This window comes from Pararge aegeria, chromosome 6 (assembly GCF_905163445.1).
Source record: "Pararge aegeria chromosome 6, ilParAegt1.1, whole genome shotgun sequence".
NCBI lineage: Eukaryota > Metazoa > Arthropoda > Insecta > Lepidoptera > Nymphalidae > Pararge > Pararge aegeria.
This window is the reverse complement of record NC_053185.1, coordinates 9,634,435-9,778,613: the sequence shown is the minus strand read 5'-3', so window position 1 is coordinate 9,778,613 and position 144,179 is coordinate 9,634,435. Positions and strand designations below refer to the sequence as shown.

The following is a 144,179-nucleotide window of genomic DNA, read 5'->3' as shown; positions in this document are numbered from 1 at the left end:
CTATTAATAGGTAACTATACGCAAACGAAGTTGCGGGAAATCTTATATATTGTTTGTTTCATAATTTTACAAGTAATAACTATAATTAACATGTTTGAATATATATATATATATATAGCATATAAATAAAGCCAAAATCCTTTTATATTTGTTTTTTTTTTGTTTTAATGATGTCTGGTGTCACACACACGGTTAGAAAACCTTAGGAGATGATGATGTAATGTTTAAGCCGAATCGATGAGCATTACCTTCGCTTCACATTGTCGCGGTCGGGTATAGCCGTAAGTATATCGTGTTCAATAAATAATGAGGCGTACACTCGCCTCACATACCAATAGCTAGTTAGCGGCAAATAGCCTAATCGTGAGAACTAGGCTTTCGAGATTCCTTTGAAATTTCAATTATTATTACCATTAGTTAGGCGAATCATTCATTTTGAAAACTTCGCTCTGAATTCCATTTATATGCCTGAAGTAAAGGCAAACGTATAGACGCCGAAGGGATCTGGAAGGATACTGAATATTATAAAACTGGCAGTGTACTTGGCCAATGCCGGTTTTATTTCGTAATCTTATATCTTTAAACGAGCAATTCTTGTATATATATATATATACTAGCTGACCCGTGCAACTTCGTCTAAACCAAATCGGTTATTACCGGAAAATATCTTGATATATATATAAAACTTGATATATATATATATATATATATAATTGGAATATCGGAATGGGCTCCAACGATTTTCATGAAATTTATGATAAATCGATCTAGCTAGGATTCATTTTTAGAAAATGAAATTTTTTGGTGTTTTCCGGTAATAACCGATTTGGTGCAGACAAAGTTGCACTGGTCAGCTAGTTATATTATTAGTTTAGATACTTGAAAAGCAAGTTGATAACTAATCAACTTGCTTTTTCGCATAAAGTTATTTCATAGGCACCGGAAAACAAGCGAATTTCAAAAAGCTGTAATAAACAATGAAGAACAGTGGGCAACAGTTAGTATTACTATCTTAGCTAACCCATTTTTGTTTATGGAACAATTTTTTTTTTTTTGTTTCGAATAGTCTTAGCTTATTTTAAAGTGATGTTATTTATTATTGATTATCGAGTTGGTATAACTCCCCAATAAAAAAATAAACAAGCAAAAAATAAAGCTTTTCGTGATCAACATCACGAAAGAAATCAACATCAACACAATGATCAAATACTTCCTTTAACTAAAAAATATACTTACCTACCACGCAGTTTAATTTTGTTGTGTAATTACCGCCTGTTACAGTCTTAACAGTCTATGTTATGTCGCGTGGTGAAGGCATATCAGAGTACAGTGGTCACCAAATCTCCTCTTTCCTTACTATATACCTACTTATAATATCAAACTGACTGCCCAGCATGATTATTACGGGCAAACCCTTTCGTTGGGAGAGGCCTTTAGTCCAGCAGTGTACTGTTAGAGGCTATTGATTGAATGTCTCGAGATGCAAATATAAACCTAACCTGGGTCTGGAACGAGACAGAACCTCCTTTTCCAAAGTTGATCATGTTAGTCATTTGACTAGCGTGACAGTCTAAATAACCTCTTATGAATCCTTACCTACTTACTGGTGATATAAAAAGCACACATCTGTATTTTTTTTATTCCAGTTCCACAATTAGTACTAGGTAGCATTAAAACTAGTCACCTACATTAAATAATTCCGTGGTGCACCAAATGGCAATCTGTGGATGTGGGCCGTCAGTATTAACCGTCGTCGACCATTGGATACCTAACGGCATCGAACTAATTATCTATTAGCGGCAACAATGGTCTCACGTCTGCGATGACGGCGCGCGCGACATCGGATGTTGGCGATGCGAACGCGCGGGCACGACGCGCTTTGCACGCCCGTAGTAAACGTAGTGACCGTTGTCATGGTAGGTGCTAGCACTTCACCACAACTTGACGTCATTCACCACCACCGAGTGCCAATATTGACACAGTTCTTGCATGAAAATGTATATATTTTACTGGTCTTCCAACCATTACTGCCACAATTTTCATCTCAAGTCCCGTTAATAAAATGGTAAAATATTTAATGTGCCTTTGGTCCGAGTGTCTCAAATTCATATTTTAACAACTACCAAATCTTTAAGCGTATATGTTGAAATGCTAGTAGTAAATGTATTAATGGAAAAAAAATCATTTCTTACTCAACATTATTCAATTCTTCTTAAGATTGATCCTTTTTCTATTTTTATATACTTCATACAAAGAATAATAAATTATTGGACTGTACCTACCTAGCACAGTCTTAGAAATCAGCAGTAATCTTTTGAAAAAACTTATTTTCGAAGCGATTGAACAATTAATTATTATTTAACCTAACAAGTTCGTTTTCTTCAAAGATACTGAACCCTCGATGCACAAGAGTGCTAGCACTGAGCTTGTTTATTTTATGATATTGACGACTCATAAATCAGCAGCAATTCTTCTTTGATTTATTGTTGCTGTTAACATTTGTCGCTTTACTATGAAAAAATATTCATAAAACTTGATTTCATTTGGACATTCAAACTTGACAAATTGATCTATCATGCTGACACACTCTCCGGTTTTTTAAAATGATGAGTACAACTCGAAATTATAATAAAAGATTACCTACATTTCTTTCGATTTACATCAGTACATTTATTATATTCAATTTTGTAGTAGGTAGCTACCTAGGTATTTGAGATATCGATCTAACTTTTTATGCTTCTACAAAAGAAAGCAATTACCCCGACATATTGTGATCAAATAAATAAAGAGCAAGTGGCACCTACTGTTGATCAGGACTAAAAACTTTTTAAAGACAAAACTTTTTAACCCAAAATGGTTTCAAAACGTCACTAAATTCTGTTGCTACACGCCGTACCGAAAATAAATATTTGCAAAGTAATTTTATTCGTATAGCTATGTAAATTTAGCAGCAGCTTTAAATTCACAGCTTTATTTGTATTTGCAAAGCGTTCTGCGTAAAAACGTAAAGGTTTTACCTGGCCGAACAAGAACACTATCAGAGCGAGCTATTCCCAGGCAACGTATACAAATTCTGATCACACGAACGGTGAGGCGTCTGGTAATGGCGTCTCACTTAACTACATGCTACGTACTCCACTTTAAAACATTTAGTACCTATACTATATTATTTGTCTGTAATCATTAAAGATTTTTCATTAAGAAAGACTCTAACAACGTCATAAGTATACTTAAATAAAGAAATAGGGATTTGACGGATTTGACGAGTTGTGCCTGATTTCGATTGTAGTATTCCATATCTTATAACTTTAAACGAGCAATTCTTGCATATATGTATATATATATAATTGGAATCTTGGATTCGGCTCCAACGATTTTCATGAAGTTTAGTATACAGTGGGGGTTTCGGGGGCGATAAATCGATCTAGCTAGGATTCATTTTTAGTAAATGTCATTTTGTTCGTGTTTTCCGATAATAACCGATTTGGTGCAGACGAAGTTGCACGGGTCAGCTGGTTAATTATAAATGCAGTATAAATAAGTGCAAATATAATTCTATAAAGTATTAGCTGAAACTCGATATTTTATTCTTTTCTAGTAACAACTTTCCCAATGTGGAATTTGTTGATCGATGGAATAGAATCTCTTGAAACGTTACTAGCCCACACGGACAGTGAAGTAGCTAGCGGTCAATACTCCTAGAATTACAGGAATTTATTTAAAAGAACCAGTAAATACAAGGTTTATTATTTTCATATCATAAAAGCTACGTTATTTAGAAAGTAAGCTATGTAAGATTTAAATCTTACATAGCTTACAATTTTCAAAACCATTTGATTAAGTTTATTGCGGCGTTTGTCTGCAATATAATCCTATTTGTTTAAATCGGAAACGTATATCTTACGTTAATAACTACAGCGAAGTACCGGGGGGCATGAAGTTAGAAGTAAAGCTTTTGCTAAAAATTTACAAGAGGAAATCCAACTCAATCTAGTAGTAAGAAATCACAAATAAACCTTTGGTAGAGTTTTTAACCATTGAAACTAAAGAATATTGACTTATACAAAACTAAGGGATACCAAAGAAACTTAAAATTAGTTATTGACTTTTGCCTCTCAGGAAACGTTTTAAAGTTTTTTATTTTCTATTTTTTTGTGAACAACTATCAAACTACAATAATACTCACTACATACATACATACTTCTTTCATTTAAAACTGTAAATTAATTAGGATGAAAATCAGAGTACCAAACTTCTACCTTGTTACGCCTATGATCAAATTGCCAGCAGTAAGGCCGATACCGTTACGTTATAAAAATACCCTATTATCTCAAATGAAGTTCGCTTTAAAGCCCATAATATTGCAAGACTTTACAACCGCAAATTTTACAGCCTGCCTTCTTAGGAAAATGTGTTACTCAAATCAAAGAGTATTATGATCATTCAAGTATGATCTACGTGCAGGTAATAACTCTCAGTTATAATAACAATTTAAAGGATATATCTATCTCCTAAACAGGCTTATTTTAAGTAGGTACAGATATGACTGAACAGGGTCGTATGTGATCCCACTGCTCTCATGTCTCCGAGTAGGTACGTATAAGATTCAGCCACTCACAGTAACGGGACTTCGCTGACAGCTTTGCACACAAATTAATGGCTATAGCTCAAGGCCGCCTACAACCATTCGACATAGATACATTAGTTTTTCGACTATGAGAACATGGCGGCCTCACCGCAGGCCAAGATCGAGGCCGAGAAAGTGCTCGCTATGTAGGAGCTCATCAACAAACTTAATACGTAGTCTCGGAATGAGACGCATTATCCGACATAATTAAATAATACATGGTCTTTATTTTCAATACGGACTCTTAAAATAAAATCACTTCAGAATTTACTTAGAATATCAAACCCGCTCGGTTTCAGTAACGGCGAACTCTCTCCGCTATTATTAAGAATAGAAACTAGCTACGTTTATGTGTCATCGTGAAGGAGTGAACGGCTTTTTGGCACGATGTAGCATACATATCTAATTAAATCCTTATCACGACGAGGGTATAAAACGTGTCTTCAGTTTGGTTGTCCATTCACAATTTTCAAGTAATTAATTTGAAAGGTGAAGCACAAAAGTGACAGCGTATTTGGTGTCGGTCGGGTGCTCGGTTTTTGCCGCTCTTGTGGGTGTACTGTTACTGTTAGCCGAGTTTCGGAGGCTTGCCAACAGCTAACCTTGATATGTACTTTCAGTTACGATGTCTATTCCGCACTCTTCTTATTGCCACTGTCATTTTATTGTGGCCGAGTAACTAACAAAAAATATCAATCAAAATTCTAGAACAGGCGCCCGCGGCAACCTACAAGCTCAGACGTCGTTCTGTGAGAGGTGGTACCGGGAGTCGGGATGAAAGTTTACGTTCGATTTACGTTTTAGAAAAAAAAACATGAATGCACTATGAAACTGAATAGGCAAAGCTTATCTAAATATAAAACGTCATGAAATCAAACCAAATTTTAAGAATTCTTGATTATATTTATGAGTTAATATAATGTTGATTGCAGGCGTTACAATCATAAATGGATATTTGTAAAGATCACACACCGTCAACATAATTAACAGCGATTGAATGTCCGATTTCACCCTATTAGATAGAAGTATATTATTTAAAACTATGCAGTCATTTAAACCTTAACTTCAAAAACATACAATCAAATTACTAATTATTATAAAGGCGAAAGTGTGTTTGTTTGACACGCGCTTACAAAGTAACTCATCAACTTGATTTTTGGACTACTTTTACCCACGGGATTTTAATAATAGAGTACAAATAATGCGGGCAACAAATAGGACTGTAATAATACTTGTGTACGATTTTCAAGATGAAGAATTTAGAGCAATTTTTTTTTTTAGCAAACACTAATGCAAAAAGAGTTTAAAAGTCCCCAACATTGAAAAAAATGGGTCTTGTTCTTTCATGGCTGTCTGGTCTAAGATCTCCCATTTCACCTCGTCATACAGTCAACCAGTCTATGTTACTCCAGGTACTGTACAATACGGAAGTTATCCTCTATACCTGCCTTAAACATCCCGTCAAAATCAGCTTTAAGTCCTCTTGCCATTTCAGATATGAGCCAGTAAAAAAAATTAAAAATAGTTTTTTCTTATGAGCAGATAACATGTCTACATATTTTCATTTGCATTTAGTAAAATGACGTTTTTGACATAACAAGCAGACATTTCAATTATATATAGACTAGCTGTTGCCTGCAACTTCGTCTGCGTTTGATTTTGTTTTTTGATGTGGCATTCTATTTAGTTGTAGTTCTAAAAAAGTATTCAGTATCGCTAAGCCTTAAATGAGGGGTTTGCTGCTGTCCGCTGAGGAGTTCTGTTCTCTATCTCCAACCACATTCATCAGATCTACACAAAGTTTGGGCAAAATAAAATACATATTACAACCTTTATAGTATACTACAAAAATATTTTTTTAAAGCGGTTATAATTTGTCGGAGTTATGGTGTGAAATCGTCAAACATTTTCATCCCCTCTCCCAAAGGAACCGAGCTTAATGTCGGGATAAAAAGTATTCTATATTACTTCTAACACTTCCAAGAACATGTGTACAAAGTTTCATAAGGATCGGTTAAGTAGTTTTTGCGTGAAAGCGTAACAAACAAACTTACATTCACATTTATAATACTAGTAGGGATTAGTGCTACTATAAGTCATAAGGTGGAAAGGCCAAATTCGAAACTCGTAAGCCGTAAAATATTTTCAGCTACCGATTTCAACCAACGATCATTAATTCATTTAAACGATTATTTGCACAGATCCAACTATATAGGCCACAACTGCTTTAAAATATATCTAAGGATAGGTAGGTAAAATTGTTTTGCAATCATAAGACTAAGAAGAATCACGCGACTGGTAAGTTCAGTGACTTTACCTTCGTCTCTCACTTGGCAGGAAGCTTATATTCGCTTTGCAAAACCTGTTTGTGCACCCTAATATTACGTGCACATAGAATTTTTTTGGTTATAACAAAGACTGGGTCACTGTACTCAAATGGACGCTATAAAAGCTCAACATTCTCAAATAAATAATTCGTATAATGTAACTGGAACGAAAAGCCTCTCGCAAATATCTCAACAATCCTAAAGAGCTTCGCAGTATTAAAACCGAGCTTTCGGGTAAACGGTACGGTAAACAGTTAGCTCAACAAGTGTCGCCGTATCAAGAGATGTCTAGAAACTATTGTAAACGAGCATAAATTCGGCAGCGGTGTTCGTGTATTGAATATTTGGATGCTGCAATATTCACTGTTACATAACAATTAGCGAAGGAGCGCTCGGCGCGGGAGTTGCGGCCGTGTGCGGGGTCATTGGCAACGCGCCGCAAGCTGCCACTTCGGTTCAAGGGTATCTCGGCTAGGACTACATGCAAACGCTTGACCGCTACCTGTACTGTACGTATAAAACGTGCATAACGTCCCATTACCATCACGTTACATGTTACATAAGTGTTAATTATTATTTACATCAGCCTCGACGTATGAAATGTATGTATGGGTCTACGTTGATAGGCGCAACGTCCTTTTCTTGCCTGTTACTTACCACTTTCCTGCTTTGTAATTATACCCATATCCATAAAAGGTTTCTACGCGTCATCGCACCGAAACTCGAAATCACTTTGTAGCACGTCTATGTAGAAGTGTTGGTCTGTTTATAGGCGATGGTTTCCACTTAACATCAGGTGTGCCATCTGCTTGGTGCGTGAATTATCACTATATAAAAAAAAACGATATAGGGATAAGAAGATTTTATTTTTTATTTACAGAGTTAAGGGGGTCATAGGCCTTCCTCCTATATCATCAAACCTTGATCAGTTTATGTATAGGTACTTTATATGTGTATCAAGTACTTTAAATCTGCTGACTGATACAGTGACAGACCTTGACCAACTCGATGAGCCCAAACAAAACACATTTGCTGTAAGTTACCGAGGCATTGAAATACTTATTTAAATTTATAGCGGACATAACCTTACGAAAACCGTTTTGCTAAGGCATGTAAGTATTTATGTTACCATAAGCTCGAGAATAGATCTCGATAGTTAGAAATATTCTTTTGACTTCAAATATACGCGTCTAGTCACTATGAGAACGAACGGTACGTTTTTCATTATTTCATATTTCAATTACATAAAAATCTTCACGCAATGGATAAAGCTTTTTTTAAAGTTTTCATGTTTTACTTATGTACCCAAATTTAAATGAATGAGTAATCAGGACTCTGATTCTTAATGTCATTTTTAGCTTAACAAATGCTGAACCGAATATTTGTGAGTTAAAGAAATCAAAGTATTTGTATGACAAAGTATCAAAAAGAACGCACTTCAACGTAGAAGCACACTAGCTTGTGATAAAAATTCTAAAATTTGTTATGGTTATCATAGAAATAGATTCATTTTATAAAATAAAAGTCCTAGTCAAGATGTTTCAAACGATCGAAAACTCATTGAGGTTGCGCCGTTTTATTGACAGACTAAAAGACACGGTAACAGGTAAAACTAAAACGACGCATGCACAATTAAGTAATTACCTATTTAATTAAGTTAGTGGTGTCAAAACAATAATCACTGATACATTCGGAAAGAGGGGAGGGTGATTGATCAACCTTTGTTGTCTGATCGTAAATTTTTCAATTATCGTTTTGTATTCCTCACATTACTCACACTCAATTGCACTGGATCAATAACCTGCGCAAAATCTACTTGCTTCATCATTATCGACCATTATCGGCCCACTACAGTCTACAATAGTAGTAGTGAAACTGTAGTCTACCATGCTGGCCAAGTGCGGATTGGTAGACTTGGCACGCACCTTTATGGAGAACTCTCAGGCATGCAGGTTTCCTCATGACGTTTTCCTTTGCCGTTTAAAGCAAGTGATATTTAAATTGCTTAAATTAAAACGCACATAACTCCCGAAAAGTCAATGGTCCGTGCCGGGGCTCGAACTCGTTCTCTACGAAAGGAAACCCGAAGCCTCACCCACTAGGCTTTCACCGCTTGTACTTGCATAGTAATACTTTTTTTTACACAACACACACATCGCCATCTAGCCCCAAAGTAAGCGAAGCTTGTGTTGTGGGTACTAAGATGACTGATGAATATTTTTATGAATTATATACATATATATACTTATAATATACAAATAAACACCCAGACACTGAAAAACATTCGTGCTCATTACGCAAACATGTGTCCAGTTGTGGGAATCGAACTCACGGCCATGTACTCGGAAAGCAGGGGCCCTGCGCCAGTATTCGTCAACTTTTTTTTAGATATAAATTACGTTTACTCAAGTGATTGTACTGTTTAGAAATAACTTTATTTTCCTGCGCGCCATGTAAACCAGACGTGATATCGAAGTTCTTTGTCATTAGCGCGTTCTCACGTCTAGTGCATTAGCTATTTTGTCATCGCTTTGTATCCTATCACATTATTTTACACCCAACAATATTTTAAATCAACGGATGCTTTAAAAGTACCTACAATCTTCTTTTAAAAACTTATTTTTATCCAAAGACATTACGAGCCTCTATACGAGGTAATAACCATGAGTACGTACCCATAAGCCGTTCGCGACATTAAGTAAGTTTAACATTATTACTGTAATTAGCTTTTATAGTTTTAGCAAAGAATTATAATAATTCGAAGTACTCGTAAGCATTTAATAAGAACTCAATATCAAAATTACTAGTAATAATGTATTAATTAATGGACAAAATGAACAATTTGGCACTACGCATAAACATGAATAATGTCCAAAATGGGCACGCCATGTGACAATAAGCATTTGAACTATGAAACTGATCGTAATTTATGAATAATGGCTGTCATGTTATGTCAAAGGTTTTCAAACCTAAGAAATACGATATGGGTGTATTTTATGGTGGTAAAGGCTTGATTGTCATTCCAGGGTCGCACTAAAGTAATATATTATCTTATCCTGGTACTGTATCTGGATAGAATTATTATTTTAAACAACTTGTCATATTAATGTATGATGGCACAATTTAACTATTTCGTTTGTTTCCATTAAAGGACAAAACTATCCACGAAAACTAAAAACATATTTGTTAGAATAATGGTGTCAGAAATTTTGATTTTAAAAATATATGCATTTCACGGTGTGATCACATAATATACTAGTGAGAGTTAAATGTTATCAGCAACAACATCCGCGTTCGTTTGTTTAAAAAAAAACCCGTAGGAATCGTTCATTTTACGGGCAAACAAAATATGGTAAAACCACGTACTCCTCCAAAATACAAGCTCTTTCTCTTTCTGTACATCTTTATGAACATGTTTTTTAAGATTTATTTAGCTGGTAAACCCAATATAAGTAACAAAGTTTAGTACGCGAAAATGGTTCCCGTTGCTTCTCATTCTCAGGGTATCCTACGTCTCCAGGGTGCATATTCTATCTCCAGGGTCAATATTGCAAGCTAATATCTGTGCCAAATTTCGTCAATATCGCTATAATGGTTGAGCCGAACGGAACTGAACGAACGAAAGGCAAGATACTAAAATTTGTTAAATTTCGGAATTGAAACAAGTGGGTTCGGTTCGTAATATTTCGCGACATCGTACCGGAAAGCTAAATCGTCTTATTTAGTAGGTTGATAACTAGGCATGGATACGGTAACTGATTATTATTTTATTATACGAATTTTTATTTTATTTCACTGAACGGGCATTTTAATTAATACCAATAAATTTCACTCTAGCCATAACATTTGTATCATTAACTTCGTAATTGATATACCTACATACTACTACTACTACAAAATAAATATGTCTGACTTGAACTAGATAATATGCATTTTACCATCTAAAACGTTATTGTACTCGTAAAACTTTTAGCGCTACGTGAATGTGGACTGTGTCTTTTTAACTGTAATTTCAAAGCCATTAAACAACTTTTTGTGTGTACTAGGTTTTAATTTGGCTTGACTTACACAAAATAAAGAACTCAAACCGGATACAATCTTTAGCTTTGCTTTTTCTTTGATAGAGCTAAAACTATACTTTACGTTCATGTGCTGAAATCTTTCTTTTAACACTTATTATACTAAAAAAAATAGTTTTTATAAACCAAGCCAAACTTTGTTAATAGTGTCCTTGATTCCGTTTCTATTTTAATGTCCTTTTCTTAAATTCACTATTTAAATTGAATATAATATCATCATCTTAATCCCTTGAACCTGATGACGTCCACTGCTGGACAAATTTCTTTTATAGGGAGGTCCAGAATCCACGGTCCTGGGGTTCTTGTTTCCAGCAGCTTCCGGAAACTCGTTTGAATTAGTCTGTCAACCTCGTTGGGGGCTGCCTAACGCTGCGATTACCGGTTCAGGGTCACAATTCTAACACCTTGGGACCCCAACATCCATCGCTTATCCGAGCTTTAAGCTCCGCCCATTGCTACTTTAGCTTTGCGACTCGCTGAGCTATTTCAGTAGTTTTAGTTCTTCGACGAATATCCTCATTTCTATTTTGATCACTTAGAGATACTCCTACCATAGCCCTCTCCATCACTCGCTGAATGACCCTTTGTATTGATTTATATAATCTGAATTGTTCTATACGTATTACATACTATTATTATATAGATAATAAATCTTATTTTTTTATTAAAATTTAAATTATTTATAATTTTGTTCTCTCCACATTCGCGTGTGAATTTACCGCGACAACCACGCTCTTTGTAGCGTGCAAAAACCGACGTAAATCGGAGCTTTTTGTCCAGTCGGAGCCTTCGGCCGTGGCTAGTTAGTTACCACCCTACCGACACCAAGCGCCAATGCCGCCAAGCGATTGAGCGTTCCTGTACTACGTCGCGTAAAAACTGTTTAGAACCAGGTATAGGTTTAATTTAACTGCCATACTGCTCACAGGTTAGCCGCCTACCATCATAGACTGCATCAGCTCTTACCATCAGGTAAGGTTGCAGTCAAGGATCCCTTGTAAAAAAAAATAAAAAAAGCGCAACGCGAAGCGCGAAAAATGATCACACTTTCTCTGCGGCTTTGCGCGATTGTGAAGCGTCCTTAAAATGGAGCGCGCATGCTTAGCCGTAAAGTAAGGCACCTCTAACTCCTCTCTTCATTTTTGATTCGAAGTTAGGCGATAATTAAATGAAATTTATATTAAATAATTCCAAAGAGAGAAAGATAACTATTATCTTTAGTCTGTCAGTCATACTAAATAAACAATAAAAAAATAATAATGTTTATTTTGAACGACAAACGTTTGTAAGAGGTTCATGATGTATGACTAAGAAACAAACTTATTTGAAGCGAGCATTCGTCACAGTCGCTGAACTTGTGTTTCGCACTTCTTTAAGTTTTGCCTATAAATAACTATTAATAGACGCCAACCACGAAAAGCAATCTCGCCGGGTGGCAGTTAAGGGTCCTCAGCTTATTTTATAACGAAGTTCATTAATGGAACCGGTGACCGATGCCGGAAAACGCACCTAGCTGCTCACGCTCTAGAGTGTTTTCCCTTTGGACCTCCCGCAGTGTGTTGTCTCGGAGACTTTGTTATTCATTACTTAATATTGCGCCTGTAATACATACGTTTATATACATAGAGAACATTGTTACCGTCACAAACTTTGTTTGGTTATTACAATGCTAATGATATGCTATAAACTTTATATCGGTATCCTGTGCTGACTTAACATTTTAATAGTATAAAATGTGAGTTCTCAGTAAATTATAACTATTCATACAAGTAATGAGAAGTGTCAGTTTTGTTTTCTCAGTAATTAGGAGCGTTGATGTCTAATGTAACGCGCGTTGCGCGTGCGCGTGACCGCTCGCGTCGTTCACTCTTATGAATGAATATTCACTGTGACAAAAAGCTTCTCAATGGAAGACGTAGGTACCTACTACATGCTCCTGTATCTTATTATTACAAGCTTCATTTTCTTTAAAGTGTATGTATATCAACTTTAAATATAATAATTAAACATGCCATGAATATTATGCTTAATTTGCTATACTCTTGTACGGTGTCATTTATTATTTTTAATCTTTACACTTTTCACCAAAACGAGCAGGTTTCGGAGCGAAAAGTGCGTAGAGAGTACATTGCCGATGTAGTATAAAGATTGGTTGAAGAAATTATTGGATTTCACTAATTATTTTGAGAAAAACGACAAATTTTAATATTATTCAAATATGTATTTAGGCATAATTTGTTGCCATAGTAAAATATGTACCTACTCTTGATTGATTTCATAAATAAACAGGTTAAGATGAACCTACCAGGTTTAGTTTGACTATAAAAGTCCCATTTATACCCGTTTAGTATTTTTTTATTAAAATTTTGGTGTAAACTCAACTAGAAACAGCGCCAATTAATTACTACCAGATTATTCTTATAAAAATAATTGATTAAGAATTGTGTTTTATTTTCGTATATAAGCGAGGCTTTTTGGACCTCTGTTTTAATACAGTTTTCTTCTAAGAAAACCGACAATTTGGTCTAATAACCACTGCTTAAACCTCAACCTGTATACAGAATCGTGTTTATAAAGTCCTTCCTCAAACGGCATCATCACAAAAACCACCCAAATGGTTGGCGGATGAGCTAACTCGCCCCGAACTAACGCACGACTAAATAAAAAACCTTGTAAAAAATTTAATCGTCGAACAAAACTTATATTTTAAAGAAATTTCGTCGAATTTGAATTTAAATAATTCTCTACATAAATTTGTACTCCCTGTTGCCTATTGTTCGGTACCGGTTTATCTATACCCACTTATAATAAAAGTATTATGTGTCTGTACATTAAAGATATCATAAAAAAATTTTGGACTGTACTCTATATAATACATACTTAAGCCAAAACTGTATTTTTTTCATTTTTGCCTTTCTGTGTGTATCACGGCCGCGCATCACGCTAAAACTTCTGAATGAAACTTTGCACGGTTTCAGTTCATACTACGCGATAGGACATAGGAATCATTTTATCCAGAAATTCAGCTTACTTCCTTTGGATTTTGTGTTGATTTGTTGAATATGATTAGAGATCCCTATCTCAGAACAGAACTCCTCAGCGGAAAGCAGCAAACTCCTCACATATGGCTTAACGATAATGAATACATAATGTGTTGCCTCATTTATGAGGACTAAATAAAAAATGTTAGAAATTTTCTTGTTTAGGATACAAATCAACTAAAGATTCGATTTCGATTTTACGTTTAACTATTACTATTCTTAGTTAGTGATAAGCTGAGACCTTTCTTTAAAACTTCCAAAGACGGGCTATCCATTTCCGGGCTATTATGAGTCTTTGACTCATCTATTTACGGACTTCGGTCAACGTTGCTTATCTAGCGCCATTGACAAATATGTAGCTGTTAAAGCCACACATTGTTGATGCATTAATTTGTTATAGGGGATTTAAAGTATTTTAAACTGCAACGGGCTACTCCCGTTTGGCTTTCTTTCCTCGGGACTGGCATTTACGATTGACAATGTTTACGTGATTAAAGGTTTCGAATAGTGGGTGATTAAAGCTCCATTAGCAAGAAGAAGATATATTATTCGTCCACAACTTAGTCGTTTGTTTATATATGTTGAAATACTATCCGAACTTAATATCATCGGTCTATTTGGCAATTCCAGTAGGATTCAAAAAACTTGGTTTTGGTATCTGATGTATAGAGGTAGGTGTAGACTATGTACCAGTACGCTGCGTTCCGTAATTAATGCGGACGAAGACTCAGGGTACATTAAGTTGTATATAATATATTTATAAGATCTAATATACATAGTAATTTCATAAGATAGCAGTGGTTTTACATTTTATATTATATTTAACTACAAACTGACAGTACAAATGTAATCATCATTGGTAGGTAAAGAAGAATAGGTAATTGAGTTTTTTGATACCGCGGGATCAGAAACCGGATGTCTGATAGATATTTAACTGATGATGATGTCAACACCGTGACGTTTTCAAGATTTTATATCACCTGATGCCCGTCATCGGTATCTTTAAATTACCCAAGTTTTTTTTGGGTCAGAAAATCGTTTCTATTATTAAAATAATCTACTATAATTTGCACAAATTGTTTTGTTTCGTTGATATTTTAATTTCGTTTAATAATAATTGGTGATGATGATGATTCGTAGTATCATACAATAATAAAATTAAAGAGGATTGACGCGTATGATAAAAAAAAACGTTGACCATTATATTATAATTATAATTTGTTTAAAGTTATTCAATTATTCACTACTAGGAATAGGTCTGAGTGGGTAAACAAGGGGGTTTTTTTTTTAAAAAAAAAAACTATAGGGGGTTTTAGCCAAAGGACTAGTGACTTTTTTGCTTTTGTTACATCTTCCTTAAAGTCAAAAATATCTTTATTCAAGTAGGCCCACAGGTGGCACTTTTGATGCGTACATAAGAACCACACGGTAGTGAGATGATGGCGATAACCACATTCGTAAACTTAAAACTAAAGCTACGAGGGTTCCAAACGCGTCCTGGTCTAAGAAGAAGCCCACAACAAACTTAGCCGGGTGTTTTTTTTTTTTTTGTTATCACCATCTCACAATGTCATTTTAAATTATTAGAAGACATATTTATGACATGAGCTGTCTAACACAAAAATCAATCTAAATACGGTTAGAAGGTATTAAGCTTTTTAAAGCTTCTATATTTATTTGCGTCTTATTACACTCAATAATAAGTCCTATTTTATGGGAGTTTCTTATGAGCGCCATCGTTCCACAGACTAATGTTTATCTTATTTTTGTATAGTAATAATTGACGGAGCAAGCAGACACCTAACCTAATGGTTAGTATAAGGCCATTCGGGCATGCAAGGAGCACGTCCTACAAAAGTGCCGCCCTGAGTCCATCAACCTGAGGCGTCAGTGTAAAGCCTTATGTGCCTGTAATTAAACCAGCAATCACACCACTTAGACCGGATTACAGCAACGCTGCTTGACAGCTTAAATAAGCATAGCGGTAGTACTCCCTCGGAGAAGCTCGGGTACAAAACCTACTGGGTACCATTATTTAGGTAGGTGAGGTAAAACTCCAACATATTCCTACACAGATAATGAAAAAACTTCTGTAGGTCAAGTTAGATGCATTTGCTATTCCCTTTGCTATTTCGACGGCCGGCGCAGTGGGCAGCGACCCTGCTTTCTGAGTCCATGGCCTCGGGTTCGATACCCACAACTGGAACATGTTTGTGTTATGAACATGGATGTTGTTTTTCAGTGTCTGGGTGTTTATCTGTATATTATAAGTATTTTTGTATATTATTCATTATTATATTCATCTGTCATCATAGTACCCATAACACAAGCTACGCTTACTTTGGGGCTCGATGGCGATGTATGTATTGTCGTAGTATATCTTATATCTTTAAACGAGCAATTGTTAATATATATATATATATATATATATATATATATTAACAATTATATAAATGGAATCTCGGAATCGGCTCCAATGATTTTTATGAAATTTAGTATAGGGGGTTTCGGGGGCGATAAATCGATCTAGCTAGGATTCATTTTTAGAAAATGTCATTTTGTTTGTGTTTTCCGGTAACAACCGATTTTGTGCAACGAAGTTGCACGGGTCAGCTAGTTTATTTATAAAAAAAACAAAAAATTCCTTATTTCCTATTCATTGCATAATTTCTATTTCCTATGTATTTATTCAAATGGTTGTTGTAGTGGTCTCCAGATTACCAAACTAGATGGCGCCACAAAGATCCTGCATCTCGCTATTGAAATGTTCACAAAAATTTACCATATATATAACTTCATCGAATAGTTATACCTCGGTCCTGTTTGATCGTCGTGTAGATCTTCCTATTGTTACAATCAAGCGCATCCACATTCTGTTAATGTGACACTGCTGATGGGCACTGGCCTTCTCTCGCATAAGTCACATACCTAATAGTAGCAAGGGGGTGAACTATCAGGTATTGGGTATTATCTATGAGGTGGACAAAGCCTATCTCCTAACTCGGCTGTGTTTTTTCATTCCGCTATAAGTTAGCGCTTTACTGCATAGGCAACGTTAAATCCCTTGGAAATATCTTTTTTAGAAGGTAGTAACTAGCGAAAGCTCACAAAAAATTTCTTCAGATACCCACCTCGCGAGCTTTGGTCAAACATTACATTACACCCATGAGACATGTTATAATTATAAATATTGCATAAATTGCATAAATTACATCAAGGGGACTCAGGGGAATGAATTATACTAATGCAATGAATTGTTCACTAGGGATCAATAAATTATATTGCAAGCTTGCTTCATTGTAATAAAGTGTAATTAAATCGTAAATATTATGTTTATAATTTGTTACGTTAATTCAAATACTGATAAAGTTGTGATAGCCTAGTGGATTAAACTTCAGCTTCCCTCTCTGGGGGTATGGATCCCCAGAACGCACATCTATGTTTTCGTAGTTATGTGTGTTTTTAATTTAAGCAATTAAATACCACTTGCTATTTCAGTGCAAGAGAACATCGTGAGGAAAAGTTCTCCAAAACGTTCTCATGAGCGTGTTAAGTCTACCAATCTGCGCTTGGCCAGCGTGAAATATGCCCTAAACTCTTCTCATGCCCTGTGATAACAATAAAAATATGTTTAATTCTTTTTGAATAAAGTAGAACAAGAATCTAATAAAAGATTTCTAATTTATACCTATTTATTAAGTTGCGGCAGACGGATAAAGTCGCACCATCGCTCGTATCTTCGTCGCGTCGTTTGCTACGTGTACGTTTTACCATTTTTGTAACGGAACCTTTACCCCACACAATTTTTTTACTACTTAATTTTAATTTTAATACGACACGACTACTTTCCCTCAACTATTAAACTCAGATTCGTTGTAACGTTTTTTGGACATTTAAACGTTTGAAATCTCTTCTTTACATAGTACAAATAATTTATGTACCCAACTCGTCCCAAATATAAATTGGATTCGGTTTCCAATATTTTTCACAAATTTATTTACAAATGGTGTTTATAATATAGTAAATAAAGCCTAATTAAGATTTCTTGTAAATAGAAAAAGCTTAGATTCATATTTTTAAATGGCGATAACTTCTAAATTAAATTCCCGATTGGATTAAATTAAAAAGTATTTACGGCTGCGCGAATACCATTTATTCAAAGAATTAATTCTGCGATACTAATGTAAACCAATTTTGTTTCTACCGGCGATCTAATAAAATTTTAGAACACAAAAGCTGCTAATGCTGCTGCTTTTACGTACTTGTGCATAATATGAGAAGATAATAAAAAAAAAAACTTTTTTCTTTATAATATTAGTTTAGATAATTGCTATTGTTTATACCTATGCAAAGATAGGATGGGATAAACTAGAAGAACTCAATTATTTAAAATGTGAATCAAGTTAACTGACATTGCATTACATTTTTGGTACACCTATAAATACGCTATAATATGTTTAAAAATGCAATGGTGCTGCGTACTGCAGAAGCGTGCAAATTACGTATACTACCTATTCCTATTGCGATGTCTATCGTGAGAATCGATTACAAATGCCGATTAAATTAGGTCCGTTGACAGTGACGCATACATGTAGTTACCAGGGTTGCCAGAAACCTGTATTTGAGGTTTAGATAGATTTTAGATTTAATGTTTATTTCAGCATTCGCTTTGGAACGAAGTTTAGTAAAACTACGTTTTGCTAGAACAGGAATGCAATTATATTACTACACATAAAGCGATCATACAAAAAAACGATGCGACTGGGAATGGCGTAAAGAATGTACCTACTGATGAATTTAAAATTCAAAATTCATTTTGGTATTTAAAGACTACTATTTGGTATTACTTTATGAAATACATAACATAAATAGCACTTTTGAAACGTCAAGTATGTCTGGGTTTGGAAAAGCAGATTCTACCGAGAAGAGCCGGCCAGAAACTCAGTAGTTGCTCTTTTCCAACATCAACATTTACAATAATTTTTCAATCTTGCGGGAGATCCTTGTCATTAAGAAATTCATCAAGTTTATAGTAAACCTCTCTGTATTAAATGTGTTTTTACACATTGTTTAAATGTATGCATTGGTAGATTGTTGTTTTAGGAATAAAGTTTGAGGAATAAAGTTGTAACTTCAGCCGAAGCCAGAGACAAAGACGCGCGGCCGAGGAATTTAGCATTCCATGATTTTAAAAAATATTTAATAAGTAAATTTAAGAATTTTATTTAATCACAAACACATAATTAAGAAAATACAGAACCCTCATTCAGCCATTATTGTATGCAGTGCATTGTGTCCAAAAACAGTGAAAACGCCCCGCGCACATCCCACTTCACATCCGCGGGTCACAAACTTTTCCCAGTTGATGTGATGATGATGATGATGATTAAAACATTAGAGGTAAAATAATTACTGACAACTGCTAAATGGAATGGAGTGACTAACCGAAGAGAATGAGAATGAATGAATGAATGAATACACTTTTATTGTATACCAAAGAAAAAAAGTAGTTACAGAGATATTGGATAGAAGCAGGCGTTACTTTGCGGAAATCCATGATATATTATCAAAATTAAGCTTAATTTGCTATACTCCGCGAAAAGCAGGAGAATCTGTGTGGTGTAATTTATAATTTCTTCAATCCTTATACCCCACACCAAACAGATCTTCGGCAATATACCCTCTACGCACGTTTCGCTCCGAAACCGTAACGTGTTTCAAATTTACGTCCGGTCTGACCCACATATGTGGCGTGGCATTCAGAACACAAAGACACAAACAAAGAGCATATGGCAGCCTTCAATCATAACCATCCTGAAAAATCTCATTTTGCAAAACATCTTTTAGACAGTGGACATAACGTAACCAGTAATCATTCATACGAAATATTACATGCTTGCGACAAAGGGTTGGGACTTGATTTGAGGGAACAATTAGAAATTATTAAACATAGGAATGGGAGGTTCGAATTACTAAACGAACAAATAAATTTATCAACTTCACCTCTATTGAACATATTCAGAGGCACTAATGAGGTGGGAGGGGCTTAGATAGATTAGGTGGGGGTCAGAAAGGTATAAAAGGCGACACATTTGGCGAATTTTTCAACGACGAGCAATTCGGCTTTCGAGCCAAGCACTCTTGCGTCCACCAAGCGCACCGCCTCACGGAGCACATACTGGCAGGATTCAATCGATACAGACACATGGGCCCCACTGGGGCCGTGTTCTTAGACATTGCCAAGGCCTTCGATAGGGTCTGGCACGCCGGCTTGTTGTACAAGCTGCACCATCTGGGCGTGCCAGCTAGTCTCGTTCGTTTGCTGCGAGCGTTTCTCACCGATCGCACATTTCGCTATCGTCTCGACGGTACGCTCTCTTCCCCTAGACCTATTGACCTTGACGACCCTGACGACAAAATAACTACCGACAACGTGTCCCAACAACACACACACACGCAACATACACAGCGTCTTCGCCGGCGAAGACGAGGGCCCCGATTTCTGACGTTATCCGGACGTGGATCCTTACCACGGTCACGGGGGCGTTCGGACTAAACAATGATTAGTCCAAAAGTCCACCAACAGTCAGATTAAAGTCGAACCGAGCCGAGGTCCGAGTCCTCGCAGGAGGCACCCTCGGGTCGACGTCTCCCATACTCCCCCCGATGTCGTCGAGCCCTGGGGCTCTTCTCATGGCGAGCTTTCGCGCTCGCCCCACTCCCCCGGTGACGCCGTAGCAACCCCTTAGGTGGTTATCGGCAAGTGTCCTTCCGAAAAAGCAAAAAAAAGCGAATTTTTCACTTAACAATTATTCATTGTAAAGTCAACATCTCCTGATGATGCTCCGGTTTCGGAGCGAAACGTGCGTAGAGGGTATATTGCCGAAGATCTGTTTGGTGTGGGGTATAAGGATTGAAGAAATTATAAATTACACCACACAGATTCTCCTGCTTTTCGCGGAGTATAGCAAATTAAGCTTAATTTTGATAAGTTACAGAGATATAAATACATATCAAGAGAATCTAAAGTATAGTGGTTTTTGATGCTTCAAAATTGGTCGTTTAACACACGGTTTCTGTATGTTGTTAATTCTGTATTCCCAAATTAGTTTTAGTTTAATGCCCTAAAAACATTGCCCGAACTAAAGAAGTTTTTCTTAGTTTTAATGCTAAGAAAAACTTCTATCTCTTCTATCTCTCAGTCAATTAATATTTAGCTATGATTTAGAGCAATTTATACCCTAGCCTTGTTATCTTTTATGTAATCCGATTTATCTATAAAACTACGTTTTATATAAATTTTGGACTTGTTGAGAGCCATTTCAAAGATTTCATTTGATAATTTGTTGTTTAGTAATATACAATTTATCTTGACTGTAAAATACATATTGTATGCATGTTGTATTGAAGCTTTTTCGGGGCAGTGGTGAATGCTTATTATTCGGCGGTCCCGGCTTCAATCGCTGGGGCAAGTTATGAAGGTCTAGTAGGAGGTTTTGACCGTCTAGCGACAAAGACTTTCGCCAATTAATTTAGCGTTCTAGTACGATGGCACTTAAAAATCAACTACAATTACTATTAGAAATATATAGACTCTACTTCTGCCCCGAACCATTTTCCGTCTATCCTTTAATATCCTTTAATGCGCAAGAAGAAATTACGTAATAAAATAAAATAAACTGTAGTTTGGGCTAAGTGCAATGAATAACAACCTAATTTCAGAAAAATAAATCTACAAAAAGTATACCTACTATTTTACGATAGATACCTTCTTTTCCTTAATCAATTAAAATCTATATAACATTATAACGAAAATATAAACGTTCCTTTATAACTTTTGATGATAAACATGAACATAAAACACATTCCGGCCAATTTGCTACGTTTAAGTTGTGATAAATTAAAATTCAAAAGTTTCCGTTAAGTTATTAAGATAAAAAATGTTAATTGAGAGCATTTAACATTCACATCTCGCGCTATGCAAGTTAAATCAACGCCTACAAGAACTATAATAGGTGGACTTATAATTTGGATAATTAAGCGTTCTATCACGTGCATGTACTTACATACGAGGTTATTACAACATAAATTTTTTTTTAAATGTGTTTTAATAAAATAGCTAAATAACCAGATACATAACATCACTTATTCCAGGGCGCAGGCAAATATGAAGAATTGATTGGAAAGTTTGCAATAAATACATATGCGAGGTTTTTAACTCTATCTTATTATATATGGTATAAGAAATGCGAACTATTAGGGTGTTGATAATATAAACCCGACTAGACAGGTGATTCAGGGGCACCTTAGAATTAGCAGACTGATAAATAATGATTGAAAACATGTTAGAAGTGTTTCTGGATTAAAGCTAAAATATTTGATATACTTAACTTTCTAATAAAATAACATTACTTTTATGACTTCCTTAAATAAGTACGTGCTTGTGACTCGAACATTATTACCACCAAGGAATGAATACTAACATCTATTAATTACTCGGAAACTCATACATTCGTATTTAAGCTATAACGGGGAGAATGGGTAGTCATGGGATACGTAGATAATGTGACTTTGTTAAGCCCATGGTTCTTTAATAATTGTGTATTGTGCTGTGAAATTCTAATACGTTAAAATATTGACTGTAGATTTATTAAAAAATGTCTGCCCTAATTAATTATCTTTGGATATTAATACATTTTCATATTTAATGAAAAAATAACAGTGCCGTGTAATGTGAAGTAGTATACTTTTGTATTTTCTGTTTGAAATAAATAATAAATTTCAAACAATGAAAGCCAAAGCTCGTCCGATAAAGTATTTAAAATCTTCTTATTCCCATCATCACTTTGCTATTTGACCTAAATTTTCGTATCGATACAGATAAGGTGAGGTTTATAATGGCGTTTTTTGCCTTTTTGAGCAACTACTCCAATTTGCCCAGCTGTCCTCTATGCGTTTAATTGATGCGCAAGCAAATGTCCGTAAAAGCTCAACGCACGATTCACGAACAATTATTTAATCTGCACATTCATTATTCAATCTGCTTTGCGGAAACGACTTGAAAATTTATGAGAACTCCTTAGCATGCTAGCTTTTTCCACGTCTACGACGAGGGCAAAAATAAAGGCTGTGTGTGTAAGCATTGGCCATGCACGTTCTTTGTAGCGTTGACAACAGGGCCCTGATCCTCTGATACATTGTAATTGTTGCACAGCAACGAACTCAAAAGGACTACACACTCTTACGCTTTTGTAGGAATGGCAAAATTTACATCACAATATGCATTCCTGCGAAATTAATTATTTCAAAATCAATGAGAATCAAACCAAGGACGGCGTGTGGACGATTCGCCTTCACCCATCGATATAGTGTAAAACTAATGATCGAAATCTTCCACTAACGGTTTAAAAAAATATGTGGTGATGGTGATAACTTCATTCTTTAACTTAAACTATTAGGCGCTATTTATTTACTATCACCATACTCGCTAAAAACTAATTAGCTGTCTAGTTTGAGGAATTTACACCCGACTTTTTTATCGCTTAACTCGTAATCCATTAGGTATTATATGATTCTATTTACCTACAGGATATGTATGGTAAAAGGAGATGACTTGTTTCTGTAAAAGGAGATGTTGTTGGTAGGAATATTGTGTTTTTTTAGATTGGGTCATCGAACAAGATCATACTTTTTGCTGATTGTAACAAAAAAATACATTTTTATAATGGAGTTTTTGCGTCTCTGCCTTTTTGATTATAACTTTTAGTGGATATCTTATTTATAAGGACTACGGGTAAGTAGTTTTATGTCGTGGAAATATAAGAAAAGATTGGTTAGATGCTTTTATTGCCGGCCACCCAGTGCGAAAGAGCGGCAAGTAGTAAAACCTCCATTTCTGTTCCGTGGATAAAACATTACTTCTTCATCTTCTTCATATTTGCATTTTCTAAATAATGTACAAAATATATCTAAGGGAAACACAACCACAGAACAGATAACTATCTAAAAGTGACATCAAGTCGTTCGTACATTCACCGTTGAAGTGCCTGGCTAAGTATAAAATTTTAAATACATGGAGATGTGGTGCATAATATTATTATTGAACAACTGGCAATTTATAATGTGCTGATATTTTTCTTTTCACTTTGAAAGCTAATACACAAAATTCTGAATAATTATGATAATTATGTTCTGAATTCTGTGGCCTAATAGTAGTTTGATAGTACCATAGGGGTAATTACAGAACACTTCATTGGTGCCGTGTGGTGACGGTCGATTAAAATACAGTTCTCACAGTTCCCTTCTCTTCCCGCGGTTGTAGTACGATGCGACAAAAGGAGTAAGACCGAGAACGGGCAGCATCATCCTCTATGTTACCACTACCATCTTCTGCGACCACCAACCCATCTGCCCAGCGAAGTGATTGTGGGTAAAAGCTAGTCCAGCAGTAGACAATTCATTGATTACTTGTGTAAGCTGGTACTATTTGTAAGTTAACTGAATAATATTGGACCCGAAATGGCAAACTGTTAGCCCTTGATATTGGCAAATGCTACTGATATTGGCACTATTTTCGTGCTGTAGCAGAAGGCTGTTCGTGCGATCTATAAAATGGGGACAAGAGAGTCATTAAAAGATAAATTTAAAGATGTTCAAATAATGACAGTCTATAGCCAATACATATTTGAAAATTTATTGTATGTTTACAAAAATAAACATTTGAACGTTAGAAGCAAAAATAAACTTGCAGTGCAGTACATACATGAAATAAGCAATTCGATTAGAGAAAATTTTATACTATTTTACAATAAATTACCGGTTGATATATTGGGGATGTGTCTAAAAAAGTTCAAAGCGAAAGGTTATAGAAAAGTCTTATTTTAGTATTACGTAAACGATAAAAAAGCTTGGGTGTGAACAATTGCTCTGACCAGGTTGCTTCTTAAATATTTTCAAATGACAATGTGAGATGGTGATAACAAAAAGAACAACCGACTAAGTTAACTGTGGGCTTGTTAAATACCGATATCTTTGTTACTGTCACTCTGTTTACTGATAAGGAGTAGGTAAAGCGGTAAGAATTAAATAAAATTGTATGGAAGTCCCCTTTTCATTACAGTGACTCATTTTATCTTCCGATAACGAATAATTTGTGTGTTTAATGTTTATATCGCTAAATCAGCAATGCGGTTTGCATTTCTTGGTAGGTGCTAACATCCCTTCGCACGGAAGTAGAACAGTCATTTATGAGCCAAATGGCTCGTCAAGGTTGCGCCCGTTATTTGGTCATTATTCCTTAAGCATCTCACCTATCGTATCTGAATTTACAATAAGACAATGGTTCTGGGAGAATTCCTTCTATTTAAATGACATTATTTAAATTTACCGACACTATAAACATATTACCACCTACAAAACGGAACGCCTGCTAAATATAGCTCTAAAAATTAGTATAACGGGGGACAGAGCTTTAACTGGTGCGCCTAGAATTACCTACTACTATTAGACTATCAATAATAAATCCCTAAAGGAGTAAAACGGGGATTAATACTTTTAAGTTTTATGGTACAGAGCTCTTAGTCTTAACTTTATGCTTTTAAATATTATAAAAACAAAGTCCACCTCCGCGTGAGCCTGTCTGGGCGCGAAAAACTTAAAAACTTCCGAACGGATTTTCATTCGGTTTTTACGAATGGACAAAGTGATTCATGAGGTTATATGTATATAATACATTAGGTTTTTCTTTAAATTGTCTGAAATATAACGATGATTGTTTAAGATGACAGAAAAATCATACCGACTGCCTGCACCGCGAAATTTATTAACGATACATAAAAATAATTGTTACATGTAAAAAGTAATCCTCATTGCTGATAAAAAAACGTTCGGATCGCCATATGTGTAACTGTTATAGTAGAGTCACAATAACCGCGTTTTGTTCAAATTTTTCAATCAGACTGTTACAGCCGAAAGATGATGACATTCCTATCATGATCTTTATCCAAATAATTAGTGTTATAATTAAGATTGATTATGTATCTGTAAATTTCTATAGTTTAGAAGTTACGACGGGTATAAAAATGCTAAAAGTAAAAATGCCGCCGTGTAAGTGAATCAGACCTATGGCAATTAGCAGTCCATTAAATAGTAAAACACATTTTACAATAAAATAGAGATCCTTAAGAAAATCGCGATAATGTAACCTAAAGTAGTAAAATTTTGACTATAAAATTCGTCATTTGGCGTGCGCTGAAAATAATAATGTTAATACATAAAAGTTATATATCACATGATTAAAGTACTCATTATTACCCAAAAACAAACCTCGGTATCCCCGGTTCCAGTATTGTGAAATACCGAAATTTACGTGGATAAAATCGAGTTCAGTTAAGCGCTTAGTTTAGACAAGCAGATTATCTGCAAAAACCTAAACTAAATAAACATCCAAAAAGCTAATCATAATTCGCGCTCCAAGATTTCCATACCATATCATAGAAATCACGTACCAAAAAAAATCATAATATAGTCTTATCATTAGAAAGAAGTTAAATAAATTGTACCTAGGCGTGCATAGGTAATCAGTTTTTTTTTTATCCTGAGGGAACACTACCTGCTATAGTCAATCCACGTGGAATTGATTGATAGAAGTAAGAACTAGAATATTTCCGTACAATAGAAGAAAAGCTTTGATAATTATTTGATATTCATTTTGTTTGAGATGGGTTATTTGGCTTTTTCAAGTGTTTTGCAACTTTTAAAAAGGATTTAATTTTTCTTCTATATTTCCGTTAGCCTCTAATCATCTCTGCTTAATTTAAATTTTCCCTTTGAGGCTTTCGGAGGTAAGAGGCAAACAGTATTTTTTAGACATTCCAGGATAAACCAATAAATATTAAATCAATTACTGGTTTACTAAACTTAGGAATCGCCTTAATCGGATACCTAGTGATTTAGATGATTCCTAGAGAAAACAATGTTTCACGAATTCTTAACTGATGTCTTACAACGTTAAGCGCTGACTTGTCCGTCGTCAGTGATAACAAGCAGACGTCAAAATAAGCACTTTTAAATTTCGAATAAACGCACTAATAAAAACTAAACATGGGTAAGAATTATTTATAACTGTTTAAGTATATATAAAGCGCCAGAAACGTGTTAGATTTTTCTATTGGCCTAGGTATGGAGAGTAGTTACCTTGAAAACAGAATACCTATCTGATTAAGCTTTCACTACGTATAGTATTTTATCAATGCCGATAATCTTAAGCCTCTAATTAGTATGGGTATTTTTTGCAACTTAACCTAGAAATACACTTATAAATTTTAATTCGTATGTATTTCCTTTTGAAAAAACTAAAAAGCGTTATTAAACGCGAAGCCAGAATGAAGACACGGAAAAATATGTTGAGCGTAAGTAAACGATGTAATCAACTTAAAAAATTACGTAGGTAAAATAAATTACTTATTGCGACATGCATTATTTAAGAGTGTTTGTACGCGGTAGGTAGGAAAAGTATATAACTAATTACATACGTAAGCTCTATCTCGTATATATTGGTTTCAAGATACCTAAAATATTATAGCTGAAAACTTTGTATGTAAATTTTATGTGATATGTTTACGTTTTTTTTTATTTTATGTGACATAGTGTTTTCATATATTTTTGTGCCTGTCTAATGTTTGTGATTTAAAATGCATAACAACACAGTGCCACCCATAATTATTGCGACCCACACGGGTCACAGCTCCTAGTTAGGTATTCAATCCCTATATCTAATAGTCCTACCTATGCAGTGATCCCATTAATAGTGTTGCTATCGTTGTTAAAGGAAGAAGTTTTAAGAAAGTTCTAAGTCTAATATTGGATAGAAGGTGACGTTACTTGCGGTGCTTTCGCTACGCAGAAGTCCATAATGTATAATGAACACCATGATTAATTTACTAATAACCGCGGCAACTAGACAAATCCACAAACTGTACTAAAACTGTACTGTACTGTACCTAAAACGTATATCTTTTTTATAGTATACCACACCTTTCAGTAGTCACACGTCATGTCAACTTCGTTCCAAAGAACAATAGGCTCCATATTCGAAAATAGTCCATGTTCCGTGTTTTTTGTAGTTTCCGAGATATTTTTTTTAAATAAAATAATAAGTATTTGGACTCAAACAAGATTATCAGATACATCCGAGTGCCTTCAGATTTTGTTATTTCCCAGACTACATCTTAATATTCTTAACTTAAGTAGCTTCCTGTTTTGAATTTTATTGGATTACTCACGGTTAGCTTAAACTTCACAGCCTTTTTCTTTCTGAATTTTAAAAAGGGGAAGTTATATGTGGTGGATGATAAAACACATTTGTAAGCATTTTGATGATCGGCTGATCGATTGGTCAAACTTTGATGGTAGATTCCTGGATATATCGAGGGACCCCTTTGAATATTAAAGGCAAGCGTATAGCGATCAAAGCTATTATAGTTACCTACTTGTGCATTTTCTTTCGGAAAGAACCTTTGCTTCGCCGTCGGAACTACTCGATAATAAGTAGGTATATAGTGGATTTAGGTGCGAATACTTTAATATGGTTGCCATTCAATTTATGCTCGACACAATTCATAAGTTGAAGTGAAGCGGATGGTCAAGGGCAAGGAGAAAGAACTCCTTAACGATTTCATCATCTGCATCGAAAAAAGCAACCATTTGGTAAAAGGTAAGTACTTAGCAGTTAACATTTTCCATACTTTAACCAAAACTTACTTGAAACCAACTTAAAAATGTTGTAGAAAATGTTTAGTATTGGTACTGAATGTCGGTTTATTTTTCTTAAAGTATTTGTAGTCTCGAAAGCAGATATATGAGCAGACAGAGTCACGGGCAACTGCTTATTAAGTAGATATTGGTATTTATCGAAACGTGGGTAATATTGACTCATTTCAATAAAATGGTAGGTGATCGTAATTATTATAGCGGGGCAAAAAATGGGTTCAATGTACATACAATTGCAGCATTCCAATTAACGACCTTGGACTTCAGCGGAAGTCGTTGGAATACCTACGAGTACCTAATCGCTCAATAATTTACCTGTCTTTTAACGTAAACAATATTTAATTTCTTTCCAAAATAGAAAATAGTCAGATATTTTCTTCGGTATATAGAGATCTCTGGGTGTGGGTATGTGTCTGGCCTTGTAACCGTTTCAGATTTCTCTCATTGCAAACCTTAATCTAAACAACATAAGAAAATAGAATCAACTAAAGAACTATAAGAAAATAGACGTAGGTAGTGAGGGTATTCTAAAACGATCTCGTTTTCTCTCCCTGAGAAAAAACGAGTGTAAAACTACTCGAAATTTTGAAATCCGTAAAATTAGTTTATTTTGTAGTTAGCTTATTTAGTTTAGTTTAGCTTTACAAGTTACTAAGCATTATATTTAATTATTATGTTACAGTAAATTTATAAAGTGGGTAAATGATTAAATTTTTGATAACTATAAATTCATATTTGCCAGATATTTATGTTCATGACATTGAGTTGGTGAGTATTTTTATATAAATACCACTGCATTATCGATGTACTGCAGTCATACATGAAGTCGAACGATGCAAAGATACCTCCCGGTGTTTTAGTCGTTTATCAATTATGTAATGAGATTTCTTTCGTATCGTATCGTACCACAATCAAAATACCCACCAACTCAATGTCATGAACATTGGTTGTTAATCAAAGTTTAATTATTTACCCACTTTATAAATATACTGTAACATACTACATAAAATTAGTAATTTTTAGGAATTTAGGAAATTGCATATAATTTTACAATAAACTACCGGTTGACCTCTTGGACATCTCAACCGGTAGTTTAGATATAGTATAAATAGTAACGTAAACGATCAAAATGCTTGGTCGTGAATTATTTATTGCTTTAACCAGGTAGCTCTTCTAATAATTTTAAATGACAATGTGAGATGGTGATAGCAAAAAAGAACCCCCGGCTAAATTTGTTGTGGGCTTAGGTTACCTGTAGACCAGTGCACTTAGGTTTGTAATGTTTAGTTTTAAGTTTATGAATATGTTTATCGCCATCATTTCACTGCCTTGTCCATATTATTCATTCATCATAAGTGCCATCTATGGGCCTACTTAAATAAATATATTTTTGACTTTGACTTCGACTATGAAATTGAGGAACTAATAGGGATAGAAATTTTTACCCTCAGGGAAAGAAAAGGCATTCCCTACGTCTACGCGGTTTTATTAAAATAAAACTATGCGTAGGTACTTTTATTTGTTGTATGGCTTTTACGTACAAGCACACCTATAATTTGATACACGTTTATAATTTGATTTATTACGGATAGGAACATATGACACAGTACACACCACAGAATTAAGAACATACAGAACCCTCATTCAGCCATTATTACATGCAGTGTATTGTGTCCAAAAACTGTAAAACCCCACCACACACATCTCACACCCTCAGAATGTTGCTAACTCACAAACTTTTCCCATTTTATGGTATACGTTTAAAACATTACAGGTAAAATAATTACTGTCAACTGCCCAATGGAATGAAGTGTCGCTTGTCCGAGATACACTACTAAAGTGGAGTGGTTTTTGATGCTGCAATATAAGTCCTACACACATACACACACATTTGGTTACACATTTGGTTATTTTAACTCAAAGTTGCTTGCCATCGACTTAATAATGTTGTAGAAGATCAATGGTAGATCATAAATAACTTAGGTTTAAAAGTACTTACCTATATCTTAATACTCTACGATCGCTAGTCTAAAAACATTCAAATGAAACTAAATCTCGGTACATACTAAATATTATACCAATCTCAAATGTGGAATAGGCGTAAGGAATAGGCGTAAGGATACTTGTCAATCTTGTAATTTGGCCACCACCACCAACAGCTATGCGCCCTGAGGGTGTGGCCACTTAAACATGCTCATTTTACAGTCTACTTATCTGCACGAAACACTTTGCTTCCTCTTACCTAATTGCTATTTGGCTGGCAAGTGTGAATTGCCCGGGGAAATGTTTTCCTTAATATCCCAGGGTATTTTTAAATAGTTTGGATAGCTTATGATAATTTACAATTTTGATGTTAAAAACTTACCTACTAGATATACTAGCACCTTTTAAAACTATAACTGCACTAGCTTTCAACTAACATATTTACTGACTATATATTTTCATTACAATTTTAAAGACAGCCAAATACCTATTATTTACCTACATAAGTAACTACTTACGTATACCTAGACAATAGTGACATGATCCACTTTTCATAATTTTTTTATAATTCTATTAAAAAAACTCGCCTACGTCGAATACCGTAAATTTAAGTTCTCCATAGATGGCAACAATAAAACAAAGTGATCAATAAATAAACTTACGAAGCTGTGTCGCAACATGCGTGCATCTCGTAGATAGATATATTGTAAAAATAAGCTAACACGGAGCGCCTAAAGCGAGATGCGCACGGTAAATAAGAATAACGGTGCTTTTACAACCTCAGCACCGGTGCGCGCTAGCCTCGCCTCGGAACATTGCCAATTCCCATTGCTCAAGTCTTAAGATAGGAATTTCTCACTTGTACGACCATAAATAGATTTACTATTCATTTTCAGTATAGAGATGCATATTTAATATCACAGTCACACAAACTTAGTCCTTTGAATTTCATTTCATTATTGGCTGAGGTTAATTTAATTGGCTTGCGTGTTTGGCGGTTGCTTGGTTGTTATCTCATGATAATTCAATACAGACATCATCCAAAGCTTTTTAATAACCCGAGGCTACATGACCTTTGGCATGATACGTTGTTGATACGTCGAATTAAAATAGTTACTTTTGTGCTGTCAGAGCTGCTTTCATAACTAGAAAGCAATTTCACTTGCTGGTACTCTACCTGCTTGGTGCAATGATGAGCGCAGTGATCTTAAAAGGAGGGTCCTGGTTCGATTTTAAAGCGGAGTTAAATACTACTGCCACACGCCTAACTGGTTAGCCCGCGACTGCGTTCGAACGACGAAACTACGTTCACACGTCGGAAACTATGGTGTTTCCAACGTGTGAACGTAGTTTCCATGCTACTTTAGCTTATACATATATTTACATATTTACTGTGCTTTGTGGTGCTGTTCAAGATTGACTAGTCAGAACTTTCGAGGGGGCTAAGTTCGATCCCCACTTTCCAAAGCTATGTGCATTTTAAGCAACATAAATATCACTTGATTTAACGGTGAAGGAAAAACAGTGAGGAACCTGCATACGTAAATGAGAGTTCTCCATAACGTTCTGAAAAGCGTCTCCTGTAGTGGACCGGTAGTGGGTTGATAATAATAACTAACTTATTAGCGAACGAAAGCGACAGCGACGGTTATAATTATCCACACGGAGGTTATTAGTAAAACTAGACCGTCCGTCAGTTTGACGTTGTATTGCAACCTTACTGCCTCATTGGTTTTGTGGTTACCATGTTTTACTGCATTTCACGAGGTCCTGGGTTCGATCCTCGGGTCGGGCCTATGTATTAGGTTTTTCGATCAAGAATTTTAAGCACCAGCCCGGATTTTAGATATTGGCGTTGATTCCGTGCCTCCGTTAGAGCAAGTTAAGCTGTCCCGCCGGTCGTGTAAATGCTGCCAGCCCATCGAACTATGGGTCGGGAGTGTGGAAATAGAGTGTTTGTACACTTACGCACTATAATATATCATGTGTAGTTGTAACTTTCTGGAGATTGGCCACCGTGGCAGAAATCCGTCAGGGAAACTGTTGATTTTTTTCAATTTTAAGTATCGGAGAAGGCGACTTCGTTTTAGTGTAACAAACCATCCGTTTATTTTAAAATTATTGCTAGTTAAAAACTTAAGTACAATGCCGATTGCGGATTCATGTTATTGATAATAATGAATTTGCAACTTTTTCCTGGGATCTTTACTTTATAGAAATAATTGTAAAATAAACTATGGTGACGTAACATGAGCTGTTCTTAAGGTACTTTCGAATAACTATGAGGCAAATTCGTATTACCGAAAATTAACTTCCGCTTCAAGAATAGACATTTATTTAAGGATTTAATAAAACAAATTGTAGAAGTAATCAATGTTTATTAACATCATGATTAAGAGAAAAAGTAACAGCATCAAATTGGTTTCAAAAATGAAAAAAGTAAATTGTAACGATAAAATTCTTTATCACTATGGTACCGCAGTAGTACATGTTTTGAATTTAATATAAACAGTCCACATTGCCTATAAATAAAGTAAGATTTTATTGTTAATACCATTAAAATATTGTATTCTGCATATGCACAACAAATTAATAGAAGAATACTATAATATATTTCTACAATATAATAGATTTCTTGGGTGAATTTGTTACAATAAAATGATCTTATTAGAGATAGTAAAAGTCTGTATATTTTTAAACATTTTAACAAAAGTATATGTTTGTATATGTATATTTAGCGAGATATAGTGATGGAATATCTTTTTTTTGTTCAGTGTTAAATTCTTATTGCTAAAATTCATCTATAATTCTGCAGTCGTTTTAATATTAAGAAAAAAAAATTTCGCTGATGGAAAAAATATTGCCAAACATAACTATTGCCAATGTTAACTTACGAATGGCACAATACGACATTAAAATAACATTTTATTAAGTATAAACGAGCCATTTGTAAAACAAACATTTAAAAAAATCTAGCAATCTTACAACACGATAGAAAAAAAAATAGGATTAGTGGCAACTGTAATAAAATGTATAGTAACAATTATAAAGAAATAGAAGAAAATTGGAGCTTAGTTCCTTCGCTTAAAGTAGTATTATTTGAATATTAATGACGATCTTTTTTCTGAATAATAATTAAAATCCTTATTTTAGGAGTGTTCAGGTATGCCATGTAAAGCTGTACTTATAAAAAAGTAGCGCCTTAAGCGAAGGTAGTAAGACCCTCGATGTCAAAAATGAATTTGATAAAAAAATATCACCTAGCTTTAAAAAATTAAAGTATACTTACTATATTACAAAAAAGTAAATAGATATAGCTTAGAAACACCAAGTTATTGAAATTCTATAATTAATACATACGATAAAAAATTTAAAAAGTGACAAAATAAAATTAACAATGAAAAATGTGGCTCAGGAACACGGAGGTGGAATCCTAAAGCTCTTAACAAAATTTATTAATATTATATAAATCTATTGGTGTATTATTTTTACTTATTCTATTCAATTCCTACACTAGAGTGTCACGCATTTATTGCGTCGTCCTGTCGATTGCAGAGTACGAGTTTCGACATCGACTAAAAATTTTTTTCGTGTCTAATCTAACTAGTTTCATAATGAATTCGCGTCGAATACAAATAAATCATAACAATAATATGTACTAATAAAATAGGCTCAAAGTATTGCGTCGAATTGCTTCAAACTTCCGGAGTATTAATACCAGTTGTAGCTTTAGCGTCCTGCAACAAACATTTTTATTAACCTCACATCTCCCATGGCCTAAATTTACAATAATTATACTGTACTGTACTGTATTTGGGATACATTGATCACAGATACTCGACAGCTCGACACATAATTCACAATCAATAAATAGTAGTATAATTATTAGTAATTGTAGTAATTATAATTATAAAATAAAATATATAAAAAATAGAGAGTAGACCTTATCCTTATAGTGCCATCTCCTATTAGAGGATGGCAAACATTAGGGCTAACTGAAGTTTATTAACAGTGACTTTGTACTCATATTTAACCACTGGCGTACATTTTTCAGCCAGGTTATTTGCCTTCGACCAGGCCTACCTTATCATGCCTTGTAAATTGAGTTGGAACAGGTTGTAGTTATGACTGCGCATTATATGTCCCAGATATTCGACCTTTTCATACTTCTTACATACGATAAGATACGGTGGTACGAATATGGTATTTTTAGAATATTCGAAGCATCCGCCTGTACACCTACTTTCCAAAAGCTTCCAACTTATTGCTCATTTTTAGAGTGAATTACCAGCCTTCTAGTAGACTTACTACTTTCTAATTTTTAATTTTTAATTTAAATTTTAGAATACGGCACCGTATCTTTAGAGAATGATCCTATGATTCGTCAAGTATCTGTATCGTTATACCCTTTCAAAGTTGTTTTGGCTGAGACGCGAAATGTTACAGACAGATGTTTTGCTTATGAGCATATATTTGGTGTTCTTGCAGTTGAGCAGCGAGTAGATAGTAACCTTAAATCTCGCCACTTTAATCAATTTAGATATGTTAATATATGTTAATAATGTTATGTAAAAGGAGTTATTTTAGACATTTAGGGCTTTACAAATAAATGTGGCATAACGTAGCTAAAATTACTTGTTATATCACAAGTCAACTGCTTGCGATAAACTGGCAACCTATCGAATGTCAGAGCTTGAAAAAACACTGCGTAACTAGTGCGACGCAATGCAACATTTATTTGTGGGATCCTGATTGTCTCAAGACTATCTAATACGGGCTGGATCCTTGGCGTTTCTTTTAATTAGTAATAATTGGCGGATAAAGCAGATGACCCACATGATTGTAGGTGGAAAACTAAACTAAAAGGAAAGGAAAACTTTTCAGGGCATGCAATAAACACGTCCTACACATCAACCTGAGGCGTAGTTAATATGTGCCTCACGTGCCTGTAATATCACTGAAAACAATGCCGTTCAGACCGGGTCACAACCATGCTACTTAGCGGCAGAAATAAGCATGGCGCTAGTATTTCCCCGGACGAGCTCTATCGGACAAAACTGTCCTGCTCCAACGTTTAACTAAGTATAATGAACAACACAAGTTAGTTAGTTCTGCTGCAATTCTACCTTTCGCCCTGAACAAGTCGTAGTATTTCATTGACATACCGGTGGTAGTTCCGCGTGTATGCCGGCCCACTGCACGAACGAAGGCAGGTCCCGCGCGGGCAGGTCGGCCGCGAGCGCCTTGACGCGAAGGTTTCGGTCATCCGTCAGAAGCACCACTTCGCGCACACACAATGGTTCGCTGGCCTCTGTGCCACGCGTATCTGTACGCGCGTAAACGGAACAAACAACAAGCTCATAATTTACTTATTCCAGGAAAAAACACACAAAACAAAATAGACAGAAGGATTTTTGCAGTCCACTACACGTTAGTCCTTGACTGCAATCTCACCTGCTGGTAAGATGATGCAGTAAGATGGTAATTGGCTAACATGTTAGGGGTATAGTAGTTATATTACACCCATACTTTATATAATTATACTAGCGGACCCCAGCACCATCTGTCGGGCTGATTTGTGAATCTAAACCATCCAGGGTGCCACCCAAACGCATACCAAAAAATCATTCAAATCGGTCCAGCCGTTTAGGAGTAGTTCAGTGTCATACACACGCACACAAGAAATATATATGTAAAGATTATATTTATAGTGAAGGTTTGTCGTAGCTTTAGGTTTTAGTTGGCGAACGAATTTATCACCATCCCCTTAATATTATGTAAGAACGCTTCATAAGTGCCTATGATAGGTTTACATGAATAAAGTTTTTTTTTTTAAATTTCAATTTGATTCCGAGTAGCTTTGAGAAATTATGAAAAAAAGTTACCCTTGTCGGTTGAGATGTTGGCCTGCAGGTTGAGCGCGGTGGCAAGCACGCGATCGTCATTGGTGGCGCGCGCCTGGTCCTCTTCCGCGGAGAAGGCCACGCCACGCGTCGCCATCAGAGAGCCACGCGCTGTGGCCAGTCGCACCCCCCCACTGCCGCCACCTCCCGCGATCACCCACGCCAGCGCCTCGCGCGCCGCGTCGCCTAACCGAACGCATCGCCGCAATCCTTCCAGCTCCGACACCACTAATAAACGTTCGAATTTTAAAACATTGCGATGAATTCGATGATCACGTTGTACCAATTACTGGCCAAACGACACGGTGATAGATTCTTAAATAATTTTTAATGTTATGTCATCATCATGGGCCGGTAGTTGGTTGATATGCACCAACCACTGGCCCACTATAGGTATGGCACACGTCCGACCACAGTGAGGAGGGGTTAAGGCCGTAGTCCACCACGCTGGCCGTGGACTCCACACACATTCGAGAACATTATCGAGAACTCTCAGTCAGGTGATCATTTCCTTTACCGTGGAAGCAAGTGATATTTTAATTACCTAAAACGAACATAACTTGGAAAAGTTAGAGGTGCGTGCTAGGATTCGAACTAGGCCCCCCGAAAGTCAAGTCGAGCTACTACCCACTGGGCTATCACCGCTTTTTTAAAAATAATTAATTAATGTTAAGTAATCATAATTAAAGTGATGATAGCCTAGTGGGACTTAGGTTTAACGGTGAAGGAAAACATCGTGAGGAAATCAGCATGTCTTAGAGTTCTCCATTTGTATACTTAATGGCGTGTCTACCAATCCGCACTTGGCCTTCGTGACGAAAACCTAAACCCTTCTTATACTGAGAGGGGACACTGTAGTTGGCCGGTAATGGGTTGAAGCATGATAATTAATCAGTCCGAGAACCCCTTAGCGTGACCTAGAACCACATTATAATGAGTTCCTGCAGCTCTATTGCGCATGTTAAGTCACTACTAGTTCCCTTCTTAATCAATTTGAGAAATAACAATTTCTTAACTGTGTCAAAAAATTGTCTTGCTATATCCGAGGGCATCAGTACACAACGTCCCTCAAGAGCAGTACATTCGAATCAGACAGTTAAATGCCTGATACGTACAATTTTTAAAACATTACTTGCTTTACGGTGAACGAAATAGAGAAAGTCGTAATCATGGAAGGAAAATTGTTAGACTAGTATAGTTACTGCGTTCAAACAAAAATTTTGATATAAGAATGGATTTCTACTAACCGACGAGTGGTACAGCGAGCTGATAAGGCTGGTCGGGCGTGGCGAGTACGGCTCTCAACAGCGACAGGTGATCGATGAAGCAGTTGGTATCGGGCACGAGCCATTTCGGGCGCACTTCTACCTCCGCGCTCACCCAGCCGCTGCTCAGCATCTCCTACAACAGTGAACAACCCTGTACTCTGAGTCGATCAGGCTCAGCGCAAACCAAGCGCTACACTGCTTGTTTTACAGCGGCTTTAAGCAAGTTGCATGACATTTATGGCAAAAGTAGCGAAGAAAAAACAAATCAGTTGCTCCGTTGCCGAGTAAAATAAAGACACCGAAGCCAGTCTTCGCATTATTTAAGTAACGCCTAATAGAAGGAGATTCCTAGGCACAGAAAACTATATAAACTCATCAAGAGTTATCACCTAACCTAAGAGTTTGGTGAAACGCAATCGATTTAGGCGTTACGTGAAAACGGGCATAACAAATAAATTTATAACATTAATGGAAATTAACGATTCTTAGGCGAAAAAACGTCAGCAATAATATCTGCAGGATGCTTGAAAAAAAATTAAGTTGGAAATGTTATTTGTCTGTCTTTATTTTTCTACAGGATTTGTTTGTGTAATAGAAATTTTGTAAACAATTTTTTTTTATGATTTTTGAATACAGACACCTACAATTCTGAAAGATTCGCACTCTACGAGAGCTATCAGGTGACAACGCACTTCCAGAGGCGCGGCGCCTTTTTAATAGTAGAATAATAATTAAATGTGTTTGTTTTATTGATCCTCATATAATTTCTAAGTTAAACAAACCTGCATTCGTTGACGACGTTTGTCGAGCGTCGCCTTTCTAGATTCGAGTAGTTCTTTCCTGCGGAGCAATTTTCTCGTGGCTTCATCTGCACCTTCGGGTAACTCTTCACTAAGGCTTGTCGGACCGCTTGTTAAACCACTTGTACTGCCGTCATCTTCAGAATTTTCCGACTATAAAATAAATGATAATTTAGATAGGTTAATAGTTTAATATATTATATTTTCTGTAATTTGTTAGTAAAGAGTAAATACTAACTATTACGTTTAAAAACGTCTGCACATTTTTTTTGGCGTACTTTCGAATGACATAGTTAAATTTTTTAATTTTAGAAAAAAAAAGATAATGTAGCCTTTATTCAAATAAAACTCAATTTATTTTAGTATACATATATATATATAACTTTGCTAGTATATTAAACTATGTAGCAACAAGCTATTATTGTCGTGTTGAAAATTACTATAGTGTAATTTCTTTGTGTACGAAAATTTCAAGTAAGTATGAGCAAGAAAACTATTTTATTGAATTCATTAAATGACCATTTACAATCGGTCTGCATTGTTGTTCATGGAAAATATATAATAATATATACTAATACTTATAAAGTCGAGACAATAATAAAACACTTACTAGTTGTTGCAAAGGTGGAAATTTGGGTTCACTTCGAAGCACGGCGCTAACATAACGAGGTTGCGCTCCGGTGGGATATTCCAACTTCAAAACAGGCGGCTCCACTCCTACAAGGTACCTGTATAAACATTTTAACGATTACTTTTGACCTTAAAGCTTTCTGCTGGTCTAATCAAACACCTCTATCTGCACTTTTGGCTGTCTACTTGTATGACACAGAAAATTATTTTCGAAACGATACTGTGCGACTGAAATTAACATTTATAGGCATATCCGCGCTTTACGTAGACGTGGATTCAAAATGTTCAAAAAATGTTTTACAACAACGAAAAATTCTTACTATATAGAATAATAAATTAATCCATCTCTAATAGGAAAATCGTAATATTAGCTGGTTGCATCTCATGATTAGCAATTTTCACAGAATGTGTATCACCTTTACAATAAATGCCTCGTTGAAGAAATGTGTTTCTGTTTTCTACTCGAAATTAAATATGTAGTTTTTTATTGCAAATACGGAAACCTTCGTGTACAAGCCCAACTCACACTCAGCCGCTTTTTTTTAATTTCTCATTGTTTGTCGATACAATAAAAACATTTTAAGCTATGCATACGACTTGTCAATCTTTATGTCCAGCTTACGAAAAATGGGCTTTAGAGTAGAAGTAAAACGCAGTATGCTTATATATGTATAATGCATAAAAATATAACGCAAAACTGCATTTATTCGGCAATCCCGAGCCAAATGCTTTGATAGCTAAGCGACTGTTCTTGTATCAGTGGTGCAGAAATATATATATGCCTCATTAGACGGCCGACTGACGCAGTGGGAAGCGACCCATTCCCACAACTGGAACATGTTTGTGAGATGAACATAAATGTTTTTCAGTGTCTGGGTGTTCATCTGTATATAATTAGTATTTATGTTTATTATTCATAAAAATATTCATCAGTCATCTAAGTACCCATAACACAAGCTACGCTTACCTTGGAGCTAGATGGCGATATGTGTATTGTCATTTGTCGTAGTACATTTATTTATTTATTTTATTTAGTCTTAAAGGGTCTGTACTTACTCGGTACCGAAAAAGAGCAATTTCCTGGTTCTGAGCACATGTTCAGCTGTGTGCGGCGCTACCGGTGGCTCTGTTGGCAACCACGCTGCAGCGGCCTCCATGTACATTAGCGGCGTGAAACCAGCCAGCGACGAGTCTTCTGGCAGTCGTATCGATACATAACCTGCGCAGACGCATTATGAATAAAGATAATATTGTGGTATTTATTTTTCATTATAACTATTTATTTAACATCTTTACTTTAAGTTTTTTTATTGTATTTCATACATAACTAAGTATAACGAAGACAAATTAATAGAATGTATGGCATTTATACATACCATCGTAAATGATACTGTGGTAATTTTTTTTTAAGGAAATCTTTACTTAAAGTTTTGTTTTTAAATTTTATACACAACTATAAAGAAAAGATAAATAGTGTGGAATGAATACATTACATCGCCACCACTTTATAAAAAAAAAATTAAACACTACTTGGGTAAGTGGTCCACACTTACCTTCTTTCATTTCGCTTTCAAAATCGATGGACTTATCATCGAGAGTTTCGAGTATATTCATAAGCTTCGCAAGCCAATCCCACGGGTCGTTATCGCTGCTAAATAAATAACAAATACTAAATCACAAATGGCAACGAAATTATGTGGTCATAGTGGTGAGTACTTCGGCTGCACTATCGGGGGGTCGAGTTCGAATCCCAGCACGCACGTCCAACTTTACTTAGTTACGTGCGTTTTAAGAAATTAAAATATCACTTTCTTCAACGGTAAAGGTAAACATCGTGAGGAAACCTGCATGCCTGCCTGAGAGTTCTCCATAATATTCTCTGGGCAGGGATTTACGCGAATTCTGAAGAGACTATGTATTTTTCGTCACACCTCTGTATGGCTATCCGTACTCTGTAGTACCACACTGATGGATTATTCATTCAGAAAAAATATTTCATTGTATAAGGCAGTCTTTGAAAAATTTGTCTTTAGAAAACTAAGTTCTAAATAAATTTGGAAAGTGACTAGAAAGTCTTACATTTTTAATTAAATATAGATTTCTAGTCCTGTTAAAAATGGCCGCACATTAATCACTTCGATTTAACTATATGAAAGAAACATTACCGAAAATCAAAACTTAACAATATACATGATAACATAGACAAATATTTTTACATGTTCAGAATACTTACTCTATTTCGAAATTATCAAACGTTGGCGGTGGATTCCATATACTACTATGACATAGCATCCAATCTGACCACACCTACAATGAAAGAAAATATTATTAATATTTAAAAAACATATTTAAATATATATATGAGGCAGTCGGGCCTTGTCCATTGTAAATTAAAATATAGTCTTGGTAGATTATCATCTCAGATTTTAACGACTATCACATGTTCCAAATAATAATAGAGACCGAAGGCTTAACCCGATAAGAACCAGGTTTTCCATCAGATATCTTAGGATGTTTGGAAATGTTTGGATGTTTGGGATTACCGCACTGCACGTCCGGTGCAGTGACACAATACTAAGGTATGCCACTTAAAATATATGGAAATTGACGTAGCGTCGACGCTGCGACGACGCAACGCGCTGAGGCAGAGCTTGATCGTGCTAACTGGTAGATTACCTTGATAGCAGGTAATAAGAGCAACGCATCGGCGTACTGCTGCGTGTGAGCGGGCTCAGGCAGCAGCGCGCAGCATCGTTCAAGCAGCGCGCCGAACATGAGCAGCGAAATACCAAGCGAGCAGTCGAGCCATGCGGACCGCTCACCGCCATTGCTGCTACCTATATAAACAAAGCACATATTTTTTTTACCGTAGCTTAAAAAGCGTTATATCGCTAAATGTACATGCAAAATATTGAATTTTTCGCGCTAGACTTGTTCCCACATATAAAGATAACAAAAATGGCCGGTGAAATAAGTGTATTGTGCAATACCGTCAGCTAAATGGCAAATGACACTTGCATTAAAATGCAATAATTTAGCGAAGACGATTACAGTTCTTGACAGGTTAGCTGTCTTATAATTTAAAAATATTTTTCTTAAATTATATATAAAAATATTAAAAATGAATAAAAGATACATAAATATCGAAAAATCTTTTATCGTTTAAATATTTTGAACACAATTGGTTTCTTTTTCTATTTTTACACTAATTACAGTCCGAGAAATTGAAGAATTGGACTTCTGATTGGAATGTCTGGGTCGTAAAGTACGTACTTTATATTATGTACTTATATTACGTACTTATATTCAGGTTAGGTTATATTATAAAGATAAAAGCATAAATTGGGCGTAATTGGCGTAAATTGTTAAAGTGGCTTTATGCGCTAGTATACCTACCTTTTCTCTGCCGCTTCTAAAGGCCGAAAGCCTTTTATTAATTACTGTTTACGTGTTTTCTGATCCGTAGATATAATTACGCTTACTTTGTATTTTATTCAGGCATTAAGCCATCATTCAAAGCAATAATTATTTTATTTTTGAAAAATTATAATATTCTGGACACGATACAATAAGGGGGCTGTGTTTTTTATTACAACCCTAACAGGTAAGCCCGATACCATTTTAAAATAAATCATCGTCCTTTTTAAATGCCTATTTAAATGGAAAGACGTAAGTATCAAGATTTATTAAATTAAGTTAATTAATCACCCTATCTGACAGAATAACTCACAAAGATTTGCTAATTTTAATCCTGATCGAAACATCATAGTAGGTAAGTAAAATAAAAGCTTGCAATTAAAACTTTATTAACATTGAACGTTAGGATCGTTCAGTTATAAATATCGCGTTTCTAAAACAAGGAGTCTTAATATACTTATTCAATTATTGATCCAATTATCAATATAAATAATTTATAAAACTTAATTTTCTATGAAACGATATATAAAAGTCATGGAAAAACAATTTATTGTGCTCTGAAAAACAAAATTGAATGACACCATAACTATTACTGCGGAGCATTGAATTACGGCGAGAGAACAGACATGACACATGAACGTTACGAAAAAGTATATAATAATGTTGCAATTTACTCGTCAAAAAGTGACTAGTTTATGGGATAAGAATATAGATGACGGTGAAGATGATGGACAGCTTGTCAATAGTAGCAAAGCCGGTCCGATATAAATAGAAGTAGCTAAAAATACTCAATACGGATTACACCTGCGAATGTAAGACGCCACCTATCTTTAAACTTGTAAAACAACTTCATACATTCAACAACAGGACGAGACTGGTTAAAACAATCCGACAACAAATAGCAATATGTTCCTTATTCCTAAGAGAAGAATACTATACGTTAATTACTTCGACAGCGCTTTTTTTAACCAGACTGCGGGAAGCATAAAAGTGGTATATATTCACACTAATCAATTTATTACAAACAATGAATATTGACCGAAGTAATTTTAAAATTTTTGTTTTTGATAAGCAACACCACATAGATCTCCGAAAATACCTTATCTACGCACGCTTCGCTTCGATACCGGAGCACAATTAGAATTTGTCGACTTTCCGTTTTACGATTATGTTGATGTACCTATTTAAATGAGTTTATTTAATTTCAACTAAATCTTTTAAGCGACGTAACGTTGTATGTATGACTAACATTATATTTATCAGAAGTCAATATGATGGACACTAAGGATAGCTCCCTTTAAAAAACAATTTCAGAACTATTAAACAAATCAAAGTCTGTTTGTTATCATTTAGTTTAAACTTGTTGATGTTTTTGTCCCTAAATTACATTCAATTTAATTGACGATAGTGCATATTATTTTATATATATATTTTAAGTGATATTTAGACAATTATTTTTATAAGTCAAAAGTAGTTACGTACAACGTTACGTCGTATAAAATAAAAACAAAAATTACAGAGTTGTTATGGAATCGGTTTGTTGAACTTGACGGCGTTATGTGTCTGCTCTACGTGCGCAAGCGCAGTGCGCAGGCTCTGACCCTGCAGTGCAACAACCTCTACCTCATCATTATAAACCTTTATATACGTATAAACACTAGATGCGCTGCAACCTTCAAATTATAGATAGTAAAATAGTCCAATTAAAAATGCCGTGTACTTATAGGGAAACTACTGTACTGAGTACTGTACTGTACGATTCTGACGGTTTTTTAACCGATTTAAAAGAGAAGGAGGTTGGTGTCGCTGTTAAGTGTTACAAGCAGGAAACCGGTAAAAAATTGAAATCGGTTTCTGACATTAATCTATGGGTATAGGCATCATTTAGGTTAAGGATTAGGTTTTTTGTTAAACGGTTAAATAGAGAAACCATTTATCCTACTATTTCGCTCAATTAACATGTATAAACCGGATTACCGAAGTCCTTATTTTTAGATCGCGGCATAACTAGGTTAACTATGACATAATAATTAATATCGAGCATAAAAAAACACATTTCTTGTCTTGGATATATAATATACCGCTTTGACTTTCAGATTTTATATTATTATTGGTTGTTATAGCTTCAGAAGAAATACCCATACATTAACCATCTACTTATTACGTTTCATGCGATACAGCCCAGTGATAGAAAGTAGTAGACGGTCAGTAGAGGTACGGAACTCTTTAAAATACTTAGTTATTTAACTAACAATACTAATAATTACATAGATAGATATTTCTTATTGATTCACAAAATTATTGTTTAGTACATATATGACTAACAACAGTGACTTTTTATGCTTAAACAATATCACATGATAATAAAGATTGGTAAACAAAAAGTAAACTATGATAATAAACATAAAAATAAACGACAACTAAATTACGCATTTCCTTTGTGCTAACCTGCCACCAATCACTGTAGTCCTGATGGTAGGCACCATAACTAATTGCATGAATCTAGAAAATAGCCTTTTTTATCGATTGAATAATTTCTCGCAGCGATTGTATTCGTTTCGGTTCGCTTGCCTGAGAAGGTCACAAAAACTAGAATTCCAAGTATAAAATTAAACATAACAAATAGATTTTAAAATGCCTCATACGAATGAACCTGCTTATTCAAAAAGTTTTTTTTATTTTAACTACGGGATGCAGCGCATGCAATACAGCTATTTAGTCTGATATCTTTTTTAATAAATGACGCATTTTTTTTCCAATCGTACAGGTGGTTCCAAATATACAAACTTTATGTTATACTAGGTAGTATAAACTCAAATAACTATTGAGTATCATTTAAATTCGGCGTGTTGCGAGGCCTTGAAACAGACAGTAAAACTCAAAGAAAATTCCAATTTTGGCTTTATAGTATCGAATATAGAGTGCCTCCGAAAAAAATGTATTAAATATCTTTAATCTCTTTATTTCGGCATCTCATTTAATGAGGGTTAACAAATTCGTCCCAGTCCCATGACTCTCACCACACCATGACCCTCATGATACGAGTAACTAAAATATTTACATACATTTACTAAAATATTTTTTCTTATATGTAATCTCCCTAAAATCTACCCCTGAAAAGCGTGAAACAGGGATTGGAAGATTAAATGAAAGAAGTTTTGGAAGTAAGAATATTAAAATCTACTGTTTTAAATAAAAATTCTCTGAAAACATTTGCTTTAAACAGTCCTTAAGTTTGTTGGATAAGGGATATTGTATCGGAATACTATACATATATATTACAATTTGAAAGAGAGCTAAATCACACGAGAGCTAAAACCTGGTATGCCCGGGTTGATTCAAAAGCCAAGGCGCGCGCCCCAATCGACATTTCACATCAAAAATGTATATGTGCTTATATTTTTTTAGAGTAATAAAATTTTAAATGCATGAATCAATCATATATTTTTTTTAATTAAACTCGGCGAACATAACGAGTAATCGGAACGAATTAAACTCTGCAAAAAATTAATTTAAGAGTTCCGTAGGCAGCGGACTAAATATTGTCATACGTATTTTTTGTAACTTTGCTACAGCAGTTAAAATAGTCTGATATTTTTGGAATTTTTTGTTTTTTTAAATAAATGATCCTGAAGATAAGCATTCTTTGCCATGCTATTAGTGCCCGACTACTACATCGTGATGGGTTAAGTAAGCTTGTCACTTTGTCAGGCTGCGTCTGTCTACGTATCCACTGGACTAATTTAACGCCTCACTTCAGGCCACGTTCAAGAGGCTACAAATCAGTCCGTCCATAACTTGCGCAGCCAGCGTTGAGATATGCGCACATATTGTGTAGGGCTGCAGTGATAGCACAGTGATTTCATAAAGTTGACGCAGGCCTCTGACATTGTGCACGTGAAATAAAATTCAAACAATTAAATATCGCACTTACTTTAACGGTGAAGTAAAAATTCGTGTGAAGTGTATAGTCACTTAAATTTCATAATGTAGGTACACCGGCAGAAGAACTTAGCAATTTACATTTGTTTTAATTTTTTTGTAAATTTTTTTAAACTTTATGTTGTACTTGTTTGTTGAATAAATTATTTTTTTTCCTTTTTTCTTATGTTATTATTGATTAGATTTATTACATATTTTCAGATTTGCTTATCTGAAAATATGTAATAAAAGAGAAAAAAAATGATAATATGAGCAGATAAACGAAAGTAAAATAGACACAATTTTTCATCAGGCGAAGTGTTGGGTTCATTGTGCCCTGTACCTACTTATCATAAAGGATCTAACGTCATTACGTTCTGAATCCATACTAAAATATTGATACCTAGCATAACATTCGTTCGACGTAGGGAATACATCAAGTACGAAAAACCATTTTCTGCCAAATTCAACAAACAGAACCTTTCAGTGCGCAAGGCACTTCGACATAAAATGCCAACTTCCCCTGCGGATGTACGCTGCGCGCGGCGTCCTTTGGTGGCGCAGCGGCGACTGTGACAAAATGGGCGGAGACGGCACGGCACGAAGGCGACCGTATCTAAGCAAATCTATTTTACCAATCCGCACCTGGCCAGCGTGGTGGACCACGGCCAAAATAGTTAAAAACCCTTCTCATTGTGAGAGAAGGCCAGTGGCCTGTAGTGGGCCTGTAATTAGTTGTAAATGATAATGATGATGTATAAAAATGACGTCATCGATCACGTAGTCATACGTAGCGTCCGATAGCGATAATTGGCGCAGCGTTGAGATGCGCACACGAAATATAGAATTAACAAGTGTATCCAATAGTCTACGACATCCATAGTTTTCATTGAGGCTAAGTACCTATAGGCACAACTTATGAATAGTCAAACACAATGTGTGTATTAATAAGTATTATTTTCATATCTCATGTTCCGAAAATTGGCGTTCTTTATCTAAACTGCTGGTTGAAAACACCTCATTACTTTTCCACGGGTGGTATTCAAAAAGAAAAGTCAGAACAGCCAATAATCACTTTTTTAACACTTTTGAAACGTCAAGTTGATTTGTCTATCATTCACATGTGTTGCAATGTGATGTGCGATTCAATAAGATTAACACAATAGGAAAATATAGTTACCCGTAACGAAAATTTATTATATGTTTGGGATAAACTAAAATTACGATTTTATGAAGGGATATGTGATCACTTAGGTTAAGTTTCATTTTATTTAAACAACTAAAAATATTAAGAATAGTGGAAATGGAAAAGTAAACGTAGCGGCAACGTATTCTAGGTCGCATTGTAGTTTGCAATGTATTGAAATCGAATTTGAATATGTCATGCTTTCAAAAAAGTGAGATGCGGATTCCATTCAGATTTCGAATTAGAAATTATATAAACACCTTTCCTAACTATTAAATATTCTGGAAATTTCGACCTGCACAATCAGTCCTGTTTATGGCTGGAGACCAAAGTTGATGATCAAGTATTGAAGGCTACTGTGGAAGCGGATCCATCGCAAACCACGTCAGTGCTAGCTGCACTGTTTTAATCTACTTGAAGCAAAATGGGAAGTTGAAAAATCTACCAACATACGCGCGTCGAGTGCTGTGTTACATTACTAAACCGGCACAACAATAAAGGGATTTTAAAAGGAATCATTACCTGTGATGAACAGTGAATTCTATACGATAATCGGAAACGCTCATCGCAATGGCAGAACCCTGGCCAACCCGCCAAATCCTGCCCCAAGCGAAAAAACAATTACTTGTAAGCGTTTGGTGGACAAGTGCCGGTGTCGTTCACTACGGCTTTCTTAAATCTGGCCAGACTATTACGGTCTTTTGTCAGAAATTGCAAACCATGATGGAAAAGCTAGCTGCTAGAGAACCGAGGCTGATCAATCGCTCTAGACCACTGCTGCTTCAGGGCAACGCTAGACCACACACTGCACAACAGACGGCTACTAAATTAGTGGAGCTTCAATTTGAATGTCTAAGACATCCATTATACTTCCCGGACCACGCTCCAACGGATTACCATTTTTTTCAACTTTATGGTCTTCAATTACAAAACGCCAATTTTATATGAAAGGATCTAATATGTACTAATGTATGATCTAATACTGTGCTTAAGTGGAAAGACAGAGGCAGTTCTTCTCGATTACCTTTAAGCGCTGCGGCGGTTGTCTCCACGGCGAACATGTTGAGGGCAGTAAGCTGTAGCAGACGGGCTGCGGGCGTGGGCAGCGGTTGGCGGTGCAATAGGGCGCGGAACTGACGTAGCATTTGCGCCGCGCTCTCGTGAAACGTCTCCATGCTGGTATAACAACGTTTTATATTTTAGTAGCCTGCCCTCTGCCTTAGCTGAGTAGTAAAATGATGTATATGACTTGACAGTTACATCATATAAGGGTATATTCCTATGTTATGAGTTTATAACAAATTAAATGTAAATAGTAAATAAAATTGAGTTACGTTCGATTCTAGGTTGATAAGCTTTGAATATTTATATTTTAAAGTTGGTGTTGTCGTTAGTAAACTAATGTTTCGTAAATCAAATTTGAAATTACAAACAATCTCTATGTTGACAAACTGAAACAGTATTTTTTTGCTTTGTCATTGGTCTCCACACTAGTAGGCCTCAGTGGCGTTCCTAGGGTCTTGAATTTGAGCAAGGCTATTTACCTAAAGGACCTTTGTATGAGTGAAAGCAGTAAAATAAAAGCCCCATATAAGCCAATGAGTGTGAGTGAACGAGACAAAGCGAGAGCTCCCATCGTGTACGAAGACACGATCGTGATACTTCAGCGCGTACCCATAGAACAAAAAAAAAGTCATCATTATGTCATTCTATCAGCCGGTTGCCACCACCATACAGTCTACCTGCCAGAGTAATATAGTGCTTGTATTCATTTATATATAGTCATTGGCCTTACATTAAGCAAGCCAAGCAAGCTCGGCTTTTCGGCTTCTATTCTTCTATTATATTTCGAAGGCTATATAAAGTTAGATTAACTTACTAATTCAATAATTTATAAGTCATTTAAAAATAATAAATTATTATGTACCTAAAGTGATATTTATAGTAAAATAGAAAAATATAATTAAAAGATGTTTTGCAATTTTATTACAGACTAGCGATCCCCGCTAGAAAAAAATACCCCCCGATTTTTAAACATTCCCCATTGCTGCCATGCTCCTATTACTCTGAATTTTCTGTGCCTACCCCGCACTGCACAGAAAACATAAACGTGTAACTGGATAAAAACGGTACAAAAGCATAGAGCGTGGAAATCCTTTCAAAAGATCTCCTGCAGTGGATATCCAGTGGTTGAGAATAAAATCTATTTCTCCAGTAAAATAATCGCTTTATTCTAGAAAAATATTAAGCTATAATTTTATAGTATGTAAGAAACATATTCTTAGATGAGAGAGAACCTTATTATTAATCAAATAGTACTCACCCAATTTTGGTTATTAATTTTCCGTGTACATGTAAGTAGCTGGTGATGAAATTCTTATTCAACTGCAACAAATAAAAATTAAACACATTAAAAATCAACATAATAAGAATAGCCTAAGGGCACTATCCTGTTCTCCGTAACATTATTCTCTGTTAACCTTGTTTTCTTTTTTTTTGATAATGTCATAAAAATTACAAAATAGAGTAAAAACAATTAACCACAACAAGGTAACTCACCTCGTCTCAAACACAGGGCTTATGTGACAAGGCATAACACTTTATCTATCTATAATCTTGAAGAAGGTGTCGCCATACGTTTCTTATTTTTTTTTAGGCGCCAGATGTATTATACTAGGGCGTGATATCCTTTATTCTTTTTAAAACCATGGACCTGCAACCTACGGTATCGAATTTTGACACATGAAACTTCTAATTTTCTAATATTCAGCAGTTTATATCCATCGGTGAGCATGATGATATATCAAAAAGTAGAATCAGTGAATTAATAAAACTTCCAAACCTAGATTTAACGGCTGGACTATCGAATACTGGGGTGGTAAAACCAAAGAGCCATTACTCAGTAAGTTTTCTAATTTTTTTTTATATTTTTGCATTTAAATGTCCTGTTAAATTGTACTTTTATGACATTATGTTAAATAATTAAATATAAATTTAATATAATATGCTAAATTTATTTATAATAATATTTATCTAAAACTCTCCTGTAAAATTTGCGTTATGTCGGCGGTAATTGGTCCCCATATTTTAGAAATAAAAAACAATTAGACCTGGACCAAACTCGATATTCCGGTAGTAAAGCCTCGTTACCTCAACGGGTGTCATAGCTTGCAGCGTGTCATCGGGCGCGTGCCGCAATGTGGTAGTGCGGTGGCCGCTCGGACGCACCCACACCTCGCGCCGCAGCCCCGCCCCCGCCCCCGGCCCGCGCGCCACACCCTCTCCACCACTCTCAACTCCCTTGGACGTCTCCACCGCGGCTCGACGCTTACGCTCCGCAGTTTCGTACTGTCAACATACTCCATACTTACTGCTACTGTTATGGTAATTTCTCACTAAACGGTAGACATCACACGATTCAATTATTGTTTTTTGATACGAAAGAATCACAAAGTTACCTCTAACCGTGGATAAACAACTCTGTAATATTTTTTTTTTTGGTGTTAAAGACTCCTAGAATGCATAAAAAATTGCAAAAAAACAAAATGGCAATTGTACTCAGGAATCGAATCAAGTCATGCCCATCTTAAACAGGCCCACTTATAGTTCCATTCAACAAAATTCATATTAAATGGAGTTTAATTTATATCATCTGATGCACCCAGGGGTCCTGAAGTCAGTGAAACTCATAAAAAGGTCACAAAATAAACTGGAACTCATTGTGTAACTATGTAACTAAATACGAAATAAACTTGTACTCATAGTATAACTATATAGGTAAATACATTTTTGCATAATATACTGCAAGCTTGAATAGTATTTGCTACAATTTCAGTCGCGATGCGATAGCAGCAATCGCGGTTCTAACTTTCAAGGAGTTTCATTGTCTGTCACCGAAACTCTTCATCAGATCTTTATGAAAATTAAAGTGGACCATTTTGAAATATACTCATTTCGACCGAAAAATAAGTTAGCAAATCCGTCTATAAATGACGGAGTTATGTCCAAACATACAAAAAAAAAAACAACCGGAACAAATTGACAACTAAGTCAGTTAAACATAGGTCACAATTATGTATTATACAAGCGCACACATTCAAGTGTATAAACGATGTCAATTAACTACAATTAATTAGGATTGACAATTTATGTTTTCAGGTTACTTTTACATAAAAACGGAAATATAAGTATCTTGAAATTATCATACTCTTTCTAAATCTTTAATTAGTGATACTTTTAATAGGTAGAGGATTGGTAGGTACCCTTTTCCCGAATGACCTAGTTTTACCTGTGTCCAGAATTACAACTTTAATAAATAATTTTAGTAGTAAGTTTCTGTGTTATAGAACTGTTCTAAACACAAGCATTTTAAAATTTTAATTAATAAAATCATGGCTTATATGAGAAGTACATAATAACAGAAATGTGGTATAAGTATAACATAGTAAAATAATTTATAGTTAAATTATTTATGTATCTAGGCTAGCGTAACTGCTCGTAAATGTGTAATACAATATTAGCATATTTTTTGTATTGTATTACAAAAACAAAGTGAGTACTGTACCAAATAAACTTACTTTTTTTCTATTTTCATCAAATAACGATAACAAACTTTCGCGTGCCGATTGAAATGGATTTGAGGACATTAAACTTCTCATATAGTAGTAGACTGCATCTAGTTTTCTTCTCTGAAAGAAAATTTATAAAAATGAGTTTTTTCAAAACAATAATTTGAATAAAATTGCAAATTCCAATTTAACTTACGGCGTATATAGCTAATATTGCTAACTGATTATATGGCCTCCCATTTTTAGGATTTATTTGCTGAGCCTTTGTGTACCAAAATTTGCTCTTAGCATAATTGTTAGTTTCGTTTACTTGTTCCTTATATCTTGCTAAATCACCGAGAAAAACATATAGCTTCTGTACTGAGATCAAAGCCAAGCCAACATAACCCAGGCCCTTAGGCGGCAAAACGTGATTATCGTTTATGTAATCGTCCGTATTAAATTTGTAAGTCTTCTCTAACATCTGCACGAGATTCTCGAAGAATATATTTCCCTCTTCGATAATAACGTTAATCAGTTTAACGACCTCGGGTTTCTCTTCTGGAGTGACTTGAGAAACACTCTTCCTCAAACATTCAATAAAGTGGTAGTACAAAATTTTCCAAAACTGGTGCTCAATGTTATCTGCCTGGCAGTACTTCAAGTCTGACATTAAAAGCCTCTGAAGTGCGCTTTGTAAAAAAATCCTGTTGAAACAATATAAATAAACATTATAATACGTAATACAATTTTATTAATATGAATGCTCAATATTATTGATATCCTGGAAAAAAATTATAAAAAATATTTTGTTAGTCCACTATTTGCGGCGGCATGCACTGCATACGTGCACAAAAACACTTACCGATTATTTTTTTTGTATAACTTGTAAATGGGGAGGACTTTTGCTCTTGTTCGTCCTTTATGCCTTATCATAGTCACGAACGTTTTGAACGCAACTGACCATCTGAGTGTTATTATGCAGATAGAATTTTCCTCCGTTTGAAGTCCCAAAATTATTCACATCAGGGTGTTTCTATAATGGCGCGACTTTGATGTACATAATATGATATAGTTACCTGGTCTCGATGACGTCAGGCCAATTGGCTGCGAGAGCAATTGGGCCACGCAGCGTGTGCATCTTGAGAATGGCATCAGCACGGTCCACTTTTTGCATCAAGGCCACATGACGCACCCCCCGGGACGCTTCCGAGCCCTCATAGCCGGACCCCACGTTCACACGATTCGAGCACTCCTTCGCACCTGTGATTCAATCGGATAGTCCAAATCTATACATCAAACGTTAAATCATATATCTATTAAACGAAGTCCAACGAAAAGCAAAATAATTAATGTAAACTGTGTGTGGAAGGATTATGTTCAGCAGTGGACGTTTGTAGGCTGTAGAAGATGATTATGTTCATCACATTGGCATTACTGAGTATTCTCTTTTTTCACAAGTAAATTTACATTAATTATCAATTTTGTTGGGGTTTTTTTAGTGAGTGCGGCTTAATCAAAAAGGGAAGGAAGATCTAACGAAGCTCTTTAGCTGAAATGGAGACAGGCACCAATAACTGTCAGCCATGATAATCCACTCACATCATCTAAATAATCAGCGAAGGTATCGTAAATCGTAACATTAAACCACTCTCTGTACGTTCTCAGCAAAAATAATACAATTTGACAATTTTGTATCCGTTGATAGGTCGTAACTGCAACAGCGAATAAATGCTATTGAGTTTTAAGTTGCACATACGCAAAGAGAAGATGAAGCAACACGCAAGACGAAGTATAAAGGCATGCAGGTAGGAATATTAGATTTGCAGAAATATTACGGATTGCCAATAAAGTTTGATGTAAGCTATAAGAAACCTTGCGTTTTTACCTCGCTCCATTCTCATGTCTTGTTTTGTTGGGCTAGCTTGTACTATTATTGGTTTCGACGGATTCTGATGGTCAAATAAGGATTTTTGCGATTCAGCATTTGCTCCGCGACTGAAATTATGGTAAAATTTTAATTAACATAATAAGGTTAATTTAAAATAAGATAAATTTAATATTCCAAAATATTATTATCAACGTTACATACCCCTGTTCTTTATGTAAATGAGATATTGAGCTTTGCGGTAAAATTAAAAGTCCAGGTTGCGAACCAGATTCGGTTACAGATTTTTCCGATAGAACACTGTTTAGTCTATTTCTATTATGTGTTGATTCCGTCTGTCTAAAATATCACAAACAGAAGGAAAATGCAGTGTTAGCAACAATAAAAAAAAAGCAGGTGCAAGTTTCAATAAAACATTGAAATAAAATAAAACGAATACATAGAATAATGAGCATGCTTACTAGCATCGCTTAAAGAATTACTGTTTTAATATTGTTGATGCACTTGATTCGGAATTCTTACTACCTTTTGCGCGTTTCTTTAGGTTTTTGTTCATCACGCAGAAGTTTGTTTTCCAAGGATAAGAAGTATTTAATGTCCAGGATGTTAGCTATCTCGATGCAATTTTGCTAAGATCGGTATATACCTATACCATAAATAGGTAAGTAATAAAGTTAAAAAAGGTTTTAAGGTTATTTAAATCCCTCGGGATCGTTAACCTGGTGGAAAAAGTTGCCAATGTCCGTATCCAGGGTGCAGGTTTTTGTCGAATATCGGTAGCAAAGAAACAAATAAACAAACAGACACACTTTTGCATTGGTATATCCAGGTATGGCATATAAAAATGCAATAATTTTAAAAATATTAGTGCTTTAGGCGATGGTATTTGTTAAGCCCACAGTTGTGATGTATAATAATGATTGTGAACCACACTGATTTATGCTTACCGATCACCATGATGGTGTTTCTTGGATTCCAGGATTTCTTCCCGCCAGTTGACATTGGTAGGCGCGGGGGTGGCCCCGGCTGGGTGTGGGACGGGCTGCATGTTTTCCGGATTCCGGCGACGACGTCCGGCGCGCTTGCGTGAGCGACGGGCGCCTCCCGACCCTCCGCCAGTGCCCCCTCCAGGGTTTTCACCCGCCTCCCCACTTACAACACTCGGTGTCGGCGACTGTTTTCTCTCGACACTGGGTGTACGACCTCCGTTCCACTTCGGGTCCCCTTTCTTCTAAGAGCAAACATATGTTTTTCAGGTGAATATAAAATTTTATATTTAATAGCTTTTATATCGCCAGGTTTTTGTTTTAATCGCACTACATATATTCAAAAACCATATACGAATAATAATGTTATAGAAACTTAAGTTTTTAAAACATATTGGAAAAAAAGTAATTTAAAAAAACTTAAAAGGTTTTTATGAAATACCTAGTCTGTATTTTGGAAAAGATTTTCAGAAATTAGTTTTATATTCTAAATATAAATCAGACCTACATAATTATAAACGACTTAATACCTGAGCAGCTGACGACCATGTAGCAGCTTTACTGGTAGGTATTGGCATCTTAAATCCATCACTATCTTTAGAACATCCGACACGGTTAGTAGAGGTGTCTCTACTGTTGCATTGAGAAACTATTTTCCTGCGAAAACCATACACAATAAACCAATACACTATAAACATCACGCAATAATACACAGTACCTGTACTGTACACAGTACCAGTACTCAGAGGACTTAAAACTAAATTCCATGCCTAAATTAAAAGGTGTAGATCAAACAAATTTCGTAACATATAATATGTTTGATGAAGACAGAAATAAACTATTTGGTCTATTATTTAAAAAAGTGTTTTAAATAATATACCAAATATTATGATAGTAATTATTTTTGAAGCCTGGGCAGCCTATTTACTTACTATGACTTTCATTATGAAAAGTTACTTTTATTCAAACAATCCTAAAAAAGCTAACATACAAATAATACGTATTTATAAACATAATTTTTTTTTGTTTGTCTTACCTTTCAGAACTTTGTTCTCGGCTATAAGATCGTAATGAACGCCATCGATCCAAATCATCTCTGCTGTTTCCGATAGTTGAAGAGCGATTGCTTCTATGACTATCGCGTCTTTCCCTTTCGCGTTGTTTGAGAGCAAATGCCGCAGAGTCTTGTTGTATACTGACATTGCTGTCTTTTCTATTACGTTCAAGCTCATGCTGTACACTAATATTACTATCCTTTCTATTACGATCTTTCTTTTCCGTATTTTGCTGTCCTCGGCTAGTGCTCCTATTAACGTTATGTGACTTTATAGTTAGTACAACTTTGAAATTGCAAGAAAACATAGATGGGCCTAACCAGAAAATTAAAAAACTTGTTCTGTGGGCACCAAATTTACATGTCAATATATTAGATTTTTATTTTCCTGGTAAAATTTTTAACTTTACAGAGAAATAAATACATAAAAATCTCTTTAATTTTAACTGCAGTGGATCTCATAAATGAATTGGCATTTCAGGGGAATTAAATAAGATTTGCAAACCTTTTAATTAGTAAGCTAATTTAATCATTTTATTTTGTTTTTTTGCATGTCTATGTTTGTTTATTTGACTTATTAAATTCATAAAGATTATAATATTAAGTCTTAAAAAGTACTGAAAGTAAGACACACAAAGATAAACTATAAAAGCACTACCTTCTGTCTCTGCGGCGAGATCGTGCATTTCTTTTAGACTCACGAGACTCTACTGGTTTGACTTCTTGAACATTAGTCGATTTTAAACTTTGAGAAAAAGAGGTAGAAGTATCACAGGCATCATCAAATTTAATGTTTTTTTCGACCTCTTCTGTCCAATCCTATAATCAAACAGCACAAAATAATTATTTCTGAATACTTAGCAGTGAATCTCGACTTTTAATAATAAAAGTGGCACAATCTTCTTTGTGGCCAGAAATTTCTTTATTTTTTTTTATAATACTTTACAGTAATAGAGGTTATATATACCTACATCGAAATAGCACCTAGGCTATAGTTATATAAAGATATTGTGTAAATTGGCCAAAATATAAAAATAAATTCTAATAAGTCGAAAAAAATGAAAAAATGTATTGTGGGATTGTGACTACTTTTTACAGTTCTAAAAAAACCGCGACAGCATATAATATCTATATATTATGTGGATACTCTATTTACAATGCGCATTTTATAGAATTTTATTATTTCTGATGAAGCGATAAAGGTATTTTATCGCTTCTCATATTTAAAACACACAAACTTTGTTTTTTACACTTAGTAATTAAGACATATAGTTTGTTATGGGTAGTGCCGGTTAAAACAGAATGCGGCAGCGCGCAGGTTGGCAGAACAGGGTACGACGCGACAAAAACATTTCTTGCTCACAAAGAATCAGAAATCCAACGCAGACAAATCCGATACTATTTTTCATGCGAAAGTATGTCTATTTGTTGAATCTAAATGAAATTTGAAAAACATGTAGCTTTGAGACGGGCATTCGATAACATTTAATCCCAAAAAATTCCAGTAAAAGATATCCTCGGGTTTTGAAAAAATAGCATCTTATCTTGGTGAAATATAGCATAGAAATCCTGGAGACGGTCATTTTATATCGCGAAAATAAAGGATTCCTGTGGGCTTTTTAAAAACCGATTTAAACGCGGAAGAAATCTCGGGCAACAGCGAGTTCTGTATAACAATTAAATAATATTACAGCTGTTGCATTCATGTTAGGATTTAAGATGCTGGTTATACTTACGGTTCAAACATAAGCATGTAATGCATATAGCAACAAAAGTAACTTACCAAGTTAGTCATATCAGAAAGATTTGCAGATATGTGTGAAACCAGTTCAGAGTCATTTTGGTTTTCACTTTTCTCAATCCTATTTTCTAATTCAATTTTCATTGTATTTGATTTGCTTATTCCGTTTTTTGAGGCTAAAAGAAGGAAATACCTGTCTTATAATGTAAACAATTATTTTGATAGTTTTTAGTTTTCTAGTAATATTATATTACATTGAAAACTATAGTCCATTTGCATTAAGAATATAGTCAGAGCATAACAGTGCGACAGCAGGGTAAAGATGAATTTACACTGGAGTAAAATTTATAGGTTACAAAAGATTATTTACAAAGGATATAAACTAACTATCTCAAATCAATATAAGGACATTTTTTTATTTGTACATTAATCTTTATTTGTATTAATCATATTATAGGTCTGGTAATTAAAAACTTATTATTAATGCTTTCAAGTCCTTAAAACCATTAATAATAAGAAAATTTTTACATTAGTACACAAAAACAAATTGAGCAAATGGACTCAATAATTTCAAAGCGCTTTCAATAAATCGTAACTATGAAATTGACTTTTTAATTTTTGGCTTCCTGGTTGAGGGCTAGGCTGGTTAGGAGGCTAGGACAAAAATAAAATACTATTTTCCCCACACAAATTCCAAATATACTACACACACAAATATACTATAAGAGAAAATGTTATATTAAAGAAAATTAAATAATTCCATTAAACCTATTAAACAAATAAATTATTAGTAGATATTATAATAATTCAAATAACGTTTTCTATTATGATTTGGAAAAGTAATGCTTTATAAAGACATGAAAGTTCTGGCCAAGGTTTTTGAACTTTTAAAGGACATATGTTATTATTTATTTGGATACATTATTTGAAATCCTCAAAAACTAAAAATCTTTTTATTTGGCAGGCTTAACTTGTAGAATTTGAAAATAATTATATCTTATTCCTAGAAAAACTCTTACATTTAGAGACAGTGGTGCCCATTTTGTATACACAAATCTACATAAATTTACCAGGTCCAACAGTAGTGCTATAATTTTCACAATGCATTGTGGAAAACCATACCATTTCTTTTAGCCATGTAAATTAATATATATATATAAGTTTTGGTAATTTCAATGAACTAATTTATGCTGCTAATAACAGCATATATGACATTTCTCAAGAATATAATTTGTTATTAAAGAGAATTTATATCATCATTTTTCGTATCTTTCTATTCATTTCATCAGAGGCTGAATTGAGTGAGCACTCTTTGTGCCCAATTTCAAAATTCTAGGTCTCTGGAAAATATTCTAAGCATTTTAATATAATCAGTCAGTAAGTGGGACAGTATGAAAATTGGCTTTGACGGCTATTTAATATTTCATTTTATTGTATAACTAGAAGCCACAATTTTATACTGCAATAGAAGGCTATTGACTTCAATATTCATGTTAAGATTCAACTAGATATTTGATTGACAAAATGGGCAGCAACACAAGGATGGACGGACAAACAACAATGTGATTCTGTAAGAGATCTGTTTTCCTAGAACCCTAAGAATTTCATGGGTTATAGTGAATTAGATGCAACTATGACCTCTTTAACAACTATTAGTTGTCCAGTCCATTAAAGTTTTAAGATAGCAATGGGCTAGACATGTGCAGCATATGAATAAGCAAACACCTCCTTTCAGGAAAACAAGCACAAACAATAGAGATCAATGGAGGAATCTTTTGAGATGGCCCAGGCTTACAAAGCCCCTTATTGCTGTAGATGATGATGATGAGATATTGTATCTAATACAACATACATATTTCTATAACACAATTTTATATTTAAGTATACTGTTACAAATTGTCACACAAATAGACACTAAACAAAAACTGATTGTGAAAAAGGCAAATGTTAAGAAATCTGAGTACTTTATATTAGGTACATTAACTTACCACTATCATATAAATTCTTTTGTTTTTCTAAATCACTTATGAAGGGGTTTGATTTTTCGCAAACACTTTTATTCTCTATTATATTTGGTTCATATAAGTTGATGAATGAGTTACTGGGAGTAGATCTTCTTGAATTTGTAACATCATAATTCTGTAAATATGAATTTACAAACTTCTCCTTATCAAAGTGTTCATGATCTCTTAAACGTCCTCTTCCTCTTGAAGGCAAAGTTTGGGACCAGTTTGTATTGTGAGAGCTATTAAATTGACCTGGATTATATGCAGACTGTGTCATATTGTTGTGAATATATCGGTCTTTGTTTAACTGGTCTACACTATCAAAGCTTTGATGTCCTGATGGCTCTAAATTATACTTTTTTCTAAACCTAGGTGGTATATTGTCTAAATTAATTATTTGCTTCGATCTAGCATCAGTTGGAAAACCAGCTGAATTTCTTCGCCCAGAGGGAGGCTTAGCACCGGACCCTGATTTGTGGCGTCCTGCCCATGTCTCCATACTTCTGCTATCTCTATTCCTCTCCAAATTTTGATGAGTGGGTGATATTGATCTGGCTTCTGACCCTTGCCTTTGGTTTCTATTAGAAGTTTCAATTGGGCTATCCTTCTGATGAAAATCTTTCCCCGGGGTATTTCTAGGATAAAACCCTGCACCAGTAGAGCCATTATCTTGTTTAGTGGGCATTCGTCTATTACTATATTGACTAGAACTTTCACACTTTAAAGATGATTTTGGCTCTTTGTCAACATCAAAACTTGAATATTCTGACCTTGGTACATACAGTTGTTGTTCAGGCTTTCTATGTCGAATATTTGCAGTATCTCTACTTGAAGTATTGACATCTTCACCATTTACAGAATGCTGAGATCCATAGTGGCAATGTTCTCTTCCTTTCGGACCGTTATCTAATTCATAAGAATCCATTTTTGCATCCATACCATACCTAGATCGTCTTAAAGGCCCACTACCAGGTTTATACAGCTTCTGTTGTGGCTTGTTTTTTTTATAATCTTTACAGTCATCATCCATATCAATATCACATAGGGAGGAATTGCTAAAATAACGTTTGCTAAATTAAAACGTAAACATTTTTGCTAAATATTAGAGCATTTTCAGCATCTTACATACATCGTGTTGGTTATATTAAAATTACTTTATTAACAATATATCACATTTAAAGTTCTTGCTTACTTAAAATCATATAAATTTCAATTAGATTGCTTCACCACAATATTAAAGTTAATATCAAAAAATAAAAATGAAAACAATGCATTAAATACGTTTGTATTATTCCGTAGCGTTTAGGTATAACATACGAGTTTGGTATCCTCTTTGGTATTTGAACCACAGACTAAGCGATTGTATCTCAGATTGTATCCTCCTAGGCACAGACCTAAAAAATTAAACAAAACTTAAGACTCAGATACTGGATTTTGGATTGAGGATACAAACACAAAGAAGCACTAGGAAAAAACTGTTCAATGTGCGTATCCTCGTTGTGAGTTTAGCAGAGTGAGGCTTTAAAGACCATACAAGTGCTGGTGAAAACGAGCCAACTATTCTGATCAGGATTTTACCTCTATCAAAGCCAATCTACCGGCTACGATTCTAATGTTTGGTTGTTTACTAGCATAGGGACCACAAATCACAATGGAGTCTTTAGTGTCAAAAAGATTAAAATACTACCTACGTTAGTTAGCACTTAACTATATTTTAGTGTTGGTATTCTCATTGGTTATATAATTCACTTAATACTTCACTTAAGAACTTTTAAAATACGGTAACTCTGTATGTAGTATGTCAATTTTAGAAAGTTGTCGTCTAAAATTATAGTATGCTAAACTATCTTTGGTACTTTAATTTTTATGGTCATAGATGTGAAAACGTAACTTAATGATCAAAATTTATTGTGTAACGTATGTTTTCAACTATCAAATTGCAATGGGTACCTAACCCGTAGCTGACGTATTTTATATTTTTAAGAAATAAAAATTGTACAGAAATATTGTTTAAGTGAAAGTATCTGTGTTTATTTTTATCGTATATTATTTAATATCGTTCATGATTAAGAAATAATGTCCTTCGAGTACTTGCCCGTGGCCGAAGATGAAAATGAAGAACCCATAGAACTTCCAATCGAAGAAGATGGTACATTGATGTTAACGACAGTATCCGCGCAATTTCCTAGTTGTTGTGGACTTAAGTATCGACATCCCGAGACAAAAACATTTAGAGGTATTCGATTAAGGGATGGCAGGCTTTTTCCACCTCCAGAAGGTTGGGGTAATTACCTTTACATTTGCAGTTTTCCAAAAGAAAATAAACGAAAATCAGGTGACAATTCAGAACCTTCATCGACCAAAAGCAAACGTAATGATAACCTGTGCTCTGACTTAATTGTTTTGGGATTACCATGGAAAGCAACAGAACAAACTGTTCGTGAGTACTTCGAAAAGTTCGGCGAAGTTTTGATGGCGCAACTAAAACGAGACCCTAAAACTGGTATGTCTAAAGGTTTTGCATTCATCCGATTTTCCTCATATACAACTCAAATGAGAGTGTTAGCTCAGAGACATATGATAGATGGTCGTTGGTGTGATGTACGGATACCTAACTCAAAAGAAGGCTCCCTCAATTCCATGCCTTGTAAAGTTTTTGTTGGACGCTGTACTGAAGATTTATCAGCCAATGATTTAAGAGAATATTTCTCGCAATTTGGAGAAGTAACTGATGTTTTTATTCCAAAGCCTTTTAGGGCATTCAGTTTCATTACATTTTTGGATCCAGAAGTTGCACAAAACTTATGTGGTCAAGATCATATCATTAAAGGTGTGTCGGTAAATGTGTCAAATGCATCACCAAAACAAAATAAAAGTGGCTCCAACCAACGAAGTTTACCAAGTAGAACCTATGACGAGGGGCATCCACATAATACTACAAATAACAACTCGTGGACTAGCCGTAATATGGATATGGTAAATATGCAAGCTTTAAGTTTGTCGGGACAACATGGCCAAACTGCTGTGTCTGGAGGAGGTGGTCAGGGTCAAGGTGGTAGTATGCCCCTGGGTATGGGAGGCTTACCAGTAAACCAGGCACTTGTAGCTGCAGCTTTAAATCAAGCAGGGTGGGGTTTAATCAACAATATTCCATCAGGAGGCTCTGAGCAAGGAGCTTTTGCAGGCCCAGCATCATCTGCTCCCCCTGCACCACCCAACTTTCTTTCATGGATGCAACAAGGTAATTCTGCACAGGGACCTTCTAGTCAGTGGGGACAAAGACACCAATCCCAAGGCCATTCTGTTTGATCCAGTGTCTGATTTGATAAGCTCACAATAATCTCTGTGATTGTAGCAAGAATTAGATAATTATTATTTGTCTTAACCTATAATACAAATGGGTTGTTCTGTTGGTGAAGAGTGGTTTGCTACTGATGTTATTAATTTATTATGGAATTGCTTGTGTTTTGTTGTTTTTTTTAATCTTATTACACTATTATGCTATTAAATGTTTCGAAACATTTGAAGCAGTAGCTAGATGTATGTAACATAATATGATTTACTGTTGGTGTGCTTTTCTATTACAGATAATTTTTACTTTTAATAATATTTAACCCACTAACTCTTTTAAAAACGAAATAATGCAGCAAGTAACAGCTTTATGGTAATTTCACACTACAATAAGAGCAGCTGCTTGGCTTATTGTATTAAATATCACTTAAATATTTTATCATCAATAACAAAATTTAGGAGTAATGCTACATCAAATTTATAAAATTTAGTATTTTCATTCTTTCTTTTATAAAACACAATCACAATGCTGCCCAGCGCTGGTATTTATGGGGACATTGGTTTATAAGCTCTAAGATGATAAAAAACTTATTTACCAACATCCCACATTAAGTTTTCTTTTGTGATAATAACCTAAAATATCCTTTTGTTTTTTAATACCTATTGTTGGATATAATCTGCATACAAGTATTGTAACAATCCATTTATATTTCAAGTGTTAAGTATATTTTTGACAATGTCTTTTGGGTTTACATGTTTCTTCTAACATATTGGTTTTTTCATATTTATTTTTTGATATATATATATAATATAATTAATCTTACACCCCAAATAAGTTGTAACTTTAATAGGTTAAGTGTACTGTGCTTTGTACATTATTATGTACCTATGTTTTTACAACAGATTGTTGAAAGTTCATACTTGTATAGTGAAAGATAGAGGTCTATTGATTGTTATCATTGTTTATCAAATAATGTTGATTATTATAAATTTATTGTGTGTTTCCTCAGGATATGTGCAAATTTATGGTAAATGTCTATTTTTGACAAAATAAATGGCTAGATATTTTTGTGACTAAGCAATGTGGAATTTTTCATTGAATGGGTACCTAGCAGTAGATAATATAGTAAATCCACTGGCGTAATTATGTAATAATATGCATGTATATTATGTAGGACAGATTTGATATGATGTTGGTACAAATTTTAAGACTGTAAATAACTTTCAGCTTATATTTAACAAAATAGATTATTAAATGTCAATAAATATTTTAACACTTAGCTGCAAGATATTGTAAAACTAATTTAATTTGTTTCTTTGAAAAAAAAGTTTAAATTAATTCTGAGTTGTTAAAAATTATTAATGGAGTGCCTCACCAGTTAGTGTGTATAGTAAGTTAAATAAATAACAAAAATATTGTAATATCGCATATTTATATCAATATGCAGATTTTATTTAATAATAATATGTATTATAATGACATTTAAAATGTAATAATAATTAAAACTAAATATTTTGACTAGGAATGTCTATAGAGAATATTTCATGCTAATATGTCAATTTAAATGACCAGAATTTGTCCAATCAGTCAGTGGATTTGTTATTAATTACTTGTATACCTATGATTAGAAATTTATTGTCTGCATTGTAGGTAGTTATGAGTTTTAAACAATTGAAACAAAAATATGCTTATGTGATTTCATTTATTCATCATTGTAAACGCAAAGATAGATTCATTGTGAGTAGCAACAAAATGCCTGAAATTAATTAAACTAGCTATGTTGGTACCATTTTGAAATATAGTAGGCAATTGATTTGCAAATTAATATAAAGACACAGTTTTGAATATTAATATTACATTATAAATATGTCATCATATTACATGCTTTTCTTTGAAAAACTTTCAAGATATATCCTCCTAAGGGATGAGGAATGATGTCAACAACTCAATAATTTATTTTGTTATTTGTAAATTTATAAAGGTATGTAGGGGGAAGTCCGTCAATAGGGCAAAATCTGTGGCGATATTTGATCTAATTAGTTTAACACGAAGACAGACTGTCTACTCTTTTGCTAGTAGCTATAACAATTTTTACCTCTAGGCTGAAATATTAATACAATATACAATCATCACAAATATATTGTATTCTTTTTATTGCCAATTAATAAAAATATAACAATAATACTTAGGCAATTAATCACGACCGTTCTATAGGCTTTGCTTTGTAACAACAAAAATGAAATGTTTAGTCGATTATCATGCGTGACAAAGTCAATAATAGTGCAGGCGGGCAGGTATGTACAGATGGCACTGACTTATTTGATCGGCCTGAATTTGGCGCTCGGAGAAGATCATCATCATATACCGTGTAGGTACTATGTCTGGATTCCTAAACTTTACTTATATTCGGAACTTAGATCGCTCATATCCTCACGTGGACGTGGGGGCGAGGTCCCGATGGCACAATACGCGCGCCCTATGTAAAATGCTTCTTCTACACCGCCTGAAAATAATTCTCAATAAAAATAGGTAATGGATAACGGTGTGAACCCTAATTCAGATGAAAGATTCCAAATTTCGATCCGGTGACGACTTACAATCGCCAGCTTCAACTATGATAAAGATGCAATGTGTATTGTCGTCGGATTTCCCCCTGCGTGTACGGATCGTTTACATGTGTTATTTTTTTAGCCCTCTTGTTTTGTCAACTTATTAAACCTGGACCAAATGTTGCTGGTTCTTATTAACGTGTGCCTGAATAAATAGGTTTCTGCATATATTTAAATATTTTAAAACTATAATGAGATCGGTCAATTCGAATGAACGCAGCGCGCACGCACACACACATATACGTGCCCATATGCCGATTGATTACTTAGTCGCTACTAACACTTGACAAAAAAAAACAAGCGCTTTGTTGAGTAGCGATCGCGATTCTAATTTTTTGCCATTTAGTTTAGGCGGCATAAAAATAAAGTGTCTCAATCGTCTGAAGTCTAAACTGACCCAAACTTCCCTAACGCTAGGCACTTGTGTGAAGAGACGAAACATGTTTAAAGTCCTAATGGTTCAGGCCAGAGTAGCCATTACATACTTTTTGGTCCCTAACTTTTTATTAATTACTGTCACCAACTTTTCAAATGCAATATAATAATATATTATGCTCTTTGTAAATAACAGCTTTTACTATTTCATAAATTAAGTGCAATGGGCACATCTTTTACAAAGTGATTCATCCATCTTCATGTGTGTGCTTAGTCATGGTTTACATTAATTATTATTAAAATCCTACTGGCTTCAATAGGATCAAATAAACAAGGTGCTAATAAATGAAAAATAAACTTTGGGTTTTAAATATGAAATAATGATATTTCCAGTTTGTGTAGGGTATTTGATATATTTATAACTTTTGAGTAAATGGGTAATTTTATGAGAATATAATTGAGTTTCGTAGTTTTGCCACCAATAAAAATGGTCTGCTACCTATGTCTATTGTGTTCCCTTTAATTTGCACTTTTAGGCAACGCAAACCCTAGATTATTTCGCTTTTAGGACATTTGTGTTTTGTAAAATTACACAAATTTGAATTCAATCGTTACTATGTTTGTTCAGAAGTCAAATACCCTATACGGTATGTTCTAAAGGATGTAAAAGTGAAAATGAGTCAGGAGCTATACGGGATTTCTATTTATTACTTATGTCAGAGTTTAAAAAATGTTAACCAAGTTACCTAATAAAATTTAAAATCGATGCAGGATGAGTGTAAAAATTATCATTTAGTTTTATTTTTGACGTAGGTATTACTGACAGTAGAAATTCAAAGCTATATAATTATTTGTTTTCTTCGTTTGCCTTTGTAACTTATAAAATAACTTTAACCTAAGTATTCATTGAGAAATTGTTTTTTATATATACTTAGTAAGTTTAACTTATCTTACCTATCTTTATTAGTTCCATAAGTCTTCCACCTCTAACTGCTGTAACATCGTACTCGGAATACTGACTACTGAGCTATTATGCATTCACACTTGATTTATGTGATGTAAGAGTAAACGCTAATGTAAGTTCTACTACTTTACCCTTAGCCTTTACTTATACTTATTATGATTTTCGTTCTCACGCCAGTTTCATTGATTCTATTGGATTTGTTTTGTCTGCGTTGATTTAATAAAGTACTTAAAATCAGAATTACAGGCATAGCATGATTTTACTTTATCTCTATACACCTATTCCATCTATATATTTATACATGTTCTAACATCCCTTGATAGAGACAATAAAGTATTGTTTATCCTATTCACTTTTACTTGCACCACAAATTAGAAACTAATGTATGCCATGGAACCGGTGATAGTCGTACGAACGCACTGACTTGACGTTTCAAAAGTGCATAAAAAAAGGTCTACTTGAAATAAATGAAGTTTGATTTTTTGAATTTTAAGATGCAAAGATCTTTGCCGAAGCATGGTTGCACTCCTCAAGTTCCACCTGCAAATCATTCTTAATCATCAAGTGTTAGCCTCATGCCGTTATTTTAGCCGTTAGATCTCATGTGCGATTTCCGGTTAGTCCCGGTAGTTCCTGTATTGACTGCTACTGTGGCGCAGCCGTGATCGCTGTGGTCTTAGAGGCGGAGGCCCTGGGTTCGATCCCCAACAGGAACAATTTGAGAATTGATCTTGTCTAGTCTGGTAGGAGGCTATGTCCGTAACTACCACCCTGCCGAAAAAGTCATGCAGCCAAGCAATTAACCGTTGCGGTACCATGTCACGCAGAAACTTTTAGGGGTATGGGTTTAATAGAACTGCAGTGCCCTGTACGTACAGCTTAGCCCGCTACCATCTTAAACTGCATCATCACTTACTACCAGGTAGAATTCCAAACAAGGGCTTGCTTGTTGTGGAATATAAAATTAACATCGAAATGGTGAAGAGTGCCTGTGTATAAAACTAGTTAGGTTGTGTTATATATTTAGTCTGTGGTGAAGTCCCTAAAAACATTTTACAAAAGCTTAAGCTCCGTCATCTTAGGGCGAAAGAGAGCAAAAACACTACTAAGCCTATGTTCTAAGAGTTCCGTAATCGGAAGCGGACCAGGTATAAATGTGAAGAGCTTTGTCTCGAGTTACGAGTTGGAATGTCAAAATAAAAGACAAAGTATGAAAAGCCATAAATCAAAAGAAGACAAATTACAAATGTTATTTTGACAAACTCTTATCATACTTTTCAAAATTACGAAAAAAGTAATAATTACAGTACACACATTAGAACTTGTTTTATGATATATCAAATTGTAGACCCATTGTTAATTCCTTATGTTTTAAAATGATATTAAGTAAATTATGGACCCACAAAGAAAAGCAGCGGCCGGACCAATTGCACCATCTAGTGTGACAGCAGGCCGTAAAAGTTTCGCGGTCACGAATACTTACATCAAGAACGTTAATCCTCAAAAGGAAATTGTAACAGTCCACACAAGCACCCCGCATGTTGAACATAGATCTTTCCATAGCGACCAAAATCAAGTTTATCAAGGAGAAGTTAACGTGCTTTCAATTATGTAAGTTCTACGTTCCTTTTATTACATGTTTATATGCAAGCTTATATTAACAGCATTCAGAAAAGCGAATCGAAGAAAATATATCATAAGAGAGTTGGTATTTACTTAGTTTAAAAACCAACTTAGTTCAGTAGTAAGGTCGATTCTATGCCACCGATATTAAGGGAGACGTTCCGGCAGGTCGCTTGGACATTGCGAAGGCCTTGGACTGAGTATGCCATAATAAACCACTATACATACTATCCGAGAAACTGTGCGATTATGCACTAATCTTAGTTTATTTAAATATTCCCATAAAAGTATTGTATTCTACGCGGCTTCGTAACGGAGCACTTAGACACTCTGCGGGACGTCTTTGCCGGTAGAGGTAAAAAGCCGAGACCTGTCCATAGCCAATTTATCATTTCTTACTTGAAAATTGAGTTCGTCAAAACAAGAAGCATTTAACAAACTGTTCATGGTATTGAATTAGTGGTCCTGCATGTTCAAATACGGATCACGAGTTCCTTGGTTCGATTTCGGGGTCGCGCCAACAATGGTTGGATTAAATGCATTTTGATAGAAAATCTCAATAGGTAGATAATTATTGTCCATTAAAGTCTGAATCTCACCTGTTCGGAGTAGGTAAGAGAAAGATTTTCCTGTGCTCTGCCGCTGGTCCCGGTTGGTACCAGTAACATGTGGTAAACCCTCTTCACTATGAGAGAAGTAAAGAGGGAAGACTTATGCCCGGCAATGGGACGTAATAGGCCGATAATGTTGATGATAGTGATCTATCTACATGCTTCGTCCGTTATTAGCAAATGGTCAGTATTTTAAACTGACTTGACGGAAAATAGGTACCTCATGCGTGAGTGCAGCCTAAAATAAATAATCAAGTAGCTGCGGTGGTAGGGCGGAAAACTGTAGCCATAAAGGGGGTAAGAAGCCGTTTTAGCTTTAGTTAAGTAGTAAGTTGGTAGTTACCTTATTGAAGACTTATTGGCGCAGTGGGCTTATAATATGTGGAAGGTCCCGGGTTTTAAACCTTTGTAGTTTCAGAGTTTTCTGATCTGATCTGGTGGGAGGCTTCGGCCATGGCTAGCTACCACCCTACTGACAAATACGTGCTGCCAAACGATTTAGCATTAGCGCTAAGATTCCTTGAAGGGGTATTAATTGAATACTAAATATTTACTGTCATGCGTCTAAAAGATAATCCCGTTACCATCTTAGACTGCATTATACTTAACATCAGGTGAGATTGCAGTCAATCGTCTACTTTTAATTGAATTTAAGAAAACGCGTTTCCCGCACCAGTTATCGACTGATTAATATTAAATCGTTGACTCGCATTGGAAGGCAACTTTCTTAGAATTATGATGATGAAATCTTGTTGTAGAGATACAAATAAGGAAATAATGTGTTGCAAATATACAGAAGAAGCAAGAGAAGTCGCCGCTGGTTTTATTGATGGCACTATAAGATTATTTGACTGCAACACAGCTAATTGTGTACATACTCTTGTCGACGATGAGTGTCGTGCGTATCCTGGACCTGTAACTGCCATCAAACATAGACCAGTTAGCAAAGCTCATCCGATAACAAACGTATTGTTATCATGTTGTAAGTGCTTCACCTAGTAATCAGTATAGCAGACATAATAAAATAAAATATTATCTTTTTCATGCATGCATCGTGAGGAGCAGAAGTAAGGGCAGGAGACATTTTCTCCGCGGGGAGAATAATGTCTCCTGCCCATGCTAATCTTCTTTGGTATGGTCTACATAAACGCACGTGAAGAATTTTTAACTCACTCAGTAAGGACTTCCATATTTAGTTTATCAGCAAATTGTAATCCAAAATCCAAATCAGTTTAGTGGTTTTTTGTCATATTAAAATAGGTAAGAAAGAGGTCTTTTGTCATTTTAATATAGGCTACTCTACGCTAGAGTACAAAATATTCCTAATAATGAAAAGATAATAAAAGTTAGTAATATTCATCAGATAGTAATAATGTCAGTGCTGTTAGTAGGTAATCTGGTACTACGGGTATGATTTCATTTGGTAGGTTAAGAAATCGATCGGTCCGAATGCCATCTCAGATCGAATCCTTGTCTCAACAAAGTAAATCCAGCTAGGTTGTTGTGTCAGTTATTACAATAAACACGTAAATATGATAAGATTACAACAATGATAATTTAATTTTTGCCAATATCACAGATGTTAATGGATGTATAAAATGTTGGAAATATAAATACGAGCAATGTTTATACACCATACGGGAGAAACGTCAAACACTAGGCTTATGTTACCATCCACGTTACAGTAAATTCGTGACCTATGGTGACGATGGGAAACTAAATATGTACGACGAAGAAGCACAAACTCAAGAAAGAGCTTTCTATTCAAGGTAACAAATATGTGCCTATTACATTAAAAATTGCCCCGAATCAAGTGTAAAAGTTGGTCTCTATGAGTTCATAAGACCTACAAAACCAACAAAAAACCTTTGATGTAAGACTTTGAGATAACTAGCTTGGGTACTCCTTGTTGCCCATTAATGTTTTATGGTTATTGTTGCATCTTGCAGCATCGTCAGACTTTTGAATTTGTACAGAGAAGCATAAAAGGAAAAATTAATTCTATTGTGAGACAGATTAGTTGCCTTATACACATCCTACTGCAATGTAATGATCTTGTTACTAAGTATGAATATTTTAGAAACGGCATGTTTGTCCACTAACTCTTAATTAACTCGCCATTATCATAATATCAACCCATTACCGGCCACTGCAGGGCACGTTTCTCCACCCACATATAGAAGGGATTTGAACACAGCCCCCAAAAAGTGAAGTCGAAGTCCTAACCATTGAGCTATCACCGCTAAATTACCTAAATGAGACAATATGCCAGAAACATACATTATATTCGTTTGATAATTATTATTATTAATTATTTAGGTAACTTTGGTGGATCAAGAAACCAGATTTGATTTCGGAAAGATTGATTCTTCGCGTTTCGCACTTAGAATATTCTTTAGAGATTTATAAAATAATATAAAAACTTACAGTCTACGCAAAAATATAATGGACGGGCACACATCAAGAATATTCGCATGTGTCTTTAATCCTAAATCACATCACGAATTGATCTCAAGTGGATGGGACGACACAGTAATGTGTTGGGACGACAGACAGCCATATGCAACACGTTACTTCTCCGGTGTACATATGTGCGGCGAAGGTCTAGATTTTGATAAACCGGGAAAACAGGTAAACTATTATTGAGTTATACAGTTAATATCAAAAGAATCTACCAGATTCAGTAACTTTTTCAACAAACTTCAAATCGGACGACTTTATATAAAAATTGCATAATATGAAAGCGCCGGGTGACCATTTCAAATTCTGTATCATGAACAGCAACAGGACCGGTTAGCAAATGTTAATTTTTTATATAATCCTTGGTCAGAAATAACTGAACAGAAAGCAAGGGATTCTTTGTAAATAGAATTGAAATTATATCAGGGTAACAACTCGTTTGCTGACGGAAATATTGTTAATTTTGAATTTTGAATTTGAAACCTTGTGTTGGTATAATTTCGCACATGTCTTTATTTGTGTAAACTGAAAATAGTTATTTAACTTTATAATTTATAAGTAAAACAGTCTCATATTGTTGGGTATTTGATTATCAAAGACGTAAAAACAAAGGTTCTCAATTCAAGCCTTATGCAGGTATGATTTCGTCGATGTTTACGCATATCATTATTTAGGTAAACTGAATAGATATTTAACAAAATAATTTATTAGTAGATAAGTCGCATATACAACATTTGAGAATATTTTTTAAGGTATTAACATGCTCTTGGCAAGATAAAGATAGCATTCAAATCTGGGATTACGGGTCATGCAAACTTATCGAAACAATAATGCCGGATAGCTATCAGTCCAAACTCTACTGTGGAAAAATGGTCCCGCAAACTACTTTAATAGTTTGTGGCGGCACAGAACCTAATATCCTACGAGTTGCTGATATCAATATGAAAAAGGTAAATCATGAAACTTTATGTTTGAAAGTAGAGAGAGTTTTAAAGTGCGGAAAAGGCGGTTGTCCTATTAACATTCAAGATGTTTTAAAAATAACCTGTTCCGAAAAAGGCTGTAGATTCGATGGGATGATTTTCGTGAATAGTAGCGGTCGGGCAGCTAAAACGAGTCGATAGTTATCGAAAATCGAAATACTATACAAAGTAAAAAATACCTTATCTTTAATCGTACATTGGTGCAGAGTCTGTTGTAAGCAAATCTCTAAACTCAACCAAACTAACTGGTGCTGTCCTTATTACTGTTCCCTTGGAAAAGGAAGGCACTATTAGACATATTGATTTAGTTTATTTATTTGTGTATAACAAAATTGGCGCCCTCTTCCTATTTTTTGTTGCTTAAAGTGATGCAGGCCTGTACAATGCACAAACGAAAACAAACCGTAAACCAATGAAGATTAAGTACATTTCGATACGACCTAGTGTTGCCATACTCGAAAGTCATTGATTTTCAAATTCCATATCACACGGGTATTAAGCCACTTGAACCACGTATAATCGTAATATGAGCCAGTTTCCAGTATCTGATAATTAGGATTATACGTGGTTAAAGTTTGCTTTTCGACCCTATTTCTGCTTTTAAGGTTAATAAAAATTTCTTAATTTTTTAGTCATTTGAACCTATTTAAACCTATATTGTGATATTCGTTCCAGACTGAATGTTCAGTACGAAATAATCCTGGCGGTATATATGCCTTTGATTTTGGAACGATACGGCGAAAAGCTACTAAAATACCAGATACTTACAAAAAAGTTAGTGAAATACAAAATATTCCACGCGTAGCTTTCGTCACTGGAAAACGACTGCAGACTGTAGACTTCGGATGAATATAGCGTTGATGTGATTTATTGCATTTGTTGTTATAGATGAAGGTTACACGCTTTTTTGGGCATCAGTTAAGATAATCCATAATTTTGATCATGATGAAATACTTACACGTTTAGCTTATATACAAGCGTTCACGTTCATGTCTTTTAACCAACATGGGAGAACTGATAGCAAACAGAACGCATAACCTTCGTCTTGCGTGATAGAGCAATAAAAACAAGTGTCATTATAAAAGTCTCTACTCACAAACAGGCGTTTATATACATTTACTGTGATAGACAAATACACTGTGATTTCATTTTGTAAATAGTATATAAAACTCTAGATAGATAAAATATCCAGTTTGGCAAGAATTCATAATAAATAAAACAATACTAATGGCCAGAGAGCCGGTAGAAAATTTTAAAGAGGTACTTGAAAAAAGCTGTTTTAAAATGTCCCACCAGCTCTTAGACCATAACTACTACATAGTATTATACACAGGATTCGAACATCTATTATTCGACCGGTTCAAGTTGAGCCTCGTCAACGGATGGGTTTTCCCATGCTGCAATTGTTTTTTATTTTGAGCTTTCGACATCACAGTTGAAACCACCATATTTGAGTAGTCGAGAGGAGCGAGCGCAACTACGGTAGGCACCGCCGGAGGCCGCTCGCCCGCCGGGCCGCAGTACGAATTGCGTACGCGCGCGCGGCTCTCCCCCTCAGCCGTCAGCTTGCACTTCTTTGACATCGACTCGTGCGGCGCTTTAGGCCGGCTGGGCTCGCCACCCGACTCGGAGCGCGTGCGGCCCGGCTGGTCGTACCGGTCCACCAGCACTCGCACCGATAGATCTTCAGCGGGCTGTGGGGGAGGCGTGGGTGCAGGGGGCGAGGCCGGTGGGCGGGCACGCAATACGGAAGGGCGCGGCGGCTCGGGCTCGGAACGCGCCTCGAACTCCTTCTTGAGGTTACTAACGAGGCCGACGGGCTGCGGGCGGGGCGCGGGCGCGGCGCGCGGCAGGTCACCGTGCGAAGCTGCGGCGAGCCGGCGACGACGTGGCCCTACGCGCAGCCACGTGTCAGCAGGCGCAGAAGCGGATAGACGCCCGCCCCACGTGGAGGCGCCGCGGTCCCGTGCGCTCTCCATGCGCGCTAGCTCCTCGAGTATGGCACAGGTCTCGTTGAACTTGCGTTCGTTGGCGGCGATGTCGGGCGGCGGGCGCGGTCGCTCGGCCAGTTCCCGGATGACGCCGAGGTCTAGTGCAGGCTCGTCGCGGGGTGCGGGCGGAGGACGCGCAGCGCGCGTGTCTCCCGAGCCCCACGAAGAGTGTCGCGACAGATCGGGCACCACCGCGCTGTCGAAAGAACTCCAGGAGCTCTGCCTACTTGGCGGCGGCGCCTCGTCGTCACCGCGCCGCTCCGAGTCCGCGTTACTTTCCAACGGATTGCAGGAAACGTCACAAGTTTTTAATTTCACGTCAATCATACCACTATCACTTTTCACTATATCGTCACTGTCGATAGCGTTCCGCATGTCCTCGCCCCGCGGCCATGGCGGCTCCCCGGGGTCCCACGTGTGAATCTTGTCGCCATCCGCGTCGGTCTGCGGGCACTTCTGGAGCACGCGTAGCGGCGACGCGTCCGCGCCGAAGTTGAGGCGCGCCAGGCGGCGCGGCGGCTCGCGGCGCTCGATCTCGTGCACGAGCACGCGCACGCTCAGCGCGCCCTGCTCCTTGAGGCGCATGATCTGGTTGGGCGACACGCTGTAGCTGCCGCCGGCGCACGGCATGAGCATGTGGCGCGTCTCGGAGGCCAGGTTCTCGAGCGACACGGAGGTGGGCGGCAGAAGCTCTCCAGCTAGCTTCGAGTCGGGCGACCAGGACCTCGGCCGGCCCGTGTACGAGCCTGTCAGAGCCAAAACTAGAGGTGTGGGATCCATTATTTTGTTTTCTAATTTGGACGACGACTTTGGTGCTTTTAAATTTGTCTCCGATTTCGACCGCTGCAACTTTTCTTTATTCTTCATGGCGTCCAATATGCCTTGATAAGTCTCGAGTTGGTTTAAAAAGTTATTGTTCGGTTTTATACAGCTTCTTTTCGCTTTGACGTGTCTGAGAGCCTTGTCGAAGTTCCAGTTGAAAGCTTTCATTGCGTAGGCTATCACGACGGAGGCGGACCTGCTGATTCCCATTTTACAGTGCACGAGAACTTTCGAGCCCTCATTCCTGGCTTTATTTATATATTTAAAAGTATTATCCCAGTGCTTTAGAAGATCAGTCTTTTCGTCGTCATAAACTCTAATATTTAGGTAATCAAACATACCTGGGAAAAAATTGTCTATTTCTCTTGTCACATTGAGTATATGTCTAACTCTGGAATTAAAAAACAAAAGACATTTAATATTCCGCTCATGTTTTGAAGTACAAAAAAAATTGGCAAAGCAACTTTGTCATACCTACCCATTTCTTTGCAATTCCTCAAAGTTACTTGCATTCCATTCGGAGCCGAGATAAACATGATCGAATATCTCCGTAGGCGCATCCATTTGGCCCAATATCGTGAGCATTTCTTGGTCTATGAAGGACTTGAACTCGGCTAAGTCCATGTCGAGTTCGTCTTCGAGGCGGCCGCGTATCGCTTTGCTCGTCACTTCGTCGAGATCTACGCTCATCATAATCTCTTTCAGCGTACATCTTATTACGCACTCCGTTTCGTCTCTCTCACGCGGCCTGCAAAAAATAAAACCTTTAGAAAAGAAAAAAAAAACAATAGGTTAACTATAACATGTAATTTGGTATGGAACTCTACGGCGCCAACTTAAAAAGTACCACAACTAATACTCGTTGTATAAGTAAAACATTAAGTTTTTGTATGAAAGTAACCTAAAAAGTTAATACCCATCATTAAATTGCAATGACTAGACATCACATTTTCGTGCGTGTGTGCGCGTGTGAACATGAGTGTGGATTATTATTTTTTCTAAGATCTTAATCTTTGCACCTAGTTCTCCCAGACCCTATTTGATTAATGTTTGGGTTGGCACTAAGTAATTACAGCTCTTCGGACCTCAATTTTTTTTTTTAATCGACCTAATATTACGAGCAACGCTACATACCAAAATCATGTTATATGCATACTACATTTATATACACGGATATTGGGAATATATTTAACATTATTAAATACCTTCCCTTGCTCGCCGTTATCGGGTAAAAACACATAATAGTTATCTTCTATATATATATAATGAAAATGGTCTTCGTTTGAGGCTCAATCACGCCTAAACCACTGATCGTATCGACATGAAACTACCACCATTCGATGCGAAATTTTTCCTAGATGGTTTATGGCTATCTATTTTTTGAATTCCAACATTCCTTCATTTTTTTATTGCTGTTTTACTTTTATGAACATTTATCCCGCTAATATATAAGAATAATATAATATAATAATATATAAGAATCTACCAGACCAATTGGGCTTCTTTTTTATCTTCAGAATTGTCAGGAGAAAGTTTTGTATGTAAGAAAATTTTAAAAAAGCCCGATAAAAAGTTAAAAATTTCGATGATAATCGAAGAATTCCCATCTATATAGTCACTCACCACGAAATCTCGGGAACCATAAGACTTAGAAACGTGAAACTTGGTAGGAATATTACTTTTGCTATGTAGAGGTCAGCTACGAAAAGATTTTAAGAAATTCATTCCCCATCGGGGATTGCGGGGGCGTTAACAATGAACAATTCCCGTTTTTAAACTATAGCTCCTATAGACTTCAAATTTGGTAGGAATCTTCTGTAAGAGGTGTAGAAATAGGCTATGAACGAATTTTACGATAGCTCACCCCACAGGGGGTTGCGGGGGTGGGTATTAACAATTTATATTTTTAATTTTCCAGCTAAAGCTCCTACAAGCTTTGTAGGAATTTTCTATAAGTGATATAAAAATGATCTTCGAGCGGATTTTACAATGAATCACCTCCAATAAGGTTCGCGGGGGTGGGTGTTAACAATAAAAAATTTCAATTTCGAAATATAGCTTCTAAAAATTCTAAATATGGTAGGAATCTTTTATTATTCACATAAAGAACATCTCAAAATGGATTTCAATAAAGTCTACTTCCGACAGGAATTGCGGGGGTGGGTGTTAAAATCTAAAATTTTTATTTCTAACCTGTAACTTCTACAGACTCCAAATTTGGTGGGGATCTTCGTGTATGTAGGGATATTCGTGTATTTCCTTACAACAATCGTCTTTTTGGCAGCGGAGAAAAAGTCATTGAGAGGTTTCAAAAACTTAACTTTACATGTAGCTATCCAATCAACGGACTAAGAATTTTACATTTATTTTACTTTTGCAGACTACATAACCGACGAATTCTTTTATTGCGGGATCGCGGAAATGTAATAGATTAAAATTAATGCATTTTCCAAGCACATGAGATGTGGAAAAGAAATTTAGTTACTTATTCCAATAGAATTCATAAAAAACATGCACAATTAATTTTCTATAAAAAATTGATGTCACGGAGAAAATTTTAGTTAACAGAAAATTCGTCGCACTTGAACCTAGACAGATTTCAACTTCACATATGAGACTTGCAATGACTTTAACTTAAACTTTCAATGCTCATTTCAAATTTTTTTCTTCATGTCAATTATTATTAATTTTTGGAAGAAAAGCACGGAAATGTTATAATGATTGCACATTGAAAGTTACAATGAATATTAGTGAGAAAAATCACCTGGATGAAAGATACAGGCTAAATCGATGGAATTTGGAATTTGAGTAAGTCTAAACAATATCGATGCTTACAGTTCTATCCGCGGGGCCTATTTATGTTCATACAAAAATAAAAAAAAGGAGAATAATAAAAATATGAAAAAAATAAATAAAAATGAAACATAAAATGTAATTTATTTCCTTTTTCAATTCGCCCAGCGAAGCGGGCTGCAAACGGCTAGTTATAATATATGTATATTATCATAAAGAACGAAATAATTATTGCTTCGCATTTCGCACGCATCTAATGCATTTAATTAGCGTATTTGCCAACATCCGATTCAATTCGAGGTCAAGAAATGAGGTCTAGGTGTGCAGTAGCATATTATGTTGAATGTAACAATAAGGTCTTATTCCAATTTCTTAACACGTTAAAACCGACTGCATGCGAGCAATCGCAGTTATCTTTTTGTTAATATTTTAAACTATGCTTGTTAAAAATAAAAATAACCGAGAAATACGGTTTAACGTGCTTCCGAGACACAGGGTTAACACAGCCAATTGCGCGAACCTGGGCTGATACTGAGAATTCTTTATACTTTACAAGTTTGAACCGATCCGGGATTCGATCCCAGGACCCGTGATCCGTTGTTAATAATGCTAACCGCTACAGACAAAGGCAGTTATCATTATCTTGTGATAATTGTCGGGTTCTGAGAGGAGCGTTGTGGGTCTATGCTCTCAAAATCTCTCAAACAACTTCTATGAGATGAGCCTTGTGCAAAGCAATCGTTAATAAGCTAAGAGTAATTGTTAGACTTGAAAAATCTTATATGTATAAGATAAGTACAATATTTCAGCGATTCTCTGTTATTGTCATTATGCCTATTTTTGCAAGGTATAAATGTCCCCGCCCACGGGCCACTGCCCACAACCACAGAACACAACCAACGGCCATATTTTCTGTAGCTTTCATACATTTTCCATATGGCCTCGTCGCACACTATTAACGCCGGTGGCCGCTAACGATACAATTCGTCGTTTGCTGCTCACGCCTTGTGGTTGTTGCCAGCGGCTCGTGTGATGGGACAGAGTGTGTTTCGTTATTAACTTGAGCCTGAGCGAGTCCGGCGAGGGCGGGCGGCGCGACTCGAGGCAGTCCATGGCGTGCCACTCGTTGAGGCAGGAGCGGTCGGAGCCGACGCACCGGTCGTAGTGCGCGCACCATGCGTGCGACGCGCCGCCCGCAAAATGGTTGAGCGAGCGGGCGCGCGCGCTCGCCCGGTGCAGCGTTTGTAACGCCGACCTGCAAACGAGCACTGTACATTTGACACGCTTTAAAATTGTTTGCTTGCTTAAATCCTTACTCCAATAGCCTAGTGTTTAGTTTACAGTTTGTTTTGTAACTGTAACCAATTGTTGGTTACAGAGACGTAGCCCTACCCTCTGCGGTATGAAAACCTGTGTTGCAGAGGGTAGTTTCTTCTTGTGCCCTGTAATTGGCCGGAAATGGTTTAATAATGCTGACAAATATATTACGACAATACACACATTGTCATCTAGTCCCAAAGTGAGCGTAGCTTGTGTTATGGGTACAAAGATAACTGGTACTTTAAGAAATAATATTCATAAAGACAGGTTTATGGACACAGGGCGGCACGTTGCAGGAGGTGTTCCTTGCATGCCCTAATGCGAAAAAAGCCTTGTCCGTCAACTATTACTATAAATAAAACCAAACACCGGTCATACACCCCTCAAGTTAAAAAATAGTTGGCTCGCAATCGAATCTTGCTGGAGTATCGTATACTTAAAAGAACGCGGTTTTAGTCATAAAGAAACACCGTCGCCATCGTAGTCCTACGTGAAACATAAAGATCCCTAAAATACGCAATATAGAAGAAGTCGCAGTTCAGTTCATACTGTGTAATCCAAAACAGGAAAATGTTACACAGGCGAAATCGCGAGTTACAGTTCATACTTACTTCGTAATCATAAAAATACATACCACATGGCTTGCACAGACACTGGCTTGAATATATGTTGTTGGTTGCACACGCACACACTAAACCCCCTGTGGACAATGAATCCGTAATTAGTTATTGTTCCAGTGTACGTAGATGTCATCGAGTTGGATTCCTGCAATTATGACGATAAGGCTCCTAATTAAACAAACAATAAATCTATAAGCGGTGGTTTTTTTTAACGACTTCAATCATTCTATCTGTACATTATTTATCTTTACTCGCAAACTTTTAATCAATACAATTAAATATCAATTGCTTTAACGGTGAAGGAAAGCAGGAAACCCGCACGCACGCCTGGGTTCTCTTAAATGTTCACAAAGGTGTGTGAAGTCTATTAATCTGCACTTGGCCAGCGTGGCCCTTCTCACTCTAAAGGGCACCCGAGAGCCGTTAATGGATTGAAATGATGATGATGATGATGATGATGATGATGATGATGAGTATGATGATGATGATGAGTATGATGATGATGATGATGATGATGATGATGATGATGATAATAATGATAAACTTGCAAACATTCCAATGTATTGTATCTATTATATATGCTACCCACATAAACAGTGGCCTGAAATTCATACATGCACAAAAACACTGCATACCCTTAAATATAGCCCGTATAAGAGGAGGATTTTTCCATTTTAAACAATTTTCCTGCTGTATGCTTACCCTGGTAAGGAACCCAGTGCACGTCACTGCATATATATTAGATACAATACATTTGATTCTTTCCGCTTCGAACGTTTTTGTTGGAAAGTTTACACACACTTATACCGATTATAAATTATAATAGGTATATGTGGTTTGATTGACAATAGAATATGATTAGGGATTTAGAGTTTGACCTCATTTATTTGTTATCATGACCACTATTCAAAGTTAACTCTAATGTGTTGGTTTTAACATATTTTTTACAATAAAAAAAATTATTCGGTTCCCTTATCAAATTTAAATTGTCCACGCGCTACAGACTAGTCTGACTACTCAATATAAATAGATGTTACGGAAATCAGCAGTTACAATAACATTATCAGTAAATACTACTTGTAAATATGTCAATATTGAGACAACATTCATGAGTGAAAATTAAAAACCGGACACTTCTTCTGCTATATTTAGTATGGGACTGTATCGTTCCGCAAGCCTAGTTTCATCAAGATCGATAAATGTCTTTATAATCGGTTTGGTCAGTGTGAGATCACGTGGTAATTTTTGTGAAGAAAAGGTGCTTAATATCATCGCTTGCAGCAGTATAATACTATTCCTAGCTGAGCCGCGCGGCAAAGTGACCGAAAAACTTATATGAGTCGTTTGGTTGTCTTGGTAGGACGCGAAGGGAGGGCGATATTAGGTGTAAAAATATTCCTTATAAATTTGATGGTTCCAGAATAAAAAGTTACTATGCTTATGTTACTGTCGGTCCTTTCAACTAACTCTATGCCAAAAATCAAGTCGATTGGTTCCTTAGAGGGCGTTAAGGAAGGACGGACACACTTTCGCATTAATAATATTAGTATTGATGGCGCTCTTGTTTCAGAACTATTATCCTAACATAAGAGGCCGTCAAGGGATTTCATATAAATCAATTATTTTATAATAATACTGCTATAAACGATGCTAGTAAGCCCCCTGCACGGCTTGCATGGGCAGGAGACATTTTTCTGCTCTAGAAAAGGAAATTTTATATTCTCACATAGCTTTATGAACTATGCTAGCTTTGGAGCACAAGTGGAAACTGCATATATCGTTCAATTTCGTGTTTAGTGCGGCCAATTTATCCGCGAACCAAATGTAAACAAACAAATGACATATCGTGAACATATTAGGTTAGGTAAGGATATTTTAGTATTTTAGAGCATAACATCTTTTCTTTTTAACTTTTTCAGAAGACTAAAACTAAAATTTATTTGTATTTTTGCAGCAGATTAAAATGTTGTTTACTCCTTCACTAAGCGAACGGCCTGACATATGTTTGTTTACATTTAGTCTGCGGATAAATTGACCGCACTTTAATTATAAACTTTTCCAATTCCCTGTTGCCGTGCTTTGGCTGGTGGAGACTTGAGTTTTATCCCTTGTCAGGGGATTAAATCGGGAGATATAATTTTTGTCCCCTACCTACGCTAGCCGTGCTGGTGCAGTTATCTTACCCATCGCCGTCAAGTTTTATAGACGTGTCCGCCAGGACTCGCAGAACAAGCCCAACCGTCGTCCGCTCGTTGCAGTCTATACCCAACAGCGCTGCTTCGTCACCACGACAAACCACTACCAAGTACCGCGTCCGCCCTGGATGAGCGCTCTCCAATTTCACCGCCTAGTACAATTAATATTATGTAATCAAGTACTAAGATAAGACAAGGCCGCTACGTGTTAGCTACGTTACAGTCAATAGCGTGACCAGGGTTGTTGGCCAGTGTAGGCACAAAGCAGGAAGATGGCATTAAATGGAAAATGATCTTTCTTTATGAGTTATATTATATAATTCGGGATAGCTTCCTAACCTGCTGATTTTATGTATGCATGAAGTGTACGGTAGTATGCCGATGAGGTATTATAGTATGTATATGTGACAACGACACGGAAGACTATAGTTTTTCAACTTTTGCTAGATTCAGTACTTTTGCAGAAGTAACTGTAACAAACTTTTCATAAAACATATGCGGTGACAACCATATACTATATTTAGGGTCAAATGGGACGACTATAGCGGTAGAAACATAATAATGTGCTAGTTTATATTTAAACAATAATTTGCACACACATTGCATACACAAACACGTCATGTATGTGATGTCTTTGCGCTAGGGCTGTCAATTTTTTGAAAACTAAAATATAAGTAATTATTTCTAAATAAAGTATTAGTGATAAGTTCTTTCTAAGGGTGGTATCTTAGTAAATAACCTAATAACCTAATTTAAAAATGACTTTGTGTTTATACATAATATATGAATTTATATAGATTCATACTATGTAACCACGCCCGTTATTTCTCGGTCTATTTAACCGTTTTCGGGTATGTTATATTTACCTACCTAGATACTGAAATGTACATGACTAAGTCATAACCTCTATAAACGGAATGCCTTCTAATTTGATTATCACATTTTTTTGTAGTAATGTAGGTAAACCACGGTATGCTAATGATATCCTTAACTTTTTAGAGTTCAAAATAAAGTTCAACTTTTTTAAGCAAAATTTCGAAAAAATTAAACCATCTTAACCAAAGAGGAAATCCAGAAATAGATGCTTAATTATCCAACCTTATCTAGTACACAGAAAAGTACCATTATAGTAAACAAATATATTAATCTCCCTATGTTATCACTCATCATACCAGTGATTCAACCTATAGTGTAGTAGAGACGTTATTAATTAAAGAAATGCCAAAACAAAATAAATATACTACGACATACACACATCACCATCTAGCCCCAAAATAAGCATAGCTTATATTATAGGTACTAAGATGAATATATTTATGTATAATAGATCTACATAAATACTTATACAGATAAACACCAAGCCACTGAAAAATCATGTCTTCACATAAACATTGTGGGCCGCTGCTTGCATGTATTTGGCCGGTACAGTAATTTCGATTAATATTAAGAAGGTTGACAAAATGATGCTCAAATTTCCAAGCCAAGAAAATAATATTTACCATTTTGAGCGTCTCCTCCGAGCGCACCAAATAAAACATAGACTGTAGGTGGTTGTGAATGTCCTGCTGAGGATGCGGCCGCGCTGGCGAGCGCTTGCGGTCCGTGCAGCCCTGCTCCGCACTGCCCAGCACCAGTGCCGCGCCCTTGTTAGCGAAGTAGCACTCATTGAGACTGGAACAAATAAATAACTGTTTTTTTGGATAGAAGTAGGCGGCTGACCGCAAATCTTATAGTAAGTACTATATAAAGCTGAAGAGTTTTTTTGTTTACTTAAACGCGGTGATCTCAAAAATTGCTGGTCCGATTTTAATAATTCTTTCAGTGTTGGATAGCTCATTTATCGAGGAAAAGTAATAGAGAGTGCAACGGTGTTTGCGCACGAACTTGTGCACAATGCACTTGTATACTATAGTATCTCCCCCGTAGTTGGAAAATCTCTCGGCCAATTGACCACCGTGGACGAAATCGGACAGGGTTATGATCTAGCTGCGCCGGTGTTAACCGTGGTGAATAATCGTTCGGTTGCTTCGTTAGCACGTGAAGGAAGGACGATATTTGTTGTAAAAATACGAAAAACGACTTGTGGGAATTTATTGTTTTTAAGGAACTAACTAAGGAAACTACTAAATCATTTCTATTGGTTGCTTAGTTAGGGCGTGAAGTAGGAGCAACAAACACAATTTAGCATTTACAATACCTATTAGTATGGATGTAGAAGAACACTGTAATACTGCGAGCAAGTCAAACCTATGACCAAGTCCGGTGCTAGAAAAAAACTATAAAACTTCAGACGAATTATCTGTTTCACCACCTTCATTAATACTAAAATATCATAATCATCTCAACCGACAGTTTGATGGAAAATACGTCTTTCGTAGGGATTGTCACGCTCTACGGCAACTCGTTTTAGTTATACCGTGGTGGTCTACCAACGCTGCATTGTCTTGGTCTAGGTCGCCACTACGTCACCAGAACACCTTGAAATCACAGCGTCCGTCAATCTTCCGAACTATGTGCGTCACAAACTGCCACTTTAGCTTCGCAACTCAATGACCTATGTCAGTAACTCTTCTTCTACGGACCGCCCCATTTCTTTATAGTAAATGCATAGCCGACTTATAGTAAATGTTAACATACAACATGTTCTAATAATGATGGCGTCATTTGAAGTGCATTTGGCAACGCAAGCTATTTTTTTCATTATAAGGGGGCCAAAATTATGACAAGCTGATAACAAGAAAACAAACTTGCTCTGACGTAGCGTGCTTTATTTAAAGATTTGGTTTGGTATTTTCCTGTGCCGCGACGTCACGCCATAATCTTTCCTATTTTACTATTACGATAAATTATTAATGTGGTTACATAACAAAATATTTATATTTCTATGTTTTTTCGACCCTGTATAGATCTTGGGCAAAAAAGATACTCTAAACCATCTAAATAAGCATAGGGACTACAATATGTTGCATGCAGAAGACAAATCTTTAAAGACACAATTCCTTATGATAATAGTAGAGTATACTTGGTATAAATATAGAGGGTCGGCTAATGATAAAAATAGCTCCAAGTAAAAAAGTTGTACACGGCTCGGTGGGCACTTTGAGCGGTCTGTCACATTGAAATCATCGATGATAAAAATAATTGAGTATCGACTAGTTACAACAGGCTGTCCTTCAAAAGAGGTGCGCGAGAATCGTACCTACAAGTCATTTGGCTGTAATGACTTTTTAAAAATAATGCAACCTCGAAATGTATGAATGACGCCATTTTTAGTCAGGTTGCGGCAATCCGTCTTGTGGCGTTTACCTTCCTTTCACCACAGCCCGGGCGCGATACGGAGCTCGTTCGCGCACCCGCCAACCGCGAGACAAGCTGGCTAGCCCTTGAGCCGTGGGTTTGCACTTTGCCTCCATACGTTCATCTACATCGTGGCGATTACTCATACTACTAGCTATTTTCGATTAATCCTTCAAACGCATAATACATTACTATATAACATTAATTTGCAGAACTGTTACTGTTTTCATGTAGATATCTACCGCTTCGTGTTCTGAAAGGCAACGTTCTTGATTTTAAGGTTTCCGATACCTACTCAATAACAAGATAACTTTTAAAGTTATCTAAAAACGGAAATATAAAAAAATGACTTTTGTCCTAACATCGCTCGCGAAACTATGTTAGTTGTTTATAAACTTTTGCATTTATAACACTAAAATAGTAGGTACTTGCACATGGGGTAGAAACGAGCAAAGCAAATACGGTCTACATTAAAAGAACCAATTAATAAAATACAACATGGTTACTTAATGAGTAAACTGTGAGATCCAAACTTATGCGTTTTCACGTTCATTTTGCCTGTTTGGTCAGGTGGATTTGATGGTTAAATAAATAAGGAAAAGTTTCTTTAGTCCAGAGTTTTTTAAATTATATTGAATAAAACTGTACCACTGAAATAGTTTCAGGATCTAAACACATAAAATAGATATTTAATTCTAATATCGAAAAAAGTGATTTTTACAGTAGGAAACTGTAAAAATCACTGTTTTCGATATAAGAATTAAATATCTATTTTATGTGATACAGTTTCCTACTGTAAAAATCACTTAAGCATAGTTCGAGTTCCTTTTTTTCATAATGGCTGGTTGTCACCATTTCCACACGGAACATACATACACATAGGCTGATAAGTACTTGCTGCATAGAGCAGCGGGGTACAGATTACGATAAAAATATATTTTTTAATAATAAATCGATACTTTGTCCCATAATTTTATTTAAATGACCTTGAAGCTCGACCTTTGTTTGATGCTCACATTTATTTATAACAGTAAAATCCCGTTCAAAGGGAGCTTTCATGCATCAAACTCGCATGAGTTGACCTTTTTCGTAATTATACGGCTGACTACGCAAGTTTTCTACGTATACATAGATATGTGTAAATAATGAAATGAAACGAACATACATTTTATTGTACAACCAACTAAATTATAACAACACGAGCTTAAATCGCACATTAATAAACACGAAGCTATAATGCGGACTCATCGCTAAAAAGCTAGCAGGAAGAGACATAAATTATATCCCCGATTGTATCCCTTCTGCACTTCTGCCCCAACGCACGGCAACAGGAAATAGAAGTTTATATGCGCCATTGCAAAAAATCTGTTGCTCTGCTTGTTTAGTCAGACAGCAAGGGTCACAGGATCTCATCAGGGAGAACAAATAATTTTGCCATTTCGCCGGGGAGAAAAATGTCTACTGTTAGCCGTGCTGCCTAACAAACTAGCAGAAGAAAAGGAAAACTCATGGTTTAGGGTTTCACTCAAGATACAGGGATAATATATAGAGTGTAGATACGAAATACTATTAGAAAACTATCAAGGATAGATAGAATTTTTGAGTTTATTAAATACTGCTCTCTACATTGTCACTTCCATTACAGAAGCAAGGGCGGTTGATCTCAAGGTTCGTTAAAAATAGAGCGGCGGCGCGTTGCCAAAGCCGCGTTGCCCGCTTATAGTTGCGCGTGTATACAATCGCCGCATCGGCAGCCCGTGAGCCTGCTTCTTCGTAACGCTTTACCCAATTTAGGGCAGCGCACATCTCCGCCACATGGCGTGACGTCGCGGCGCGCGGCGCTTCAAAACAATGCGACCTACAAATTTAGTAATTGACTCAAATGTTTGTTACACTACCTACAAAGTCAAAGTCAAATATACTCTTTTAACTTGTGCAAGGCAGTTTTTATGCTTGAGATGATGATGATCCATTGAAAATGATTTTTTTTTGACTGAAATCTCACCTGGTGGTAGATATATACCAACGCAGTGGAAGACGGTAGCGGGCTAACCTGTTAGGGAGTATGGCCGATAAATTAAACCCATACCTCTACTCCACATCGTACCCTAATTCACTCAGCGACGTCTTTGTCAGTAGGGTGGTAATTAGCCACATCCGGAACATCCCAACAGACCAGACCAGAGAAGCTCCGAAATTATATATTGCCCCTGCCGGGAATCGAATCCGGGATCCCACGTTGTCCCAGTACCCACCGCTGCACCAGGGAGGATCGTTAAAAAGTACTGCAGGTGTCTATCGGTACTATTAGTGATAACATCATTCGCAAAAGAACTAAAGCTGCGATGGTCCTAAACTCTCCCCTAGTCTAAAAAGAACCGTACAAAAAACTAAGTCTCTTTAAATCACACATTTTTATAACAATACTAGCTGTTCCACGGCCACGTTCTACGTGCCAGTATATATTACGGTTTTCTAAAAATCCCTTGGGTACCGTTTGGTTTACTGGGATCAAGAGTTACTCTCCTATGTGACTTACTATCCGTCCTTATAACTGACTCTGTGCCGTAAATCAAGTTGACTGTATGCTTAGTGAGGGCGTTAAGGAAGCACAACCAAACAAAGTCCTCAGTAATTTTATAAATCATTTTTAATTTGGCACAATAGTGAAAATCCCAAAAAAGAATTTGTTTAATGGTATTGGAAAACTAGAAAGTACTTATTTGACTTATTCTATCATAGAGTTTTACTTTTAAGCAGCAAAAATTTGGGCACGTCACGTGATATACATCTAAAATCTTTAAACAAGCAATTATTGTATATATGTATTATATTTACATATATAATCTGAATCTCAGAAACGGCTTCAATGCAGGCGGTTCCGGGGGCGATAAATCAATCTGATCAATTTGTTTAATTTTTTGAAAACATAGTTTTGCCGTGTTTTCAGGCAATGACAATATGCTCCAATTAGAATAGGAAGATAAATTTTGCCACCATTTGGTTATTTTTTATCGATTTACCAAAAATACACGGTTACTCCAACTACTTTTACATCATCTCCGAAACTACTTATGGGACCAAATGACATTCTTTAAAAAAAATACTGTCTTAAGGACTTAAATTATACGGCTGAAAATGACGATTGAAAATAACATTTTAATTTTTAATACAAAAATGCCTCATAAAGTTCAAAGAGACAGGACCAGTGTTTTTGTAGTACAAGTACATAGTATATCTCGATCGCGAACGTTTTTCTTCTGGTTGTACAAAATACCTTTTTTGTTTTAATTAGTTAAAATCACCATAAAACGAAACAAAAATCATAAGTCAATTAAGTTTTTACAATTTCAGGTATAATAATATAATAGCTTGATAAAATATATATTTTTTAGGTTCAATTGTGTTTTCAAATAAGTTTTCGCTACTGGTTTTGTTTAATGAAATAAAAAGGAATCTATGTCATTTCAGGATGTAATTGCTTTCTATTAGTATTATTAAAATCGGTTTAGTAGTTTCAAAGTTTATTGATTAAAAATAAATAAACAAACAAATATTTTTGACGGGAGCTAGATATATCCGTGCCAAATTAAGTCAAGATCAGTGTAACAGCCGTTAAGCTTTAGATAAAAAACGAACAAACAACATTTCTGTATTTTAGAAAATATATAAATTGTAAACAGTTATTATTTGGTACGCAGCATGTGTGCGCAAAATTTTTCTTCTTAGAATTTACAACTCTCTTCGAATTAACTAAGGACGATATTTAATTTTCTGTGGGAACCATCGCCGGATAATTAAATATCGTCCGGAATGTTAGAATGTTGCTATTTCACAAACTTTTTCCCAATGAAGTGCATAACCGTTTTCCGAGAAACAATACTAAAGTGGAGTGGTTTTTGATCTCTCAATATATAATAAGTCGTGTACTTCTTCGGTTTAGTTTTAGTCGGTTTCTGTATGCTCTTAATTCTATGCTTGGAAAAAAGGTGTTTGAAGAGCTCTGTGAGCGCAGTATGTAAAAAAAAAAAATTCTAACGCCCGTACGTTATAACTATTTCTTCACATAGTTAAATGGGCAAGGTTATTGGTATTATTTAATTAAAGGGTTACACTTTTACATGTTTATTCGTTTGGATCTAGACGTTTAATTGAAATATTTTTTACGGGAAAGGAACTTTTTTTACTGTTTAAATGTCGTACACATTTAAAATTGGTAAATCTTCGCAGATTGTTTAATTTATGTTTAAGCGCTTACGAATTTCCGACTTCCGCCTGCGTGGATTTCCGAATTGTTCTTCTTCTGAAAGGCTTCGTTCGTTAACAATTTTTAATAATACCACGGGAACTATTTGTAAAGTTCGAAAGTACACGTGGGTCGTAAACAATTTTCAATTTAATAGGAATCGGGATAGAAGGTAGCCTATGTGCTTTTCCATGTCAAAGGCTACATGCATGCCAAATTCAATCCAAATCCGTTCTGCCGTCTTTGTTTGATTAAGTCACCGCGGCTTCGTCTGCTTTGACTTCCGGGTCTAAAGCTTATACATTACGATTAGTAGGATAGTAGGATTTATTATGATTTTATATAATATAGTAGGCGTACTAAACAATTTTCGTTTAGTAGGCATTATGCCCTAATTTCAAAAACATATTTGGACTTGTATATAATCTTACATACGCAATTAAACCCTTATAGATATAAAAGGGGGATTGTTATATATATATATATACCAACACAATAAAAATAACCTACTAACCTTAAAAACCCAAACGTGAGTCCTATGACTCAAATATGAATGTTATTAATCTCAAAGTCTTTCAACCGACCATTCATTCCTTAGTTGTTAGAAAAAAAAAGTAGCATCATGTATTTATTTGATGAGATGTACAGATATAGATTAAAGTATCCTTTTATGAACTAACAATAATTTAAAATTTGTCTTTGTTATAAAAAGAAGTAAGTAAACAATAATACTTTTACGACAAAAACAATTATTTTTATAAAGAATAACGAAATAAAAGAATTGCAACTGAAAAAGATACAGGTAATTTGATGATTTGTTTAATTTATTTTTTCAAGATTTTTTTCAGAGATCAAAGTGTTTTAGTCAATTATATTTTATTTTATTATATTTTTCAACTTCGTTCAACTTATTTTATGTAGTTAAGATAACGAACTAAATATGAATGACGTCTTACTTGGAAAGTCATTATCGTTAAGAAGGAATCTCGTACTTACACCTATTAGTCACACATTAACGTTAATCGCTAATTGCTTTCATTTTTCAGTTATTCTTATTGGTAGGTACCTGGTAATGTCTACCTATCAATATCACGTAAATGTAATATTAAGTATCAGTTATTGTTCATAAAATATTGCAGCTCTATTAATTGCTGTGTGGATAGCTGATCAGAATAGAGTTATCAATCCCTCCTCTTCCCTCGGGTATCGTACGAGGCGACTAAGGTAATATAACGGAGAACGGGCAGCAGCTTCCTCTGAACTACTACCTTCTACACCAACCCTTCTGTCAAGCGTCATCCAGTAGTGGACTGACATCCAGTAGTAAGCTATTGATGATATCATAAACTTTACATTAACTTACAAAGTAAACAACCGTTTGAACATCAGGTCAACAACTTGTCCAAAAGTACATTTTGGGAAACAACAGGTCAGATACACTAAGATCTTAGAACAGGTATTACCTAAATGCAACCATATCCCACACAATTCCAAACAAATAGTGTCGGTATCACTGGATATGACACTAACACAAAAACTAAGAGCCCGTAATCGCAATTTTCGCGACGGATGCGGTTTGTGAAACGGCACACGGGCCGCTGCGCGCACCGCGGTTCACCATCCGGCGCGTCCCGAGTTACAATACGGCGCCATACGTGCGCAAGCGTCGTCGTCAGCCCATACAACTCGCAGCGCCTGAGCCAGCCCGAACGCGTCGAGCGCCTGTACGTAGTTACGTTCGTCACGGCTTCCCTCTGAACCGAGCGCGAACTATCGCGTAAATATAGAAACTCTATACAGAACAGGAACATGAGATGCTCAAGAACACTCTTTGCTATACACACCCCTGCTAGCACGTTACAAATGTTTATTTATGTAGCCGTAGCCGATTTTGATAACTTTTTAACGTCAATTCAAATTATTAGTTAGGCCCTAGTTACAACGATACTTTTCTCGTTGTGAGAGCTTGTTCAAAGTAGATGTGGATGCAATATAATTGTATACACAACAACAATAAATCCCTGATAGTAGTCGGACCTAAGATTGTCCGTGACTTGACCCGCGGATAAATTTTAAGGTTTGCTTTTGATAAAATTGCTTACAGAGAGTTATTTTATTTCAAAGTAGCAACGATTTCGTTCGCGTGTATTTAGAAATCCAACAGAAGAGGAAAAATAATACTATGACCGTCTCCAGGATTTCAAACTATTTTTATGGAACTATATCTATGCAATTTATATAAAAGATAAGTTAGAGATCAAGCAACTAATTTTAATTTTCCGCAGGTTATTTTTACCTGCAGCATTTCCGAGGCTAACATCCTATTTCCATATTCATTTAGATCGGTTCAACGGTTGACCTGAACATAAGGAACAAACAACCAGACCCTACTTTCGACTAATATTCGTATAGATTATATTAGTCAAGTGTGAATACATGCCTTTAACTTTAAAAACATAAGACAGTTAGTCCCACCCTTTTGGTCTATTAACCGACTGACAAAAAAAGGAGATTTTTATAGGAAATTACACATTTGCTATCGAAATGTACCATTAGGTCAAGTGAAACTGATGATGAAGACTACGGATGGCCACCGGAACTACACAATATACAATATATGTATTTGCTGGTTGCGCTATATTGATGGTATATAGTAAGCAATTTATGCTCATCACAATAAAGGAGCTGACGGTGAAGGAGAACTCCTCAAACATTAAGGCCCCAGCTTCGAGAAAAGCAACTTATTTTAGAAGGTTATGAGCATTTGACATTTTGTTATTATAACTTTGATATAATTACAAACCTAGCCACTAAAAAGCGTGAAAAAAGGTTTTGACAAAAAAAAATCGACGTTGTTATATTACTAGAAAAGCAAGAAAGAAATATTTTCTACACATTTAAGTTGGTGCCAATCTTCGCATCATTGCTTTCAATAAGCCTTGATAGTTGTCAACCACATATGCCTATAAGTAAAAAAACTAAACTCCCTGAAAAATCTGTGAGAGCTTTTCGAAATGCCTTCGCTGTTTCGAAGATTAGCACAATAATCATTTGTGGTTAATAAAGTAACTTATTTTAGTTTGTGTAGTTTGTGCTACATACCTCTTGCTGGTAAGATTCCCAGCATCGTCTTCGGAAGCTTCAGTTGATTTTTCTTCCTCATCCTGTGAAGAAAATTAATGATTAATTAAATAATATGTTTTATTTGTAGCAAAATAATGCAATGTTCTTTTTTGTACTCTGGACAATAGTTTATGATAAGGCAGAATTATTTTTGTTTTAAGTTATCTATTAATGATTAGAATGTAGTATCACTCTGTGGCATGATAATGTTAAACTATGAATAAAATTTAAAAAAAATATTATTTGTCTGCACACAATATCACTGTTCCTTGGTTCACCAAAAATTAATTATATTACAATTTATAAAATAGCTACTTGGCACTGGGACTTAAAGGAATATTAAAAAAAAGGATTTTTATTGATATATAGCTGAAAAGCTTCTGAAAAGCATTCCAAAAATGCTTTGACATTTTTACATACCATTTGATGTTACAACTGCATTGCCAGTTTTTGTTTCTGTGGAATTATTCATAAAACAGATTACTTTCAAATTACTAACATTATTTAACACAAAATTCATATTTTCTGTTCTAATAATAGTTATGTTAAGATACATTATAATTTTTAACTATTTTTCATAATTATGAAAAGATTTAAAGATATATATAACATTTAATTTAATTATAAAAGATATAGAATAAGTTCATTAATATATATTTAAGGCATCCTTTCCAGAGTACAAAAAATATGTATGTGATATTTTTTCAAATAAATTACATATTTCATTTAATCTCTTTATCTTTACCTTTACTATAGTATCCCATATGCATTTAGAATCATAACAATACTGACTGAATTAACATTTGACATTATAAAGCTAGTTTGTAGGTTTTAACATGCTAAACACAATAAGTGTCAGTATGATTTGAGAAAATATTTTTGTGTTAGCCCATTTTTGACAAAGGTTACAACATTCTGCTACAATGGCCCATAGTTTAAGTGGTTGAAGCTGTAGAACACAGACATGTAATAATAATATTAATTCAACAAAAGAAATTCCTCAAAGAGATCCCATATTTGCTTTAGCATACAAATGTAATAAACAATCACATTATTAATTCTGTAACAATGGAAGTTAAAATAAAGTTCTAAACAGTGTAATATTTTGTAATATTGTGACAATGACAAAAAAGCATGATAGAAGAATGTTTTGGAGGTTTCGTCCGTGGCTAGTTACCAACTCTTTTTAAGAATATGATAGACTAGGTTTAATGAGAGTCACAGGACTCCAAAACATAGTTGCAGTAGTTTTAGCTTGTAAGGAGGAAATATAATTATTATCTCCACTCTACGTAAAAAACAAACTGGCATGAGACTGAAACTAGTATAGAATGTCTGAACTGTACTTAGCACGCAATAATGTGATTTAAAAACGTAGGGCACAGACCTACGAAGAGAGTTTTTTGATTCTATTATTATTAGATAAGATGTTTTTAAAAAAAAAATTTGCTTTTGTGTGTCAATTTAAATAACAAATCATAATAGATTATGTTTTGATTTTATTACAATAATGTAAAGTACTCTAAAAATAAAAAAATAAAACTCAGGAAAAAAACTACATTTTTTGTAGTCCCTAAACTAGATTTAAAAATTTAATTTGAATTATCAAATATATTATTGCCTGACACAACCATGCCCGCGTATGGTAAATGACTTTTTATATATTTCATTTTAGGTAGGTCCAAGATTTGATTACCCTAAACTTGAGTTAGTAGAACACTTTTTAATTTAAGTATTTATTTATTTCATTGTTTTTGTTATTTACCAGAAATAGTTACAAACATAGATAGTACTCATATACTATCTATGTTTGGTTATTTGTTAACAAAGAGAAACTTATATCTATAAGAGATCCCTTCCACCAAACACCCTTGTGTGCAAGATGATTTTGTAAGGTGGATAGTTCATCTAAAGGTACAACTAAAAATACAGAATGTATCTACATAACATTACAGTGAGCTATTCATCTGATTCAAAATTTGTTTCTATCATGCAATTGGAATCTGCAAAAAGCATATTGCTATGTCTCTTTAATCCCCTTGCCCTTTGAAGCTTGCATGTATTTATTAATATGAATGTATAACTCATCATCAGATCTATTATCAGTATTTACTGATACCTGTGAAACAGATGGCTTGAGTTATATTCTTTAATTACTTCAGAGCTTACATTGCCATACATAATTTAAAAAAAGGGCTAATTTGATAGCTTATCTATATCAAAAATGTATCTATACAAATCCAAATTATAACAGAACTATCTATGTAATTTTTTAGACACAATACAAAGTAAAATCAGCCTGATTTAGGTCTGTTTCATTAATATAGTTATTATATATATTATGTTCAGAGCAGATTTTGTTTGAAAGTTTTAATCATTAAATAAAGTGTCTTTAGAGAATGTTTCCCTTTAGGTCTATTTTATAAATCATCCTTGCAAACTAGGAAAGTTAAACTACTACAAAGAAATAATCAGGAATATAAAATTAGGTTAAGTTTATGTCTAATCAAACAAATAATGATTAACTATTTAATTCATGACATAATATCTATAAACATGTTTACTGTTTATCCATGTAAATACATATTGATATTTTATAATTAACAAAAATAAAATTATAGTACTGTGTGCCATATGTATGAGTCCCTAGTCAGTGTGCTAAATTATTGACCTAACTTTTACATCCGTTAGTTACTCACCGTTTTCTTTGGTGTTTGCACACTCGGAGTACGACGAATTGTTACAAGTGCCATGCCACATTAATCCTAACCAATCATTATCAAAGTAATACACAATCACAAACATAAAAGTGATTTAATATCGACTTGTCATAATACTAATCTTAAATATGAATCACTAAATATATTTTAATAACAAATGTGATACATAATTCACTCTCTTTGCACTCATGGCGAAACAAAATAACTTTCGAACATGTTATTTGATAATTTATATATTTTATTAAATCTACGAACACGGAACAACGAAAATAAATTTACAATGCAATCATTTTAAAATAGACAAATAAATAATTAAAGATGATGATGGAGACCATAGGTTAAATATACGTAGTAGGCAATACTTCTCACAGGAAGTAAAGGACCTATGAAAACTTTATCGTCCGTTCATCATAACTTGACGCGTCATACTTAATTAAATATCATAAAATTTAATTACCGTGACTCCTTTTGTTCTTAACATTTATTGACATTTATTATTTCCTTCATTAAAATAGGTAAATCGCGCACGAGATTATATAGGTATTATCTATACTCGTAATGAAACGAAACCAGGCCCTAAGCCAGACATTTCTTAATAAATTTAGTGCGTCACATTACACTTAAGTGTCATAATATAATAGATCCTGGGCTTAGAAAATTTCACAGATAATGGTAGTCTTCTTCTGTTCCGTTCTAGAAGAAGAGCAAGAATGGTAGTCTTATTTATTTAGAACAGTTTGAAATAAAATTATAAATATAACCTAAAACAAACTATTTAAAAACTAAATAAAATCTAAAACGTCCTTGAAACCACCGCAGCGAGGCACAGTTCCTAAGATGCTGGCAGCATTGCCCCTTTGGATGGCCAAACTAATACGTTGGCCAAGGTAACTGCCCGCTCTAGGATCACCGGTAGACTCGATAACCCTTTTTAGTAGTCTTAATCTTTAATACATAAAAAAATACCAACCGGCTACAACTATTTATTAAGTATAATGTTATAAAGTTAGGGAAGGGAAGTTAAGTAGAGCATCATTCGGATTCAATTGTACGACAATTCCTTTCCGTGCCACGGTGCCACTGGTGGAACAAGTTGGTGGCATGAAGAGGAGTAAGCGGATTACGTAGTTAATTCATTAAAGGACGTTAAGAAGCGGTTAACTATTAGATTAGCTCTTTATATCGCTTTCAGCAATTTCCCAGAAATAAAATAGCAACCGCTTAATGTTAAAACAAGATCGCAACAAAAGAAAAAGGAAAATAACAATTCTACCAATAACTTACACGTCAAGTTAATTTGTACTGACAAAAGTTCCATCTCATGTCAGTGAGCTCAAAATGAAATTTATCTGCAGCGACTGTTATAAGTCTGTGGTTTAAAGCACAAAACAAAGACTTAAGACTACCTAGCTAATAAACAAGTTCCACAAAGACGCATTTCAAATACAATACCTAGTAGGTAACTCGTAATCTGTGTTTTCAGTTGTCAAGTAAAAACTAAAGTAATTACAAACAAAAATTATGTAATTTAATTGTTAAGAACTTGAGAAGGAAATTTTTTATTTTAATTCATTGGATGAAATGTTTTGTCATCTAATAAGACAAATTTCTGTTGATTCCAAGACTGTAATGACATCTTTACAGCTATACAAGTATTTACTACGTCAATGTGAAAGATTACCACCGGATGCTTGTAAACATTACAAATTTGCTGTAAAACAGGTAAATTCATTATATATCCCTCGAATACAATACCTTGATTTTTATTTACCAGATCAATTGTTACTATACTTAACATCTTCTATGAATTTTGTATTGGCAGAGTTACAAACAGCATAAATCTGAAACTGACCCAGATAGAGTCAAAGAAATAATTCAAAAAAGCATTAGCGATGCTAAGTGGATTCTAAAGAAGGTTATTATGATATTTAAATATTTATATTCATAGCCATAATCTATTGAATCTTCTGATTACTAATGTATATATTTTTTTCAGTATTCAAATAAATAATGGAAACTTTAAACAAAGTCTACTTACAAAGATTATTTAAAAAATATTTCATTTACTATAAACAAATATTGTAAGCAAAAATGTTTGGTGAAAGAATTGAAGACTATGAAATATTAGAACATCTTGGTAAAGGCGGGTTTGCTCATGTATATCGAGCAAAATGTCGAAAAACAAGTTTATTTGTTGCTATAAAAATGATAGACAAAGCTTTGATGGCAAATGCAGGAATGATAGGAAGAGTGCGACAAGAGGTCACTATACACTCACGCTTAAAACATCCTGCTATATTAGAGCTATATACCTTTTTTGAAGATGCACATTATGTATATTTAGTGCTGGAATTAGCACATAATGGAGAATTAGCCAAGCACTTTAAATTAGGTGCATGTGGCCTTCCTGAGAAAGCTGCTGCTGACATTTTTCGACAAGTACTTAGTGGAGTTTTATATCTTCATACCCATAATATTATCCACAGAGATCTTTCACTTAACAATTTGTTACTGACAAAAGATCTCAATGTCAAAATAGCTGACTTTGGCTTAGCTACACAGCTGAATGGACCTGATGAAAAACATGTAACTATGTGTGGTACTCCTAACTACATTTCACCAGAAGTAGCTTCCAGAGAGCTACATGGCTTACCTGCAGATGTTTGGGGGTTGGGTTGTATGTTGTACACATTGTTAGTTGGTAGTCCACCCTTTCACACCAAACATGTGAAAACTACACTCAATAAAGTAATCAATGCAGATTACAAAATACCATCTGAACTATCTATCCAAACCCAGGATTTATTACAGAAACTTTTATGTAAAGATCCTTCCAGGAGAATAACTCTCAAGGGTATAATGGAACATCCATTTCTGAATAATTGTTTTACAAATCACCATAAACAGGACTTATCTAGAGACTCTGGCTTTCTGACCACACTGCATAGTACACAACACAGCCACAAACCAAGAATGGATGAAATAAATGATGCCCATAGTGCAAGGTTATTCGTTGATCACAATAGTTTAAATAAAGGTACTGCTATGACCAGTAAATGTTATGAGCATAATTCATACAATTTATTCAACCCAAGACAGCAAAATGATTATATTTCAACTGAAAAAGAACCTCTTAAATTGTTTGATAATCATAACAAGATGCAGATGGTAGTTCATAAACAAGATAGTCCCTGTAATAGTGGTAGTCTTTTAGAAAACATGAAAATTTTGAATATGAATACTAAAAGTATGAATAGGCCTAATTTATGTGCAGAAAATAAAGAAAACTTGTCAAAACCATGTATAACAAACACGAATTCATTGAGTGTACCACCTCTGTGTGCCGACAGATTGCCAGCTATATCACATAGAACTAGAAATGCTATTTTAAAAATTGAATCCTCTGGTGTCATAGTAGAGTTCATAAAGAGAAAAGGTAAAGACAGGGAAGAAAGAATTGTAGAAGTATGTAATATTTCCAGAGATGGTATGAAAATTATTATATATTCAGTAGACAAAGAAAAGGATAAAGCTATGAATGTGGAGTACAATCCCAAACCTAATGAGGTTTTTTCCTACCATAATTTACCACAAAAGCATTGGAAAAAATATTTGTATGCTGCAAGATTTGTAGATCTTGTAAAAGCTAAAACACCAAAAATTACTATCTACACTCCACTAGCAAAATGTCAACTTATGGAAAATGGAACAGACATTGAAATGTTTTTCTATAATGGTGAAAAAATAACTAACACTTCAGTGGAAGGTTTAAAAGTTATTGACAAATCTCTCAAAATTCACCAGAATCCTGGCTTATTGGTTCCAGATTTAAAATATTTAACTGACCATTTTGAAGAGTGTTCAAATCGCTTAAATAGGATACAAAATGCTCTTTCATGTATTTCTGATGAATGTTTTCCTTTGATTATTGGTAAAAGACCAATTCAAACTGCAAGCAATGTAATAACACATAATAACACAGCCACACCATCTGTGCAGGGATATACTGAGAGGAATTTTAATACACCACTTTTTAATCATTTAGGCTCATTTCATCGTACAACAACTTGTTCTAGTCGTTCTCCAAGTGTAAACAATGAACAATTTTAGATTAACTATTATAATTATTATATAGCAGAAAGTCTTATAAGCAGGTAATGTGTAGTTAATGAATTTTTATTTATTTAATTAAATAATATGCATATAATGTTATACATAATGCGTATACTTTACAACTTAAAAAATATTATTGTTTTTAAAATTTGAAAATTTACACTATGAGACTACTGTATTATGTTAGATGCAAATGTGTTTCATACAATATTTTTCAACTGACTTTTAAGGAAAAGGAGTTAATTTGGTATGTTGCTGTTTTTCCAGTGCATCTAAAGTTTCAAAGGCTGCTAGGTTTTTCTCTACGTTTTAGAGGCCTCAATCTTTGTTACTCATATTCCTGCAGTCGCATATTGATGTACCTTCTCGATGTCGATAATTTTGATATTGATAAATAATTAACCACACTGCGAAAAAATTTACTAATATGCAAGAAATATCCATGCGCAGTTTCCTTTTTTTTAATTAAATTTTAGTTTGAAAAATACATTAATATAAACACAAAGTATTACGACATTAATACATTAATTAATTAATAGCTGTTTATTTTCTTATTCCCTGTATATTGCTAATTAATGAATAGCAGGTTTTTTAACATAACAATCTACATCCTGTAGGATATATTATAGGTGACATGTACATTTATTAATTTGCGCTAGGTAAAATTTTTGAGAAGTGCTATGGTATGCTCACTGTAAAATATAACTCTTTTGAGAATGTAAAACTTACAGGCCAAGGTTTAAATCCTTTTTTTGCACATATTGGCTAAGGCGGGCGGTCATAAGTCCTAGATAGTACTTTCTTCCGCGCGATACCTCTTCTGTTTCATTGTTGTTGGGGTTAGTAGAGTTGCTGGAGCACTCCTCCACAGTTGTTTGATTATTAATCCTTTTATATATTTGAAATGGGAGATGTATTTATTCATGTTTTTGAGTAGAAAGAATAAAAGAAATTGAGGGATTTCTTAATACCGGGAAGAGAACACAAATACGGTTGGACGAAGTACCGGACCATTTTTTTTTTCAGCTAATAGGTACCTATGCAATCTTCTCAAAAATCTTACTTTGTTTAAAACATACATATTATATTTAATATAGCTCTTGTACAAATACGGCGTTGTTATTCTAGTTCAATAAATTTTAAATAGTTCCTTTATTGATGAATATTAGATTTATAAATAGTTGGTACCTAATAATGCTGATGCAAGATGACTTATTCAAGATTTCTGTAATCTTGAGGAATTTCGTTGTTTTTATTTTAATTACTAACTTAATCATTAAGTATATGATGACACTCACCAAAAATACTTTTGATTTCAAAATACATCCACGTTAAATTCCTTAGAACCTGCCCTTTTTTCACCACAAGTTTAGCCCTTGACTGCACTGTTAGTGAGTAAGTATTGATGCAGTCAAAGATGGTAGCAGGCCATACCCTAATCGGTTTCTGCACGGCATCCTACTAGAACTAAATTAGGGGCTTGTGTTTGTCGGTAGAGTGGTAACTAGCCACTACCGAAGCCTCTCACAAGACTAACCTTATGTAATAGAACCCGAGAGCCCTCATTCATAATAAGTTGCAGTGCGCCAAGGGAGATTGACAGTCCAGGACAAACAAAATATAATATAAATATGCTATACTAGCTGTGCCCTGCAGCTTCACCCGCAAAATACGAGACACAGCGTACAGCTACATAGTCCACAATAAATAAGATGCATATCAATATCAAGATGCATATTATACAAACCTAAATTATAAAACTTTTCAACATATCCCACACCTTAATCGTTTGTTTAACAAACGAAATTAAGGTGTTGGCTATAACCTAAAATATCTGTTCTTCCCCTTGGAGCTTTAATCACCACCCACTTTTTGAAATCTATGATAATGCATTGCAAATCGCAAATGACCGTTTCGGAGACTAACTCCCGTTTCGCTTTACTTAGAATATTTTCAATTCCTTATAACAATTACTGCAAATAATGTGTGGTTTAATAGCAGCACTTAAAAGGAGATGGCACTGGGTAAGTAACAATTTTGACCGACAGTAGACCCGGTAGTTCGAAATATATAACCTATATTACTAAGTACCTACAGATATAAAAAAGTAGCGATGTAACTTCCTTCAACATATTTAAACCAACCATTGCGGTGTGGGCTGTTAAAAAATCTATTCTTGCTCTTCGAGCTTTAGTCACCCAATATTTTAAATTTTCAATCATGCAAACGACTTATTAAAATAGTTTTACTTAATCAGTGGCGTGCATAGAGGGTATTAGGTATTAGCCAACCGGTAAATGTAAAATCTAAAAGACGTACGCAATATGACAAGAGTATGATCGATCAATGAATAGCAGAAGATGGAAGACTTCAACCACCCACTTTGCTTAGCGCATCTGGACAACAAAACGCCGGTGGAAACTTGGGCTGTGTTAAAGTCACTGCAGAGATGACGAATCAGCACCACTATGCTGCGTTGGAAGATGTCTTTAAACTTCTGAATTCAAATGGACTGGGCATTGCAAATAACGGCAAGTATATCACACATCTTCAGTTTGCCGATGATGTGGTCGTTAAGACAGGGGCTAGAATACCTTAATATGGAGCTTAATGACATCACCAGAATCTTTAAGCAGCAACAACGTTAGCAAGGCAAAGAAATGCTCGGAGAATCGAATCGATAATCGAGTAGTTAGGACCTCAAGGTGCTAGAATGGTACCCCTGACGAGGTAGATGAATGACATCAAGCAAGTCACAGGGAGCTGCAACCTAACCCAACCAGCACAAGACAGTGATAATTGAAAAATTAGGTAGAAGAAGAATAGGTATAGGTAAATGAAACGCAAAAGACACCTGAAAATAAAAGCGGAAGAAAACAATTGGAACAAATAGCAAAAAGAAATAAGATTAAAAGAGAGCAGAGAAAAAAATTTTACATGTTGTTCGGGATATTGTCAGATTCCAAAGGCATAGCTCTAGATTTAATGATTTCCAATCTTAATGATAGAATTCAAAAAGTTGACGTGAAAGGAAAGCGGTCTGACGGGTCATTTGTGAAAATTGGTGTCCCCCAGGGATCTATATTAGGACCTTTGCTGTTGCTCATTTACATGAATGACATTCCTTACCTTGCTAAGGGCAATCACGGGATAATATTGTTTGCTTATGATATTTCATTGATGTTTAAAATTAAACTAAATTCACGTAACCAAATATCAAACAAGTAAAAACCATTGCACAACTCAATAATGAGTATTTGAATTTGGTGGATACGACAATCTTTTTAGGAATAACGTTAGATGCTAAACTATAATGGGGCCGCGGCATACGCGGTTAAAAAGATTCGCCATATGACAAATAAAGAAACTGCTAGGCTTTATGTTAGTTATTTTCACAGCACTATGTCCTACAGCAACTTATTATGGGGTAATGCTGCTGATATAGATTCTATTTTCGTCCAGCAGAAAAGGGCTGTTCGTGCGATATATAAAATGGGCCCAAGAGAGTCATTAAGGGATAAATTTAAAGAAGTTAAAATAATGACGATGCATAGTCAGTACATATTTGAAAATTTAATTTATGCCCATAAAAATATAACAAAATTTTAAAAGAAAAAAACTGTAACAATATTGATATTAGAAGCAAAAATAAACTCGTTGTGCAGTTTACTAGTCTACATAAAATTGCTAATTCATTCAAGGAAGGGCATATTATTTTATAACAAATTACCGAATAAAATCTTTGAGTTGTCTCAATAAGTTCAAAGTTTATATAAAACCTAAGCTTACAGAAAAATCCTATTATAATGATAAGGATTACTTAAACGATAAAAAAAACTTGGGTGTGAATTGCTCTAGCTTCCAACCTTAATTTAAATTTACTGTGATATGGTGATTGTGCGGGAACGATATACTCGTTTGTAACGCACGGGGACATCGCACGGTCGCGGCGGCGAAAGGCACTGGTAAACGGACCACCGACGACGCGATCAACGATTTTATAGACAATTGTTACCAGCGTTGTTATTCTTATTATAACCAGCTTTATATACAGTCCACTTAGTTTCATTTATATACACATCAAAGCGGCCGTGAGGACGCCAACAGTGATAACAAAAAAAAATCTCGGCTAAGTTTGTTGTTGGCTCTTAGACCAGGGCGCGTTTGGTTTCAGTTGGCGAACGAAGTTATCACCATCCCATTACAATTATGTAAACATATATGTATGAATGCTTCATAAGTGCCTGTGATAGGCCTACATAAATAAAGAAATTTAGAATTTTAATTTGCTCATTACCGTAACTTATCATATATTTTAAGAGGCTATAACTCGTTCGTTATTTTTAATACAGACTTGACTTTTGTATATAAATAACTGAAGAAACACCCCTTTGCCAATTTTGTCTTCCGTCTTTAATCATTTTTATTTTTATTCCAAGATATAAGAGTTTTCAAAATTTAAATAAGTATAGCAGGTATTTGAAAAAAATACACTAGCAACACTAATAATTTAGGTATGAGGTTTATTTACCAATAATAAGCTAAATTATGTCAGTTTCTATCCATGGCATCGTTAGGGATATCTACAACCTTATTAAAACTCTATTAAATTTTAGTATGACTTCTTACGATTGAAATGTTACATCGGCTTATATTAGAACACTGACATTTGCAGCCCAAAATACTACAATATCTCACAGTGCACACACCAAAAAACCTTAGGCATACACACACACACCTTATTATCTTAAAACTAAATTAAATTTCGCAGAAAACTGAAAAATATGCGAATTATAAAAACAAGCTTACACGGTACCAAACAGGCCATGGAGATGAGGTCTTAAATATAATTGGCATCTCTTTCCTTCTTATGCTTTACGTTATAACCTTTCTGTCTAAGTAGCCATAACGGTAAGTATTACCAATGGTATAGGTCCTATATCTGTGCCTATAGCCTTGTTATCATTTATCATTTATCGGTGATAAATGGACACTCAAAAACTTAAAGATGATCAATCAATAATTTTCATAATTCGTTTTCTGTTCTGTAGATTTTAAGAAATTAAACATTATATCACAAACTTTACCTCTTTGTAGCTAAGCCTTGACACCCAATCGTTACGCAACGATCCGGATCGTGTGAGAAGGCTTGCTTTTACTATCAGGTTGTTTAGGTACCCCAGTTTTTCCCAGTTGCATGTTTTGTTGCCTCGTCTATCGATACTTAAGTAATAGTATAACAGATAACCAAATTTTAGTTTTGTAAAATAGTATATTTATTTTTTTGCATCTGGCAACTTCATCTAACCACCATCTTTTTGTCACGATGCCTCCTAAGAAGCAACCCGAAAAGTCCGGTATGTTTTATAGTTTCCGCGTTTACATTTATTAAATAAATACATTTTCTTTATTTTTGTGTATTCTAACAATTCATTAATGAAAGTATTATTTTCTCTGACGTTAAACGATTTGCAAAGGTTTCTTTTTGTTTGACGTTTCGTAAAGCCACGCGGTATGTGCCCTAATCAATAACTTGTGGATGGTTTCCATGAAATATTGTATTTAGCTAAACTGGCTAAATTGCTTGCTATTTAATGTATATAATGTTATAAAGTTTGTGCGTATTATTTATTGTGAGTATATAAACAATGTTTTTGAGGTTAGGTTTTGGCCAAACTTGTAACTTTTGTATCTCTGTGTCTAGCTGTATTTTCCATCTTGGGTCGAATCTTTCTAAAGTTTTAGTTCTAATTTCTACGATTTTGTTTCAGGTGCCTCCGGGACCAAACCCGCGGAGAAAAAACCTGCAACCGCTAAAACGCCCGCCGCGGCACCCAAAGCTGCAGCAGCTGCAAGTAGCAGTGCACCGAAACCAGCAGCATCTGCTAAAACTCCCGCTCCTGCACCTAAAACTGCTGCACCCAAGGCTGCGCCAGCGGCCAAGCCGGCACCTGCTAAAGCAGCATCCGCTCCGGCGCCCAAGCCTGCTGAAAAGAAAACAACTGCTGTACCAACTGCTAAACCAGGTTCTGCCAAAGCTGCAGCACTGAAAGCTAAGTCAAGTGCAAAACCCTCAGTTAAAAAGGCAGCAGCTGCGTCAAAACCGTCAAAACCTAAACCAGCAGCAGCTAAATTGAAAATTGCACCCAAGCCTAAGAAAACTGGAATCAAGGGGCAAAAGAAAGTTGTTAAACCTGTAGTTAAGGCACTTAAAACTCAAAGAAAGGTAAGGAAATGTCAAATGACAGCTATGCTGTATTAAGTTATATTTAATCAGATAACCAATTTACTTAATATTTATCAAACAGCTAAATTTCGCAATTAAAGTTAAAATTGTTACTTATAAATTTTAAATATGATAGTTGTAGCCACCTGAAACAAGGCATAGATCATAGATTACCCAGCCCTACTTATATGAGACTCTCAAGGTGCAGCACAGCTGGGCAGGAGACAATTATTTCCACAGAGAAGGGATAAAAATTCGTCATCTCCCACAGCTTTATTAACTCCCAGAGCAGTGCAACACAAGCGGAAATAATATCCAAATATGATAAGTAATAATAAAGGGTGAACATTGCTTGTTCCCGTGATTTAGCAGGTGAAGGTGCCTGTGCTAGCCCTGCAGAGGAACATTTCCAAGAAACTTATTTAAATATCTGATGTTGGTTTTCAATTAGTCTTAGGTAATCTAAGTGTTGTTTCATGAATTGATTTCATTTGTTGATTACTTTAGGTTGAATTTATTTTCCAAAAATAATCAATGAAACTTGGGCATTTAGGTAAGAAAATGTTTAAAAGGTACTATGTGTGCAGTTACCTTTTCAGTTAGTTTCTTATGTACAAAATTATAAAGTTGGCTATAGTTATATATATTTAGTTCTTTTTTTACTTTTTTTAAGTCGGCGGTAATAAAATTTTTTGCTAGAGCTTGGGAATCATTGTTTAAATTTGATTTATACTTTATACCAGGTTGTCAAAGGAGAACATGGAAAACGTGTACGTAAGATCCGCACATCTGTGCACTTCCGTAGGCCCAAAACATTTGAGCCTCCAAGAAATCCTAAATACCCCAGGAAGTCTCTACCTAAGAGAAATCGGTGAGTACCAATTCATATACCTATATAGTTTTTTGTTTATTTTTCCTGTATACAATGAAAAGTCAATTAATTGTTAATGACATAAAATATTTAAATTATTTAATAGCTTAAATTCTCTAGACTCTAACTATTTGGTCTGAGGCCCTAGGACTGAGCAATATATTTACTCAACAAAGAAACAAAACGTGGTTCACTTTAATTAATTTCCAATTGACTTAAGATCACAAAGTCAGCAATTTTGTGGGCCTGTGTTAAAAGCTTATGTAAGTAAGCTAAGTAGCTTATGAAGAACTAGTTCCTATCTAAAAAGTTCTTACTAAAACAGGAAAAATCATGGTGCTTTCATCCAGTGTTTGTATGTCATGTGTAGTGTGCATTATCATGTTTATAAGCTGCGTTCTATGACAGCTCTATGACTTTGAAGGATAATAATTTTTCAGGGATACTTAGGAAGAGTCTTAAAACAGATCACAAAAGTGATTTTTGTGGAACAGAACCATAAAAATTATACAATTTATCATAGTTGTTAAGAAATAAGCGGACTTTCCAAGTGTTTTTATTAATTATTAATATTGATTAATTTTGTTATATTACAGTATGGATGCATACAACATCATTAAATTCCCCTTGACCTCTGAAGCAGCAATGAAGAAGATTGAAGACAACAATACCTTGGTATTCATTGTTCATACAAGCTCTAACAAGCACCACATCAAAGCTGCTGTCAAGAAACTGTATGACATCAATGTTGCAAAAGTTAACACTCTTATCAGGTATGGAATTGTTTTATGTAGAGGACTTAACTTATATTATTTGTTCAACAAATTGAAACTGTGCAGACAATTTAATTACTTTTTAAAAGCCTTATCTTATGCATGCTCATCTTGTGATAATCTTGCCACACTGACTGGTATTAATCTAGCATGCACTAGTGTATTACAGCATCACTTGTATCTAATTATCTGGACTTACTTAGGTTTAAATGTTGAAGTCATGATACTGAAATAGTTTTGTAAACTAAAATGATGATATGTTTTGTGGGAATCTCTTTGAATGAGGATGAAATAAAAATAACACACCTCTGATTATATTAAGTCTGAACCCATTATTTCTATTCATTATGCCTGTTATTTAATATAACATTTTTTTTTCTAGACCCGATGGCAAGAAGAAGGCGTATGTAAGACTCGCAAGAGACTACGATGCGTTAGATGTTGCCAATAAGATTGGAATCATATAAACATTGAACAATATTTTCTAAGAATAAAAAAAATTTAAATATGGATATATTTATTTTTTTAGGCCATACCAAAGCTTACACATTGCTTTTTACCATTATTGCAATACCTTAAACATGTCCACATACAACAGAATAGCATGGTTTTGATTTGCATATCCATTTAATCATTTGGATACAGCTATTAATGTCCCACGGCTGTCCCCAGTATTCCTTCATGGGAGAGAGTGGCAACTCCAGTAGCCTTAGTACAAAATTCGTTTGCAATCGTAGAGTCGTTTCGAGTATAGAAATACATGAACATCGGAGTAAAATGCTTATTTGAATTTTATTAAAGCTGGAAGTACAGGATTTGCGACTGTTAGCATTAGATTCATTTAACTTTGAAGATACAGATAGATACTCTAAAAAATGTTTTTGGCAAAAAAAGAACCGACTTCTACAGCTACATAGCAAAAAATAATTATTATCTGCAAAATTTAAAGTCTGTCAAATAAAACGTAGAAAGTTACTACCTATGTATAGATCATAAATTTCGTATTCCTTTTTATATAGTAGCCAGGAGAGAGTGGCAACTCCAGTAGCCTTAGTACAAAATTCGTTTACAATCGTAGAGTCGTTTCGAGTATAGAAATACATGAACATCGGAGTAAAATACGTCTTATTTGAATATTATTAATGCTGGAAGTACATGATTTGCAACTGGTAGCATTAGATCCATTTAACTTTGAAGATACAGATAGATACTCTTAAAAATGTTTTTGGCAAAAAAAGAACCGACTTCTACAGCTACACAGCAAAAAATAATTATTATCTGCAAAATTTAAAGTTGCCAAAATATAAAACTTAGAAAGTTACTACCTATGTATAGATCATAAATTTCGTATTCCTTTTTATATAGTAGCAATGATAGTAGGCACAAATTTCCTACATTTCACTTGGCACAGACTTAAGAATGTTATAGAAAATATTTATTTCTTGCTTCTTGGTTGTATAACAAAGTCGGTTCTTGTTTGTCCAAAAATTTTTTTACGCTTTTTGGTGGGTCTGTTTGCAATAATGAATTGTTATAATGTCAACTGCTCATAACATTTATTATTGAATAATAACCCGATATTATATTTAACGGGAAACTGTATAATTCTGGCTCGACTAGTCGAACATACTAACCAATGAAATCGGGACGCGCGACGGGGCTGTTATCCAAGGTTGAAAAGTTTTCTTGGGTGTAAAATAACGGTGGGTGTTAAACTTTTTATCCAACTTTGCGTTTCCGACGCATGTACCTATATGTGTATAGTTACATTATACAATATCGTGTTTATGTAGGTGAAACAGCGAGGTACAACTTACTATAGTAAGGAGTGAGGACTAACGTTTGAAATAAAAGTAATAAATAAAATATTATAACAAACAAGTTGAAATAATAATATGTGTTAAGAATCTCTGGGCGACGATACGAACAGCTACCACCACAGTTAAAAAACTTTACTTTTTGAACGAAAGCCCAGCTGCAATTTAAAAAGAGTTAAATAGTTTAAGTGGCATAATACCGAATAAAGAGGACTCTGCTATAGAGGAGTAGAGACCGTGCATTACTACAGCAGCTGTAAATTACAAAGACTTGCTACACGAATGTAATTGTGGGACTTCGACGCTAAGGTTGGTATACAAGACCGAGACGAAATGAAAATAGGACCATATGGACTTAGCGTTGGACACCGTAGGGGTCAGAATACTAGTAATCAAAATGTTACATTACTCAACCTGCACAAGCGTGAAGGAATTTTAAACCGAATCATTTCCTGCGATGAAAAGTGGAATCTGTACGATAATCGGAAACGCTCATCGCAATTGCTGAACCCTGGCGAACCAGCAAAGTCCTGCCGCAACCGATAATTGACTCAAAAAAGCTACTTGTGAGCGTTTGGTGGACTAGCGCTGGTGTCATCCACTACAGCTTTCTTAAATCTGGTCAGAGGATTACGGTGGACAACGCTAGACCACATACTGCACAACAAACGGCTATCAAATTAAAAAAAGCTTCAATTGGAAAGTCTAAGTTATCCACAGTACCTACTCCCCAGAACTTGCTCAAACAGATTAAATTTTTTTTCGAAATTTGGATAACTTCATGCTTCTTATTTTATGAGAAATAGCTGTTAAATTTACAATGGTGGAAATTCATCAAGGGGTAAAAACAAGTTAGAATGAGGGGTAAAAAATTCTATGAACTGAGTTTTTTTTATTTGTTCTAAACTAATAATAGAACTGTAAATCGTCATTGACGAGGATTCTAAATGCCCAACAGCCCAATTAAAGGTTTATTTGTAATGTTTTTAATATATGCCTTAATGCCAGAAAAAAAAGAACATACATACAATATTATGCTTCAAATGAAAGAATCACAGCTTCCACCACAGTGGGAACCAGCAGTAGTACATGAAAATGGTTCCTACTGTTAATGATAATAAAGATGCTTGTGGAAAAATGCTAAACTCGTGAGTTACGGCGAATCAAAATCAGAAAGAAGAAAAGTATCTTTCTGTGCGGTTCTACCGCTTTTACCTTAACAAATGAATGAAGTAAAATAGGGAGTATATAAATTCCGAATGCGCCGTGGAAATTTTCAGTATGCAAAAATTTATGAATAATACTAAAAAATGTGGTTGCGGAAGGATTTCAGTCAAAGGTTGACAAAGCATACAATAAAAATGCGGCTGTTAAATATAATAAAAATAATCGACAGCAGTAATCACATAAAAATTTAAAAAACAACTACAAGACTATCAACACCGATTTTACTGACTGACGACGCAATTCAACATATAATCAGGGGTAAGATTTCGTTAATCCCTAGAAAAATCGACATAAAATAAATTACTAGCGGTAGGTATACTGCGGTTTCACCAACGTCAACTATCGATAGTGCACCTTTTTTTCTATCGGACTGACAGTTCAAGTCCTACAAACAAACTTGTTTTGGGTTCTTTGACGTTACTATAGCATCTCCGGATTAAAATTTTAAAAATAATATTACTGTAAGTCAAGTTACAGTTTTTTTATAAGCATATATTTATGCTTAGATATAGGTAGATGAAACTACGACAGTGTAAATTATTAAATAAGACTAAACATATACGTTACAAGTATTACGACTTGATACATTTTAAATTCGTCAGCATTGTATTTCTCGCAGGGACCACGGGGCATAAACGTAATTTTTGATTGACCTTCAATCCACTCGGTACACTATTTATCTGAATTCACTATGTTCGAGCCGCCTAAGGCTGAGGGCACAGAATACATTGCATAAGTATGGGGTATAGGCACAGTAATTATATAAGGAAAGGCGGTAAGGATATCGTTTTCCAAATCTGATACCCGATATTGTGATTTAACTAGGTACTCAAAACACGCAAAAGTTAGTGGTGCGTGCTGGGATTCGAACTCAGTCCCCTAATAGTCTAGTCGAAGTCCTACCCACTAGGCTACCACCACTTCACACACTGAATACCTCATTGAGAAAATCAAACGTGATGCTAATGAAATATTGATAACATTAACTGGTAGGTATTGCATTTGACCATGATCATACTAGCAATCGTATGTTGGCGAGTGTTATGGGATACATTAACATTGTTATCGGTCCTTGATAAGTGTGCAAAGTTCATCTATATGAGTGTGTGTTGTTTCGAACGTTAGTTCGTAGTTTTCATACTGCTTTAGGTTACTCTAAATATATTTACTGGGCCTATACCCTATACTTTTGCAATGTAAATAATCTGTGCCCGCAGCCTTAGGCAGCTCAAACACAACTTCCATCCAGATTGGTCGTGTGCAGAGTGAATTGACTGTCAATCCACTACGTGCGTAATCTGGATCTCGATTTTGATCGCAATCGAACTTGTCTGTGTACGGGTCGCGCCGCCATAAGGGTAATATCATATTAATCTGTGGGTAAGTATATTCCTCAGTCCTATGGAGGGTAGAGGTAAGGAGGATCATCTGTGTATATGAAAAAGTGTCGTCAAAATGTATTAAATTAGGATGGCGCCACATTTGCATCAAGGTATCTCTTAAAAGAAGCGCCAAATATAAATATTGTTAGAGTAGGCTTGAAAAATAAACAAGGAAGTAAGGTTATATTTACCACAATATTTTGTACAACGTAAGTTGTTGAAATTCTCAATAATTAACTTATGGAGGGTAGAGGTAAGGAGAGTCATCTTATATGGGAGAAAAGTTGAAAAAGACTACTTTAGTCGATAATGACATTAAATTTTTTAACTCGGCATACTTCAATTCATCTACGATTGCTACATTCATACCATACCCTGTACATCCACCAGCGCCATTGTGGAGGATTTTTGAATTGTTATTTAGCGCATACAACTGGACAGTTTTTCAACTTTTCTCCCATATAAGATGACTCTCCTTACCTCTACCCTCCATACTCAGTCCTCTACTCAGAATCAGGTCATACACTAATATACCTATCCCAACTGACAGCTAGTGTTGTTCTAATGATTTTACCAATATCGATAAATTAATGAAATGCTTATTAATTACTATCGATATTAATAGTAATTAAAATTAAAACAAAAAAGCAAAATAAGGCTAAATATAGTTTAGTTTTCCTTTAAATATGCTAAATTGACATTACAAGTAACCGTTACATATAAAATAAAAAGAACCATCTCAAATGATCCAAAAATTTTATATATTTCTTGGTCAATTATTAATTATAATTTTGTTATTATGAGTCTGTTAAAGATAGGTATGATGTTTAGTTCTTCACACGAGTACGAAGTATAATTTCTTTATATAAATCTGGCCGTCCATTCAAACTTGTATTTTGTTTTCAATACATTTGACATAAATAAAAAAAACTAAAACGTAGTCATATAAATAATATGTTCGTAGCATGAAAAGATTGTTCAATTTATATTTTAGTAAACTATTATTACTACTATTTAACATATATCCCTATCCCTATCCCTATCCCTATCCCTACTAATATTATAACTGTCAATGTAAGTTTGTTTGTTACGCTTTCACGCAAAAACTACTTTACCGATCCTCATGAAATCCCCTCATTTAAGGCTTAGGGATACTGCATACTTTATAATGTTTAGATCTACGACTTAATGTAATGCCACATAAAAAACAAAATCAAATGCAGATGAAGTCGCGCGAAACAGCTAGTCAACAAATAAAACTATAAAATAATCATGTTTTTAATCTTTTCACTGTTCACTCCCAACGAAACACGGTTACCTGCGTGTGTCGTCACTGTGTGACATCATCTGTGTGTAAGCTAACATTACCGACAGCGTTCTTTCCACGATTCCACGTTCATTTTATCTAAATAAAGCGGGAGTAAAATTAAAGTGTAAACATAAATGTACTTTTGTATCAAACCACGGACTATAATATAAGTACTAAAACTAAATGATCCGACAAAAGTAAATCTGAGAAATTGAAGACACTTCTTCGCTATTTCATCTTGCCAAGTTCAACAATATTTTTTTCTTATTTTGTGGAACAAAATGCATATTTCATTTTCATGTCAATCTTACGCAATATGTCCCTACGTCGCATATAGATTGAAATAAAACTTAATGGGTGGTTATTATATTATCATTGCACAATGCACACCATTGCACGCCACCTAGAAGCAAGGATACTGGCTGGTCATATTGTGTAGCTCTAGCTTAACGCGTTAGCGGCTCCCGTATTTTATCGGCCCTCACCTTGAATAGCTGACCCCTATTGCGTCATCAGCGTTCATACATATTAAAACTGACAACGAAACTGTTTTTTCCGCGATGTTTTTAGTTGTGACTTTTGATTGCTCTTTTGACGTTCGTAAACGAATACGTTGATATTATATACCTTGAGTTTGAGATATTTTGTGTACAACCGAAGTAGCACTAGGGATGTAAAAAGTGCTCAAAATGACGATTTTTCTTAAATTTAGTTAGTTGGTAAGACTTTACGACTCCCTTTCCAAGGGACTTCAAACTTTTTGACGTGACAACGTCTTATAATTCGATGGAGCCGGCTTCACGCACGAAAAGACATGACGTATGCGGCGTTACCTCGCTCTGAGGCGTTCCATCCAAGGCTTGAAGTACAAGCGTGAGCGCGGAACGAGCGAGAAAGAGGCACAGTCGGCCTCCGCGTTCGACATCTGTCTCTCTCCTACTTGAGTGAGCGATGCGTCCGCGTGGACAGCTTCTATACAATACTACATTTACATGTTTTCGGCAAGGATGAAGTGCAGTGGAAAGTGAATGTGGTGTCAATTGTAACGATAATATCTATCAAACAAATAAAATTAATTTTTTTTTTGAAAAATGCAACCATTCCATCAGTATTTTCTTACGACGTTGTCACGTTTAACTATCGTCAGTAAGCCAACTTTACAGACAACCAATTTTTTTTGAGTTATTTACATTTTAAAATATCACTTGTAACTAACTGTAAAGAAACTGTTTTGAGATTTGATACCCATGCCCTGTTTTGGGTCTGTAATGATCATGATAAAGTTCAAAGTTGCGTCGAGATTCCCCGTGGTTTTCACTTAATATCTTAAATATTCACAAAGTTACTTTGGCCACACATACTTCTCGCTCTTCCACTTGGGCTTAATGTTAACATAATTTAATGTTGCAAAATAAAATATGCATATGACAGTACCTGTGGCGCCATTTATTATTTCACTTGAAGACATCCCAAATTTTCCTTGGAGTTTACAGAGGGCTGAAGATATCTATTGACTATACAATGGCGGGATTTCTAATGAGTTTGTGGAATTAATACCATCAACCTTTTCCTCTGAGCGAACTACACACCCTAGACCATGTGTGCCAAGTAATTCATCCATAATCAGAATTATCAGATTATTTCTGCCGCACACTTGCAAATTGTGCAAATCCTTTTGTATCTCTTTTGATGCTCATGTTTATGTTTATAAGCGATAATCACTTATCATTAAGTTACCTGCTGGCTTAATTCTTATTTGATACTTACTTACAAGTTAAATATCTAGTTACAAGAAAAATATCTATGAATTTACAAAATGTTGATATATCGATTTTTTTTCCCAAGTACCATTATCAATATATACGAGTAGGTAAAATAAGTTAAGGTAACATTTTTGTCTTTTTTACAACACCAAACCAAATAATATCGATATGTCACAAATAAAAAATGACGATTTGTCAAATATACAATATCGATACAACGACATTTTTTCTACAAGCCTAGACTGAGCTACCTGTACGTCGCAGACGCAAGACGTGTATGTGTTAATTTAACTAAACACAAGTAACCAGTTTAATTTTGGTAGTGTTACTTGAAAGTTGTGTACTCAAAGTGGTTCAAAAGTAAATTTGTGTTCGTATTATTTAGTTACTGAATTGTAAAAGTGCAAGTGGCCTTGTAGTTTTTATCAAACAAGTGGATTTATCATTTAAGTCGTTCGATAGCAGTCTACAGGACAATCATAGCAAAATGTCGGATAATACTCAGGATATAATAAAGGAAGCCGCGGCTGCTGCAGCCGTTGGCACTTCACTATTTAGTACTTTCGACATAGTCATGCTTGTCATCTTATTTGGTGCAGCTGTATGGTGGCTATACAGTTCAAGGAAGGAAAGTAAAAAGGACGACTTATTGCTCAGTAATTATGCCATCCAGTAAGTATGTTGTCATACAATTTTACGTTGCGAAAGTAACTACATATATGCAGTTAAAAAACATGAGAATAATTTTATGATTAACCTTTACAGTCGAACAGATAGGCTTTAGACTATTGTTGAGTTTAGCGCTGATGGCTTTAACGCGTACATAAAAAAATATGCAAATTTTACGTGTAATCAAATCTGTGTGCAAAGATACACACACACACACACTTGATACTGTACTATAAGAACGTCATACTTACCTAATTTTTGTACAAGAAAGAGTGAACATTACAATTTATTTTATATAAATTGTAAATATTATATACCTAAGATATTAGATTGCTGAGTAAATAACTCAAAGGTGGTACTTATTAATACCAACATCCTCACTTAAAAGACAAGGATTTTTTGCTTAAACCCTGTACATCAGGGTTATAGGGCATCCACATTTCACATTCCTAAGTAGGAAAATGTGTTTGTTTGCCATTCCTTCACATCCTAACTAAAAAAACCAATCAACTTTACTTTTTGCATCCAGATAGGGAATGAATTGAAATTAATGTAGGCCTTTATTATGTCCTTTAAACCATCAAATTTGCAAGGGAAATTTTAGGTTAGGTTAGGTTCAATCACCTTTACTTCACTTCTCCTCTGAACAGAAAAATAATTATCTTAGGGAAATACATGGTTCCCTACATCACATAGCAACTTAATACCGCAGTGTTCACTGTGCACCAGGGAGGTTGTCAAACAGTACATCTTATATTAACATAGAAACATCATGTCTGTCTATCACCAAACAGAAAGAGTGTGCAGCTCAGCTTATGCAATGCATTATGTCAACATACAATATACAATGCTGATGCAGCATCGGACCTAAGTAAAATGTTAGAGCAAGCAAAAATATGGTTAATTTAGAATAGAAAACTTTATTGTAACAAAACACAAAAGAACTCTTTTTGCAACTCAGGGAAAATGTTATTTTATTATTTTACTAGCTTTTGCCCGCAGGTTTGTCTGCATTTGATTTTGTTAAAAATGTATGATGTTTATAAAAATACAGTTGCAAATAATGTATTATTTTAAAACAAATTTAATTTTAAAAAAGTTCATAGGGAGCCAACTTTAAAAGATCACCTATTATTTGCTTCTTATTTAGAACTGTTTATGAGTAATAAATAACAATCCAAACATACATTTTTATCTAGCTCTAATAATATATGCAGCAACCGCCAAGATACTTGACTCTCAAATGTAGACTTTTTTAGTATATTGTCCAATTTACACAATATCTATTAATTATAGCCTATGTGTAACCCAAATGTATAAACTATATTACTGTAAAATTTTAACAAGATCTTTTCAGTAGTTTTTGCATGAAAGAGTAACAAACATCCATCTATTCATCCATCCTCACAGCTTTGCATTTATAATATTAGTAGGGCAACATGAATAACATGAATGTTTTTCAGTGTATGGAATACTGAATAATTCATGTTCATCACACGAATATTTTCCAGTTTTGGGAACCCATAGCCTTTATCAGAAAGCAGGGTCACTGCATACTGTGCCAATCAGCCATCAATTAATTATTATTTTTTGAGATGAAAACTATTTTTTATTTCTTGCTTTTTGCGTATCTGAGGTGTCAGCAGTATAAATGTACCAAATTGCATTCAAATCCGTTTAGTTTTTGCATGATGCCCGCATAAACCAACAGACATGCAGACAAACAGGCAGAAATTCCAAAAGTAGCATTTTTACATTTTATTGCTTATTTCTAATGTGTCCCATGTATCCATAAATCTGTTTGCAAATATCTTTAAGTTGCAGACATAGCTAGACTACGATTTTATTATATGTATATAGATGTATAGATAGACGAAAAAATTACAAAATTGTAAAGAATTTCATAAATACATACAATGTTGCAATTAGTATCAAGATTGGAGGATCCAACGAAAGTTTGGAGCTCTATGGACAAGAGTAGCAACAGAAAGATAAATGGTGTCATGGTGTATGAGGCTAATGCCAGAAAGTCTTTAATAGATTATCTAAAGGTATATTTGACTAGAAAGCTAATACCATGTACAGATTACAGAGTACAGATATTATTTTATATAGTTAGTAAAGTTAAGTTACTATTTGTCTTTTATAAAGTCTTTAATTAAAAAACTTTTATTAACAATATGAGTTAATAAAGTTGATATGCTAGATATTTAATTAAATTGTTTAACATTTTCACAAATGTGAAAATAGTCCTTATTTTACAGGAAATAATTTAAATATTTGACTCACTACACATGTTTATTACCAAGTTGTGTTGGGAGTTTCCAGGTAGGTATTTTGTGTACTGCCTACTTTACATGATGCAGTAAATTTTCTAGAATCTCAAGTTACCTCTTACGAAAATTTTAAGTAAAATAATCGTAGTTATTTATTAATAATAAAAAAAACGTGTGTGTACTTATGTACACGCATTAGAAGTTATACTTCTTTGGCGTAACAATATATTTTTTTTTTCAAAAGGTTCAAAAGGTCCAAGCGATTATCAACAAGCTGCACTCAAAGAAAGCACCCGGTCCCGACAACATCACCAATAAAGCATTAAAATGCCTCCCCCACAACTATTGTACCTACTGGTACTAATATTCAACGCCCTTCTGGCAGGATGCTCTTTCCCCAAGGAGTGGAAAGAGGCAATAGTTATAGGTATACGCAAACCTGGCAAACCCGCCAATCTCCCTACCAGCTACCGCCCGATCAGTCTACTCAACTCCTTAGCAAAGGTTTATGAGAGAATTATACTAGCCCGACTCAAAGCCATCGTAGAAGCAAAAAAGCTTCTCAATTCGGCTTTCGAGCCAAACACTCTAGCATCCACCAAGTGCACCGCCTGACGGAGCACTTATCCAGAGGTCTCTTTGAAAAAAGATACCCGCTGCTCACAGGAGCAGTATTCTTCGACGTAGCCAAAGCTTTCGACAAAGTTTGGCATGCGGGCTTAATATATAAGATTTTTTTAAATTGAATGAATGAAATCACCAGAATGAAAGTGTACACTGTCAAACCTTATAACTAACTTCAGAGCGTCGGTTTTTTGTGGCGATGTGCGCGTGCATCGTAAAATAATACTTTCATAATTTATCCCTAACGCGCCAAAAGAAGTATAACTTCAAAACTTGAGACATTACTGTTCAACAAGGAAAGGTTTTACCTTTTTTTGAACACAAGAATGAGAAATAGAGCTCATCTCATAAAGCGTCATGTTAAGTTTGTATTCCTTTAAGTACAATAGTAATAAATTAGTTGTATCAATGATTTCAAGCTTTTAAAATTATTCCCAAGAAACTACTGAAAATTCTGACATATTGGTATTTTTGATGAAGCTAGTAGTTTATGTTCTTAGAATTGCTTTTAAAGATTATTTTACATTCTAATTACATAACCACCATCTTATCTATTGTTGCTGTGTTTCTTATAACATTATCTTTGCAAATTATTTAGGTAGCTACAGACTGGCGTTTATAGTTATTTTAATACTGATATATTATTGATAGGATTATTACTATAAACGAATTTTTAAAGCATCCGTTCATCCCATATCCTGCAGTCCTAAAATGACCATCTTTAGTTATCCCTCTCTTTTCTTTCTTCTACTGGACGGGTTTCTGCGTATCACACTTTTGGTCTGTTTTACGTACGCATACCTGTCTTATTAGCCCATTTATTTATAACTAGCTAACCCGCGCAACTTCATCTGCACCGAATCGGTTATTAAAGGTTTTAATATCTTAAAAAAACCTTAAAACGAATTGAAGCGCTACCAACCAGGTCCAGTTTTATTTCCAAACTAAGTTATTCGCGGCCGGGCGGCCCTCTGCATTTTTCTTGCTTTTTGCGTTTTTATACCCGTCGCAACGGTAAGCGATAGGTTCAATTATGAATAATTTAAAATGGAATTTGCAGGTATATAATCAAAATTAATATTTGTAAAACTATTTATTTGGATAAGGATTAATATCATAATAGTAATGTCAACATCTTACGATTACACTCGTGTTTTGAAAGAAATATTATAAAAAAAGCAGTTATTGTGACTTAACCATAACAGTTAGATATCATACATTAATTTTCAAATTTATAATATCAGTAGGATGGTACGCAAGCATTCGATCGTTGTACCATAATATGTCTTGCGACTTGCTAGTATCTGTGAATAGTTATGTCCTTTATCTCCGACAACATTTATCAGATCTTCATTAAAATAGGCAATACATCCCTGTTAGTATACACTTTCAAATAAAATAAGAATTATTAAAATCGGTTCAAACTTAACGGAGTAGGTACGTAGAACGTACGGTAGTACGTAGACGTAAAATTGATAAAAAATTTCATCCCGTTTCCCGAAGGACACTTATTGTTTAGCGGGATAAAAACTATCCTTTATGTTGACCCGGAATACCAGCTACTACTATACCAAATTTTATTTAAATCCATTCTGTAGTTTCACGTGATGCCCGGGCAGACAGACAGACAAAAATTAAATAAAAACATGTTTTGGACTCAGTATCGATTTTAAAGCATCCACCGATCAAAATTTTCAAAATATATTAAATGTACTTCAAGTTACAGTTTTATTATAAGTATAGACTAGCGTTCCTAAGTGACTTCGTCCGCGTATGAGTCAATCTTAAATAATAACAATATGTTGTCAAGGACTGTTTTTTAAAATTCGGTACCGAACAGATCTTCGGCAATGTTACGTTACGACACCAGAGCATCCTCAGAAGATGTTGAATTTACAGGAAGGTACTTAACTTAGGAGTTCCAACCCGATATAAATAACATAGACTATTTCTGAATAGATTGACATGTCGAACATATAAAAAAAACCGTTTAATAAAATTAATATTACTCAAAATATTATGACGTGGTCGCGGTTCCATATCTATCTTGTATTATCTTTTTATCCATTCGTCCAAATTATATGTAGTAAAAGGAAAAAATCTTTAGTTTTAAATATTTGGAGACGATAAGTGTACTTATTTTGATAAAAACTTATAGTTTCTGATAATATGACCAAGAAACATTACCTAACGATTTTAATATTTTTTGTAATATAAAAACTACATTTTGTTACTTCAATATAAAAGATATATATATGTATGCGGTCGGGGTCTTTTTGTAGGTAAAAATTTTCTAAATCGCTTCAGTAGATCCAGATGTTACCCCCCCAGAGGAAGGTGTTACAAGCTTACAAACTTTACCTCTTTATAATATTGAATATCTTCACAAAATTTGGGCATAATTAAACTAATAGTACAATATTTCCTGCAAAAGAAGAATTGTCAAAATCGGTCAGTTCGTGCACTACGAAGAATCTACGGAATGGCTGTAAGTGCTATTCAGTATACTTATACATCAAGGTTAACATTTAATACGGTCCCAAAAATAATGGGGTCTTGCGGGATAAGGGATGAAAGATTCAGACGATTTATACTATAACTGTGTCATATCTCAACCGATTTTAATAATATCGTGCAGAAATATGGTGAAGATCTATATACAGATCTGGATATCAATAGAGACAGAGAACAGAACTCCTCAGCAGAAAGCAACCCACTAGCTTAAAGCTTCATGTTGCTTTATAATATGTACACACATGAAACATTCTATATGAAGACGCTATCGCCAAACTTTATAAATAAATTCTTGATTCTAATGCAAAAGCATTAGAATCTATCACCGGTTAGTTACATTTTATTACCCATTTTTTTCACCACTGACATTGACATTCCTCCTACCAAGACCTACAACGTTCAGGAATCGGGAATCCTCAACAACTGATGTCGCATCGATATAATTTCTTAGATCCTAACTGATTATTAGTACTGTTTATTACAATTTCTTTGAATATTTAATTTCATTCCAAACTACACAGAATATGAATTTAATAAACGTTTTATAATTTAATATCATAAATATATATTAATAAAGTTACACAAATACTTCAGAATAGTAGGATTTGGAATAGTGAGAAGAGACGGAAATTAAATTGGTCTAGGGACATCACCGGGTAGCAAATCATACAAGGATGTAGTATATTTGGCACAATTGAAAAATTTATGCGACTTATCTGTTACTCTAATTTTATTTAAAAATACCAGGGAACATACATGGCTCAGTCGCAAACTACATAAAGCTTATGTAGACCGCTTGTTTAATTGCTTAAACTTAAACAACCATTGGTTTGTAGGGAATATTGGACTGCATACGTCTATAATGCTTTCGTATCCATAGTTTGGTGAAAGACAATCTAAGATATCATTTTCTGACCATAAAGGTTTTAGTCAAAAGAAGAATGTCTCTTAAAAATTTAGAGATATAAGTCATGGAACCTGATTGGACTGCTTCTTTAGCCCAAAGATCAGTTTTCTCATTTCCAACTATTCCTCTATGTCCTGGAATCATTTAATAAATTCCATTTTAAATCACTTAATAATTTCCAAGGCCTGGGTTAATTCCCCCAACTGGAAAATGTTTGTGTGATGCACTTGAATGTTTTTCAGTGTCTCGGTGTTAATTTGTATTTTATAAGTATTTATGTATTTTATTCATAAAAATATTCATCACTCATTAGTACCCATAACATACATTTACTTTGGAGCTAGACGGCAATGTGATTTATTATTTATTTTATTTATACACTAATAAATTTCATAGACAAAGCTGTGTGTGTTGTGATTGGTTTTTCCTGCTTTTACGCAGCAACGTGGGCCATTTAATCAAGTATAAGTGTAAGGAACAGTACACAAAGCTGCGAGTATGTTTTTATTACTTTCTTTTAGTTAGAAGTTAATTTATTTATTAAATTGTTACTATAACATTTTGTTAGCTTAGCTAATTACATAATTACTTAAGAAAGAAGGTCCCTTAAGTAGGGACTTAATAAACGGTATCATCTAAATGGATCTCAGTCCTAGAAGGTAGAAGACCTAAGTTGCGAGTCATTTTTTTTACAAGTTTTGTTACCATCTCATTTCGTTTTGCAGTTATATTATTATACAGGTACACTGATCCATTAACTACAAATGTAACTTTTTTATCCTGTTCATTTATGTGAGATTATTTATGCAGTTGGTAGATCTAGAAAACTTGACCCAGATTACAATATATTGGTGCTATTCCTTGATTTATACACTAAAAAGAATACAAATTATTGTATTCTAAATTTGAAGAATTTCTACGTATGCTGACTTACTGACTGACCAATCATAAAAACTCTAAGAATTCAGTCAGTCAGTGAGTGACAAAATTAAGAAATATCAAGTAGTTATAATTCTTGTGAGTAGTGTTTGTACAGTGCCTGCTTGGTTATTGAAAATGCAGGCTTTAAGTTTTATCTACAACGACGTTATAGGGGCCTGAACTTCTTCGAGAAAATGACGGTACGGCGTGTACCCCGATAATGTGATGTTTGTTTCAACAGGATGCGATAATGATTACGTTCACTGAAATTGTTTTAGGCCTTTATCAATATTAAAAAGAAGTAAGATTTATTGGTATGTCTGTTTATAAAACGTCTGAAAGTACTGAATCGATTTTACAGAAAAAGTTATAAAAAATATCTTCAATCAAAATTTTTATATTTGTGTAGTATTTTGTATATGTTGTTGTTGCATATTGTTTCTTGCCATTCAGTATATTCATGATTCTAATCTATATCAATAAAAGCAATATAATACACGTGTCACTTATCACTTATTATCATAAAAGTATTTTATTAAAATAACATTTAATGTTCACTTAGTTACTACGGTTTCGGTCTTATGCAATTCAAAATACAAATATTTTGCTGTTCCCCGCGACTTCAACCGAATTTCTAATAAGTAATTTTTATCCATATAATCTTTCATCCACTTTTCTACGACCCATTACGTCGCCTAACCACGCTGCGCTGTTCGATTGCGCTAGGCGTTTTTTTAGTAATTTTTATTCTTGCGCGACTCCTAAGGTACAGGTAAACATAGCGTAAAGTCTACATATTTTGAACATTACATCAATTACATTGCAAAATAAATCAAATTAAAATCATAAGTCAAAAAATTTAAATTAAATAAAGCAGCATCAATATTGACGTGTAAAAAAAAATTAAAATAAAAATCCAAATATCAAAATATTTTATTCTTGTATTCCTTTGCTTTATACATGTATTTATATGCAGTCACCAGTGCTTCCAGAATGGGTTATCAAGTTTCCTTGCAAGTGTTTGCAGAATAAGGTGCAATTTGTGATGTGTCCCTGAGCTAATTTATTATTCAAACTTATTTCATTTCACAAAACTAGAAAATAAAATATACATTTTCTCAAGTATAAATGGTTTATTTTGCTGTTTTGCCACTTTATGACAGTTTCGTAGGCTGCTCTCTAGGTTTTGGTGGTAACAGGCTTCCGGTGTAGCATTATTTCCGGTAGAGTCAAATCTACTATTGCTCTATTTAACCACAAAGCTAAAATATTAACTTGACAGCATCGTTTGCTGCATACGCTCTATTTTAAAAATACAATAAAGGGAATAGTTTCGTATTTAAAATATGAATCATTATGATAATAGTTTGATCATTTATCGCAATAATTAAGGATGTCAGAAATATATTTCCATTGAAGAAAATGCGTACTATTCTTTATCCACATAAAAACTCTTTGTTGGTATTAAAAAATGAATCTTTACGACTAAGTTAAAATGCTCTAACTTCATAAATAGAACTTACAGTGAGGTGCAAACTTAACTTAATCAAGATATCATAAATAAAACACAAGTACGGTACTGTTAAAAAACGCGTTTCTTACACCTTAGATTATGAGCTATTATATACAGTAGCGATGTAATAAGGTCCATATAAGTAAGAGTTAGTGAAAAATAGTTTTTATAAAATTACTAGCTGTTGCTCGCGTTCTATCTTCGTCAACGTTTATTACGTTTTCAACTAATTGTATGCCAAACATCAAGTTGATTGGTTGCTTAGTTGGGTCGTAAAGGAAGGACAAACAAACACACATTTTCGCATTTTAATATTAGTTCGCAATCTGTTTTCGCATCACTGGCTTGGCGGAAAAAATCCTTTCCATTTACCAAATAGTGCAATCAATTTTACATCAAACATTGTTGTTAAAAGGACAAGGAATTTACAGGACTCAAGGACACAAAAATGTATGTAATGAGCAAAATAAGCCCCTCAAACTTTCCACTACGTGGTCGGAAACTAGTAAAGAAAACTTGTATTTTAAAGTTTCGTTTTAAAAACTGCGCTACGCGCGCTCTTTTATACAAGGTCATATATTACGTAAATATACGTACTTACTTCACTCTTTCGTGGAATCTTCAGTTGAACTTAATACTGTTGAGCACACCAGTTTGGTTAGGTTGTTAACCTAAGTAAAGTGTTTTATTTAGTGTTTGAGACTTTGAAAATGAAGCATATTATGTACCTATCAACATACATTTTTATGCTAAAGCTGTAGTCAGTTTATCGAACCCGCATACCTTAACTATTGTAATTATCTACTAACTAGTCCTGCCTTTTTACTTTCATAATAGGAATGGTTATAGGTAGGTATGTTTCCCATGTTGTAATTTCGTCGATAATAAACAAGAATTGAAAACAAATAGTTAATTTTCCAGGATCAACATACCTCTTATAATTTTTGTCAACTGATAAATAAGTACAGTAAATCAAGAGATCCTGACAGGCATGAGTCACTTATGTTGCTGCAATAATATAATGTTTATCAAAGGTTATCAAGTTATCGAGTATACTCAACACGAGAATTGTAGAAATTATTAATATTAAAGTAATAATAGAATCGGTTATAGCCTAGTGGGTAGGACTTCGTCAATTTTGTGGGGGGCGAGTTCGAATCCCACCATGCACCTCTAATTTTTCTAAGTTAAAACGTTTAAAGCAATTAAAATATCACTTGCTTAGACGGTTTAGGAAGACATCTTGTGGAAACCTACATGGCTAAGGCTTTTCATTTTTCTCTTGTTGTGTGGAGTTAACCAACCCGCACTGGGCAGCGTGGTGGACAACGGCCTTAACCTCTTCTCATTGGAGGAGACCCGTGCCGTAGTGGGGGGGTTCATATGATGATGATGATGATGAAAGAAATTATATAAATAACTACTAGTCCTACTAATGAACAAACTAGCAAGAACGGCTGAACGGATTTAGATGAAATTTGAAATAGCCTTGAAGGCAAGAGTGAATAGCTTGTACGTGACAGGAAACACCGATGTCGAAATAGCGTTCAAACCTTAGCGGTACCTATCAGAAACGTAGATGAAAAGCTCTTCGTATGCGTTGACTGAATGCCAACCATATAAGGATGCCAACGTTCACGGCGTCTCGCGCTCGTGCCGCAGGAACAAGATTATGAAGTTCCTGAGCACACTCGTCAAAGTATACCCTATAATGCCTACATTATGTCGGCGCTGTAAGCTGAGTAGTTTCGCCTGAGTAAGGGATTCGTTGCCGATGACTCTTCTGGCGCGACTAGCCACAGAGTCTTAAAGCCCCAGTCTGGTACTTGACAGAGCCATCCCACAGGTGACTATAGTATACAATGGTGGTTCAGGTTTGAGCCTGCTAGAGTGTTAGTGCTGTCCTGGTGTGAAATATGACTTAACCTCATTAAGGATTACAAGTGTTTAAGCAGCAGTTTTGGCGTTATACTTGATACTTTTCCCATAGTTGAGATTGGATGAGATGTTGATACCCAAGAGGTCAATATGGTCGTTTACAGGCACAGATCCACCCTAGAAAGGAGGAGCGAAGTTGAAAAGACTCTTGCACTGAATAAACACGCTTGGTAACGTTGAACTCAACCAATTTGGCGACACCCCAGTCGGTTACCCTATAAAGGTTTACGCTTTACCATGGTCTCCCTTTCAAGCTCGCTTTTGAACTGGACATATACCTCTTCGTCACAGTGCATTAGAATACCCAAAGATATCGGGGATGTGCTGCAGAAAAGGTCTAGAGAAGAGAACGGATTCCTGACCGGCATTACACCAGCATTATGTAGACTAGTGCAGGTATACCATCTGGGCCGCTGGCTTTACTTACATCGAGCTTGTAAAGAGTTTTCAGGGCCTCTTGCTGGTGTATGCGAACCTCAGGCATTATAGAATCGCAAGAAGGAAGGATGGGATGTTTAGAATCGATAGTAAGTATAATACCTATGTAAAATTGATTTCATTTGTAATTTTTAGGCCAGCAGGATCCATACAAGTAACTGAAAATTCATTTATCAAAAAATTACAATCATCGGGAAGAAGCCTCGTAGTATTTTATGGCTCCCAAACTGGAACCGGAGAGGAATTTGCAGGGCGCTTAGCAAAAGAGGGAATACGATACAAAATGAAAGGCATGGTTGCCGATCCTGAAGAATGTGATATGGTTGGTTTTTATATTTCTAGTCATTGACCTCTAATATTACCACAGGCTATCTTTAGGGCTGTCCTTAAACAAAAGACGTCATATTAAGTTGTAAAGTTGTAAGACGTCAAAGACGTCAAAAGGAGTCATATTTAACATACAGAGGACTCGGGGACTAATATGTTACACTGTTTTAAGCCAAGAATAGAGGTGGATTCTAATAATTTAAATAATAGTTCCTTAAACTTGTGCGCTTGAAGTTGTAAAACATTAGTTTTATAACTTCACCAAAATAGCGGCAATCAATTGGAGTCAAAAATAAAGCAACCACAAGCCTGTTCGGTGATAATAATAGAGGTCGTAGCCTGGAATAGTATTAAGTAGTAGTTGTTAATGTTTCATAATATTATTTAAAAATATTTTAGGAAGAGCTTACTAAACTTAAGGATATACCAAATTCACTAGCTGTATTCTGCTTAGCCACATACGGAGAAGGGGATCCAACGGATAATGCTATGGACTTTATCGAATGGTTAAAAAATGAACCTGATTTAACGGGATTAAATTACGCTGTAAGTTTATTTTCCATTTTCAGAACGTATAATGGTACCAATTTATTTTACACGGATCTCTAAATTAAACTAAATTTATGGTCTCAAACAGCGCTATCCTTTCCCACTAAGAACACAGTGAAAAGGGTGGTACTACTTTAAGACCTGGCAATTAAGTGTAGTTTAGAGTTTTGTATACAACAGAAAGAACACCAATATCGTATGCTAACGATCGTAAACTTAAGTATGTACTCTCGAATTAACGTTTGGCAAAAAACAACTTTAAAACATGAACACTCGATACTCAATATAGTTTAGTAGTTACCTACCTATTTATGACAGCTAATGGTAATCTACTTTGAGTAGGTAATTAAAATTAAAATCAAGGTTCAAAGATCCGAGCCTTATATAATGCCTAGATTTTTATACGAGATTTTAAAATGTCACGAGTTTGATTATTTGTTTTATTATCTTTGCAAGCAATATTTTTAATGATTTAATAAACATGGACACAACAGCGAGGCTAACTAGCTTATTTGTACAAAACTATCTAAATAGTATTCAAAAAACAAAGTAATACAATAATAATATGGTCAATGGATTAAAAAATGTCAACAATTTTTATTTTATGCTTTTTGGAAGAAATATGTTTGTAACATGGCAATACCATAGCAATTATCATGCAACAATCTGTGGTATACAATGTCTATGGTTTCTAAAACTGCTGTAATCTTTGATGTTTGACTTTTGCGAGAAATAGAAAAATGCCAGAATCAGTCGAAGTATTAAAAAAGGAACCAAATTAATATCGCAAATCGCTAGTACCTAAAAGTAGTCATAAAGCAAACAAAATATGATTAATACATTGAAATAGAAATATACCTAGTTATGTAACTAGTAGTAGCATATCTTAGTGCGCTCTTATTTATTAAAAAAATAAGATGATTTTAACTTTAGTAAAAAGTGTTTCCATTCGTATTTTTCCGCATTATGTCACTTCTAATATTTATAGAAAACACATTTTATCGCCACTACTTAAGTTAAGATACATGGTACGAAAAGTCTCTCGGTAATTGAATTTCTTTTTCTAACCTCTGTTGCAGGTCTTGCTTTTAACGTTAAAATTAATAAGTAAAGGAATAAGTAAATATTTATAATGAAGTAAATGTTGAAATCAACTAACTAAAATGTTTATTCTGAATTTTTGTACTGTAGATTTTTGTAATTCCTTTGTCTAATACTTGATGGTTAATTCATTAGACATTTTTTAAATTAAACTTTTTTTAGGTGTTTGGACTTGGAAATAAAACTTATGAGCATTACAATGCAGTGGCTATTTATGTGGATAAACGCATGGAAGAGCTCGGAGCCACAAGAGTATATGAGCTGGGATTGGGAGATGATGATGCTAAGTATGTGTGAAACTAGTGTCAATTATATTTTTTACATAATGGCATTATATGGCAAATACATAAAATCCTAAGTATTTAAATTTCCATTTGTATATTGGTTTGAATAGTTACCTATATTATAACATATTATATTTGTATGAAATAAACAAATGTGAAAGTTTTAAAATTGTAGTTGTATAACAATTTATTAATATATCTATTGTGTAATACTTTTAGAATATTATGCAACAAGCATATAATTATTTTATTATCATCAAAACTGTTCTATCCATATTAACTGTATTATAACTATTCTGATGAACCTTTTGTTAGTTACATTTTGTACATGAGCCACGGTTGCCAACTTACCATATCTGTAAGATAGTTCATTATTTCAGCATTGAAGATGATTTTATAACCTGGAAAGATAAGTTTTGGCCGTCAGTATGCGAAAAATATAATATTGAGAGCACTGGAGAAGAAGAACTGACAAGGCAGTTCCGATTAGTAAGTCATGCCCCTGAGGAGTTTAAACCAAATGAGATATTCACCGGAGAGATTGCTAGGCTACATTCTTTGCAGAACCAACGCCCGTAAGGAAATTATTTACACTCTCTGGTTTTATTACAGTCTACTAAGTGTTTCAAATCAATGTTTATATGAAATAAATTTTTCAGACCATTTGATGCTAAGAATCCATTCCTTGCACAAATAGTAGTAAATAGAGAACTACACAAAGGTGGTGATAGATCATGTCTGCATGTGGAGTTAAATATTTCAGACTCCAATATGAGATATGAAGCAGGTAAGCTTTTAGTTATACAAAATATTATAACAAATATAACTTAATTACAGCCCTTCCATTTAAGATGTATCACTAAGCATTGTGTTAATTAAAACCAATTTGGTGTATGTATTTAATATAACTGCTTTATCAGGTTAGCCTGCTACCATTTTAGACTGCATCATCACTCACCACTAGGTTAAACAAGGGCTAAATTGTGAAAAAAAACAATAATGAAAAATTATCATACTGAATGTGAATACTACTGTGTAACACTTTTTAACATCTTCAATAGCCTATATCAGTCCACTGCTGGATCACTATGCCTGGCAGATAGGTTGGTGATTGCAGTAGATGGTACAGTATGCTACTAGTAGTAGCATACTGTACCATCTACTGCAATCATGCAATCATGCTATTACTAGTAGCATACTGTATGCTGCAGCCTTGCTGTTCTCTGTTATGTTTCCTAAGTTCCTCATACAGCACCCTCTGGAATATGAGAGATGGTGACAACTGTATTCTAATCTGCCGTTTGTATAGTAAGTTTTAATTTGCAGGTGATCATGTGGCTGTGTATCCAATAAATAATAGTAATTTAGTTGACCGCCTTGGTCAGTTAACGGGAGCAGATCTGGATGAAGTATTTTCCCTCATTAACACAGACCAGGAAAGCACAAAGAAACATCCATTTCCTTGTCCCACATCCTACAGGACTGCATTATCTCATTATGTAGAAATCACAGCTATGCCCAGAACCCACATTTTAAGAGAACTTGTTGAATATTGTTCAGATGAAGAGGTTGGTGTCTTTTATTTTTAAATTATGTTTCTTTGATAAATGTCTGTCTTGCTTGTTTTGGCTAAACTTTAATATTGGTGGTTATACTATTATCCGAACAGTGGACCTCCTTATTTTTGAAACTTCGTTTAATGTAGATAATGCATGGTTAAACTTGTACCATTAATATCTGACTATATGTCGGATTACAAGGCAGTATGTCTTGTGAGTGTCTTAGGCAGTACTCTATAATCTATAATTGTTTGCTTTTTTGGACATTGCATGAATAAAAATCACTGACTATGACATTAGCTCACTAATGAAAATAACTAGCTAGTATCAAAACCAATCATTCCCAATTTGTAAGTGAAATCGTATTTTTCACTTTCACTTTAGTAAATTATTTATTGTTGATGATGATATTAATTTTTTTTTTATATTTTAGGATAAAAAGAAACTGCTGCTTATGGCCACAAATTCCCAGGAAGGCAAAGCATTATATCAGTCATTTGTTGTTGATGCGTGTAGGAACATTGTACATATTTTGGAAGATATTAAATCATGTAAACCACAATTGGACCACCTTTGTGAGCTGTTGCCTCGACTTCAACCGAGATACTATTCAATTTCATCTAGTCCTAAGGTAATTATTTATGAGATAAATAGTTGAACAGAACAAAGTGTGCAATTTTATAAGTATCAGAAATTTGGCACATGCTACTCTATCACAAGATTCACACATAAAGTTATAGTACAATCTGTTATCCTTGTTTCACATAAAAGTATATATACTCTATGAGTTTTGGTTATTCTGTTTGTTTTAGTTATACCCTGAGACAATCCACGTAACAGCTGTAGTTGTGAAGTACAAAACTCCAACGGGTCGCATTAACAAAGGAGTCACCACCACTTGGCTTGCAGAGAACATACCGGAACCTGACAAACCTTTCCCACGAGTGCCTGTTTACATTAGAAAATCTCAGTTCAGGTGAGTTCCTTACAAATTTTCAGCAAAGCAACACACTGTCCAACATTCTCAGTTGTAGGGTAGTACAGGGAAAATATTTAAATTTTTTGTATCTGTTCCTGGTTCTTTTTTCCCTAGCGAATTATCGCCAGAAGTGGATTGGAACCATATCGCAATCTGAATGTTTTATAAGTTATTGTTATTTATTGTTATTATCTTATCGTTATTTCAAATAAAATTTATTTCTTTGTATTATAATAACTGGGTTCGTTAACATGAATCATAAACACTTTATAACATTGCACTTGTATCCAATATTATAACTTAAAAGGTGGTGTGACTGATTGACGAAGCACCAGAATGGTAACTTGTGCCAAATGCCAAATTATCGATATGATTATATGTATAAAGGTTTCATTAAGTATATATGGACCGAGTTTCGTACCAACATCTCTATACTCCAAGAAATCGGCATTAAAAAACGTCTTTCGGCATTAGTGCACCAGGCTTTCGGCCAGCCGAGAAAAGTGGCGGTTGCTCGTGGGGCGGGTGACATCCGCCCTCAAAGACGCTTCATAATGACCACGACCACTCTGTCAAGAGTGAAACGACAAAGAAGAATATATGAAACATTTTTTATATCTGCTCCACTTAATTGTAAAACTTAAAGACAGAAAAGTCAATTAAGAAAAATAAGTTTAATTACCGTCTAAAGTAGTCTGGAAACATACTATTTTCTATTAGTGATTTAACAAGTCGTCATTCTTACGATATCAAAAGTTTGCAGCTGATTTCGGCATAGTCTTGTATTGACCTCACCAAACAATCAAGGATAAACCAATAATAATTAGGGTAAAAGGTTAACTGCTGATTGTTTTTGATAGGATTGACCTCCTAGTAGCTACAGTGCCAAATAGGGAGGAAGTCAAATTATTTTAAGTGTCTTATTGAGTCGCGAACGTCACTCTGTAGTAAACTATACTAATATTATATTGGTTGAACGCGCTAATCTCAGGAACTACTGGTTCGATTTGGAAAATAACTTTTTGTGTTAGTTAGTCTATTCATCGAGGAACGACACGCTACTACCAATAGGAGCGGAGTTTAATGAGAAATGTTGTAAAAACGGAAAAAATATTTTATTATATTTATTTATACTCCTTTTGATAGCTTCTTATGCGTGTGATGCGTAAACTGTTAACCCCTTTGTAACTATACATTTACGGCACGGTCTTATTGCTAGTTTCATTCGATTTAAAAAGTTGTAATTTTTCTTTCTTAAGGTTTTATGCCTTTTCTAAGAATGCCATGAATGATGTCATGAATGAGACTAAACTGAGTTAAATACCTTTTGCAGGCCGACTATAATAATATGCTATGCCTACTATTAAATTATAATATACCTACTACTATTACATGCGGAATAAAATAAAAGTAATTATATTTAACAGTGTACACTACTAGGAAGCTACTGGCTATCGTGTATTCTTAATGAGTATACGCGACTACAATTAACATTCTCGAATTACCATTTAAATTAATTTGCGATTCAAGAGTGCCCTAAACTTATTACATGTATAAATTGGACGTAATCAGTATAAAGTTGACGCAGCAATATTTATATAGTTTAACCGTTTACCGACGAATAGGTACCTTATTTTACTTTAATTTGTCCCCTTCAGCAGAGCTAGCACAGGCAGGAGACAAGAATTATATCTCCTGACAGGCGATATAATAACTATATCAACCTGCACGGAAACATGGAGTACGAGAAGTTTACCCCGTTCTTTACTACACATATATTATTTAGATATTATTTCCACTTGTGCGCCAATGCTCTGAGAGTTGAAAAAGCTGTGGGAGAAGATAAATTTTGATCCTTTCCATGCTACGCGTGCAGGACAGGCAAAGGTCATTGAGTATACAGCCTATTCAATGGTATAATTTAGGCTAGAGTAAATTTTTTTGGTTTCGAAACTCCGATTTATAAACAGAACAGTGTCTGTTATGCAAGTTTAGTATGTCTCGTTTGCACGTGCAAAGTATGCATACAGAAGGAAGAACTATTTATTGTGCCTTATAAGAAACCTTTAAAGCTTAAACTTTTGTGGTAGTCCATTGCACTTTTGTCACAAAACATTTAAAATAAACACCAAACGGCACTCTAAACTTGAGATTTTGAAAAAATAAGAGAGATATCATTTTATCACTGCTGACGCAAAGAGCTTAAAGGTCCATACGGTTTCTGATAGTAACCTCGTTCTTTCTCTATGCCATCACCGATCTATAGTTATATTTAATCGATGGTGGCCACCAACAAGGCCATTTTTCTCAAAAAAACAGTTTAATTGTATCAAGTTTAATAATACAATTAATTATAATTGTTATCTATAGCGACCCTGCTTTCTGAGTGCAAGGCTGTGGGTTCGATTTTCACAACTGGAAAATGTTTGTATAATGAACATATTTTTCGTGTCTGGGTTCTCATCTGTGTATTATAAGTATTCATGTAACAAGCTACGCCTACTTTGGGGCTAGCTGATGGCGATGTGTGTATTGTCTTAGTATTATTCATTTATTTATTTATATTAATATTACATATTATGGAAAAGTGTTCCTGTCTGTTTGTTCGTTACCTTTTTCGGCGTCTGTGTCGTTACCATCTCAATCACTGAACCGATCTCGATGAAATTTTGCTCATAATATATGTGCATCCTGGAATTGAACATAGGCCGTTTTTTATTCCGGAAAAGCACCAGGCTAACGTTTCCGAGGTATTTAAACAAATTGCCATTTTTTATGAGATAATGTGCATAGACATATTTTACTATCAATGTGTAGGAGATATTCTTACCCCCGAGGAAAGGAGAAAATTTTATCTTCTCTTGTAGCTTTATAAACTCGGCAAGCAATTGGCGCACGCGTGGGAAGATTATCCAAATAATTACAGGGGTCAACTTCTCATATTCCCTGTTGCTGTGCTTTGACAGGTGTTAAAAACCGAAAAAACGTGAGCCTATATGAGCCGCCTTGACGTGTCCGTCAACGGTTGACCAGACTAATGTCGGACATGTGAGCGAACGTGACTTGCAAATTCAAATTTGGTTTTGAAAATCCAGTTGCATGGCTAAGCAATTAAAGTTGATGGTGTTTATGAAAATATTTAAAGAAATTATAAATCAGTCTGAGATAACTCTATAGTAATCATCCGGAATCCTTTAAAAAAAAAGCTTAGCTACGCTGCCCGAAAAAAAAATTTAATACTTTGTATTATATTCGGTTGTAATTTCCTTCCAAAGAACGGAACCAGTGCCATGGTGCGCCAGTCTTCGCAAGAGCAAAGCAATTAGATCGTAATTTCTCGAAACAGCAGTTTTCCTTGTTTTAATTAATAAAGTATTTCAAAACAATAAATCTAACATTAGATTGTCTATATTACGCGCAATATGTTTTTTGACGCGCGTTAAGTTAATATTGGTAACTTGATGACCTTGCCCGATGATACTTGTGACGATAGTTGTTTGTAAAGTGGTACGTGTTAACCTAGTGATTATGGGTTAAACATAATTTCGTAGTAACTGTTATAAGGAAAAAACGGAAAACGGTGTGTTACTGTGCAGTGGCATACAGACACCCCGTGCACAGGGTATCTTCTTCTTCTTCTTCTTCTTCTGTTCCTGGGCCTTTTCCGCACTTGGTTGGTCTGGGACCGTCCGTTGTACGTATGGCCACTGATGCGGCTCCCCGCTGGATCACTCCAGCCAGCCGAGCTCGCTCCAAAAGCTTAGCAGGCCGCCGAGTGCTTCATGGAGTGTTGCTGAGGAGCCAAGGTGTGCTGCGCGTGGTTCTGCTACTCCGTTGCATTGGAGCATTACGTGTATCGGTGTTTCCTCTGTCTCCATGCATGCTCTGCAGAGAGGGCTGTCAGTTATACCTAAAATGGAAAGGTGTTTGTTTAGTGGGCAGTGCCCTGTTATCATACCTACAACTGTCCTTAGTTTAGATCGATTCAGTTGCAGTAATTTTGTTGTTTGTCGTGGGTTGAGAACTGGTACGGCCTCCTTCGTGTGTTTGCACTCTTTTGTTTTAGACCATAGCACCGAGTGTGATGCTTGCGTCTGTTTGTGGAGCCATGTTTTGTATTCAGTGAAGGGTATGGGTATAATGGGTTCTGGTCCAGCTACCCTTAGTGATGCAAAACACAGTGCACAGGGTATATACTAAACGGGTAAATCATTTGAAATGAAAAAAATCGCCAGTAAGAGTTAACAATACTTAATGGTAGGCATATTAAGAGTTATGAAATGCCTACACTTAAGTTTTATATCACTCGTACTGGAGAGTTTCTCAATTTTATACTATCTGCTCATTTAGTGCCTACCCACTTTTGCACGCAACTGCTGCTGCGATCACCAATCAGTCCGCCCAGCATAGTTATTTTGGGTAAACCCTCCCTTTGGGAAAGGCCTTTAGGCCTGTAAACATTCAGAACACCAGCAAAATGTAAAATCGAACCAAGCTAATTTAACATTTCATCGGTTTAAAACCTTTTTTGTACATCATTTTAACCGATGAAACTTCTGGAGAACTTCCGAAAAAAAAAGCAAACCTATATTTTGGTTGGTTTAAAACTCATAGTGTGTGCAACTGTGTCAAGGAAAAAAGGTAGGAGGCCAATTGCATGGCGGACGCGGTTTTCGGATTTTTCTTAAAATTTATTGTGAACTCGTTTTGAGGAGGACTGGTGTCGTTCTCATAGTGGTTGGCTGTTTGTACGGGTGAGTTCTTTTAAAATATTATAGAAGTTTTATAATTCAATTTTGAAGAACTTGCCTAAATAGGCGGCTAGCTGCTGTGGGAATGGCGCTGGTACTGCGGTATGTACAGGCCATGTGCGATGTTTCCCGTCCTGTTCGTCAGTCAATTTCTCCTCATGTTTTTTTATTTTAAGTTTTCCTTACTTCTATTAAACATATAGACACCTGACATTGCTGACGTTGGCTAATCTGTGTAAAGACAGATAAAAAAAAATTGTTTCAATCGCCTGAAACTTGACTTATTGATGGTACGTCATAAAACGTAAATTATGTTAACATTCCTGTTGTTTTTGATACCCCTTGGCTGATTTCTTGGCGAGAGTTATTTTTTTTTAAGTTATTTTTTTAGAGTTAAATTGGTGAAATTTGGCCCTTAAGTCCAGCCGTGGTCTATTATAGGCTTTGACGATGATGATGATGATGCTGATAAGGGAAATAATATGAATAGATAGATGGTCTTGTTTATTTTGCTCTTTTGTCTCAGTGTTAATTTTATTGTTTATACGCCTAAAGCGCATTTTTTAGACTTCTAAAAGAGTATCTTTTATAGGTAGATTGTTTTAGCTAAGTAATGGTATAATAATAGAGGTCGCCCGCGACTTAGACTGCAAATAATTTCTAAATGAGTTATAAAAATTCATCATCATCACATTAACGCGTTACCGACCCACTACACGGCACGGGCATGGGTTACCTACCACTATAAGAAGGTTTTAGGCCGTCATCCATCACGCTGGGGTGTGAATTGGTAGACTTCACACGCCCTTGAGAACATTATGAAGAGCTCTCGTGCATGAAGGTTTCCTCACGATATTTTGCTACACCTCTGAAGAAATTATATTTAAATTATTGCTTATAAAGTAAATAACTTGGAAAAGTTAGAGGTTGTATTCGAACTCGGCTCCTCAAAAGTGTAGCCAAAATCTTAACCACTGAGCTAAGTCGTACTAAAAGTAGCATAGTCCTATTGGGTTTGGACCATAGACCCACAACGCTGCTACAATGCGGGTTGGCGATCTTTAAAGATTATTATGTCATTCATTCATTCGTCATTTTAATGACAGTAACCGGAACCGATGCCTGAAAGTGCTCTACGTGGCACAGAGTTGGACAATGACAATATCTTATCTTGCGAATTTCTCAACAGTTTAGGTACCATTTACACATGATTAGGCCGAACCGTGAACCAAAAGCAGGGTCTCGCGATCCTTAATCAAACATCCTAACCTAACAATTTTTTTTCTCATAGACCATTTTTACCAATTAACTGTTTTCGGTTCTGCTAAATTTCTACAATAGTCCAAAAATTTTTCTTTGCTATCGCAACTACATAAAATGTCCACTAAAAATTGTAAACTCATTTTTATTTCACGCCAACGTAGACCCCTGTCAAGCATCCTCAGTCAACGCTACGTCAGGTTAGCGTGAAATAAAAATGGAGGTTCACAAGTAGTGTTAGGTAGCGCTTCCAATTTGGTATTGGCGGCAGGCATCACTGACTGGTGAACCACTTTAAGAATCATGACCTAGACCATGAATCATGACCTAGAGCAACCAGGCAGTTGCACCATAAAGGATGATATTGCAGATTACCGCTGCAGAGTCAAACTCCTATCCTGATGGTGGGCCCGGGTACGGGGCTTGCGCCTTTCCGCGGTTTCCTTCAGGAGCGGGCGTATGCGCGTGCGCAGGGCCGCCCCGTCGGTGACACCGTTCTGTACTTTGGCTGCAGACATCGCGACCAGGACTACATCTACCAAGAGGTAACTCCTGCAGCCCCTCAAAACATGGTTTATCGAAATATAGCAAAGTATACTGTCTGTTGAGTTTTTAATTTTTGTAAATAGCTGTGCCCTAAAACTAAGTTAACTAAATTTTCTAAAAGACTCGCCGGTTTTAGCAAGAGTTGCGATTGGTCCTAATCAGAAAAAAGTCACTGCGTACTCTACGCCTACATTATGATCTTTTTCCTGACGTGTTTAATTCGGTCCACCTGAAAACATTTAGCATTCTGTCCAGAATTAGTCAGAAAGTCCCAAAGATCATGTCAAAGGTCAAAAGAAATGTTTGTAAAACAAAGTTTTATTTAATATTAAATTAGTAGTAATTTGTTAAAGCATCGTTAATTATTTCAGGAACTAGAAGAGTTTGAGAGAAATGGTGACGTTACGTTAAATGTTGCCTTCTCACGTGATCAATCGCACAAAATATATGTAACGCATTTATTGGAGAAGAATCTAGACCAGATTTGGGACATAATTGGCAAGAGGAATGGACATTTCTATATATGCGGGTGAGTAATATAAATACATTAATAAAACCTCACATTAATAATTTATTAATTAATATACACATTCATTTAATTCATACGACATGGATAAGGAAACAATAAAATAATAAGGATATGTAAAACCGTATTACAAACACGTGTTTCAAACCTACATTTGAAGGTGACAGGTCGATATACGATATAACATTCCCGTTAAGGGCTCCAAAATCACTATATTCACGTCCACTGAAAGCATAGTCAAACAACCACTTTTTGCTAAATAAAAAAACTACATTGCATTACATACATGAGATTATTTAACTCGAGCTAAAATTAAAATCACGTAATCTTTGAACGTTACGACCTTACTTGTTATTTACAATAATTATATTATCTGCTTATAACAATAACCTTGATGGATGCATTACAGTATTTGATATTAATCATTATTATGACAAGCACAAAAAATTTATACGTAAATAATTGATGTGGTCACGGGTAGCAACATATTAACTTAGCAACAGTAATTTTATAGCAATGCATTTTTCTCTTTTAACTTGAGTAAATGCGTTGATTTATAGGGAAATCTTTCTCTTGATTTTATCTATTCTGTCTATAAAAGAAATAATGTATTTGCACATTATGTCCATTAGTTGATATTATATTTTGTTAATGAAGGGAACATTTACAAAATTTGTTCTATAAGAAAAACAATTTTGTTAATGAAGGGAACATTTACAAAATTTGTTCTATAAGAAAAACAAAAATATGAAATATTTATTCAATTTCATACTTGATACCTGAAACATATACAATAAAATAAGTTACTACAAATAACAAGACTCGAAATCGTAGATAAGGTATAAATACAGATTTTAATATACCATAGGACACATTATTAACCAGTTGGTATGATTCCAATTTTGAGAAAAAAAGGGAAGCTTGAGTGTACAGGATAATATATTCAATAATAAAGTCAATGGTCTCTTTTTCTGTGAAAATAAAAATTTCCTTTAAAACAGTATTTATATTTTGAATATTGTAAGCAGTGACGAACTTACAACTTTTATATTTTAATTTTACCTTTACAACCTATTATTACCTTGTTGTAGCCATTGCGTGAGTCACTGAATAGGCACTTACGCCAAAGTTTTTATAGTTAGTCGCTATGGCCTTGTGAAACTCATATGATTATTATGGACATACCCAGCCATGAAGACGCTGATAAATGCTTTATACATAAACATAGTTGCAAAAGGAAGTAATAAAATAAATAGTAAAGTATATATAGTTAATAATATGTTGTGTGCATTTTTATATACAAACTAACTTAACCCGGACGTTGCTTTGCAATAAAACCTTTTAACTATTCTATTTTATTAATATACATAATAGTGGCTAAGGTTAACTAAGGCTAGTAATTTTGTAAGACCGCTTTGCAAACTTCGAATTTAAGATTATGGTGTATAACGATATAAAAAAATAATTTGAGAATATAAAATCTAAGCCCTTTTGTTGAATGATTTCTGTTTCACTTTAAACCTTGACAATTTAATTTGACATTTAAACTGTACACAGAAATGAAATCATTGATTTGTGGATTAGTCGCTGCGCTAAAGGAATTAAGTTTGTGCTAAATTTTAAGAAAATAATTTACTAACTGTTTCCCGATGTCTTCTTCCACGTTAATGACGGTGTTTTCCAAATCCCGTGGAAACTGATCTTGGCATAAAAAGTATCCTGTTACTCTCCGTCCTTTTTAATTACTGTATACCAAAAATCCAGTTCATTGGTTGCTTAGTTAGGGCATGGGGGAATGACAAACAAGCTAACATACTTTCGTATTTATAATCTTACTAGCTGCTGCCCGCGTTCTTCAATCGCATTAATTACGGCTAGGGTATTACGTATCTCGCGACAGGCTTGTGACAGGCGTAAATCTTGCAATCACTGTACTTTTGTTTATATATTGTATGGAAAAGTGAATTTTGTACGATTCAAGTTTTATGTCAAGATACGTAATCACCCTGCGGTTTCTTACAAATCCCGCGTTTGTTTTCCTGGAATAAAAAGAAGCCTATGTAACTCCGTCCTTTCAACTAGCTTATGAATAGGTACTATTAGTTAGGGTGTATCTTGCAAAGGAGACATAAATAAATAAACAAACTCACTTTCACATTTATAATATTAGTATGGAAGTAAGGATAAGTCACCAGGTTTTGATGAGTCAGTGAGCAGAAACTTTCTAAAATATAGCGTCGGGTCACTTCTCGATGTTAGCTGATACTAAGTTTTAAGTTATGGGACCTTATTAATTAATAAATGAATAAGCGTGGCGTAACGTCGGAATAGTTATGCAGTGATGTGTCGTTTTTATCGCACTTTAACTGACAAGACCATTCAGATGTCAGAGCGTCAAACACTGCATGGCTCTTCCGATGTTCTGCCACGTATTTAATTTAATGAACAATTCAATTCAATTCAATTGAATGAGGTAGTCACACAAACATGCATACTTGACGTTTCAAAAGTGCTTATAAAGTAGGCCTACTTGAAATAAATGAATTTGAATTTGAACGATTTGTTTTGTCGACGTCATCTCCTTATGTTTAATTTGTTTGGTTTCAGAGACGCTAAAAATATGGCTGTAGACGTACGTAATATAGTTATTAAAGCTATCCAAGAGATAGGCGGCCGTACAGAAACAGAAGCAGCACAATTTCTGAAGAAATTGGAGTCCATGAAAAAATATTCAGCTGATGTTTGGAGTTAAGTAAATGCTAGATTTGTGATAGAGATCCTAGTAAAATTATACAAAGCAGATAAGTGATATTATATAAAACATGGATATAATATAATTTCTATAACTTGGGAGTGAACGTAGTTTGGTTGAAAGGATGTTTTGTATTCTAAAATGGTCCAGTAAGCAAGGACTTTCGCTAAGCAAATTAGATCCAAGATTAAAACTAAGGAAACACGTTTTATGACTGGAGTCTATGCCACGTATAAGACAGGTATTTTAAAGTATAGTAAATGTCGTAACCTAATCTTATTAAGCATTACATTTAAAATATTAAATCATTTTCAAAATAAAATAATATGTACGTATGACAAACAATATTCTCAGGAGTCGCGTATTCATTTCCACCTTGCTTTACAAATTCTATGAATGCAGTGTGAAATCGAATTATTATTGTTATGAAATAGCTCATATTACTTCTGGATATAATAAACAAACATATATTCCTAATATTAGTACAGATAATGATTCCAATATCTCAGGAGTTTTCTACTAAACTACGCCCAATTGTAGTACCCATTAAAGGGGTATCTCTAAATAATTTACATTCAGTGTGTATTCAGAATTTTTGTAACCAAAAAATAAAATAAACTTGACGTAATGATCGATTCAATTCCAAATACTTGGAATACATACATAATACATTTGAATTAAAAGAAATTATACTTAAAAATTTTAATTGTTTACGGGAACATTTAGCTTAACTTTTAACATAAATGTTGCCGACCAACATGATAGTGAGTTTTATTATTGCTCTGTAAATCTTATTGTTATAATGTTATTAAATTAAATACCTGATCAAATGCGAGTAAGGACGTCCTAACATGGTTTCCGTAGTTATTTATGCCACTAAAGAAAAGTTCTTTTACCAACCCCACTATCAGGGGTTATTGAAAATGAAGTTGTTTGAGTTTTCTCTAAATATATTTTAGACATAAATAATCATAGGATTTGGGTGACGAAAAATAACCATAAGGGTTCTCTGTTAACTATGGAAAATTAATTAAAAGTATATATTTATTTGTTAAATGTAAAGGGTTTTATAAACAACGCGTGAGTACTCTGTCATTTCAGTTTTCTGTAAGTAATCAATATTGTTTTTTGGTACCAATTCAGTACTTACTACCATCGATTAAAGCAGTATTATTTTAAAATGAGAGTTTTATATGACATGCCCCTATATAAGAATTTATATTCTGAAACAAGAACATCAACAATATTAGAATGAAAATGCTTTAAGCGATGTAAGTAAGTACCCTATTGTTTATAAAAAGTTTAAACTTGACAATTTTATACCATTTCACCCGAAGAACATTGTAAAAATAATAGCACCATTTATTTAATGGGGCTTAACCTTATATAAATAAGGATTATAATTCGGAAACTAAACGTCAACAATATTATAATAATACCGGTAGAAAGGCCCCTGGTCCTATTGTTGTATACATTTTGTTGTTGTTAATTATAAGACGCAATAATATATTATCGTAATGTAAGTGGATTGGGATATATAGGAAATAAGAATTATTTTTAAATTTATATGAACAAATAAAATTATTTCATTAATTGAACTTTTTTATTACGCCACCTCATTGAGATCTTACTACCAGAGTGGATTCTAGTGGTAATAACATCGCATTACGCAAACTTTAAAGCAATAAATAAAAATTACAGAGCGAATTAAGTGACTACATTAAAATTAATGGGAACATAAAGGGAATTAGTTTTTATGCAAAACAACAGTGACGAATGAGTATTAATTGTAATCACAAAGATAACAATGAAATAATAATATTCACTTCCGGTTTTCAACAGTACCTACTAGGAATTATACTTGAAATTTATGTACTTGAACTGATGTGGCGTAAGGTTATTGTCACAATCAACCGGATGATAAAATTAATCTTGTACCCTCGACTTAAAACGTGCCAACATACTTATTACAGAAAACTTTAGAATCACAGAACAGCTGTTGAAGATAATTTGTATATTATAATACGTGAGAGATAATTAGCCTTAA

At 34.9% G+C, this 144,179-nt stretch overlaps 7 protein-coding genes across 14 annotated transcripts; 5 read left to right on the top strand and 2 right to left on the bottom strand.

Annotated features, from left to right (window-relative positions):
* Positions 1 to 33,812: 33,812 nt before the first annotated feature.
* LOC120624394 (telomerase-binding protein EST1A) lies at positions 33,813 to 61,491 on the bottom strand. 6 transcript variants are annotated; one of them, XM_039890910.1, is made up of 25 exons: positions 61,303 to 61,491; positions 60,156 to 61,228; positions 58,210 to 58,343; positions 57,085 to 57,245; positions 56,409 to 56,678; positions 55,903 to 56,029; positions 55,334 to 55,617; positions 54,591 to 54,725; positions 54,387 to 54,496; positions 53,578 to 53,761; positions 52,716 to 53,205; positions 52,529 to 52,639; positions 51,102 to 51,299; positions 50,275 to 50,336; positions 48,976 to 49,127; positions 42,104 to 42,264; positions 41,661 to 41,734; positions 40,981 to 41,078; positions 40,484 to 40,646; positions 39,408 to 39,525; positions 38,780 to 38,950; positions 37,977 to 38,130; positions 36,712 to 36,957; positions 35,992 to 36,152; positions 33,813 to 34,563 (listed from the first exon to the last, which is right to left on the bottom strand). In XM_039890910.1, exons 2-25 carry the CDS (start codon positions 61,201 to 61,203, stop codon positions 34,522 to 34,524), a joined length of 4,854 nt encoding a protein of 1,617 aa, XP_039746844.1. In that variant the 5' UTR covers positions 61,204 to 61,228; positions 61,303 to 61,491; the 3' UTR covers positions 33,813 to 34,521. The 6 variants fall into 6 exon arrangements, with proteins under 6 accessions (XP_039746844.1, XP_039746845.1, XP_039746843.1 ...); XM_039890911.1 differs by having other exon boundaries at positions 61,366 to 61,491; XM_039890909.1 differs by having other exon boundaries at positions 60,156 to 61,491.
* A 621-nt stretch (positions 61,492 to 62,112) lies between these two features.
* LOC120624383 (TAR DNA-binding protein 43-like) lies at positions 62,113 to 64,744 on the top strand. Its single transcript, XM_039890895.1, has one exon. It carries the CDS (start codon positions 62,250 to 62,252, stop codon positions 63,480 to 63,482), a length of 1,233 nt encoding a protein of 410 aa, XP_039746829.1. The 5' UTR covers positions 62,113 to 62,249; the 3' UTR covers positions 63,483 to 64,744.
* A 4,011-nt stretch (positions 64,745 to 68,755) lies between these two features.
* Positions 68,756 to 74,036, top strand: LOC120624381 (uncharacterized WD repeat-containing protein alr3466-like). The gene is made up of 6 exons (XM_039890893.1): positions 68,756 to 69,024; positions 70,406 to 70,629; positions 71,227 to 71,416; positions 72,077 to 72,278; positions 72,860 to 73,057; positions 73,766 to 74,036. The coding sequence occupies exons 1-6, from the start codon at positions 68,807 to 68,809 to the stop codon at positions 73,937 to 73,939; spliced, it is 1,206 nt and encodes a 401-aa protein (XP_039746827.1). The 5' UTR covers positions 68,756 to 68,806; the 3' UTR covers positions 73,940 to 74,036.
* Positions 74,037 to 74,163: 127 nt separating this feature from the next.
* LOC120624380 (protein phosphatase Slingshot) lies at positions 74,164 to 96,491 on the bottom strand. The gene is given in 9 exon segments (XM_039890892.1): positions 74,164 to 74,501; positions 74,503 to 76,294; positions 76,382 to 76,651; positions 79,757 to 79,951; positions 80,651 to 80,716; positions 82,820 to 82,983; positions 84,331 to 84,502; positions 93,477 to 93,538; positions 96,197 to 96,491. Coding segments are annotated over 9 exon segments (2,811 nt in total). The 5' UTR covers positions 96,251 to 96,491; the 3' UTR covers positions 74,164 to 74,465.
* A 1,165-nt stretch (positions 96,492 to 97,656) lies between these two features.
* Positions 97,657 to 101,676, top strand: LOC120624541 (serine/threonine-protein kinase PLK4). Of its 2 annotated transcripts, XM_039891155.1 has the most exons (3): positions 97,657 to 97,939; positions 98,040 to 98,132; positions 98,214 to 101,676. In XM_039891155.1, exon 3 carries the CDS (start codon positions 98,309 to 98,311, stop codon positions 100,325 to 100,327), a length of 2,019 nt encoding a protein of 672 aa, XP_039747089.1. In that variant the 5' UTR covers positions 97,657 to 97,939; positions 98,040 to 98,132; positions 98,214 to 98,308; the 3' UTR covers positions 100,328 to 101,676. The 2 variants fall into 2 exon arrangements, with proteins under 2 accessions (XP_039747089.1, XP_039747090.1); XM_039891156.1 differs by lacking the exon at positions 98,040 to 98,132.
* A 3,938-nt stretch (positions 101,677 to 105,614) lies between these two features.
* Positions 105,615 to 108,712, top strand: LOC120624659 (60S ribosomal protein L23a). Its single transcript, XM_039891328.1, has 5 exons — positions 105,615 to 105,687; positions 106,102 to 106,556; positions 107,300 to 107,427; positions 108,024 to 108,200; positions 108,583 to 108,712. Exons 1-5 carry the CDS (start codon positions 105,657 to 105,659, stop codon positions 108,665 to 108,667), a joined length of 876 nt encoding a protein of 291 aa, XP_039747262.1. The 5' UTR covers positions 105,615 to 105,656; the 3' UTR covers positions 108,668 to 108,712.
* Positions 108,713 to 115,941: 7,229 nt separating this feature from the next.
* Positions 115,942 to 143,726, top strand: LOC120624182 (NADPH--cytochrome P450 reductase). 2 transcript variants are annotated; one of them, XM_039890554.1, is made up of 12 exons: positions 115,942 to 116,370; positions 127,634 to 127,820; positions 128,225 to 128,371; positions 129,638 to 129,762; positions 130,140 to 130,334; positions 130,419 to 130,546; positions 131,086 to 131,327; positions 131,752 to 131,949; positions 132,131 to 132,294; positions 138,679 to 138,853; positions 139,226 to 139,383; positions 141,988 to 143,726. In XM_039890554.1, the coding sequence occupies exons 1-12, from the start codon at positions 116,186 to 116,188 to the stop codon at positions 142,130 to 142,132; spliced, it is 2,049 nt and encodes a 682-aa protein (XP_039746488.1). In that variant the 5' UTR covers positions 115,942 to 116,185; the 3' UTR covers positions 142,133 to 143,726. The 2 variants fall into 2 exon arrangements, with proteins under 2 accessions (XP_039746488.1, XP_039746489.1); XM_039890555.1 differs by lacking the exons at positions 115,942 to 116,370; positions 127,634 to 127,820; positions 128,225 to 128,371 and adding an exon at positions 129,114 to 129,402.
* The last annotated feature ends 453 nt before the right edge of the window (positions 143,727 to 144,179 follow it).

Coding starts and splice junctions, on each gene's coding strand:
- LOC120624383 (XM_039890895.1), top strand. CDS start 62,250: ATGTCCTTCGAGTACTTGCCCGTGGCCGAAGATGAAAATGAAGAACCC.
- LOC120624659 (XM_039891328.1), top strand. CDS start 105,657: ATGCCTCCTAAGAAGCAACCCGAAAAGTCCG. Junction 106,557..107,299: donor CACTTAAAACTCAAAGAAAG/GTAAGGAAATGT, acceptor ACTTTATACCAG/GTTGTCAAAGGAGAACATGG. Junction 108,201..108,582: donor AAAGTTAACACTCTTATCAG/GTATGGAATTGT, acceptor TTTTTTTTCTAG/ACCCGATGGCAAGAAGAAGG.
- LOC120624381 (XM_039890893.1), top strand. CDS start 68,807: ATGGACCCACAAAGAAAAGCAGCGGCCGGACCAATTGCACCATCTAGT. Junction 69,025..70,405: donor GTTAACGTGCTTTCAATTAT/GTAAGTTCTACG, acceptor ATCTTGTTGTAG/AGATACAAATAAGGAAATAA. Junction 73,058..73,765: donor CTGATATCAATATGAAAAAG/GTAAATCATGAA, acceptor TATTCGTTCCAG/ACTGAATGTTCAGTACGAAA.
- LOC120624394 (XM_039890909.1), bottom strand. CDS start 61,203: ATGGATGATGACTGTAAAGATTATAAAAAAAACAAGCCACAACAGAAG. Junction 53,762..54,386: donor AGACATGAGAATGGAGCGAG/GTAAAAACGCAA, acceptor ATTGAATCACAG/GTGCGAAGGAGTGCTCGAAT. Junction 52,640..52,715: donor CAATATTAGCTATATACGCC/GTAAGTTAAATT, acceptor ATTTTCTTTCAG/AGAAGAAAACTAGATGCAGT.
- LOC120624541 (XM_039891156.1), top strand. CDS start 98,309: ATGTTTGGTGAAAGAATTGAAGACTATGAAATATTAGAACATCTTGGT.
- LOC120624182 (XM_039890554.1), top strand. CDS start 116,186: ATGTCGGATAATACTCAGGATATAATAAAGGAAGCCGCGGCTGCTGCA. Junction 129,763..130,139: donor TTGGGAGATGATGATGCTAA/GTATGTGTGAAA, acceptor TCATTATTTCAG/CATTGAAGATGATTTTATAA. Junction 131,328..131,751: donor AATATTGTTCAGATGAAGAG/GTTGGTGTCTTT, acceptor TTTATATTTTAG/GATAAAAAGAAACTGCTGCT.